At 40.9% G+C, this 144,179-nt stretch overlaps 1 protein-coding gene across 6 annotated transcripts; it reads right to left on the minus strand.

Annotated features, from left to right (window-relative positions):
• Positions 1–17,801: 17,801 nt before the first annotated feature.
• On the minus strand, positions 17,802–109,854 carry DOK5 (docking protein 5). Of its 6 annotated transcripts, none has more exons than XM_073309327.2 (8): positions 109,467–109,853; positions 62,703–62,810; positions 42,429–42,543; positions 42,210–42,329; positions 39,565–39,754; positions 38,126–38,261; positions 26,220–26,340; positions 17,843–21,449 (listed from the first exon to the last, which is right to left on the minus strand). In XM_073309327.2, exons 1-8 carry the CDS (start codon positions 109,530–109,532, stop codon positions 21,385–21,387), a joined length of 921 nt encoding a protein of 306 aa, XP_073165428.1. In that variant the 5' UTR covers positions 109,533–109,853; the 3' UTR covers positions 17,843–21,384. The 6 variants fall into 6 exon arrangements, 3 of the variants coding, with proteins under 3 accessions (XP_073165430.1, XP_073165428.1, XP_073165429.1); XR_012154670.2 differs by lacking the exon at positions 17,843–21,449 and adding an exon at positions 27,503–27,635 and having other exon boundaries at positions 26,256–26,340; positions 109,467–109,854; XR_012154669.2 differs by lacking the exons at positions 17,843–21,449; positions 26,220–26,340 and adding exons at positions 27,701–31,080; positions 32,215–32,557 and having other exon boundaries at positions 32,667–38,261; positions 109,467–109,854.
• Between the last annotated feature and the right edge of the window lie 34,325 nt (positions 109,855–144,179).

The following is a 144,179-nucleotide window of genomic DNA, read 5'->3' on the forward strand; positions in this document are numbered from 1 at the left end:
GTGGTCCTGCTTGGAGTTCCAGGTGCTCAGCACCTGTCAGGATTATGCCCCTGTTACATAACAGGAGGGGGGGAATAAACATGGGGAAATAGTTTTACATTGTGTAATGACACATCCACTCCCAGTCTTTATTCAAGCCTAAGTATAAATTTATTAGTCTCTAAGGTGCCACAAGTACTCCTTTTCTTTTTGCGGATACAGACTAACACGGCTGCTACTCTGAAACCTGTATCCAGTTTGCAAATTAATTCCAATTCAGCAGTCTCTAGTTGGAGTCTGTTTTTGAAGGTTTTTTTGTGGAAGAATTGCCACTTTTAGGTCTGTAATCTAGTGACCAAAGAGATTGAAGTGTTCAACTGGTTTTTGAATGTTGTAATTCTTGACGTCTGATTTGTGTCCATTTATTCTTTTATGTAGAGACTGTCCAGTTTGCCCAATGTACATGGCAGAGGGGCATTGCTGGCACATGATGGCATATATCACATTGGTGGATGTGCAGGTGAACGAGCCTCCGATAGTGTGGGTGATGTGATTAGGTCCTATGATGGTGTCCCCTGAATAGATACATGGACACAGTTGGCAACAGAGTTTGCTGCAAGGATAGGTTCCTGGGTTAGTGTTTTTGTTGGGTGGTGTGTGGTTGCTGCTGAGTATTTGCTTCAGGGTGGGAGGCTGTCTGTAAGCAAGGACTGGCCTGTCTCCCAAGATCTTTGAGAGTGATGGGTCGTCCTTCAGGATAGGTTGTAGATCCTTGATGATGCGTTGGAGAGGTTTTAGTTGGGGGCTGAAGGTGATGGCTAGTGGCATTCTGTTATTTTCTTTGTTGGGCCTGTCCTGTAGCAGGTAACTTCTGGGTACTCTTCTGGCTCTGTCAATCTGTTTCTTCACTTCAGCAGGTGGGTATTGTAATTGTAAGAACGCTTGATAGAGATCTTGTAGCTGTTTGTGTCTGTCTGATGGGTTGGAGCAAATGCGATTGTATCGTAGAGCTTGGCTGTAGACAATGGATGGTGATGTGTGGTCTGGATGAAAGCTGGAGGCATGTAGGTAAGCATAGCCATTAGTAGGTTTCCGGTATAGGGTGGTGTTTATGTGACCATCACTTATTAGCACCGTAGTATCCAGGAAGTGGATCTCTTGTGTGGACTAGTCCAGGCTGAGGTTGATGGTGGGATGGAAATTGTTGAAATCATGGTGGAATTCCTCAAGGGCTTCTTTTTCATGGGTCCAGGTGATGAAGATGTCATCAATGTAGCGCAAGTAGAGTAGGGGCATTAGGGGACGAGAGCTGAGGAAGCATTGTTCTAAGTCAGCCATAAAAATGTTGGCATACTGTGGTGCCATGTGGGTACCCATAGCAGTGCCGCTGATTTGAAGGTATACATTGTCCCCAAATGTGAAATAGTTATGGGTGAGGACAAAGTCACAAAGTTCAGCCTCCAGGTTTGCCATGACATTATCGGAGATACTGTTCCTGACAGCCTGTAGCCCATCTTTATGTGAAATGTTGGTGTAGAGGGCTTCTACATCCATAGTGGCTAGGATGGTGTTTTCATGAAGATCACTGATGGATTGTAGTTTCCTCAGGAAGTCAGTGGTGTCTCTAAGATAGCTGGGAGTGCTGGTAGCATAGGGCCTGAGGAGGGAGTCTACATAGCCAGACAATCCTGCTGTCAGGGTGCCAATGCCTGAGATGATGGGGCGCCCAGGATTTCCAGGTTTATGGATCTTGGGTAGCAGATAGATACCCCTGGTCAGGGTTGTAGGGGTGTGTCTATGCGGATTTGTTCTTGTGCTTTTTCAGGGAGTTTCTTGAGCAGATGGTGTAGTTTCTTTTGGTAACCCTCAGTGGGATCCAAGGGTAATGGCTTGTAGAAAGTGGTGTTGGAGAGCTGCCGAGCAGCCTCTTGTTCATATTCCGACCTATTCATGATGACAACAGCACCTCCTTTGTCAGCCTTTTTGATTATGGATGTCAGAGTTATTTCTGAGGCTGTGGATGGCATTGTGTTCTGCATGGCTGAGGTTGTGGGGCAAGTGATGCTGCTTTTCCACAATTTCAGCCCGTGCACGTTGGCGGAAGCACTCTATGTAGAAGGCCAGTCTATTGTTTCGACCTTCAGGAGGAGTCCACCCAGAATCCTTCTTTCTGTAGTCTTGGTAGGAAGGTCTCTGTGGGTTAGTATGTTGTTCAGAGGTGTGTTGGAAATAATCCTTGAGTCGGAGACATCGAAAATAGGCTTCTAGGTCACCACAGAACTGTAACATGTTCGTGGGGGTGGAGGGGCAGAAGGAGAGGCCCCGAGATAGGACAGATTGTTCTGCTGTGCTAAGAGTATAGCTGGATAGATTAACAATATTGCTGGGTGAGTTAAGGGAACCACTGTTGTGGCCCCTTGTGGCATGTAGTAGTTTAGATAGTTTAGTGTCCTTTTTCATTTATAGAGAAGCAAAGTGTGTGTTGTAAATGGCTTGTCTAGTTTTTATAAAGTCCAGCCACGAGGAAGTTTGTGTGGAAGGTTGTTTTTTTATGAGAGTATCCAGTTTTGAGAGTTCATTCTTAATCTCTCCCTGTTTGCTGTAGAGGATGTGGTAACACCCATTGTTTCATGTTCTCTGTGTATCTCAATCTCCCCACTGTATTTTCCACTGCATGCATCTGATGAAGTGAGCTGTAGCTCACGAAAGCTTATGCTCAAATAAATTTGTTAGTCTCTAAGGTGCCACAAGTACTCCTTTTCTTTTTGTGGATACAGACTAACACGGCTGCTACTCTGAAACCTTAAAAATCTAGTAAGATAATTAAACTCTAATTAAATGCTAGGTTCTCACTTCAAGCAATGGATTATGCAATTTAAGCAATTTTCCACAAGGATTTGACAGTCACATGTTGCAAAGGAAAAGCAACTTTGGATTGATTTTGTTTCACTCTGTAAACAAGTAAATTGAATAATCCATTGGAGAAACAGTTATAAATAACCGACCCCCAAATAAAACTAAATGAAATTTATTTTATATATTGCTGCTCTAGTTGAACCCCCCGCTTCAATCAATCCTTATCATCGAACTGCAAAAGGTTGGCAGAGATCTGCCACACCAGAACTTTATGCTCATAAATATTTGTTGCTTGGCTGTCTTATCTGGAGAAAAGAAAAATATGAAACTAGAGACATGGGCAAAAACAGCGAGGAGTCCTTGTGGCACCTCAGAGACTAACACATTTATTTAGGTATAAGCTTTCATGGGCTAGAACCCACTTCATGGTTTTTAGGGAAGAGGAGGACTTGCCACCGTTACAATTAAACATCTCACTCTTGCTGCAGATTTTTTGACATCCTTTAGACAGGTTGCCGAGAAGCGCCTTTGTATAGATTATAAGTGTGTCAGGGGGAAAAGGGTTAACACTATAAAAAAGGATTATTTTTTTTAAACGTGCAGTTAGCACACAGGAAAGGAATTGGCTTGACAGTCCTTCAGATTGAAATCCTTCTGAACATTCACTGCCTGGATAGTAGCAGCCACCTTGTCTGAACCATCAATGGGCACCATCCCTAGCCTGGAGGGACCACCTCTACAGTGAGAGCATAGTGCAGTATCCATGCTAATTCATTCATTGCCAACTAAGGAGCAATTTTGGTCATGGATTTATGTGATAACATTGAAAAATAGACTGAGACTCTTACTGAGACCGGTGCAGCCTTGCCTGGAAATAGTGTGCCTTATTGAATGGGGATGCTGGACTGGGATCCAAAGGATTCTGTCCTCATATCTGCCACTGGCCAGCTGTGTGGCCTTGCAGAAAGGTCACTCCACCTCCCTGTGCCTCAGTTTCCTTATCTGTAAGATGGGGATAGTGGTACTTCCCTCCTTTGTAAGAGGATTTGAGATCTATGGGTGAAAAATGCTGCATAAAAACTATGCATTATTAATATTATTACACCAATTTCATTTAGTCCACTGAACGTCAATCAGATGTTGACAGCTTTCAGTACACAGCCAGGTTCCAAGGAGTTTTAGACAGGGTGAGGGGTGGGCAGATGTACTCTTAGAGAACTTAAAGCCTGAAGAATGACAGGTTTCAGAGTAACAGCCGTGTTAGTCTGTATTCGCAAAAAGAACAGGAGTACTTGTGGCACCTTAGAGACTAACCAATTTATTTGAGCATAAGCTTTCGTGAGCTTTTCGTGTTGCATCCGGTGAAGTGAGCTGTAGCTCACGAAAGCTTATGCTCAAATAAATTGGTTAGGCTCTAAGGTGCCACAAGTACTCCTTTTCTTAAAGCCTGAAGTTATGGCAGATCACCTAATGATTGATTTTATAAACTTCTTAATCACTGTGGTATCTAGACGCTAGTACCACATTCAGGGTTGCATGTAGGGATTCAAGACACTACCAGTCCCATGACACAATTCATAGGGTAGATATTTTCCCCAGTCTTTATGGCAAAATATCACATCCTTCCATGGCTAAGGTAGAGTCTCTTGTGTTGACTGCTGCTCTGCACCCTAAAAGTCTGTATTTCAGTGGTGAAATGATCTCTGTCATTATGATGGTCCTGACTCTTCATTCTGCTGGATCTATACCTGGCATAGGAGCAGGGCAGGGATATCAGAGACAGTGTTGCAGAGCCCATATTTGAGACCACCCCCTCCGAGCTACTTTAATTTGCCCTTGGCTACCTGTGGTCTCAAGGTATTCCACCAGCAGAATATAACTAGAGCACAGCAATGCTTTGGCCACTTCCATTTTGCTGGTAGCTGCAAGATAGGGTGGTGTTGAGCCATCATGCCAGCTACATTAGGGTTATTCTTTAGAGGCCAGATTCATCACCTTTAAGGACCCTTTTTTACCTCTGGAGGGTCACAGTAAGTCTATTAACATAACAGAAAATCTGTCCAATATTTGCTAACACTAGGAAATACTTTGGGATAAAGGTTACTGTATGCATGCAGGGTTTTACGGTTATCAGTGGAAGTTCTGTATCTGGAACAAAAACATGATTTGGCCTCTTATTTAAAGTGCATGAGGTGTACTTGGCTCTCATTCTGTGCCAGGGAATCCAAGGAAAAGGGACCATGGACACTTTTTTGACATACCCTAGCAAAGTTCTCTCACTGCGGCACATTGCTGCAAGGTGGGATGCTACTGTATGAAGAAGAGAGCCATAAATCTACTCGCAGTACCCTTGGCATCAAGACACTAGAAAATAACATTATTAATACTAAATGTAGATGGCATTTTATCGAACTAAATTATAACTAAAAATAGAGCTCATGCATCATTAATGCCATAAGGCTTTCATAGGAGTCATTACATGTTTATGGAAAAATGAGGTGTTTATGCAGATATTAACTCAAGTTTTATAGATAATATATTTTACAGAGGACACGTCTTCATCACAAAGGGTTTTGTAAATCATTGTGGTTTGCATAAGTTTTATCTCGCTATGTAAAATGAAGAACTCTTTGTTCAGTGAAAGATAAATTTTCTTAACAAGTGAATTTCTTAGTATAACAACTCATTGACCTCCTCTACAATGCTCAAATAAATTTGTTAGTCTCTAAGGTGGCACAAGTACCCCTATTCTTTTTGCGGATACAGACTAATACGGCTGCTACTCTGAAATCTACAATGCCTGTTATCCAAGGATCAAAACCCTTTTTGGCACTATTAAAGCCTATAACTTCCCCACTCCTGATTAATATAAAGGACACAGATGATGCATCCAGCCCTGGGTGGAGTATGGAAGCCTTTTAACAGATCACAGCACAACACAAAAGTTTAGGATAGGAAGGGAAGAAAAGCATATGCAGTAGAAATTTGAAGGGAAAGTCAGGTAATTAGTTAAGTTAAATGTGGCCAGAATGCAACTCCACTCTTACAGAAAGTACCATGGGATCTATAATGAGCACAAGTAATTAGTGTCTGTTTTACATCTAATCTGAAAGGCAGCATGTCCAATAGCACAGCCTTCTTTAGAGATGTAGGTGGCCCTCATTACTATGGTATCTATGCACCTCACAGTTATCAACGGGTCTTTATGTTCACAACACCTATGCGAGGTAGGGAAGTGCTAACTCCTTCTAAAAGAGGAGGAAACAAGTTTAAGTGATTTACCCAAGATTATACAGGAAGTCTGTGGCTGAGCTGAGAATTTAACCCAGGTTATCCACTGGACTGTCCTTACTCTAACACCCTGCTGGCGCATTGCTTCAGAGTTTGAAGGAGAAAGGAAACCTACTGAATACCACTCCCATTTACTTCAGCACCTTCCTGGGAGGTCTCCAATCCAAGGGCAGTCATCCGGCTGACCTTGTTTAGCAGCAATGTTCAACCTGTGGGCTTCAAGCTCTAGGGACACGATGAATCTCTTCCCATTCCATGATTTCAATGTTCAGTGGAAATGGATCGGCTCAATTCCTGCTGTGAAGTGCTGCAGAACCCACTGCTTCCTTTGAAGTGCTGTGGATGCAGGGGAGCATCAAAAGAGACCATTTCCAAGTAGCTGACTGGGGTGGTATTTGTCACAGGCTTGGTCTCCCACAGCATCCTCTGGGGGTGCGACAGGGCCCCTGTACACACCCATCTTCCAGTCCTCAGTGTCCAGGTAGTCAGCAGCACAGAGCCAGGTGTGGGAGACTCAGCTGAATCCCCACCGGAGTCCACCCTTGCAGAGTTACCAAACGTCCCCCACCCCCCAAAAAAAGGGGGGGTGAGGGGAGAAAACAAAATCTGAAGCAAGCCCACAGCAGGCAAGCCATGATCCAATTCTACACCCACGGGTACGTCACTCAGAAGAGTTCCAAAGCAATCATTCAGAATCCAGGTCACCTGCCACTCAAGGAGTTCAGACAGGCAGCAGTTTCACTAGCAATCCTTGCTCTCTGCCACACTTTCCTCTGGGAGTAGAGGACTGAAAGTCTGTTCCCTCCCAGGCCTGCTGCTAACTGAGTTGGGCTTCCCCTCTTTTAAGCCTTTCTTCCAGGCCTGGAATGCCTTGCAGGTACAACAGGGCAAGCCCATAACAGTTCCTTAACCATCACCTGGCAGGTGCAGGGTTTGTACACTCCACCACAAGGGATCACAATGATTGAGAGCCCTTAATATCCAGAATGTCTTAGTATCTAAGTAGTCTGCAGCATGTCTTGTCAATAGTGCTGCAGTACATGTGGGACAGAGGAGATATGTGGGACCTGCCACAGGGCTTGATCTTGCAGCTCTGAAGTCAGTGGGAGCAATGACATTGGTGTCAGTAGACACGTAATCAAGCCTTGAATACTTGCATTGCAACTAAGAAATTTTTCTACATGACTGCAAGAGGCACAAATTTGAATCTCCATCTCTATCTCTTATCTCAGCGTCAGAGGAAAGAAATGCCCTCCAAGACAGCAAGTTCTGTTTCAGTGGAGCTGGGAAAGATTGCAGCAGTGAGTTAATAAATTCTCTTTTGCCAGCTAGAGCATTATCTGCGGTTGAGAAGGAAGTCTGGACTGTTTGTGGAGGAAAATAAGGATGGTGATAGGGATCAGGAATGGTTTAATTGGGGAGGGGAGAAGAAATACCTCCTTCAAGCGAGCCCCGGAACCTCATGCTGTGTTACGATAGCCACCTGGAAGAACTATGCTGTAGTTGTGTACAGTTAGACAGTCCTCCAGCTAGATGGGAAGGAGCTGACAAGCAGACAGACAGAGCCAATGCTCATTTACATGCTTTGCTTTTCATAAATGTTGCAAGCAGCAGGAGAAATGTGTATAATTTAGGCTCTTCCCCAATTACACCAACCCTCCCTTTTTCATGTTGTGAATCACCCCACAGTGACAAAGAGAGAGATGCCAAGATGCTTGCTGCTATTTCACAGGCAGAACAATCCCCCATTGTGTGTGATTCAAGAAGAGTCAGCAGCACACCTTTGTTTAAATCCTACTCCATCCTGATCACCATCTGTGTAAGTGGTGGACGTACAGCACACCGGAAATAATTTTGAATCCATTGTTTTCATTTCTGCAAAGGGGAATTGTAAGTCTCCAATCCATTTCCGCTTTTATTGTGTTTCTCTAAAAGGTTTCACTGCAGAGATGTCTTTTAGAATAAACCAAATGTTTCACTTTGTTGCTATTGCTATGCAAGCAACACGAAGGATAAAGCGTAGAAGCCTGATATGGCAGAAATGGTGGAAGGTGTTGTAAGATAGATAAAGAAGAAAAAGCACAGGATAGTTTTACTTTATTAGCTATAAACCCCAGTTTAGCCAGAGAGCAAAGAATAGGGCAGATACTGTTAAAGTAAATCAAGTTGTTCGCTTTTTCTATCACAAGGAAACAGTGACACTTAGTGGTGAAGGAGAGGTTTCAGAGTAACAGCCGTGTTAGTCTGTATTCGCAAAAAGAAAAGGAGGACTTGTGGCACCTTAGAGACTAACCAATTTATTAGAGCATAAGCTTTCGTGAGCTACAGCTCACTTCCTCAGACGCATATCGTGGAAACTGCAGCAGGCTTTATATATACACAGAGAATATGAAACAATACCTATTCCCACCCCACTGTCCTGCTGGTAATAGCTTATCTAAAGTGATTTCCAGCACAAATCCAGGTTTTCTCACCCTCCACCCCCCCACACAAATTCACTCTCCTGCTGGTGATAGCCCATCCAAAGTGACAACTCTTTACACAATGTGCATGACAATCAAGCTGGGCTATTTCCTGCATAAATCCAGGTTCTCACATCCCCCCCACCCCCATACACACACAAACTCACTCTCCTGCTGGTAATAGCTCATCCAGACTGACCACACTTCAAGTTAAAATCCAAGTTAAACCAAAACATGTGGGGGGGGGGTAGGAAAAAACAAGAGGAAACAGGCTACCTTGCATAATGACTTAGCCACTCCAAGTCTCTATTTAAGCCTAAATTAATAGTATCCAATTTGCAAATGAATTCCAATTCAGCAGTTTCTCGCTGGAGTCTGGATTTGAAGTTTTTTTGTTTTAAGATAGTGACCTTCATGTCTGTGATCGCGTGACCAGAGAGATTGAAGTGTTCTCCAACTGGTTTATTAATGTTATAATTCTTGACATCTGATTTGTGTCCATTTATTCTTTTACGTAGAGACTGTCCAGTTTGACCAATGTACATGGCAGAGGGGCATTGCTGGCACATGATGGCATATATCACATTGGTGGATGTGCAGGTGAACGAGCCTCTGATAGTGTGGCTGATGTTATTAGGCCCTGTGATGGTGTCCCCTGAATAGATATGTGGGCACAGTTGGCAACGGGCTTTGTTGCAAGGATAAGTTCCTGGGTTAGTGGTTCTGTTGTGTGGTATGTGGTTGTTGGTGAGTATTTGCTTCAGGTTGCGGGGCTGTCTGTAGGCAAGGACTGGCCTGTCTCCCAAGATTTGTGAGAGTGTTGGGTCATCCTTTAGGATAGGTTGTAGATCCTTAATAATGCGTTGGAGGGGTTTTAGTTGGGGGCTGAAGGTGACGGCTAGTGGCGTTCTGTTATTTTCTTTGTTAGGCCTGTCCTGTAGTAGGTAACTTCTGGGAACTCTTCTGGCTCTATCAATCTGTTTCTTTACTTCTGCAGGTGGGTATTGTAGTTGTAAGAAAGCTTGACAGAGATCTTGTAGGTGTTTGTCTCTGTCTGAGGGGTTGGAGCAAATGCGGTTGTATCGCAGAGCTTGGCTGTAGACGATGGATCGTGTGGTGTGGTCAGGGTGAAAGCTGGAGGCATGCAGGTAGGAATAGCGGTCAGTAGGTTTCCGGTATAGGGTGGTGTTTATGTGACCATTGTTTATTAGCACTGTAGTGTCCAGGAAGTGGATCTCTTGTGTGGACTGGACCAGGCTGAGGTTGGTGGTGGGATGGAAATTGTTGAAATCATGGTGGAATTCCTCAAGGGCTTCTTTTCCATGGGTCCAGATGATGAAGATGTCATCAATATAGCGCAAGTAGAGTAGGGGCTTTAGGGGACGGGAGCTGAGGAAGCGTTGTTCTAAATCAGCCATAAAAATGTTGGCATACTGTGGGGCCATGTGGGTACCCATAGCAGTGCCGCTGCTATATCCCAGAATATCCCAGGTCGGGGTTCCAGGGGTGTGTCTGTGCGGATTTGATCTTGTGCTTTTTCAGGAAGTTTCTTGAGCAAATGCTGTAGTTGCTTTTGGTAACTCTCAGTGGGATCAGAGGGTAATGGCTTGTAGAAACTCGTGTTGGAGAGCTGCCGAGCAGCCTCTTGTTCATATTCCGACCTATTCATGATGACAACAGCACCTCCTTTGTCAGCCTCTTTGATTATGATGTCAGAGTTGTTTCTGAGGCTGTGGATGGCATTGCGTTCCGCATGGCTGAGGTTATGGGGCAAGTGATGCTGCTTTTCCACAATTTCAGCCCGTGCACGTCGGCGGAAGCACTCTATGTAGAAGTCCAGTCTGCTGTTTCGACCTTCAGGAGGAGTTCACCTAGAATCCCTCTTTCTGTAGTGTTGGTAGGGAGACCTCTGTGGATTAGTATGCTGTTCAGAGGTATTTTGGAAATATTCCTTGAGTCGGAGACGTCGAAAATAGGCTTCTAGGTCACCACAGAACTGTATCATGTTCGTGGGGGTGGAGGGGCAGAAGGAGAGGCCCCGAGATAGAACAGCTGCTTCTGCTGGGCTGAGAGTATAGTTGGATAGGTTAACAATATTGCTAGGTGGGTTGAGGGAACCATTGCTGTGGCCCCTTGTAGCATGTAGTAGTTTAGAAAGTTTAGTGTCCTTTTTCTTTTGTAGAGAAGCAAAGTGTGCGTTGTAAATGGCTTGTCTAGTTTTAGTAAAATCCAGCCACGAGGAAGTTTGTGTGGAAGGTTGGGTTTTTATGAGAGTATCCATTTTTGAGAGCTCATTCTTAATCTTTCCCTGTTTGCTGTAGAGGATGTTGATCAGGTGATTCCGCAGTTTCTTTGAGAGCGTGTGGCACAAGCTGTCAGCATAGTCTGTGTGGTATGTAGATTGTAATGGATTTTTTACCTTCAGTCCTTTTGGTACGATGTCCATCTGTTTGCATTTGGAAAGGAAGATGATTGACACAAATCAACCCCACTCTTTAACAGGGAATTCTCTCAGTTTGATTTCTGGGAAGTGCAAACCAGTTGGGATAAAATAAGAATTGAGCCAACATTTCAGACGAAATGGGAACTGATTGGTTCACAGTTGTTTCTCCCTCAGTTGTCTTTCATCTGTGTACCTGCAGGCCCACTGATGACACAAGTCCTGGCTAATGACAGCCGTGGAAGAGAGACCATCTAGGAGGTTTCTAAAATAAAGCTTGTTGTCACATCCTTCTTCCAGTCTCATCAGACTCTGTTCCCATGCGAGTGCCACCCTTGGTTTTAGCACTGAAGAGGGTTAGATAGTTTGGATAACCATTTGAATGCTTCCCTGCAGTGAAACCTTTGAAGATCCACCCCAAAACCATCATGTGATAAAAGACCTGGCTGTACAATCCATTACACTCACTAGCCTGGTGCATTTACATGGACTTCAATGGGTTTACGTCAACCCAGTATCATCTGGTGTATAAGGGCTTGTCTACACTGTGCAGCTTTTAGTGACAGGGCTGTGTTGACACAGCATTGTTGCTAAAAGTCAGAGTGTATAAACACTTTTTTTCGGTAGTTTGTACCGAAGGGAGCAAGTCAGACTTGAGCTAATCTCACACATGTGTGATTTGGGGATGGTGTCGGTTTTGTTTGAAGCAGCCACATATTTCCTCTATTGCTATCACTACGATGATTTTCTTATCTATTGTACTCATATGCCCCCCGTTATCACAACATCTGAGCTCATCACAAACTTGAATGCATTCATCCTCATAACACCTGTGAAGAAGGGAAGTACTGTTTATCCTCACTTTAGAGATGGGGAATTTGGGGCCCAGAAAATAAATAGGTGACTTGACCAAGGTCACAGACAGTTTGTGGCAGAGCAAGGAATTACATCCAGGTCTCCTGACTTTCAGGCTAGTATCCTAACCATTAGACAATCCTTCCTCTCAAGATTTCATTGGGCAAATTGCACCAATGCACACTAGGGAAGTGTTGATGTGTGCCAGCAATGTCCACATGGGCAGTTAGTTTGTGACACACTGATGCACCCTTGAATTTACACCCCAGTTATGTCACTTTAGTCCACCATGCGGACAAACCCTAAGTACTTCAAAATATGGCCCAACGTTACCAAGAAACGCAATGAATTTTTCTTATCAAGTATACTTGCTGGCATTTGGAAATTAAATGGGGAAGTGTAACATAATCAATATAACCTAGGTTAGAACTCTAATTAGAGCCATTTGTTTGGAAGCTGTTTTTCTTTAACTATTATGTGTTTGGTGGTAATGATACAATATTCTGTAAAAACAAGAAAATGTTTCATTAATATTCATGGCAACGGAAGATCACTCTGTACTTGTGAAAGTTAATGAATACACAGAAATATCATATAGTCACCTGTGATCTCAGTGCATAATAATGCTACTGCTTCGGGCACTCTTCAGCATAGCAACAGGGCTCAGACACACCTATTTTAGCATTCAGATTATTTGTGTGGTTATTTAGTTCATGGTAACAAGACTGGAAGTTGCAAACTTGAAGAGCTGCTGATTTTCTTAAAATCAACTAAAGCTGTTCACACCCCCTACACAAAAACAAACACACAAAACAAAACCCCACCACCAAAATATTAACGCAATAGGCCAATGGTGAAAAAATATGGAGGTTTAGTTTTGATTAACATTGTAATTATCGGGGGGTTTTCTGTGTGTGTTTTTGTTTTAAATTCTCTAAATACATAGCTTCCAAGGACATGTACAACCAAATTTTTGAAGGTAGGTACAATTAGGGCTCGTCAAAATAGTCTGAGTTTTGAATTTGACTTCTGTTTAACTGAAAACAATTGCTTACAATTTTCAACAAGGATGTTTGTGTTTTGCAACCAGCGCTGGAGACAATGCACAAATGCCTACCCATCCGCTATTATCTCTGCACACACGTCCTATTGGCCAATTCTGCTGTACGTACAATTTGTTGATTTGCACAGCCATATATTACACTGGACATAAATGCGGGTTATCATAGTTGCACCTTGGTGGCTTGATTTAAAAATGTGTGTGTGTCTGTGTCTGTGTGTACACGTGTGTGTTATCCTGCCTCTCATTTGCCTGCACGAAGAATGTGGTATGTATGCACGTGATTGAGAATGATGGATATTTACGTATGTATCTAAAAATTATTAGTATGCTCACAAATTAGATACATTATTCAGGATGCAATATGTGTCTGCAGCACAACCACATACTTTCAAAATCAGGCCCATATTTCTAGTGAAAATATTTAAACTTCATTTTCCCCCTTTGAATGGGTTAAATATAATCTAAAACACAGAAATATGCTTGACTATGTAAAGAAACAGAGGACAATCAAAGCATCAGAAAGAATCCTGTGAAGGTCTCAAAATTACATCCTTGCTTCAGCACTGCTTCCATACCCTTTGTTGTCGGTACTAAGTACAGCCTCAGGGATGGAGCAATTGTCCCACTCTGAATTTACATCTATAAAGAAGAAAGTCTATTCCCAGAGTCAAAAGACGAACTTCTGACATTAAAAACCACTAAATGTCTACCTTTAGTTTCTGGAAAGGGCAATCCTAATGAGACAAGGACAGAACCACATTTCGCTCTGTCTTAATACCCTGTATTCTAAGGGACAATCAAATACAGCTGAAGAGTGGTAATTTGCTTTGTATTGGCTATACTAAATATGTTCAAGGAAAATCAAATTAAAATGGTCTGGGATGCCATGACTTTACTTCCAGGGATGCAGATAGTGATTTTTTCCCCTGATGTACTGGAGATCTAATTCAAGTGAAGTCTTAAAAAATTATTCCCCCCTCCCCCTCCCCGAGTACTGCCAAGGTCAGTGCCAGCTTGGGTTACCTGCTGTGTTGCTGCTGGTTAAGTAGTGTAGACCTGCCCATGAGCGAGAGAGACTTGCACAGTTCAGAATACTTTCTCGTTGTGATTTTGGACTGAAGTGTAATTCACTTGGCAAGTCACTTCCTTTTCATTTCCTCTCCTCTTCCAGCCCCAGATTTATACTTCCCTTTCCAAGTTTTGCCCCAGAAGACTATTCCTCAGTAATGAAAATATTCCATGCTGATAAATACATGCTGATCTCTTTCAGGGTGAGGGAGAGTGAAAGGACAGTCCACCACTGTTCTGTCAGATCTATGTGGAACTGCAGTTTGACAAATAGCATGTTACTTATGTCCAATGGTGAAGGTTACACAGAGCTCCAGGCTGCCCTTTGGAGGGCATGCATATTGGCTGTCCGCTACATGTACTCATGCTGAATATTTTGTTCTTAAGTGTTTATAGATGTGCTGAATTTCCATCGCCCCAACGTTTGGAGGGAAAGCAAGCTGGGAGAGGCAGAGTTCAAATGGGAGGATCTGGGTGGTAGAACTGCTGTAGTCTCTCTGCTCATATCTAGCCCACCCACTGTGCAGCAGGATTATACCTCTTGTTTGGGTGGATGACCGTTCTGTGTGGCAGGTGGAAGCAGAGAACGGGAGAGCCACAGGAGAAATAATGCTGCATGGATCCTACTATCCTTTTTCCCTGATCCCAAGGGGATCCATAAGGGCCAGGACCCAACTATTATGTTTCTAGCATTCTTCCCATTATACATCTGCTCAGTGCTCATTCCAGTGGATTAGCTATTCTATTTCTATACAACTGTTGTATCAGTTAGTAAATATTTTAAAGCCTGTCTGGATGAATCATACGCTATCAACCAAGGATTCATCACTGTTCTCAACATTACATGGAAAGAGACTTCTAGGCACTTTACAATAAGACAATTAGAATTCAGTTCAAAACACACACAAATTTTTCTCCCACCCCCCATAAAGCCCTGGGCAATTTGGGTGGGCATTCTCTCTCACTCAGCTTAACTCATGACCCCTCGAGCTGATTTGTCTGGTGATGATGCAAAAGATAAATAACCCACCAAATTCATCCTGATCTGTTATCATAGCTATACATTTAGCTAACTGTTTGTGACAGATTTTTGACATTAAATGTCATAAATGATATGGCTGAAGAGTACAAAGTATTTGAAGGGAACGTTACTTTTAGGTCATTTTTCCCACCCTGCAGACAGTTCCACTAACAGGGAAAAGAATCAGACCCCACTGATTTAAGGACCCTTCACTTAAAGAACAAGGTCACAGTATTTTCTGTCTTCTTTATAATTGGACTGTTCAACCATAGGTAAAGTCTTACCATATCAATCACTGCATGAATGAAGGCTGAATAAAAGCATTTACTGAACTGTCACATCTATGATAAAACAACATGTGCTGTCAGCTTTAAAGGGAATCCATTAATGGAACAAAACCTTAAAGATAAATACTAGTCATAGCATGCCCTTAAGATCACTTATTTATGGTCGCAGTCCATAAAAAATAAAATAGAATAATATCCTTGTTTACTGTAAATTGAGCTTATTTTAGTACTGAACAGTGTATCAAACAACAGGGGTGTATTGATTTCCCCCTTCACAAGTACATGCTGCCATTCTTCCCAACACTTTATGTCAAGCTGCTTTTCTGAAAGTCTCTATCACTCTCAGTTCTGCTAGTTTTACTTTCTAGGAGGTGGATACTAGCAATTTATATTTCTATAGTGCTTTGCATCCTGAACAATCCCAAATGTATCAAAACAATATACAAACAAGGGACCCAAGGCTGATTTTTTTGTTTGTTTTTACATGCACGTGTGGTCCTATTTGGAGTCAAGGGCAGACACCACAAAGAAATCAAGGCTTGACATGGTGTGGAGATTGAACTAGCTGCCCACCCTTATCACAGGGTTGAGGAACATTGCTAGGGAAAGTGTGGGGAAGCCTACACTGCATCTAACTGTGCTATGTTTGATTTAAGGATACAGAACATGAGTCTCCTGGGCTCTTAGTGTTTCCTTTCACCAGAATAAAATTTTACAGAAAAGCCTACAATGAACCCCCCTCTCCCACAACATCCTTGAATAGGTCCAAACCCTGGAAAAGACTAACTTGTATTTGAAAAGTTGTTCATTTGTCAGATATATGACTGAACCTCCAGGGGATTCAATGTGAAATCAATTATTAGAGCTGGTCAGGAATTTTTAAAATGAAACTTGTGTCAGAAAACGCGGATTTCTCAAAATTGAAACTTTTCAAAGCATTGTATCATTTCAGTGAGGAAGTTTTTCATGTCTAGGATGGAATCTTTGGTCAAAATGTACATATGCATGTCACCAATAACCCAGGGATGAGGGAGACTCAGGTTCAAGTCCTTATCCTCTGGATTATTGGCTAGTCTGGAGTGGGGATGTCTCCTTGGGGTTTTTCATGAAAAGCCTGAAAAGTCTCCATTTTGTCCTGATGTGGAACAAATTCTCAATTTATTTTTTGTGTGAAATGGAATTGTTTCACAAACAGCCCTATTAATGATTCATTTCAGCCCAAATCAGCTAAATGGTTACTTGCTTATGTACCTCAGAACAATGTTAAGAAGAGTGGAATTAATGTGTTCCCTTAACAGCCAACCTGTTTTATTTTTTCCTTCATATCAGCATTTTTACCTTCATTACTTCCATAGTAAATCTTCTTTTATGCCCCTGCATACCTTCATTTTGTTTATTGGCTTCCAGTTTAGAAGAAACATGACTTTGGCTTAAAAAAATCCCACCATAACATAAACAACACATTTTGTGCTTTTCTGTAGTTTGCTTAGCTTTGTGGGGGTGGGAGTGGGTAGAATTGTTCATTCTTCTGAGGCAACTCTCCAGAAAGTCAGTATTGGGTCTCTAATTCAGCAAAGTACTTAAACACATGATTTATTTCAGACATATGCTTAAAATCAATGAGATTACAGACTTGCTTAGAGTTAAGCATGTGTTTAAGTTTTTATGACTCCTGAGAAAAATATGTAAACATAAACATTAAATTCCCATAAGTGATTTAGAGGCCCAGTCATGAAGAGACACATTGAGAAACAAAATCAAGAGGATTATTTACATGAATGAACATTTGCAGAATTGTTTCCTATAATTACACAAGCCATTGACAAATTTTCCAGGAGTGGTTACCGAAAGGTAGACACCTAAATAAAGTATCTAATTTTAAGGACCAAAAATTGAAAATTTTGGCCTATGTTTTGTTTTTGATTGAAATAAAAAAAATTATACTAATGTCCATTCCTTTTTATACAATTTCCCTAACTTTTTACTGTTTTCCTTTTACAAGTGAATATTGTCAGCAATCCCATAAGCACTAAATCTGACCAGACTATTCTTGTTAGCTCCGCTACAGTAACATGTTTCCTGGAAATGGAAACAGAACACCATACTCACTGAAGTTGTAATGACCCTTGTGAGTTTGTACATGGTAGGGACACAAAGTGCATTTATCTCCCCATTGTGCCATAAGCATTGGACATAAGCTTCATTCACAATTGCAGACCTTGAACGTTCTTGAGTACAGGGAGCTCAACACACCAAATACAGATGTGGGTGGGTAGAATGGGGAGGGGAGGTAACAGGCTATCTCCTTTCAGCAAGCTACAGAGGGGAGTGTTTGCTGCATCTCCATAAACTTATAGCAACAGCATGCTCCCCTCATGCACAGTGAAGCTCTAGCCAGCTTCTTGCCAGCCTCAGGTATGCTGCCTCCAGAGTCCGAATGCAGTAGTGAACTTCTGCATCACCCCAAATGCAGGGCAGGGCCTAAAATGCACAACTGAGTCTAAAGCTAGACATTTGTCAAACAAGCTCATTGATAAAAGTCAGTGTATATCTTGCTCCCTATTGGTGAGTGAACATTACGCTCAACCCTTCCTTAATCCAAAACTATTTAATGTAGGGTTAAGGGGAATGTAATAGCATATACTTACTAGAGCATTCCCTTGCCTGGTGCTCTGCAGCAACCACTCAAACTCTGTGTCCATTGTGGTCTTCTGCTGCTCTGCCTAGCTCCAACATCCTCCAGGTGGCAATGACTTAACACTCTAGTAGGTCCTTTACAGTTGTATCCCTTCTGGGATTCCCGGTGTGGCAAACCAATAACTTCCAACAAATTAAAAAGGGTTCCAGACACAAGATCTTCCTCCCACCTGGGCTCTTAAGTCTCACTTTCCCAGAGCCCAAACTAAACACAAAGAAACATAACCACCACCCTTCCTGCTCTCAGTTCCCTGCAGATTCTTCACTCTTTCCCAGGATCCATAGAGATCTTCCTCACTATTTTTTACAAAGCACCATCTCCCAGGGCTTTCTCCATGGAGGCCCAGTTCTTCTCAGTCCACTGTCCCTCAGGGCTTCTTCCCTGGAGACCTTCCCCTTGTCTGTCTCTTTTCAGGCTGCATCCTTACATACATCCACCTGAGCCTGGGCCATTCCTAAGCCCTGCTTCACAAGCTTCTTTCTCTCCCGTTACCCTCTCCCTTCAGGGCTAGTCACATGAGAAACAAGCCTCTCCTTGCAGCAGCTTACCTTCTTCTCAATCAAGCTGCCCCTAAAAGACTGAGATCACCCAGCTCCTTCACACCTGCACTTAAACTAGAACCACACCATGTAACCCTCAGCACATCAGGATCAGCTGGGAGGGTGTGTGCTCACAGGCAATGCTGACCCTGACTCTCCTTAAAGGGCCAGCCTCTTGTGACAGGTAAAAGCGATGGCATCACAATCATATCGGACTCAGCACATAACTGACCAGGCTCCACATGAATCATTTGGCATCCTTTCTCATATAGTATTTCCAAAACCTGCTCACACAATGAATGCATAGATATGTCTAAGGACCTGATGTCTAAGGACCTGACCTACTCCAGTTTAAATTCAGAGTAACTCCCCCAAAGCTGGTGAAATTATTAAGTAAAAATTAATCAGGCCTTATTTATTAGCTCAACTCTGACTTCACTGAGCTTCCTTCTAATAATGTTCATAGGTCGAAATTATGAGGTCTTTGCTAATTTGCTCATTGTAGGCAGTCACCACAGCAAAATGGTATCTCCCATAAACACTCCAGCCATCTCTTTCACCCACTTCTTTCTTCTGTTTCCCATTGTATTTCTTATTGTCTTCAGCTCCAAAACTCTTCCATGTTTTCATAGCTTGTATGCTCTTGAAGGGAAGGACTGTGTCTTGTACAGCACGTACCATAATACAGACTTTAGGCTTTGTGACCTGTGGGCATTATGATATTCTAACATAATAAAATTGACACCCAAGAATAAAATTGTAGATAAATTGGGAGAAAATGGGTTAAATTCTGAATATTAAAATCTATGTTAGTATTCTAGTTTATTACAAAAGACCATGCTTCCTTTTAAGTACTGTAAAAGATCATCATTTTCCTGGAATAGACGTCTAAAAGTGTTTTGTGAAAAGGTTTTCATTTCACTTTACTCAAGACAGGGACACGGGTGATAAGGATTCTACAAATTCCACAGGCAGAAAGACAGATAATCAAAACCATTTATCAGACATTTGTAGTATGGGTAAAATGGGACTCAGATCTAAACCACCCTGCTTTGGGTTTTGCAGAACCTAAACATGACCAGCACATTTCTGCAAAACGCAAACCACCCCTTCTATCTTGCCCTGATGTTGAACACACACCCCCCCAAACCAGAGCCATTTACTTCAACATGTAAACTTTGTGGGAGTTGGTTGAATGGGACCAGGATCTGAACCCACCTTGGGTTTGAATTTGCAAAAACAGCACCGTCTCTAGCAGCAAAGGGAAAAAACTCTTTACGTAAGTAATAGGTTTCAGAGAGAGATTGATCTGGCTTCTGGCATTGTAAGCAGATTGATTGCTATTTCCCCTGCATGTCACTTTAGTTCTTCCAGTTTTAAAAAAAAAAAATCATACAATACTTGTTTGATTTAAAAAAAAATGGATTTTATAGATGCCACCATCTTACATTTCGCTGATACATCCCGGTAAAGCTAGTGTTCATTTCAAGGGAAATTTCATGTTCCTGTCAGTTTCCAGATGACTCAGGCATGTGTGGGTTTATTGATACTGAAGTGAGCATTGCCTGAAGATGCAGGAGTGGCTTCTAGAACCTATACATTTTAGAACCGACTGTGACTGGAGTTCAAGCTACACGTACCCGTCATTTGGAGGAAAATAAACCAGTTGTTCACCCTTGCTCTTTCTCATAGACTTATTAGCAAATTTTATTAACTACTGTTAACAGTCTGTATCACTATACATAGCTCCCTCATTTATGAAATATCAGAACAGTCAGAATTATCCACTGTGGGTCTCCAATTCCCAATTTAATGCCCATAAACTGGCTATCCAGTTAGTGCAATATAAAACACACAAAACACAACTGTTGGGTGAAAAATTCTGTCCAACTTAATTAACATTCTAATATTATATCTGTGAATGCAGCACTTAAAGGGATACTGTCAAGCACAGTAGCTAGGACACAAAATGTGACCTCTGCCACAAAATTATTTGGAGCTCATGGGATAAAGACTGTGGAAGTTACTATTCTGTTTCTCTAAATTCATCACAAATCCTAAAGAATGGCAATTCTTTGGGAGAGATCCAAAATAACGCAGTTTCCCTCTGCTTACTCATGAGTGGCTGTTGCTTGACATTATTCTCTGAGCTGACTGCACTGCTGATACTGGCATTCACACGGAAAAGCACAACATTGGGGGAAAAGGTTTTATTTTTAAACACCATAGACTTGGAAATAAACATGGAAAAATGAAAGAAACTTTGACAGTGTCCTTTTAAAAGTCTACCAGGACTCAAGGAGACTTAGGAAAAACAGATCCAATTGCTGCTTAAAACTGGCCATCATTTCTGAAAGTACTATGGTCACAGATTAGTCTTAACCAATAATGTTAGCAACTAAAGGGTAAGAGTTACAACAAACAGGAACCATGAGATTGCTGGCACAGCTGACATCAACAAACACGATGTGGAAACAGACTAAATGGTATCACAGTACCCCACATCATAAGACAAATTCATATATTTGTAACATATATCTATCATATAAAAACATTCAGTAACATTTAGGGGCTGATTTCTGTCCCCTCCAGGTGTAAAATATTAAATAAACATCGTGATAGTTGGTTTGGCATTTTTTCAAATATCTACGGTACACATTTCTTTCTTGCCAAGGTTAAAAAAAAAAATGTATTCAAGGACTTAATTCAATCCAAGCTGAATTTTTCAGTATTTCCACCTTTGTTTGCTTGCCGTCATCATTATTATCCACAGGGCCAGGCTGTCACAAGACAGAGAGAGTTTTCAAATCCTTTACAGTCTTTTATCAATGCTCTGATCTGTAAGTGGGGAAAGTGTCTGTTCGATGAAGCTTCAGGGGGCTTGAAACATCTTCACCAAATCAGATGTAAGAGAAAGAAGCATAGTTACTGTACACAGCACTTTATTCTAGAACTAGCTAAAGAATGAGACATGCATTAGACTCACTTTAGTCACTTAAGGGAAAGACTGTCACTGTGCAGTCTGCCGCACTGCCTTAGGAGCTGACCAAGAAGGGAATGTAGAGAGTCACATGTCCCTTCTGGGCTCCTTCCTTATTCCAGGGGGAAGCAATCTGATACTGGTCTGTATATACACAGGTAGAAGACTGCTTCTCCTGCCATGCTGATTCAGCTCTACTACCTGATTTGCTGCAGGAAGGAGTCAAGGCTCCACCCATTCCACCCTCCTGTGCAGAAGGGACAAGAGTGGTTCCATAGAGGCTGCTCTCCCTTCCTTGCTGTGACCCACAAAGGGTTTAGCCCATTCAGGACACACAGGGGCTCCTATATCACCTCACTCTCCTGTGAGAGTGTATAGGAGAAGCAGTCATTTTGCCCTAAATTAAATAAAAATGTAAACAGGGCCAAATTGAGCTGCATGTACTCATGCAGAGTGGTGCCTTACTTCAAAGGCCATCCCAGTATGATCCATGGGACCACTCCCTAGAGATGGTCAGGAAATGACAATTTCAACATTAGCAAATCAGTTTCCATTCTGAATCGGAACAGAAAGTCATAACAGCGAAACATTTCATAAACCAATAGCATACCCAAAGTTTTGAGTCAACGTTTCAAAACAAGATCAGGCCATTTTGTTTCAAAATGTCAATTCAAAATGAAAATGTTCATATATTTTGGAAAATTTAAAAAAAAATTGGAAATTGAATTTTTTTGCTTTCAAGAACTTTCCCTCAGAAAATGTAGTTTCATAGCAATTTTACAAATATCAACCTTCTCCACTTCTAACTTAGTAAAAATACTACTCGAAGTGTGTAAGGGTATTGCAATAGGGCCCATGCTTAGCATCAAGTTTATTTTATTCTGAGTGTTTCCTTTTCTCTTGGTAACTTGGTGCATTCTAAGATTTTGGTAAACTCAACTGATTACATACGTTAAAGGTACTGTGTGAAAAGCAGTTCTAAATGCTGAGTGACACAATAATCCTATTGGGTGTTTACCAATTGGAACACTATTCTATGTATGACTTATTTCTGGAAGTCCCAGGGCTTATCAGAGAATTTAGATCCATTAGCCAGTCTGAGCTGTGGATTTTTTCAAGGATCCTTCTATTTAGTTTATCTAATCTAAGCAATTTTTCAAGTATAAAAATAACAGTTTGTACCAATATTGTCTCCCTACTCATCTTACGTCGAAAACATTGGTGCTAAAGCCCCTTATTAAAGTAATAATTTATCATAAACCACAGTAAGAAAAAGCTGCTGATTGTGGGGCAATGTTGCAAATAAACGTTTTTCTTGTTGTGTCAAAGGCTCATCGGCAGGTCATCTTCATAAGCCCTAATTTATGGAGCAAATTCAAACTGGCATTTAAGCAAAGTATTGCTTTTACTCTTCATCCCTTTTTCAAAACATATGGTGCTTTTATATTGTGTCTGCGCCCCCTAGTGTTCAGATAGTCTTCAAAGACAGTAGGGAAAAATCTGCTTAGCTTTGTTTATGAGTTGGTGATAAATGAGGCAGGAGAATGAGAATGGTACACAGGCTATGGCTTGGCAGAACTGGATTTTTTTTTAATAAATTCAACAGATAATATTAATGTTATATTAAACCTTTTTTATTTTTATCAATTTAAATTTTCACACGTGCGGGAAGTCATAGGGGGTCAGACAATTATTTCATGACAGTAGATTTGGAGATTCAAAAAGTGAATGTTTTATAACTATTAAAACACAAATTGTCATCATCATAAGTCAAAATATACAAAATAAATATCCTTATATCAAACTCTAAAGTTCTGAAGCAGCATTTTTCTTACTTCTGTAAATTTCAGTCATCCTAGATGGAAAACTTTTTTGCCAGTTTGTGCGTGTACAAACTGTCTGTGAAACTGATGTTTTACAGATTCTTACCAATAACAATCTCTTCCTGTCAAGCCTATCTGTATCTCAGTGTTGCCACTCTTGTGATTTTTATCACAAGTCTTGCAATATATGGTAAACCCAGTTCCTGGAGTCATTTGAATGTGAGAATCTCAGCTTTCATTTTAAAAAAAAATTGTACACCTCATTATTGCAGAGAAAAAAAACTTGAAAACATGAACCCTAAAGGCTCAAAACTAGGTAGCAAATTAAAAGAACCCCACATTTTACACCCCCCCCCAAATCCCCATCATTTATGCCAGTTTCATGATTTTTTAGTTTTAACTTGACATTTGAACACTTGGGGTTGGCAAGTGATATCTGCACTTTGATATCAGAACTGCAGTGTGTGGCCTTACCAGCCCCTACACAGTTCTGCAAAACACACATTTACAACATTTTGTTTTGTTTTTCAGTCATTTAGCTCGAAGTCTGTCCACATGCTCCCTACTTCATGGGACTCAATTGTAGTCAGGCGCAGTAAGGCCTTGACTTCTCCAACTATTTCTCTTACTGGGACAAATTGTTGCCAACATCCCCATTGGTAAACTTTACAAGGTTGCCAGTAGCCTGCCCTTGTGCATCACCATGCATGGGCGCCTGACACAACTGCTGTCCCTGAGCTCTCTGAGTGGCATGAATGTTCCCTACTGGTGCTCTCTGCAGTGCAAGTCACCCCAAGATTAGCCTGTCTTTCAACACACCAAACAATTCATGCTGCAGCCTTCTCAGGGTTAGTGCAGCAGGTGTTTTCTTCCTGCAAGTCAGTGAGCTCAGGGAAACATTTTATCTCTGTGGTGCGTGTCAGTGGTGTCTCCTCTCGGGACAATACAACTCTACCCTACTAACGGTTGTGCCTGGATGATAGAGTCTAGGCCTCTCTCCATTGCCTCTCCAGTATTGACATCTAGCAAAGCTATTTCAATCCCTCTTCATTAACTAAAGGAAACAAAGGAATTGTCCAAGTTTTATTCCAAAGTGCTCTAGAGAGAAAATCAGGCCAGAGGGGTTGTGACAGTGTTTGGTTCCTGACATTCAATAATCTACGATTGCCTTGTTTCTGTTAAATATTCGGTTAATCCAGTCTGTTTTCAGAATTCCTCTGCTGATGACTCAGAACAGATCCCCAGTCCTCAGTTACTGAACATCATCAATACAGTACCAACCCCAAAACAGCCCATCAGCTTCATTCCAGCAGATTTAAAATAATAAACTTCACAATGTAAAAATGTAGATGGGGAAAAGTTTCAATTTTAAATTAAGACTATGTGCACAACTATAAGGTACTGATTTAGGGCCTGATCCTGAGAGGTGCTGAGCACCCACAATTCCGACTGGAGTCAATAGTAACAAACAAGACAGTCCAGACATGTGATGGAGCTTAACGGAGTTACATCATGGATGTATTTGAACCAAAGGATCTATAATATATTGGAGATGTTGCAGTAAAACCTCCTGGGATCAGCTCATAAATTGTAAGAGTGGGAATCTCAAAAATGCTCAGCATTGGTCTAACTCTGCTCCTACCGAGCTTGGGGGGAATTTTACCAGTAGAGTTAGGTCAACACTGATCATTTTTAAAGATCACATGCCGGACACTAAGGATCAGACCATGTTTTCCTCCATGTTTGTAGTGTCTACGGCACACTCACCACTCAACATTCCTACCTGATAAATTACAGCACTGACTTAGTTATCAAGATAAAGACTCTTACTAGCCACTAGATGTCCCCCAGTGATCATGATAGAGGCAATAATGGGCTGTATGGAACTGCTGAACTACTGACCCCATAGGAAAATCTAACTTTACTCAAAATTGCTCAGGCTCTTCTGAGAAATCTCACAGAATGGTCTGTGCTATCCCTTAGGCTGGCAACGGGAAGTAGATCTGAAATGTGATAGCCAGAGGAACTGCAGTTCCCCTGAGTATGAGGATGTAAGCAAGCAGTTATCCCACTGCTGAACTGGATGAATTGTTCACTGCCAGGCCACTCCACTGTGTGCTTTACTAAGCCGTACTTCCCTGTTTGTTGTTGGAGGGACTGGTGTGAGAGGGTTGGACAAGGAGAAGGGTCAGTGACGGTTAGTGGAGGGATAACACATTTGAATGGTGGATTAAAAAATCCCCCAGCAAATCATTTCAACTCATTCTGATCATTTCAAATCACTTGATCTTTCCAAACCATTTCATTATTAGAATAATTTGAATTTGCTGTACTCAATTGACTACTCCCATGAGTAAGGCGTGTTCCAGGACCGGACCATAAACATGTGCAAACTGCAATTTTTCAAAGGCTTATAACTTGCCCAAATTTGGGCAGATTTCCACAGGGACAGCAAATGATACAGCCCTGACACAAAAGCCACCTGCTGACAAATTCAAGTCACTGCTCCAAAGCATGGGCAGTGCTAGAGAAAGAAAAGGTTGCTAGAATTTTTTGACACAGGCAAAATAATGTATTTTGCGAAGCTTTGTTCTTGGAAATGGCTAAAGCATTTTGGCTGAAGTTTTCCAAAATAATTCAGCCTTCGACAGACACGTGACATAGTAAATTTCTGCCTGAGTGGTCAAAGTGTGGCAAATTATAAGCAACTAATTACAGGATCTTATAATAGGAAAGTGCTGGGCAACCATAAATAGATGGTGCTACCATCCCTGCCTATAACACAATTATTGTGTTCAAACCACTCTTTGGTCCTGTTTGTGGCAGTTCGATTCTCCCTGCACCATCTCTCCCTTACCTTGTAGGCCGTACAGCTGGCCCGTACTGTGTTGCCGTGTAATGTGCTGCCAGTAGGCACTCCGGGGCAAGGGCACTATGGTGTTGAGGGAGACGGCTCGCTCGCTCATTTTCATTTGAAGCTGTAAGAAAGGAAAGTGAGATCAGGAGGAGAGCACTACAGCGGTGTTTCTAACACCCACCAGAGCATGTTAATTGCTAAGGCAATAGTTGCACAGAAAAACCTGCTGGAGCGTTGGGTGAGAATGACAAACACTCAGGTCCGAGACACACAGGTTTATTAATTCAAATCTTTATCTGAACCAGACACATGCCTTAGATTACAATTAGTATTAAAAGCATGAAACAATAGAGATACTGAAAAAGACAATGGCTAGTTACCTTCTCCTAGGGAGCAGGCAGGTCATGATGGACTTCTCCTGTGTCTCCATAGGAGCCCCAACTACCCCTTACAATCTACCACCTTTTGTATACATCCAAATGACATATTTCATTAGTTCTCTTCCAATCACCACTAAGTAGTATGAATATTCTGTGTTTTATGCAACTCATACAAAACACACGTATAAACTTCAATTGGGATGACTTTTACTGTCCTGGCTATTTTTGTGTTATTTCTAAATTGTTTATTATCACTGATCGTACATTGATGGCACATGATTGACCAGGCTACTTCTATCTTTTACCTGATATCAGGGACTAATTTTTCTCCAATTAGCTTTTGGCAGCACATTTTGTGTATTCACTGTCCTCCAATTTAAGCACATCCTATGGTGAAAACATCACTGTTGTCCCGTACAGCCGCAGCTGTAAGCAAGTTTACTTAATAACAAGGTCACAAAAACAACACTCATATCAAAACTAGGTTGAAGCCAGCCAAATCAGTACAAATGTCATTTAGAAATGACCCGTATGTCAATTCCCAAGAGGAGCTTCTAATGGCATAATAGCTTTCTCCCTCCGCTCCCAGCTCTTGCCAAAAGTAGTGTAGTTTTATATTTTGCTCTGGTAGCAGTGACACAGGAAATTAGGGGCTAAATTCCACAAAGCAAGGCTGGGAGAGGGGTGTGCAAAGGCAGCTTGAAGCTCATGTTTGTGCTTCCCTGGTCCTGGTCCAGCACTAGTTCCCCTGAAGGCTGTTCTGAGCCCCAAACGGGTGAAACAGAAAATCAGTGAAATGTGAGGAATTTCTGGCCACTCCCCCTTTGCCAGCAGCAAAACCTCTTTGCCACCAGAGAATTCTACTACAGTGGGGGTCAGCTTGCCTGCGCCAAATGTACTCACAGTCTTTTTCAGCCAGGATGTGATAAGAAAAGGAAAGTCGTTCTTATATTTTGTGCATAGGTTTTTCTTTTCATTATTCTCTGTCTCCTCTCTCATCAGCAGGGCAGCAAACATCTTGCCATGACATGCTGCACTGAGGACGACACAGGAGTTCATTGGCTCATCCACACAATAGAATAAATTCATCCCTTGGGCACCTTCATTAAGTTAGACATCTGGGCTTGTCTACACCTATACCTCCCCAAGAGGCAGTAGCTATGTCAATGGGAGAAGCCCTCCCATCAACAGTGGTGTCTACCTCGGAAGTTTGGTCAGTATAACTGTGGATTTTCCACACTCCTGAACAACACAGTTATACCAACAGATGTTTGTAGTATAGGCCAGGGCTCAGTACACAAATGATCAGATTTCCACAGTGAGGAGGGGCACAGAAATACCTAGCTAGGGAGTTGGCATGAATTGGGCCCATTCAAACTTCACTGGCCTGAGGAGAAAGACTGACAAGATCATGATGATTAAATGCGGTACATTAACCGGAAGCTTTCTAAGCAGAACGACTGAGGAGGTGTTGGGGGGGTGGGAGGGCGTGGAATGGCCAATACAGTTTTGAGCACAGGCGGCTTTCAGGTGACCTAACAGAATTCACGAACAGGCAGAGGTCAGACAAAGACAAACTGTTCTCATTAGCGACAGAGTCAAGTCAGCACATCATCTAAAAGTTACAATGTGAAGAGTAAACTATGAATGCGAGCAGGGCTATGGCTACAGCATTTCATACAGTGAGTTAGAACATCTGGCATGGACTAAGCTGCCAGCTAAGGCCACTGAAGCAGTTTAAGACAAAGACAGACAGTCTTGTGAAAGAAGAACCCTGTGGCAATGCAGAGGCAGTGCTGGGATACAGCAGAAGGGACCATGCTAAATGTATCCTACCCAGGGGTACAGCTGTCTGAATCTTTCATATCCAACTCATCTTGCTTAGGGATTCATTAGGAACCTGGCCTTGGTTCACCAAGGTAAACCCAGGACACGTGTTGGGTGGATATAGCCTGAGTTACTGATGAACCCTTTCATCCCTAGCTAGGTGTAAATGGCAGGTTTGGGCTGCATTGTACCTAATTTGGGAGTTCACTCAAGCCTAAGACTCAAAATGAAATAAGGTTTGCCTAATAGCTTACAAAAAGACACTGCTGAATCTTGCACAGCTCTATTCAGATAGGCCTTTCCTGGCCACTTGCTCTGCATGGCTATTACCACCAATGAACGAATACCATTAATCTAATAGTTGAGGACTTTTAGGTTATGGTGGCATAGCTGCAAGATGGCATGGTTTATAGCTTACCACGCATTCATGTCAACAGACAAACATGTAGGACTTCAAACAAGAGTTGCGGTAGTATTACTGAGCCACAGCCTACAGCTTCTGAACCATTTGCTCCCCTGAAAACAGGGAAGCTAACAAATTACTGTAATTTCAAATCATATTAGTCAACCAAATAAAGCACTTTGAGACACAATACCTTTTTTAATGACATAGGCAGTTTCTAAAAGGAGACATATCAAATTAAAAATGCAATAATTTTTTGGCTCTCCTCGAATTTTGTGCACTGACCGATTGCACCTGCAAGTAGGAGGTATGCAGCCATTTTGCATATGCAAACAAACAATGAATGCACAAATCAGTGAGCCACCTTTTACCACCACTCCACAGGAAAAAAAAAACTGAGGCACAGACAGAGCAAGTGACGTGGCTCAGGTCAGAGAAGAAGCATGTGCAGAAAGGGAAGAAAAGCAGATCCTGTTCCTTATCCAGTAGATCATCTCTCCCACTCAGTCTGCTCCCAGCTTCAATCAAAACATTTAAAAATAATGCTATTTGTATGTGTCTCTATATTTTGTTGTGTATGAGACCAAAAGTGGAAATAGAGAGATACTGAGTAGTGGACCATTCTTGGGAGATTTTCAGCCCAGCCCAGCCCAGCCCAACCTGACACCTTGTTCTCATAATATTTCCAGCTTAATTTTCAGGCCAAGAAGTTTTGGATGTTCAGAGCACATTCTAAACTTTTAGATGCTTATATGAACCCCATTGAAACTTTCTCAGCTGTCCCAGCTGCTAATGTAAACAGGATCAAACCATTTCTGGTGTCTTTCAGTTAACAGGTGAACACCAATAATCAAAGCTTATTAACCTGTAAAACTCAAAAACATGAAATAAAACTTGTACAGAAAAAGGATAACCAAGAATACTAAATATCATCCTACCATTTGATAGTCAACAACACAACATAAAGATTCTCTCCCTTGTGCAGACCTAAACTCTGTCAAACCCTTTCATCGGCAAAAACCTTAGCATATAGACACACCTTACAGCTTCCTCTGAAGGTCAGGAGACCCTATGTATTTCAGATCAGGGTAGAAAGCTGTTCCCAGAGTTTAGGGACCTTCCAGGAGGATGTCCTACCTCCTGACCATTTTCTCAGCTTGAATGTCTCCTCTGATTGCAACTGTTTCAGTACAGTGTCAGGAAAGACGTGGAATCTCAAATGGAGAAGTCCCAATCCATTTAGGATTTAGGACTTCCTAAATGCATTCGAGCTAAAACTATCTCATGTAAAACCAAGTCTCAGGCCTCTTCCCTTACATGTAACACCCTCAGCTATATTCCATAATTTTTTTATTTTAAAGTAGAAATCATTGTCAATTACACTATGCTTCAAGATACAGAAATGCATGAGATCTGCGCGAAAGCTGGTAAAAATATTCTGAATTTTGACTTTTAATGCAATTTTTCATATTTTCCATTTTTAATAAATATGTTTTAATAAATATGTTTATTAAAAATGGAAAGCTACAGTCAGCTACATATTTATCCAACTTTAACTCTGTGGAACTGCCAAAGGTTCTGTCCAGAAAGTCAGATTAAGGGCTCTAAAACCCAAAGTTTAAAGAAAAAAAATTCTGGAGCATGTAAGCTCTATGGGGAAGGGACAATCTTTTTGTTCTGTGTTTATACAGAGCCTAGTACAATAGGGTAATGCTCTATGACTAGGGCTCCTAGGTGCTACAGTAATATAAATAATAATAGTTTAGTAAGCATGTGAGGTGCCAACATACATAATAGTCTAGGCCTGGATCATCCCCATTCTCTTAAAATCTCTGTTATATTGGGAGCAAAAAGCACAGTAATATATCTACGCTACATCGTGTTGTTGTGGAATATGTTCTGAAAGACATACTTCAAGCATGTTTCAACTTTTATTTTCCTTTAAAAAATCTGTATCTAGAAATGGAGGGAAAGAATCTTTACAAAATTAGTGTATTTTATAGCAAAAAGGGTCAAGCAAGCATACAGAAGAGGTAGAGATAAGGGCTGGCTGTCTTAGAGGAGAAGAAGTAAAGATTTGAAAGACAAAGTGGATGAGGTAATATTTTTTATTGAACCAACTTCTGTTGGTGAGAGAGACAAGCTTTCAAGTTTACACAGAGCTCTTCTTTAGGTCAGGGTTGAAGTTATTTAGTGAAACCCATTCGCCTACAACCTCCTGTCTGTCAGGTGTCGACATTGTGCTTGGGATCTGAAAGGAAAAGCAAACACAAGTCACCTAGTGATCTTTAAAGCACCCACATCTAAGTTACTAATACTGAATCACTCTAAACAACATACACATCCACTTACAGTCTCTTCAATAAAGAATCAGCAGAAACTTCAGTGTTAGCATACAGTTCAGCACCATAGAAACAAACTAAGATCTATTCCAGAAAATGTAAAACTAGAACACTGTGATTTTGACAGTTCCCCAACTGCACAAAATCTTCAGCAGTCTGAATTCCATTTAAGAGTGTCTTTAAGGTAGGCTGGGGGAGAAGGGAGTTTAAGTGAGAGTACAATGTCCCTGAAGTAAGTGGAGTTAATAATGGGGCATCTTTGGAGGATGGGAAATAGACTTGGGGGGAAGATGATTTGATGAGGACAGAGGCTTGAAGGAGAGCCTGCTGTGAGTTTTGACCCAAAAGGAGGAGAAATGGGTCTGGAGAGATAAGGAGAAGCAATTCTATGTCCTGAACACACAGACTGTGTCGACACAGCTCAGATTCCATGCAAACCCTGTCTAGACCATGACTGATTTGATTCCCATAATTAATTCACTGGTATCTCTGTAGCAACAGAAGGAGCCGGAATGACATGACAATTGGCCGTTTTTATTTCACATAATCATTCAGCTCTGAGAAGTGGGTTGAAAGCCGTAGGAAATGAAATGTTAATGTGCACATGAACAATGGTTACAAGTTGGCCAGGAGCAGAGAAGTGTGAATCTGTGTTGCATTAACTTGGTGAGTGAGTGATTTGGCAACTGAAAGACATCAACCCAAAACCTACCACCAGGTGGGGAGTGCTGCTTAGATGTTTCCACTCATGTCATTGGTTAAAGGCTATCAGGACCCTTCCAGTCACATCCCATTCAAAAAAGATACTGCGTTCTCCCTGATGAGACACCGTCTTTGCGGAGAATACACTGTAGGGCTTGTGATGGCTTGCTGGTGAACCCTGCACTAACACAAAAATACTGCATCCTCTTCCATCAAGACAAACATTTATGCTCAGCCCTACCTAGGTGCACTTTTTGTGGTGGCTTCTTCATTTTCCTTATACCTTAATTATGGTGAAATCTCCTCTTAAAGGCAATGAAAGGGACTGGAATTTTTCTTACCTTCGTAACAGATGACTGCATAATGCAGTGTGGAGGCACTCTCACAAAGGCTAACATTTTACTGGCTGTTTGGATGGATGACCATGATCATTAGCAGGGTTTTCGCTGTATACTGAGGTTCACTGGCAACCTGGATGGTGTAGTCTGTTGATAATGTTCTTCTGATGCACATACGTAACAGGAAAAGCAATTTAGAGGCACTCAGGGGTCAGTTTGGCATTGTACCATTTCACCATTAGAGGCGAGCCAAATGCTATTTTGTAAAACAATGCAGTATGATGGGACATTATTGAGTGGTGTTTCAGCCAACCATGGAATTCTGTGCCATATTAGTGACTCCATTCTGCATTCAGAGAGAAGCAAAAACACAGTGGTGAAAAGCAAGTTACTATTTTAGTTCATATTTCAATAAATTAATGAAACAGGCAAGATGTAATATATAGTGTATATACCTGGCTCTGCCTGAAATTTTTCTGGATGAATGTCTCCACATCTTAAATCCTTCTCCTGAACAAGGAGAGCATCTTTGAGTCCTTCTTCAATAGGAATGCACTAGTGTGACTGAGAACAGATTGTGGTCTAATACTTTTCCAATATTATCTGTCCATTGTGAATAAAACACATGATTTCAACTGGGGTTTGCAATGTGTTTTAAATGTTTTCTGTTAAATTGCTCTTACTATGGCCCCTTGTGTCATTCTAGTGCTGCAAAAGATGTGTAAAGCTGCCCCAGCTGTGCATTTGAGAATTCCCCTGGCATAGGGGTTGCATTAGAGGCTTATGTAGAGGACAGTTACCAGAATGGAACCTAGTCCTGGGGCTTGGTTTCCAAGCAGTCCAGCCGTTTGAGGGAGTCACCTTTGCACCTTCTCTTGGATCCTACATTAAGCATAGCTCTGCCAGGACTAAAAGTTTGGGGCAGAAATAGTTGATTTAAAAACAACAACAACAAAAAAACCACTCCTCACCACCACCATCCCACAAATCAGTATTTCCTGTGTTCTCTCTCTCTCTCAAAAAAACAAAACAAACAAAACAAACAACGACACACACACGGAGAGAGAAAAAACCACCTAGGTAATTTATGTAAAACATTTGTTAATAGTGTGTGATCTGTTCACTTAGTCTGACGAGTATACATTTCAGAGATTTATCAAACACTCTAATTATAAAGTAACTCAATCTTAGTCCTGGGATTATTATATTGAAATTAGGGCTGTCAATTAATCACAGTTAATACATGTGATTAATGCAAAAATATTAACTAGATAAAAAATAGTTGCGATTAATCACAGTTTTAATTGCACTGTTAAACAATAATAGAATACCAATTTAAATGTATTATACATATTTTGGATGCTTCCTATATTTTCAAATATACTGATTTCAATTACAACACCGAATAAAGTGTATAGTGCTCACTTGATATTTTTATTACAAATATTTGCACTGGAAAAAGATAAAAGAAATAGTATTTTTTAATCTCACACTTAATTGTGATTTTTTTAAATCATTTGTCAGCCCTAATTGAGATGGGCTTTTCTTTCCTGCCAGGTGAAGTAGGTTCATGTAGTCAATTCAAACTGTTTAAGTTTGCTTAGTTAAGGCAGTTACCAAATCCATTGCAAAAGATATGCAAATGCTGTAAAAGAGGAAACATTTTTATTTTAACATCTTCAGATAGACAGTGATATGTTAATGCTCTTTTTAATGGGTTTACTTATGTCATTCATTTTTTACCCTTCTGTCATCCTTTCTACTACAAGGTACTCCTCTTTTCTAGTCCCAGAGATAGAAAGTACCATTTCCAGCACTAATTTCCATTTCTAATGATCACAAGTACACATGGAAATCACCATAATTAGCAATTTGCCATCCAATAATCCAACTGGACTTGTATTATCATATGTATCAGATGTACTTTTGTCTGAAAATCCACCCCCCCCCCCAAGCATCTAGGCTGCTCTTTGAACTGGCCAATAAGATCATTCTAGGCAATATTGGATTTCGGTTGCCAGAACTAGGAAGATTCATTCTCATTAAGTCTTGATATTCCATCATGAGAAGTAATGAGGTTCTTTCTTCAACTACCTGGCCTGAGATCTGGCATAAATGGCAACAGTCAGGAACTATAATTCTGTTGGTCAATTATTATGACAGCTAGATAATCTTTCATGGGTTTTGAAAAATGTGTTTGTGCTCTAAATAAATATTACTTTTCCACTGAATGGCGGTACGAAATAGAAAGGAAGAAAGCATGAAAAGGGTGGGTATAAACCAGATATGCTGTGTGCTAGCAAATAGTCAGAGGGCCAACACTGTTTCTGCTCTTTCCAAAAAGGACACATCTTTTAATTCACTCTGCTGACAAGTAAATGCAACCATCTGGTATGTATGTGTCACAGGGCTGCTTTGCACCAACGGTGCAAAGAAGCCATAAAATTGGCATATCTTATGCCACTCCCATATGAGACTTGTCACGTGTCTGGACCAACGTCATGTGGTTACAGCATCTTATCTGAAATGATCCCTTGTCTGCTCTAATTGCAGTGAGGGCTAGCCTGATTCCTTGTCAGTCCCAGAACTAGGGAAGAATGTGGGTAACTTAATGTCACTTCTGCCAACCTTCCACCAGTCTTGTGCTAAGCACAACTCAGTCAGACTGGAGTACCTGAGCCAATGATTAGATATCGACCTTAGAGATGAGTAAATAGCGGACAAAATTTTCTGTGAATATTTGAGTTCTAAAATGAATTTTAATAATCTACATATTCTACCCTTCCAGGTACACTTTCTATAAATAAAAATGAGAATTTCATGATGTAGTTGAACATGTTTTGTGGTCTGTAAAAGAGGTAAAATTCATCAAATAGATTACCTATTATGAAGTATTCTCTCAAATCTAACAAGACAACCAAAAACCTTAATCTGGACACCCCTGAACTCTAGGATGAAGGCTGGAATCTGAACCTACATTCAGAGCCATATTTGAGAGCCATCTCTGTGATGGGCTACACCAAAAACCCAAGATCGGAATTTCCGGTTGGTCTCAAGTCTGTTTCCAGAGGTAGATGGGTTGATCTTTGTATACCACTACTAAATGATACGCCTTTAAATTGAAAAGAAGAGTATGTTGTTATCGTCAGGTTAGCATTCTACGATTGACAGTGTTATTTTTAGAGGTTACAGTTGGCCCTAGTTTTAGTAAAATGGAGTTTAGATCTGTTGCAGCTGCTCCCCGCTGAAATTTATGGCAACTGTAACTCTGTGAAGTGATTGACGTGACGATTTTACAGTGCAGTTTAGTATTTTAAGAATCAGTTGAAGTGATTCTTCAAATACCATATTGCACAATAAGACTGCCATTTACACTTCTGTAAAGTGAAGTGGTCTGAAAATGCTATTCACTTCACCAGGAAAAAGTTACCACAGACTTTAGACTGTCTTTGAAAATAGCTATGACTGAATAGACAACACATGTTACTCAGTCTCTTCCAACACTTGCGGACTGCAGCCAGTCCTTGCTTCCCATGCCAGGCTATTTGTAATCTGTTTTGTTGAGTGGTTTTGTTACATTAGTAAAATAACTGCTAATTCAGAATAAACAAAATAATTATCACCATTTTATTCCCCCTTTGATGAAACGCAGACATTGCTGCTTAAGACTTGAAAATAACACATTGTTTTAACCATCAGAAAGCCATCAACGCAGCTCTAAGATATATATCAGTAGAGGATACTGCACTGAAAGAAAGAACAGCATAAAACTTCATTTGCTACTGATTTTGCACCTCAGGTCAATGCTTTTCTGCCTGCACAAATGCAAAGTGTGCCCTTGAAAAGTACTACCCAAATATAACCTAATAAATTGAAGGCTGCATTGGAAATTGCTAAAATCCCAATGGCTGCACTTGGGGCAGAGTTTTTACAATTGCATTTAGGTTTGGTATGCTGTATTCTGTCGTCATGACAACACATGTGGATCTCCTATTGACATAATGACAGTGAATATATAAGGAGCCAGCTAATACCATATCAACAGAAGAATCTTGCCTTCAAGAATGACTTCTTGGTAAAAACCTCCCCATATTCCTAACCTACAAGGTGATCACAGATGCTGATTAAGAAAATGAATACAAGGCAAAAAGTCTAGGAAAGGTACTTAGGTAACAATATCTGTGAAGTGTCAATATTAGCTACAAATTAAAATACTGGTATTGACTGGAAACAAGTGAATGTTTTACCACTGGACCTTTTTAGGTGAAAAATATATATAGCAACAAATTTTGTTTTAAATAATAGCAGACTCAAGCTCCTCCAAAATGCCTTGCAAACTACAGCAATGAATTATTTATTAGCTTGGGTGCTTAATTGACGTTTAGCTCAATTATCCAATCTACAAAATTTGGCTTGACACCTTAAGAGAACAGTAAGATTCTTTTTCCTTTCACGGTTTCTTGTATTTCCTCATTCTAGTTTGGCTGGAATTACTGTGAGAACAGCCTCTCTAGCTTTGTTTTTGTGATTCTGATTCCAAATCCTGGCCCACATTCAGAAGAATAAAAAAACCTACAAAAGACTTAAAAAAAAAAAAGAGGAAAGGAAGAGGTGGAATATTAATTCAATATATTAATCTTCAAAACAAAAATAGCGATCTTCGGATGAAATTTCAGAGGACAGTTTCCATTTTGTCTCAACCAATTAAATCCAGCCTGACTCACACCACAACATATCACTTAGACCAAGCGCTTAGAAGAACTCTGAAAAGGATTAGACATTAATATGGACAACAACAACATCCATGTTTACATTAGGAAGGATAAGTATTGATAATCCCTTATGCTTTAGGGTATAAATCAATCACTATCTACCTGGAATAAGGAGGAAATTTCCCGTAAGGTCAGGTTATCCCACAGTTCTCCATTAAGGGAATTTTATATCTTCTGAAACATCTAGTACTGGTTCGAGTGCTAGTGTGGGATTCCAGATACTAGTGTTCAGTTTCCGGTTCTGCCACAGACTTCCTATATGATCTTGGGCAAGGTAATTAGTCTTTCTGGGCCTCAGTTCCCCAGCTGTAAAATGGAGATAAAAGATACTTCCCCCTCTCTCAGAGGTGTTGTGAGGATAAATACACTCAAGACTGTGAAGTGCTCAGATGCTACAATGACAGGAGCCATATAAGTACTTTAGACAGAACACTATATGAGATAGGACAATAGCCTAGCTATACCACTGGTCTGATCCAGTACGCCCGTTACTGGGTCCCTATATGCCTAATTTCTCTAGTTTTGTAAATGTTAAAAAACAGCTTTGAAGACATGATTAAAGCATTTTACAGCCCCAGGAAGCAGAGATCCTTTGAGACTCTAGACCAATATTTGTTTCTCCCTAACAAATCAAGCCGTTCAGTTTAAAACAACATATGACACTTTCTAAATTATTCTTAAAGTGTAGGCATCAATTAATAAATGGAAAACCATGAGTCAGCCACAATATTTTGGAATTAAATTGATGAGAAACACTTCCAAATAAACTACTCAAGTTGCTGATTAATAATGGGAAGCTAATGAGAATGGAAAACATGTGCCTACAGGACCGAGCCATCTTTCCCACAGCAATTTACACCCATTGATGGTTTTACAAATAAGGCAATCAAGGAATATAATGCAGAAACTTCTCTACTTTCAGTTGCTTAAAAAAAGCAATCATAATTATTTACTGCTTTAGTAACCCCAAGTGCTAAATGCAGTCAGAACTGAACACATTAACACCTTAACTAGAAGAGAAGAAAATAAACTATTTAATATCTGTACATCTTAAATTAAGAACATGCTCAAGAAGGTGGTCTATGGATTATGTTACTCATTAATGCTGAGTGTTGGATGACAAGCACAACTAACAACCATACCACTGAATTTTTCACACTCTGTAATAAGCGCTCATGTTGTTCGGCTATGGCCAAAGCAGCTGAGTGAACCTTCTGATAGATCGCCTCCCCATCTCTTGTCTGAAAGATGAATAGTCCTTCCCCAGTGTCACACATCCTGCCAAAGCGAGAACAGAAATGATCCAAATGTGAGGTTTTCATTTGTTCAGGGTGATTTGTAAAGTATATTTTTGGCAGTACTGCTGTAAAAAAAAAAAGTGGTATCGAAGCAAAAGGTAATAAAAACAAAAAATGATTGTTTGCAGTACAACACATGGATTTAGATACAACTTCATAAACATATATACAAACCATGAGAACAGGATATGATGATTACTCATCATTATCAACAACATACGGGCCAGATTCTCCAACTCATATTCATGGAGTAGTATTTACTTATGCACATAATTGCTTCTCAATGTAAACATTACAGAATCAAGTCCTTGGTGTATTTCACTCTCAAACTATGTATGCTTGAAAGGGTTTGATTCAGCTGTGAGACTCAGGCCCCTGTCTAGAATCTACAATCTAAATTAAATTATTGCGTATCTGTTTAGATTGATTAAAGATAATACTAGAGATAGGGAAGTGTCGCTTAGAGGAAGCCATGTGCCTGTTTCCAATCAGAAAAGTTACTAAGAAGATAAATGTTACCTCCACATGCACTGGTGGATGTGAACTTTATTTAATTGAGGAGACCAATACGTAAATTTGCTGAGAAAGTCAGTAATTAGGCTTATATTGATTTGCACCATTAGGAGAGCACAAAATTTCCTCGGGGACCTGTGCGAAGCCACCATGCCATTTCTCTTCAGATTTTTTCTCTTTCAGGTCTACAATGAAACATCCATCTTGGCATAAAACATAGGGTTCTAATAGGAACTAAAATAGCATTTTAACACTAATGCCAATGTTTTAAGGCAAAATTCCCCTCTTGCTTTTACATGACAGATCCTGACTCCACTATTTAGCTCTCCATAATTGCACAGAACTCCAGGAAAGTTTTGGGAGCAGAGTCTGCCTTCAACTTGAAACGTTTGTACATGTAGCTAGTAGATCCATTAGTCACTCCTAACTGAATCTTCATGTCATTATGGCTAAGGTAGGTGCTATTAGTGCCCAAGGGTCCAACTTTGTGTTGTACGAGTTACTGGCAGAGTATGAGATTTTCCCCCTTTTTCTTTTAAATCTGTACATCCAGTTCTCCGGGCTCATGTACAGTATTTATTAAAAATAACTACACAGTAAAAAGTAGAATCAGTGTGCAAAATGTGGAACACCCTCTGTAAGGTTCTGAACAATCTCCACGCTCATTCACTTCAGTGTGAGGTGGGGAAGCTCATTAGTACCACCTAGGATTAGCCCCCCCTATTGCTCCTATATGAAAATGGCTTATAGAACTATAGCAAAGCACTCACCTCCCTGCTTCAAATGTAAACCAGGTTGGGTCTCGTCCATACCGCCGGAGGGCACTTAATGGCCAAGAGATGAGTTTTACTCTGGGATTCTGGATATCCCAAAGACAGATATGCTCAAATGTTATCTGCAAGGTACATTCCCCATGCACCTCTAAATTCGGGGTTGGCATTAAATACACATTAAATCTCTCTGGAAGAAAAACAAATGGTTGGTCTAAAATCTTTAAGTTACATGTTGTAGACATTATATGATTTATGATTACAAAGTCTTATATCCACTTTTAGCAATTACTCCAAGAACAAAAACTCACTTCCCTCAATTGATTGCATTTGTTTCTAAAAATATACTGCATATAGAGTGAAGCCATTTAAGTACCATAAAAACAGTACATAGCACTGGCCTCTAAAAATCCATAAAATGTTATCTACATGATCACTTTTTAAAACAACTGAGATCTGACGCTCTTTGGGGCAAGGGTCTATTTTATTACACATCTGTAAAGGGCCTAATAGAGTCCTGGAATCCAAGGCCAGAAGGGATCATTGTGATTCTGTAGTCTGCTCTTCTGTATAACACAGTCCATAGAATTTCCCCAAAATAATTCCTAGAGCAGATCTTTTAGAAAAAAGTCCCACCTTGATTTAAAAATCACCAGTGATGGAGAATCCACCACGAAACTTGGTAAATTGTTCCAGTGGTTAATTTTCTCTCATCATTAAAAAAATTATGCTTTATTTCCAATCTGAATTTGTCTAGCTTCAGCTTCCAAACACCAAGGGAGAAAGTTCAAGCTCACCAAGGGAGAAAGTTCAAGATGTGGGGCCACAAGGATCAGAGACCATAGAGAAGCCACATAGTGGAATTTAATAGTGCTCTGCATGCTGCACAACTGAACTCTCCAGTGGCCTGCTCTGCAGGAGATTGGAAGGGAGGTGAGATCTGGTATGGCCTGGGAAGTGACTGGAACATTGCTAATGGATCCAGACCTACACAAATCCACTGACAACACATCGTATGGAAGGTTGCAGTAGGCTACAGTTGCTACCCATGGCCTCCAGGAAGAGCTGGGAAACTCTCCAGTGTCCTGGCCCCGGTTGAGATTGCACAGAAGATTCAGAATTCTCTACCCAAATAGGCTTTGATTCCCCAGACAAAGCCTATTTACTCAGACCTTACATTCAGGACATGTGTGTCATTGTGAAGAACTATAGCAATGAACTTCTCTTCTAATAATTATGGTTGTATATAAAAAGTGTCACAAGAATAGTTTAACTGCAGTGTAAGTCTGTGCATTTAATAAGTTTCTTGTCTGTGTTCATGACTGTTTAAGATTTTATATGAACTCAGTTTCGCAAAGAGGATTCCTCAGTCTACTTCTCACAGACTTGGAATTAGCTAAAGCCACTCACCCACTTGTCAAACTGGTTCCTTCTCATTCATCACCTTTTTTATTCGCTTGACTTAGTGCACATATTTTGGATTGAATGAGTAACAATCAGAATCGATAGAGGAAAGTGGCAAGTAAATCTGGAAATTAATATGTTCTTTAATTTCAAGATGGGATGGTATTTTAGAGGTTTAGAATCAGATTCTACACTCTGTTACATTAGTTCTGTGATGGTATAACTCTGTTTAAGTCAGTGGAATTGCACCAAGAGAATGGAATGAAACATAGATTCAGATTTTTAATTCTGAAATCTGGTTTTAAAAAAGCTTGCAGAAATGGTACTAAAGGAATTCCAGGTTTTCTTCGGGTGAGAAGACAACCTAAGCTTTCAAAATTAACTCTTTTAGGTTCAACGAATGGTTAAAAATTTAGCTGATGTTGCATTCTCAGTTATATTTTTAGTGCAAGTCCCTGGACTCAGTAAGAAACAGAAATGGGATGAGCGCTAATTATAAATTCTAATATGTTAACCATACATGGGCATCTGAGAATGTGTGTTTGGCCAGTATACAGACATGAGGGGAAATAAGCTAATAATTAGGGCTGCTTGAAAGGAGGAGAAATTCAAGCCTGTGCTTCTCAAAGAGGAGTGTATTTTCAAAGCGTTTAGGTATATGCATGTGGGCACACACAAGACATTCACAACAGTATTTTGCATGGAGTTAATAAAATTGTGTACACTAATTAAATCATGGAAAGCCCATGTGTGCATACAAGTAGCTGATTTCCGTATGCAAGTGAAGTAATGGAGCTCAGATTATATATGCAATTATTATTTATATGGCAATATTTATTCTTTTTATTTGTGCCTATGAGCCACAGTCATGGACTGGGACCTTATTTGGGTAGGTACCTTCCAAATGCAGAACCAAAAAGCATTCCATGCCTCAGAGAGATTACAATGCACCTAATTTGTCTGAAAAATCTCACTAGAACGTTTCTAAAATCCTAAATCAGAGTGTCAGATTAGCAGAACAGGTTAGTGCTGATAACAACCAAGAATAGTGGTTTTTTTGTTTTGTTCTGGGGTTTGTTTTTTTGTTTGTTTGTTTTTTGCACCAGGTTGTAAAAGCTTGAGTATATTTCTGGTTTCTATGTGCATGGCCCACACATTTCAGTAACTGAGCCATGCACTCAGGTAGGAATTGTATTCTAAAACTTTCTAAATGCTATAAAGTTCAATATTTCTATACATACCACTCTGCTCCCTTTCTACACCAGATGCCAACAAGTCAGGCTCTCCAAGGCTTATGTCATTAATTTGAGTTCCTAGGCATTCCATCTGCAGCACTTTGCACCACTCATCCGCCTCGAGTTCTGTATAAATGCCCAAAAATCTGTGTGTAGGTACAATATGTTTATAATTTCACAATTAACATTCCAGTATTTTCTCATATACTGTGCCAGTTTACCCACCTGATTCACAAGCAAAAGTTTTGGATGTGTCATCATTAAAATAAATGCCTACAGCATGTTTCTTCGTGCTTTTTGGCAGTCGTAATATATTCTTCACGTTATTGAGCTCTGTGACCTGAAAAAGAGCAATTTGGAGTTCTAATTAGGATCCTTGAATAATGAGTATTGAACGTAGGAGAGAAGAGAAAAACATTAAGCCAAGCTGGAAAAAAACCAAAAAGAATGAGCCCATGAGCACACACAAGGACAAGCCACCTTGACATGAATCAGGCTCAGAGATGAACCTGAAGATTCTAAATGATGTAGCCACATTGACACTTCCACACTGCCTCATATTCTGTCTGCATGTAAGCTCCGGTGAAACCCAATAAAAACCAGGATTTAAACCACAGGGATGGTGGAATCATCTCTTCAGCATTCACACCAGTGGGGAAACACCTATAAGAAGTACATGGGAAAGAGCAAACAGGTGCCCCAGAAGTAGCAACAGGACCAAGAGAAAAGGTTTCACTTGATCCATTCACTTAGAGGGTGAAACCGATTCTGTTACGACTTGCTCTATGGAAGAGTAAACACTAGGGTAGGTGAAATTTTCCATCTAAAACTATTTTTGATGGAAAATTAGTTTTTCAACAGAAGTGTCCACTTTCCTTGTAGGCCTGTAATAGCAGAGGGCTGGACACAATGACCACAAAGGTCCCTTCCAGTCCTATGTCTTACATTCTTTGAACATTTTCAATTTTTTGGTCACAAATACAAAAACCTGAAAACCAAACATTTAAGTCCTCCCCACCCCTCACAAATATGGTTTTCAGTATTTTTTAGCCAGAGATTTCCAGGCTTCGGAAAATCAAAACTTTTTCAGTTTTTGTCAACCAGTTTTCATTTTTTCAATGCAAAGTTGATTCCCTCCCACGTGGAAATCTTCCATTTTCTGTCCAGCTCTAGTAGATAGCTTCAGCAGACAACAGGTGATTTTTAACATTTCTACACAAAGATCCCTACTTTTCAGCCTAGACTAGGACTTTGCTCTAAGATTTTAACAAAAAAGAGCCTAAAATTTGGCTCAGTGGTTACTGTTGGTTGCTTTGCACTATTAACACTCAGGCAAGTGGCTAAATATGGAATCAGGAGACCAAATTTTAGACATCTGTTTTGGAAAGTCTTGGCCTTACACCTCAATATTTTCATTGCCAAAGTAGCCATCTGAACATGAACGTCAGCCACTCCCTCCACTGGTGCATTTTTTTTTTTTTTGATAATTTCATTGGAAAAAGGAAGGACATTGCTGCTAGACCTGTCCTCTCCAAAAACAGCTTGCACTATCATTGTCCAGGTTTTCCTAGTTCTCTGAATATTACTGAAAGGGTACTGTAACATTGAGCAACATTACATCCCAGTGGAAAATTTCACTTGCTTTTACCATTGTGGGTGGGTTCTCTACAGTACTGAAAACTAAAAGGCATTACAATCTATTTATAAAGAAGCGAGAGACAAATATCCTAATGAGCCTTAGGCTCCCACTGACCCTGTCTGACCCAGTTCCTCCTCAAAGCAGTTCTATTGCATGTTCCCTTCTGGCAAGCGAGAGAGAGAGAGAGAGAGAGAGATGGGGAGAGACAGAGAACAGCTCTAGAGGAGGAAAATCTTTTAAAGCTAACCTCTCCTGAAGAAGAATGGGGCAAAGGAGCAAAGTGATGGGTGCATTATGAGCAGCCTCCAAAATAAAAAAAAGCAATGCATTGGCTGCCACCTGTGTCTGGACTCACACTTCACTGAGAAAAGAAAAGGAGTACTTGTGGCACGTCTCTAAGGTGCCGCAAGTACTCCTTTTCTTTTTGCAAATACAGACTAACATGGCTGCTACTCTGAAACTTCATTGAGAAGCAGCAGAAAGTCAGGAGAGGGCCATTACACAAACACTAAGCCAGCTGCTAAGTCTCACCACCAGGTGGCCGAGTTTGGAACTCAAACTTTCTTGCCTATGGGTTTTAGAATCAATCTTAACATTGCTTTAAACAGGATAACATAATTGTGCTTAATTTGCATGATCTCTTCCCATTTTTACAGGGAAGACTATGGCAAGAGAGCCCATGATGGAAGAGCATTCCCGATGCTAACAAGACACTAACAAACATTGTGATAAAAATGAAAAATCTGTTAATATCTATCCCGATCTCACCTCATCACATTACAGGTGAACTGCAAATTGTCAACTGCCAAGTTCAACTTCTAATATTTCCTTCTCGCCCCCAAGGAAAGAATTTAATAGCATGAGAGAAACAGTAGACATTTCCTTTTTTAGGACCAATGTCTCCCTCTCTCACTCACAATGAATAGTACTTTACTCTCTCTGAGTAATTCCTCTGAAGAAAATGGAACTAATGTTGGAGTAAATTATTACTCATGTTGAATAGGGAATGGTAGAATCAGACCCGTAATAGTTTGCTACAGTATTACAGAGAATGCACTACTCTGCCATTTAGCACACAGTGTTAGATGGAACACAGGGAAGAGCCTGCTTCCTGAAGTCATTAAGCTTGCTTTAGTTCCCCCATTGTTCACAACCACAACATAGAAGGAGTGCAAGATTGGTGCGATTTTTCTGGCCACACAGAGATTGTATTATAGCTCCTTCCCTACCTGTGCGCTAAGATCTGTGTGAATAGCATTGCTCTACTTTGTAGAATTCCCTTCACAAACTCCAATTCCTGGGCACTTCCCTAAACTGATGTTAGTGGGTGTTTTTTGTCTGTAGAATTTGAATCCATGATCACAAAAAGGTGAAATAACCTAATTCACTAATATGGCGTCTCTGAAACAATTTAGCCTTCATCTTGTGGTTGGTAGAGGACCAGACCATGGAGAAAGACTGGTGCCAGAAGCTGGTATATGCATTCTTCCAATGATTTACATTAGACTTGACGCATCCAGAGCAAAGCTTTCCAAAATAAAGGCCAGATTCTGCTATCTGTACTCATGCTGAGCAGTACCTTACAAATCAATGGTATTACCTGCAGAATAATGTACTATTTAATGTGGATGAGGGTTTCATAATGGGACATATGATGATTCACAGTGGTTTCTCTAATGTATATTAACAATAATATCAATATAAGCACTGTGCCCTCATGCTTTAAGCAGTGGTGGGCAACCTGTGGACCATCAGGGTAATCCGCTGGCAGGCTACGAGACAGTGTTTTTGTTGACCGTCCGCAGGCACGGCCACCCACAGCTCCCAGTTGCCATGCTTCGCTGATCCCTGCCAATGGAAGCTGCAGGAAGCAGTGTGGGATGGCCGCCGCTTCCTGCAGCTCCCATTGAATGGGAATGGTAAACCATGGCCACTGGGAGCTGCGGGCGGCCGTGCCTGTGGATGGTCAGTGTAAACACAGTCTCACAACCCGCCAGCGGAATACCCTGATGGGCCATGTGCGGGCTGCAGGTTCCCACCACCACTTTAGAGAATAAGGAGCTCTCTGTTCCCATCTGTTGTTGAACAGGAGAAAGAATGGCCCCAGAGCTGCTTCATTTGCATAAGCTATTTACCTAGAACTCAGGAGGCATGTCCCAGGGGAAGGAGCTCTCTGTCCCCATCTATTGGTGAACAGGGAAAGTATGGTTGCAGAGAAAGCTTCATTTTCTTAATCTTTCTACCAGTAATTCCTCCAGTCACACTTTGGGAGCCACCAAATTGCCCACAAAAATTGAGTAGTGGAACTGAACTGACAAAGAAGAGAGGGGAACTCTATCTTGTGTCATGGAGTGCATCCAAAATGGCAAGGACTTTGCTCAAGGGACTTATATGCTAGTGGTTCCCTGCTCTTGAGGATCCTGTACCACTGAGAGAACTTTTTGCTGAAGCCACAAAATACAACACCAGAGCTACCATGGAAGAATCCAATGCCTGCAGATTGGATGCGCGATTTCAGCCTTCATCATCTTAAATGGGACTTAGCATATACTTACCATTAAAACATGTGCTTAAATGCTTTGGTAGATTGGGGTTCAAAAGTCTCTCTCCCATAGGCCTTCTGAAGGTAGCAAGAAACACTGTAGTCAGGTGACTAAGCTTTTAGAAGCTTCAAATGGAATTCTTTTTAATGTAAATATTGAAGCTCTTTGAGAGAACCGTGTATAAATTTAAACACGGGTTTTCGGTTGTTCAGCATATCATGACTATGGAGTTTGGGAGGAATATACAATTGAAGAAGGGGCGAAAAAGTACTGACATTATCAATTCATCTCAAAGGTCACGCAGTTATGAAGAACTAGTGTGGTAATCCAAAAGGCAGAACAACACATTTCAATAGTAATTTAGTACACTCCAATTCATGCTTGAAATGCCAAAGTTCATCCATTTGAACAGCAAAATTTATTTTCATTTGGTTCATTTTTCCTTTCACATTTGCTCTTTATGAGCGTACTGTGTCACAAAGCAAAGAAGACTATCTATACTATTCTCTCTCTCATCACAGTTGCCTTCAGAGTGCCCATACTGATTCAATTTGCTTTAACAGTTATCAAGAAACACTAATCCTAATGAACAAAATAAATTCTTCTTCACACCAACATTAGATCAGAGGAGAAAAATATATGGAATACATAATGGCCTGGTTAGTAGAAAGTTTATTTTGAAGGCTTTCAGATGTGCCTTCTGCTGGTCATGCATGGGGTAAATTTCACCCTTTAGGACAAATCTTGGAAATATTGATGTCAGTCTCATTTAAATCTATGGCAAAGTTCCTACTAAGATTTATCAGATATTATACTGAAGGAAAAACCCATAGTTATAACTGAAGTTAGATAGTAAACAAAAATGTAGAAAGATTAGCACCATAGATAAAATTAATCAAACAGCTACCAAACTTTAGAGCAAACTGCACTGGAAACTTAGTTCGGGGGGAGGCATTTCACACAGTGTGGTCTTTCTGAAATCCTTTACTTGTAGCTATGAACATTTTCTGATGATATTTGGTTTTGCAAATCTGAACAGGCTGTGGTAGAAACATTACCCTGTGTGCTGTGATAGATAGATGATCCACAATTTTGACCTTTGGTCCTGGTCCAAACATCTATGATAATGTGCACATCATTCCTTCTCTTCCCAGCTGGCTTCAACGCAAATTCTTTTTTGGTGCAAGGCTTCATAAACACAATAAGAGAAATAACTTGACAAAACCAACCACTATGGGTGTCATTTTGACCGTGAATTACATGAATGATTTGATGAGAAGTATTAAACCAGCAACATCCCTTCATAGATAAACTCTTCAATCCTCTACTTCCAGACTCTTCGGCCAGAAGACTTACTTTTTGTGTGCTTTGCTTTCATGGCTGCCATTTTATGTAGCCTGAGCTGTGCAGCAGAAGTCTGCTGTTTCCCTTTTATTCTTCACAGCTATATTTCTATTTCTGGAATTGTTACCCAACACGTAAGAGATGACGAAGAAGATAGACACATTCCAACATGGGAACATCCCCTCCTTTTAAGATCTAACTTTAGCCATTGGGTTATCCATGTTCTCTAGGCTCAAAGATGCACCTGTGTACCTGAGGGGAAAACGGTGTAAAGACTTCTTGATAACTGAGCTGCTGAATCCCTCAACAAGCCATTTCATCATCATCATCTCCAAGTGTCCAGGCAGTCTTCCTTCTACTGACACTTGTGTGGCAGATGGTGCAAATGGTCTGGCACATGTATGCTGAATCCATGTTGAAAAGTGACAGACTGATAATATCTTTAGTATTGTGATTTTTGGCAAGAACGGGTGATGAGCAAGTCTGAAAATGACCGGAAATATTTGTGATTGAACTTTTCCTGGCTTCTTTGAGGATGACTCGTGTCACCATCTTACCTGGTGTTGTTTATTATTATTACTACTACCACTTTTCTTTTCTGCATCTTACTAGCTCTCCGTGACTCAGACTCTTTCACAGCAAATGTATTTTCATATGCATGATTTGTGCTGTGCTAACATTAATTAGCTAATCCTCAGCAACTCTTTCAGATCATGATAATTACTGTACCAACTCCCATTTTTAGAAATAGGAAAACTGAGATACAAAGAAATTAAGGACAACATTTTCAAAAGTGGCCACTAATTCTGGATGTTTGCCATAGTTTCAGAGTAACTGCACCTGTGACCTCCCGCTGTGATCTGGTCAAAGAATGTCCTCTTAGATCTCTAACATTCAGTCTCACTGGACAGGGACCCATGTTCCACTCTCTCCTGACCAGGGCTTTAGGCTTGCAGCCTCCTGGTACTCCTGATCTCCCCAGCCAGATCTGATCAAAAGTCTAGGCCCCATGCTTTGCTGTCTTTCCAAGGGCTGTGACTGACATATTCCAGTGGTTACAGGTCATCACAGGTCCTAGCGAGCACTGCCTAGGACTGCTGTCAGTGGCATCTAAGCCTCTGTGTTCTGTAGAGTGGCCACCGATGCACTCCCAGAATACTGGACATTGCAGTACTTCCGGAGTGGTGTCACCCTGCACCATGCATGTGAGGTCATGCCAGAGTGGGCACAGCAGCACACTCTGTAAAATGGCCTCCTCCCCTATGATACCAGAAAAAACTATGTCCAGTGCCAGACAGGGACAAACCTTTCCAAAAACAGGACAGTCTGGCTTAAAACCAGACAAATGTCCTGCCTTGTGCTCTGGATCCCCTGGGGTTTGTCAGACTTCTAGAGCTGCAACACTGGTTCCTCCCTTTGCCTCTCTGGCATAGTTCCTGGGTACTGTCTCAGTCTGCTACCTGATCTGCCTCCTGCCCTAGCCCCAGGACCAGCACTGACCCCCCCCCCCCCCACAAGATACCCCAGCTAATTAAACACACCCCTTTCCTTTAACTCCATCCAAAAAGTGTAAAGGTCCTAGTTTACAGTTTAACTCTCTCAGGGCACAAAGTAGTTGTCGAGCAGTCAGCACACATACATACTTTTTGCACAATCCAAAACCTTTATGCTCTTTTATTTGTAATCATGTCAAGAACAGAGGAGCATGGATCATACAAAACAAACAAACATCTGAAACCGCAACGTCCCTCACTTTCTAGCTCACACTTCCCTTGTGAGCTCTTGGGAACCATCTGGGTCCAGGAAAGCAGACAGACAAGGCATTCCCTCCTCATACAGGCTATGGTATGCTAGCTGGTCTCTCTCACTCATGGAGCCCCTCACTCAGCTTCTGTGATCTTCTGCCCCATCCTACCTCTTCCTCTCTGGCCCCCGGTTCCTCTGTTTCTTTATTTAAGCCCCTCCTGGTCAGCTGGCCTGTTTTGTTCTACTGCTGGTAGGTTTTTACTGTCAAGTACCATTTTTAACCTTAAGTATTTCTGTTTGTGTCTGTCTGGTGTGTACATGCTACAGGACCTGTCAGCAACCATGAACCTACATACGGACAGGAATTTGTAATATAGCAGTTTTTCATCATATGACTCCACAAGTCTGGCAAGTCAAAGTCCTACCAACCCTTCAGCAGGGTTTGGATAAAAAGGTTGTGTCCATTTGTTCAATCAAAATGAAGCACCTCTGGCAGGTTAAACTCAGTCTTTTATACCAAAAAGCCTTTCTTTGTCTCCTTGGGCCTCCAGTACATAACTAAACCAATACATGAAAACAACCCCATGGGGTGGTACTTCTCTGGAGTGGCCTCCAGTCCAGAGACTGCAGTAATGACCCCTCTGGCTGAGCTGTAGTAGCCCTTGCTCGTGAAGTAAAATAAAATCTCTAGTGCACAATGATCCATGTAACATTCATAAAGTTAATATAATAGTCCCTGAAAAATACTACATTTGATTGTAAAATTTGTCATTGCTTCTGTTTGTAAATGCCTTGCTTACACACTGGGGGAAATCCATTGATTTTCTATTGCCATGGACTTCAATGGGGTCAGAATTTCACCCCTAGGGCTTAATTTTTGAAAAGTACTGTGGGTCTGCAGCTACTGAAGTTACAGGTATTTGGCTTTTTTTAAAATCAGGTCTATGGGTCTAAAATCTGGCATCTAAAAACCAAGGAACTCAAAATTAAGTCCCAATTTTCAAAAATACGTGCACTCCCAAATTGCACAGCATACTGTCCCTGCATATGCATAGGCTGTGGATTTGTGTGCATGTACTCACGGTACTTTATATTTTATTCCCGCACCAGGCTTTCTGAGGGAGGAGGGCAGAGTGCTTCTTCCCATCAAATGAAGCCCCCAAAGCCCATTCATGCATGTGAATAGTAGTACATGAACTCCACAAACTGTTTCAACTGCTTCAGAACGACTTCAAAATGTGCTTCCGGTGTTGACCCATATTCACCTCATATGGAAGTAACAAAGTGCCGGTATTCTAATGGAACATTAGGAGGAATACATTTGCAGCTGGAACACTACTCTGACCTCCACGTATGGGTGCAAAAAACTATATGTACTCTTACTTGCACCCGCTTTTGCGGTCACAAAAACACCTGCTAACAATCCTAGCACCTGTGGGCATAAACAGTTTTAAAATGTTTAGAGGGCCAAATATATCACACCTTTCTTAAAGGGGCAAATTATCAACCATTAGCCTCCACCTCGGCATGTGCAAAGCTGCATGCACACTAAGGTACAAGTGTGTTATGGTTTGACATCTGACAAAAATGATATTACATTTCATAAGGCTTCCATTTCTGGCTTGTAGAAGGATTATGGCTAAAACCACCTACTGAATTTTGAGACTGGACTTATTAGCTATATATCACAAACTCTATCACTCTCAGACCTAGTCCCTTGGCTCACATGTTTATTTGAGCTGTGCTTGAGATCCATAACCACTGGCTACCAGCTTTATGCTATTTGTCATTTCACAGTAAGGAATGGCACATATACGCCATATACAACAAAATACGCCTGATAAATCTTGATATATGACATTCCAATAAAGATGCCAAAAATGCCTTGCCAATTTTTTTAAAGTCTCAGACCAGACACTTTATTTATAATAAGTGATAGTATTCATTAAAATAAATGTTTAACAACCAGTGATTAGCAGAGTGGCCATACTTAAAATGTTTAATTTGCTACCAATATAATTTTGCATTAGTGAGCTTGGAAAACAATTACAAATTCCACAATTCAATTTTCCAAATGGATTATTTTGTAACTAGGCAGAAAGACTGCTTAAATTACTTCTGCTGTTTCAAGGGAAGATTAATACGACCAGATTAAAAGTCAGATCCCCTTGAGGAATCCGTATATTCCTGTCAGCATTATGCAATTAAGTTGGTATAGTATTGGAAAATTAAGACTGTTTCTGGTATGTTGCAAAGTCAAAAGACGTTTAGAGAAACAAGAATTTGACTTCCAACATTTCCCCCCGCTCTTTCTTTGCATATGATAACTTGTAGAAGATGAGGATTCATTTATGTTTACCAATGAAAACAAGACAGCTACCTAAAAGGCAATTTTCTGCACAGCTTTTGTAGTCTGTATCCTAATTATTTTTCCTCCCTTGTGGGACTGCATGAATTAAGTGGCCAATTCGCTTTGTGTATACACATTTGCAGCCCACTTCAAAAGCTTCAAATGACTTTGTTCTCATACAAGTCACCTATCTATTGCCTTGCCCTGAATAAATCACACCCACAGAGCCTTTTAACCTGTATATGTTGCAAAACTAATAGAAGATTCCAAAGTTAAACTGATATTATTTATAGGCCAATATTTTACAAAGTTACTTATTTCAAAAGGATTTGTTGTTCTTTTACCTTAATGAGACATTGTTTTTTATCTATTAAGTACAGGACTCTTCCATGGAACTTGGATTGGTAATGGAATTATTGAACCCACCCCTATGCGCTCAAAAAAACGGATAGCTAAAATCTGGCCCTAGGTAATTAGCAGAGAACTTGTATAGCATAACTTAACATCTACTGAAATTGTTATGCCCCGCCCATCACCATGGGATCGGAGCACCTATTTTATAGAGGATGCTAATGCAACACATACATGCGAACAAAGTCCACATATCATTAATCTTTAGAATTAAACCCAAAGACTAACCTGTTTTTCCTACCTTTAATGATTCTCTGCTGTAGGTATTTTAAGCCATGTGTAGGGCTGGCAAACTGTCAGGCCTGTCCTCAAAATTTGTGCACACAACTGAGTATCTTCAGAAGCTGACAAACACCCCTACTCTGCACATGAAAAACCAGCATTGGCTTAATTTACCATTCAAAAATGGGCATGCAAAACTGGAGGACAACAGATTGCTGGGCAAAGCATTTATGGAAGACCCTCCAATTTTTCATCAACTCTTGGGCCTAATTCTGTGCTGACCTAGACACTTTGCACCACCACTAAAATCCTGACTGGGATGATTTACACAGGGGACTTGTTTCAGAGTAACAGCCGTGTTAGTCTGTATTCGCAAAAAGAAAAGGAGTACTTGTGGCACCTTAGAGACTAACCAATTTATTTGAGCATGAGCTTTCGTGAGCTACAGCTCACTTCAGGAAGTGAGCTGTAGCTCACGAAAGCTCATGCTCAGATAAATTGGTTAGTCTCTAAGGTGCCACAAGTACTCCTTTTCTTTTTACAGGGGACTTGTGCATTGCAATGCTGATCATTGTAACGTCCAATTCTTGGGCTCCCTGCCGCCCCGTAGAATTCACAGCCCCAGTTTAGACACCAAGGCTCCCATAGCATTTTATAGGGAGAGTTCAGTGCCTAAGAAAGGGATTCTCAGAAGCCAGCAGGATGAGTAAGTAACTGCCAGGAGTGAAATGCCAAGGATGAGGGTGGATCTGGGGCCCAGATCCACAAAGGTACTGACGCATCTGTGGGCACATCTACACTGCAACTGGGAGCATGTTTCCGAGCTTGGATAGACAGACACACACCAGCTCTGTTCGAGCTCACATGCTAAAAATAGCTGCATAGCTGGGGATAGCACAGGCAGCAGCTCAGGTAGAAACCCACCCAGACCCCCTGGGTACATATTTGGGTGGACAGCCCAAGTCCTGCCTGTGTGCTATCCCTGTCTATGCTCCTATTTTTATTGCACTTAGAATCATAGAATCATAGAATCATAGAATATCAGGGTTGGAAGGGACCCCAGAAGGTCATCTAGTCCAACCCCCTGCTCAAAGCAGGACCAATTCCCAGTTAAATCATCCCAGCCAGGGCTTTGTCAAGCCTGACCTTAAAAACCTCTAAGGAAGGAGATTCTACCACCTCCCTAGATAACGCATTCCAGTGTTTCACCACCCTCTTAGTGAAAAAGTTTTTCCTAATATCCAATCTAAACCTCCCCCACTGCAACTTGAGACCATTACTCCTCGTTCTGTCATCTGCTACCATTGAGAACAGTCTAGAGCCATCCTCTTTGGAACCCCCTTTCAGGTAGTTGAAAGCAGCTATCAAATCCCCCCTCATTCTTCTCTTCTGCAGGCTAAACAATCCCAGCTCCCTCAGCCTCTCCTCATAACTCATGTGTTCCAGTCCCCTAATCATTTTTGTTGCCCTTCGCTGGACTCTCTCCAATTTATCCACATCCTTCTTGAAGTGTGGGGCCCAAAACTGGACACAGTACTCCAGATGAGGCCTCACCAATGTCGAATAGAGGGGAACGATCACGTCCCTCGATCTGCTCGCTATGCCCCTACTTATACATCCCAAAATGCCATTGGCCTTCTTGGCAACAAGGGCACACTGCTGACTCATATCCAGCTTCTCGTCCACTGTCACCCCTAGGTCCTTTTCTGCAGAACTGCTGCCTAGCCATTCTGTCCCTAGTCTGTAGCTGTGCATTGGGTTCTTCCGTCCTAAGTGCAGGACCCTGCACTTATCCTTATTGAACCTCATCAGATTCCTTTTGGCCCAATCTTCCAATTGGTCTAGGTCCTTCTGTATCCTATCCCTCCCCTCCAGCGTATCTACCACTCCTCCCAGTTTAGTATCATCCGCAAATTTGCTGAGAGTGCAATCCACACCATCTTCCAGATCATTTATGACTTACTCATTTATCACTTACTCGAGCAGAGCTAGTGAGTCTGTCTACTGGGGCTGAGAAGCAGGTTCCCAGCTACGGTGTAGACATGTCCTGATTGACAGGCCAGAAGGAGGTGCCTATCTCTGCTTGGGATTTTCATCCCTTCTCCAGGTCAGCCCTTTCTCATGAAAAACCACAGAGATGCCAGCCGACCCCAACAGTAAATAGTCCAGTGGACTGAGAACTCACCCAGGGTGTGGGAGACCCAGTTCAAATCCCTGCTGTGCCTGATTTACAGCATGGACTTTAATCCATGTCTCCCACCATCCTGGAGAGTTTCCCAACCACCCTGCTAGAGGCTGCTCTGGGGTGGGGTCTCTTACTCTTTTCTGTTGAAGCTTTTCCACTTTGTATAAGTAAATATTCATTAGGCCATGGGGGGGGGGGGGCTTTAGTCCCTATGCCAAATTAGACAGGGAGGATGGAATCTGAATCACCTAAACTAACCACTGGGCTCTTGGATATTCTACAGGACATGTGTGCGTACAGCAGTCCCCAAAATTCCTTATCTGCTCGTTCCCGTCTTTTGAGCAAGAGAGCGTGCTTTGAGAATGCCTACCAGATTGGGCACCACGGGTGAGACGGGCAGGGGAATGCCTAGCTTGAGAATCCCACCAAGCTTTGGGCAAGAGCTAGGACTCCAAGCAGCTCATTAGCCGCAGGGCGGCATCAGTGGAAATTTAAGCACCTATGGGGAGTAAGGCATCTACAAGATTAGGTGGCACCTGAGAAGTGGTTTCATGAATGTCAGTGGAGCCTAAATGTTGGACTTTGGCATCTAAAAAGGCAGCTAGGTGCCTAAATACCTTTGTGAATTGAGCCCCAAATCATTAGGCATAATGAGTAGGGCTACGTATGAAAACAATCAGCTATAACTGAATTTCCCTTTGTGTGTGTGTATTCAGTAAAAGACCTTTAACATTTCGGGGACTGGCTGGAGGAGGGGTCAGAGGTGGTGTTTAAAAAAAACAAACGTAAAGAGCCTTTTACAAGTAATTTGAATATGCTGTGAAGATTTTAGGGTTTTCAGGATTTGCCATAAGCCATAGCCTCGCACTACATGTTTTTCCTTGATCTTGGGGGAACATCAAATTTTAAAACATCTAGTTCCCATCCCCACCCCATTCATATTTTTCAGGATAGTCTTTAAATAAAATAAACATATGCATGTTTAAAGGCCTGATTCAGGTGTGCATAATCTCTCTGATTGCATATGTAAATGCTCCTAGTTATTTGGTTGTGCATTTGCACTGATTGGGGGAGTCAGTCTTGAAGCTGAAATTCATGCTGACTTCTGTACTGTCATTCTGAAATTAATCACAAGTTACGTCAATAAGTCATATACTCTCTATTTATTTGTATTTGACTTACCAGCATATTTTTCACATTTCGGAAGTGGCCTGATGCATACTTAAAATAAAGGTCCAAATCTGTGTTGCAACAGAAACACAGCACAGAAGATACAGGCCACAGAGAGTGGGAGGAAAGGTGGCTTTACACCACCAAGTTTGCAAGGCAGCCAAAACAGCATTCAGCATTACTAAGAGTATCTTCCAGGCTGCCTATGGACTGCACTGTATCTCAGTATCTCCACAGTGCCAGGCACTATGGCTAGGCTTCCTCCCACCCTCAACCCAATCCCTGCCTTGCATCTTATCCTGGGGCTTGTGGGGGTGAGACAATATAAGGGAGCTTATGTCATCCCCCTGCTGCTCCTATACCAGAGGATCTCACCCAACCCCTTTCAGTTCCTTTACAGCCCCATACACCACTGGAGTGGCATATAGGGGGCAGAGTTGATCCCAGAATTCCAATCTGGGCTAAGCCTGTGTGAACCATTCAGAAAAGAAAAGCAAACTCATCTGAGCTGACTGTTCCGATATGCAAAACAGAATACAGATATCATGGGTTCATGATCAGCAGTCTCAGATACCTCAATGTGATGACACCAATCTAGAGCCCAAAGACCAAAACCCTACGCGGTGACATAGCAAAGCAACCCACCAAGCAGAATTCAAAAGAGTTCTCAGGCCACAGAAATTCAGACTCTGACCCCAGATCCAGGACTACTGATAGTGCAATGCCGTGAAAGAGCCCTGTCCTATCGTAATAAATTAAAAGTAACACCTGCAGTTAAATCTATCATTTAAAAAAAAGAAGAAGAAGAAGAAGAAGAAGAAAAGATTTAACACTTCAGTGAAGAGACAGGTGCTACTGAAACACTGGCTGGTTTTTGCCATTCTCCCCCCCCTTTATAGTTTTTGTGATGGTGTAAAACTCTTCTTATAGAAAGATATATAAAGGCGAGTAGAGGCTCCTGCTGTTTCTAGATTTGATGCTGCCTTCATCAGCATTTGAGAGTCATTTTTCAGGGCCCAAGAGGGAAGATAATAACCACATTTCTTACACATTATTAATGCAAAAGTGGAGTTTCCTCCTACTGCATCATTTGTCGAGCTAGACCACATCCCCTTGGATTCATTAGCACAATCTCTCATTGCGGTGACACCAGGCATGGTAAAGGGTTGGGGCTGCTTTCTCATTTGTTGTAGCATTGCTGCCTTTGTCATAGCTATTTAAAAACAACCTTCTTTCCCACGGGTATTTAATGAGAATATTAGCAGAAAAGAACCCAAAGCTATTACCATACACTTAGACCCATTCTTGCTGACCGGCGTGACTATATATCAATAAAGGCAGAGTGCCACGATTCCATGTTGGTCTCATACATCAAAGAAACAGAGCATAAAGATGATGCCTTAGTACAATACATCACCAAAGCCACATTACTCTAATGATACACATAGTGAAAAACTGACCAGAGGGAATATTAGCTGAAGTCTCTGCCACGTAAAATTGGTTTTGAATTATTAGCCATGCTGTTCCTGGAACTAGCTCATGACTCTAATAAAGGACTAATGAGGATATGGCTATTTTTCCTCTTCACTTTATTAGATTTAGTTAATATTACTATTATTAATTGTTATTATTATTATTATTGCAGACACATTTAATTAGATTATAACCCAGACTGGAATTTCACACATCAAGAAAGTAGCTCTCAGGCCCTGACTCATCTAGACAGGCAATGCCACCATTCTTCTTGGTTACTATGATATCATAGCGAGTAACATCAGAAAGACTATATTCCGTTTCTGAGCAATCACCTTCACAATTTGCATTCACAATATGGATACATGCCCAGCACCTAAGTGAGTGGATGCAGGAAAAAAAAAGTTTTTCACTGACACAGGAGGGCGGGTGGGAGAGGGAGATTTGAGTGTAGCTGACAAGTTGGCCCACAAAGTCCTCTAAACTTTAGGTACTACTTTTTGTGGCTATGACAGCCTTTGTTTTAAAGCCATAGACTACAAGAGAGGCAGTTCTACAAAACTTTCAGAAATTTCCTATAAAATATACTCCCATGGTAGAAGTAGCAATTGAATGCATGTTACTCAGTACTCCTATCAATAATTTGAAAACCTCAGTAGAAAGAATTAAAGGTAGATCTCACAACCAGCCAGGACCAGATGACCATTCAAGCTACTCTGTGGATTAGACAATCTCTCTTGCTTGGATGGACACTAGCACAGAATTCAGCTCTGATGGACATTGAGTATGGTCACACCTGACTGAGGAGTTTCTTTGTATTGCAGAGTATCTGGATGAAATGAGGCAGAGCTGGTGGAAAATTTTCAGATTTCTGGTAAAAACAGTAAAAAAAAAATCAAAAAAGATTTTGTGCTACGTTTTTGGTATTTTGACCAGCTTAGAGAGTGGTTGACATTTTTTCAAAAATTCAAAATTTGGCCTAAAAATTTTCAATCACCTGTCAGATAAAGGTAAACATCCAGGGCCACCTGAACTAGTCTGTGCTTAACACTGAGCACATGGAACTTCATGCAAAGAGGCACACAGATTTGAGGACAAGGGATTTCCCAGGTCAAAGCAGATGGGTTGTCGAGAGTAAGGGGCAGAAAAAGGAGCTGGTGTTATTTTGGCTACAGGTTGGACATACTGGAGCTAGACCCTCAGCTGATGCAAGTCAGTGGCATAGCTCCACTAACGTCAATGGAGTTATTCCAATTTACACCAGCTGAGGAATCTGCAACTCCATCACTGACTTTACCATCTCTGTACAAGACAAATAGTAGAGCTGAGTGGGAAATGGTTTTCTCGTCCCATGAACATTTTTGAGATACCAAAAGAATTTCCCCATCATGAATTTGGTTGAAAACTTGAAAATTTTCACAAACGGGGGAAAAAAAATCTAACTGGGTCAATCAAAACATTTTCTTTTAGTAATTTGGAGAAGTTTCATTTGTATTAATTTATTAATTATAATTGTACTAGAGATAGCATCAATTTCAAAAGAAAAGTCATTTCAACCTGGAAAACTGGAAGTTTTTGTTTCAAAAATGTCAAAACAAAACATTGACAATTCTGATACTTTTTTCCTCCAATTTTGTTGTTGTTTTGTGCTGAAAAATTTGTCAGAACGGATGCTTTCCCACAAACAAGTATTTTTCTGCTAAAAGATTGGTCAGAAAATTCCCAGTCAGGCCTAGTAAACAGGTTTTGGGGACATTTTGTCAATTAATAAGTTATGCTACAGCTGAACACCACCCTATCTCCATTTCCAATTTCTCTCCCAATGAAAAATGTGGATACTGCTACACCACAGACTTTGTTACCACAGCAAAGGGGAAATACTACACAGGCAAATGATAGCTCATCCTGGTGCATAATTAAATTTAAACAATACGGTCTGATAAGCATTGCTTATTTTTCATTTTTGGGTGTGCATAGAAGAATGATAAACATGGAGAAGCAGTAAATTATAATGATGACACTGACTGTTTGGTGAGGGGCATGGAGAAAATACACTTCCAGATTCACTGTTAGAATACTGAACGAAATCATTAATTAAAATAACATTTACTCTAGACTACAAATGGTTTCTCATGAAAATGTACATACTGCAGCAGAAATATTCTGGATATAGATAATTATTATTGTGACTAATTTGCATTGCAGTAGTGCACTTAGGACCCCGCTGCAAATTAGAGTCCTGTCATACAAGGCACTGTACAAAAATGTATAGTTAGAGACAGACCCTGTGCCAGACAGTTTACATCTAAACCGTGGAGCAAACTGGCTTCTGGCGCACACACTTCTACTGGGCATGAGGACACCCACTCCCAGGCTTCTTGACCATCATGTTTACAATGTCGAGCTCCACTGGCCAGATGCATGGCTCACCTACAAATTCTTGTCCATAGTGGTCTCACATAGGGAATACTGGAGTTATGCTCCATTTTGTAAAGGAAATTGCAGGACACCTTGCATGGATTCTTTGTGGCTTCATTTCCCATGTTTTTAGACAGTTGAGTCTTACATATCTGGAACTTGGGTCAGCTCTGGTTAATAGGCACTGAAGTTTGAAACATTTTGGTTGGAATAACCTGGATTTCCCACAGCAGAATCTTATTGGGAAAGCATAGCTTGTGTACAGTAGGTTTGCTTAAATTCTCATGGATTGGCCAGTACCAGAAGTGGGACTATTAGCCTGTCACAGAATGAGCTGGCCCATTAAGAGGGTTGAGGTCTGAGCTTAACTTGTATCAAATTTGGTCTGATGGTGATCTCCCCAGGTAGAAGCAGTGAGTGAAGTCACCTGACAAAGCATCAGGTGACTAGGAATTGGGCCTTCTGGGGGAATAAGAGGACAGTCCTGGCCAACTGGCTGCTTGGCTGGTGGATGAGAGTCAACTGACTGGAATATACCATTTAGCTTGACACATTTGGGCTTGAGCTCAAAATGCAGCATGAGCAACCATACCAAAATGTTTGTGAATACCCAGAAAGAGAAAGTACAGTTTCCAAAAATCTTGACTGGGAAGTGCATGTATATAGGGGTTTGAAAAGATGGCGGCCGATCTAGGGATGCGAGTCAAACCCAAACCTAGACAGATTTCAAGTGTATTCAGCATCCGAGTCAAATCGTTCACACAGCTCCAAAAAATATCATTAAATGTAGTTCTAGATGGAACTAATGTAGCTTTCAGAAGTATGTGTTGCACACACATTTTTTAATTTTAAAATTACATGAAGAGGTTTTATTTCCTTAGAAACTTCATGTTTGGGTGGGGGGGAATGTTGGGTTTGGGGCTTGTTTTGGGGTGTTGTTGTTTTTTTTTTAAACCAAAACATTTCTAAACAACCCAAAATATTTTCCTGGAACATTTTTAGATGTTATTTTTACTCAAAAAACGTTTTTAAAAACAAAATCTTTCAACCAAGTCTAGTGTTTATTTTGTGCCTGCAACTATTTCTGGGTATAAGTTTAGCTGCTTAAGGGTGAGATTTTCATAAGTACTCAGAACCGGCTGAATTCTGCTCCTTTTGAAATCAGTGGGAGTTTTACCATTTATGTGACTGGGAGCAGAATTGGGCCTATACGGAGAGCTATTGTAAATGACACCCTAGCTGTCCGAGCTCCCGATTACATCCATAAATCAGTTACTTGACATTAGGCCATATCTTGCAACTTGATTTATGTGGTTGGAGCCCTACGCCTTCATGGAATCCCTCTGAAGTTAGTGGTAGCCATGTGGTATAGGGTCCACTTGTGCAGAACCAGTTGCAGGAATTGACCTCTGGATTGCATATGTAATAAACTTGCAAATGCAAAAATGGATATCCTCTTAAAGAAGAGAAGAAAATTTGGCCTTAAGTATTTCCGTTCCTCTTGGATCTCAAATCCAGTCTTAAATTCAAAATCTTCCAGGCAGTGGTGCATATATGGCTGATGTAAATTTAATCTCTTATAATACTAATGCAGAGCATCAGTAATTGTCAGAACTGCACCATCATAGATGTTACAAATTCCGTACAGAGCTGAAATGTATCTACTCTAAAAATACATACTGTGTAATCCCCGCACAGATCAAATGGAAAATATATTATTCACTTTTCATTGCTTTTGCAAACTGCTTAATATAAATTCGAATGAATTCCTTTTTCTGGGCATGATGTACTACAAATAGCCCTGGGGTTTTATGACCAATCCCTTATAAATTATGTAGAGCATAGATACAGATGGAGTCAAATAGGAAAGAATTCAGATCCAGTATTCCCTCAGGATTTCCTCCTATATGTCTCACAAACTGGATAAGAGAGGATCAGCCTCAGAAGCTCATCTGCAGTGTCAGGCACCTAGGAGGTTATGCACATAATTCCTAATTTTCAAACATATTAAGCTTTTGCCAACAAAGATTATAAATTAAAGCATATTATTTTCAACTCCACGCCCAGGAGAATTACTCATGTAAATTCTCAGATGAACTGAGATGAGCAGAGGACTCTAGAGAGAAGTGATTAGAAAAATTAAGGAAGTTCATTGGTCTGAAAGGCATCAACGAGGGCTTTCACATTAGCCAAATTCGCTAACTTCAGCAGAGTTAGACTAAGGATGAATATGTGGTCCTTTCTGTTTCCAAGAGTTTGCACAAATAATCTCTGCCAATATAGACCATTACAAGTTCAATTGAAACTTGTGTCTAAAAAACCTGGCAGTAGGGCCCTTAAAGTTTTGGGTTATGGCAATTATGATTTAGACTCCCCTTTCCAAGGCAAGCACTCTGGGCCTGATTCTTGATTACATTAAGGCCATCTTAGACTCTTTTAGCAGTGCAGATGGGTCTTAAAGTAGGTGTACAATATTAACTTACTCCCCTTACATCTTTGACAGTGTAAAGGGACCTTTAAGTTGCCTTAGTGTAAATGAGACTTAGATCCTATCTTTTTATATGTCTGAAGTGTATTTAGCTCACTATTCTTGCCATGTTAATAAACAACTCTGGTTTTGATTCATAAATTAATTAATCACATTAATCATTAATCACATGGTTTCAATGTTGAAAAAGAGGGGACACACGTTTTGTGAAAACTTTCATGAATTTTTTCCCAACTTTTCAACCAGCTTTAAGGCTCATCAGTGCAACAGAGTTAGGATAGACACAAAAATGAGCCCACAATTTTGAGTATCTTGATTATTTACAGTTATATTCATAGTAGATGAGTTGTCAAACTATACAGCTTATAAAATCTTTAAATTTCACTGGAGAGTTTGTCTTTGAAGTAGCAACAAAACTAAGTATTCTTGGCCTCTAAACATCTGTGGGAGCAGTGTAGAATTATGAACTCAATGGAAATTTGGATACGTTTACATATGTCCAAATCTTACCTTGTGGTAGCACCTAAAATAGGCAGCACGCTCATCTGAAAACTTCTCCAGTCGTTTTGGCCCTTTGCTTGAAGCTTTCTTGAATACTAACCAGCATCTCTGATAAATCTGGAAGCACAAAAGAGTAAGCTTGGCATCTCCAATGACTTGAATATCGCTGACATTTGCATAAAATGCTTTCTTTTTGATGCTTGTGCATGTGAACTTTTTACAAGTCACAAACTAATTGTTGCTTAGAGTAAAAACAAAACATTCTATCCACCATGGATCTTAGATAGATTTACTGAAATCAGAAGAAAGAAAATGAGGGTTTTGAAGACAGATCCAGGGGGAAAAAATCATCACTGGCCTGATTTCAGAATACAATGGCATGAAGAAAAAGCTTCGGAACAAAATACTTGTCTGATCATTTCCTTTAATGTTAGGCACTAGAGGGAAAAGGATGCAAATCATGGACTTGCTAATGCAAGATCGTTTCTGTTCCCAGGGGATCAATACTATAGCGTGAACAGTTGAATGATTTTTATTTAGACATATTGTATTATTGTAATGGGAGTAATTAAAATAGACATAGGATTCAGTCTTGCTACATGCAGTTCAGATAGCAACTTTGTAAAATCTTGGTCAGAGCAGACAGGCAGGTATGGAACTTTCCATAACAAAGACAGGAAACAACACTCTGTTTCTGAAGGGATTGGAAAAGTTACTGGGCAACACAAAGGCAAAATCATTCAATTATCCTGGAATCTAGAACTAAAGGTTGGTCCCAATGAAGTCAATGGGAATTTTACCAACATTTTGCCATTAATCATTCCCATATGTTCACTGTATTCACCTGATATTTATTTTTTGAGCTCTTCTTCTGCTTAACAGAACACCAGGGAAGTTGAAGGAGTATTTCATAAAGCCCCCATAAACCCAGCCTTTACCCACCTGTCTCTCCAATTACTGCTCTAGTCCCCTTAATCTGTTCACTTTAAATATAATTGTGCCACTTACTGATTATCATTAATTGTACTATGGTAGCATCTGGGAGCCAACCAAAATTGCCACACTTTCAGAAATGTGTGGCTAAGTTAGAAAGAGTTCACAGAAAAAAGTGATAAAAGGTTTAGAAAACTTGACCTTTGAGGAAAGGTTAAAAAACTGGGCATGCTTAGTCTAGTCTTGAGAAACAATGACTGAGCGGGGACCTGATGAAGAGTCTTCAGGTATGTTAAGCAACTAAATATCAAAGCCCTAAAATTGTGACACCCCTCAAAATGCATTCACAAGACCATTTCTAATTGTATGATTCACAAACAAAACTGGACTCACAAAAAACATGTTTAAAGAAAACAAGGAACGTTGACATTAAAGAATCATCATGTTTTCCATACCTCCCCCTCCCCTTTCTAGTAGATTAAATGTAGCACAGAATAACATATTTACTCATAACACTGAAATAGAAAATAAAGAATTATTAATGATAAGATTAAGAGCTTTGATAGCTGTATTTTTAATTATTTGTAATTATGTATAGATGAATTAAACACTTAGGTCAGGGTTTTGGTCAGCATATGCGTGGTTTTGGCAATTCTTTCACATAGGATTGCTAATCTGCTTGAAATGTTATTGCTGACAGAAAACAACATGTTGTGTTGGAAGACATAAGTAAAAACAGTCAGAAACATGAAATGAAGGAGTACTTGTGGCACCTTAGAGACTAACAAATTTAGTCTCTAAGGTGCCACAAGTACTCCTTTTCTTTTTGTGAATACAGACTAACACGGCTGCTACTCTGAAACCAAACATGAAATGATAAATAAATAAATTTAACAAAACAAAAAAACTTTTTTCTCGGGAAACCCAGGGCAGTGACACAAAAACAATCTGAGCCATAAACTGCAAACGCAGCAGGAAAAATACAGAAGATGGGTACCTGAAGCTTGCACATGTGTAATGTATGGGTTACCTAAAATCCAAAGGGTTGATGTGCTAAAAGCCAATGGGATAAAGATTAAATAATCTGTAACGCAGAAATGTATAAGAGACCTAAGTGAGCATGGTTCCAAACAGGAGAAACATCAGATCAGAAACTGAACAGGGAGGTTGTGGAGTCCCCATCATTGGTGGTTTTTAAAAATAGGTTGGACAAACCCATCTGGGATGGTCTAGGTTTACTTGGTCCTGCCTCAGTGCAGGGGGCCTGACCTGATGACCATCTGAGGTCCCTTCCAGCCCCGCATTTCTAGGAGTCTAAACTATTGTGGCCCCATCGTGCAAGGTACTTTAGAAACAGACTAATATGTAGTCCCTGGCCCAGAGAGTTTATAATCTAAATTTTAGAGACAAGATAGCAAATGGTAAGGAAGGGGGATATAACACAAGCAGAGTGAAAAAATGTGGTGGGCTGAGAGCATCATGTTAGTGCCATGGGTTTTCTACACTTCAGGGCAGTGTTCTGTTCGGATGGGGATTAGCTAAATGGAAAGACATGGGAAGGGTGGGACAGGAGGGAGAAAGAGCAAAGAAGACAGAATGAAGGAAGGAAGTGGGTATGAGAGGAAGAATTGTTCAGTGGTTAGGGCACTAATCTAGGATTTGGGAGAGTCAGATTCAACTCCCTGCTCTGCCACCGACAGTCTGTCATTGGGCAAGTCACTTAGGAAACTAAGGCACTGACAGTCTATCTGTAGAATGGAAACAACAGCACTTCCCTACCTCAGATGGATGTTATGAAGATAACTGTATTTAAGATTATTGTAAGGTGCTCAGATATGGGAGCCATGTACTTGCCTCAAACAGAAAGTGGAGTGAGGTGCTGGCTTTGGGGTAGGGAAAAGTAGTTCTGGTTCCTTACAACTGTTGCTTCCCATACAACTGCGTTCTAAACCCCCTTCAGTCTGAGGGCTGTTCTAAACTTAACACTTAAGTTGAGCTAGCTATAGTGCTCAGGAGTGTCTACACTACAGAGCTATAGAAACACCACTGCAGTGCAGTGTGCCGTTGTAGCGTCTGTAGTGTCGACAGCTTGATTCTCCCTTGTCCACTACCAAAATCCTCTCAGAGGTCTTTAGTTACTCCATTATAGCCAGACTCCAGGATCTCTATTCTTTCCTCCCACTCTTTGAACCCTCTGTTGCTTCCAAGAAGGTGAGCGACACATGTTTTGACTTCTTATCCTTCCTTGACCTCCATGACTGCATCCTCTTCTTGTTTTCCTCCAACCTCAGATTTCTCCCTCAGTATCTCTTTAGGTCAGTGTCTTCCTTCTCCTCAGCCACTGTGCTTGAGGGCTTACAGAGGCCCCACCTTCTCTTCTTTACATACAGTCTCTCTCATACAGTCACATAGCTTGAACTACCATTTTTATGCTGGTATTCTTTCATATCTATTTTTCCCATCCATCCTCAGTCTGTCTCTCTAACATCTTCCTCTGGGTGTCTGGTGCAGAGGCTCAACCTGAAATTGCCTAAGGCAGAAGCCATTGGCAAGACTGTAGCTGTCCAGGGCTTCTTGTACTCACCTTCACCAGAGAGACCAGTACTACCTGGACCTCTTCCCCACTCCTGCTCTTTCCTTCCGAGATCTCCCTATTCCCCACTCTGTCACTATTAACATCCTTCCTGTCTTTCAGACGTGGTATCGTCTGGGATGCCATCTTCAAGCCTTGTTCCCTCCCCTTCTCCTCCCCCCCCCCCCCACATATATTCAGGTTGTATCTAAATATTCCTCCACACCATTTGTAATATCCATCCTACTTTCTCTCTAGACAGCTCAAAACTCCTGTCCACACCAATAACATTTCCTGTCTTGATTACCGTAACCCCCTCCTCTCTAGCCTCCTACCACCTACCTTACCCCTGCATACCTGGCACAAATGACGTGGCAGTTTTGGGTACACAGCCAATGCATAATCAGCATTTTAGAGGAAGAAAGGCTGAGTTAAATTGTAATGAATTTAACAGTGTCCATCACTTAAAAATGCAGAGGAATGCCAGCAACTGCCGCATTCTTGAGGTGAAATTGTTTTCAGCAGCTAGGCAAATACAAGCAGAGTTACAGACTTAGAGGATCCAGAAGCTAGATGAACAATTTCTGCCTTAATAAAATAGCCACTAGATAAACTATAAAGGTTAAGTGTGATTATTGGAATCTGGAAAGTTAACAGACAGAAGGGAAATGTATTTATTTGTTGAGTGTAACAGCTGGGAAGGCATTCATTTTTAAGTCAGTAATATTAATTTTTTATACATTTATAAATCTTGCTTTGAGTCTGATGCTCTGTTGACATCATGTATGTATATTTGTATACAGAATACCATTGGTGTGCATGGCACTTTACAGAAAACAGCCTTTTACTATTTATAAATAAAATCACTGGGTTTATCTACCTCCAGCATGGACAATAACTAGTGCTTCAAAAGGTATAGAGCAGGACACTGTTCCTGCTCCTTTGTCTGGTTCTACCTGGGGGAGGATAACCCTGGTGCAGACACTGCAAAAGACAGCTATAAGACTGCCTTCTAAGGGTGCTCCTGCACGCCCCAGCATAAGGGGAGTGGGACCAGGAGCACGAAGGTGTGCTGGGGGCTGGACTGTAGCAAAGCCCAGAGATTCTGGGCAGCTCTGCAGCCTGCTTTATCTGAGAGGCCCTCAGGGCTACCTACCAGGGAACACAGCAACTTCGGGCCAGGAGGGTGTGAAAGAGGCTTAATCACTCTCCATCTATGCGGCAAGTCCTGCACTTCACCTCTTAAAAGTGCAGCACAATTTCACTCCAGGTGTCCTTGTGTGGTCCGCTTCATGGCACTGTCTGTGTGCCCCCTGAGGTGCATTATCGGATAAGGCGGGGAGGAGTGCCTTTCTCAAATAGTCTCACTAGTGGAGACAGGATGCCACACTACATGGATCACTGATCTGCTGTGTGTCAGAGGAGATTTTCCTGTCTTTGTGACAGGTTTCAGAGTAGCAGCCTTGTTAGTCTCTATTCACAAAAAGAAAAGGAGTACTTGTTGCACCTTAGAGACTAACCAATTTATTTGAGCATAAGCTTTCGTGGGCTACAGCCCACTTCATCGGATGTGACACTCACTAGGTGCCACTAGTACTCCTTTTCTTTTTCCTGTCTTTGTGTGATCCAATACAATGGGCACATAGCTCTTGATTTTGTGTCTCTCTCATTCTACCACTGGGAGTTACGGACACATATTTAGAGAGTAGCGTATCTGATTATGGAAACTCCCCAACTATTCTAGAGCGTGTGGATTCAGATTCAGATTCAAGCAGTAAAAATACTGCATTGTGAAAATGAGTGCGTTTCAGAAACCTTTTGGATCCACTTATTCTTACTCAGTGCTCAACATCCACTATATAAATTACAGCTATTACGCATTGCTACTGACAGATATGAAATGGATCGTTGGGAAAATGAAAATATTTGAAGACACGAATCACTTTCTCATGATGCTTCCAAGCACACAGCCTCAGAGAAGGATGGTCTTGTGCTTAAGGTGCCAGTATAAGAACTGAGAGAGCCAGGGTTTCTTGCCAGCTCAGCCACAAGTCTCCCATGTTATCGGGGAAAGTCATCTGTGTACCTTAGTCTCTTCATCTGTAAAAAACTGAATGATAAAATATTCCTCTCTCACAGAAGTGTTTTGAGGATAAATTTGTTCATGAGGTGATCAGGCAGTAAGATGATGAGCACCACTACATTTTTAAAATGAAATGTTTGTGTGCATTAGATATACACTTGCAGCAAAATGATCCATTTACTGTGCAATTACACAGACTCCAAAACTATAGCAAAGTACTTCTAAGTAATCTTCAGAGCCAGTCAGGTTTCACCCTAAGTCTAACTAAGGAAACAAATTTCACAAAGGATACAGCTCAAACGCAGTAACAATTAATGGGCCAAATTCACCACTGTTATTTGCATTCCAGACTTGTCTAACACTGAAAGTAGAAAATATACCAGCAGAAAAATCTGACCTACTATCTTCTTGGGTCAGATCTTGCTTTTGACTTTTATGCTTTTGATACAGCAGGATGTTGATTGCAAAGAACAATGGAAGGAAAAAGCCTAGAGTTATTTATTATCTTCGTGCTCTTGCCTGAGTACCATAGGCTTTACTAGTTAAAACATAAGAATAGTTACTTACAGCCTAGGTCTGGTGTCACATTGCAATGAGAACACTTACTTTGTGCTGCTTTCTACTTGAAAGAGTCTCAGATGTTGATTATACTTTACATCTGGGAATGTTTGAGGTGGTTTCTGGATGAGAGCAGGAGGTTAGTAAGTAATTTTCTACAATACTTAATTTGAAATACTATCTTGAGAGTTTATGGGACACATGCTAACCAAGTCATTAAGCTGTCAATTTACTTAGGATAACCTTCCTAATATCAAACATTAAGCAGACATCTTTATGATACTTTAAAAAGGTTAGGAAGAAATATAAAAGTGCTACCGAAGATAATGTCTTCTAGTTTCCTTTGATCTAAGTTTGAATTAAAGACTAGTGATTGACTATACACACTAATACAATGTAAAGCCTGAATTCATGGAAGTAAAATGTAGGATGTAGGACAGCTTAGTGTAGAAAAATTCATAATTGGATCCATATGTATTTTATGACCAACAAATGTCTACCCGGATTAAACCTAACAAAATACAACAGCAGGTAATGAAGACAAGAACTAGAGGCCATGTTATGAAACAAGAATATACAGAAAACTCAGGCAGAACTATTTCATGAGGTGGATTAGGATTTTAGATTGTAATCTCTTTGGAGCAGGACTGTCTTTTTTACTCTTTGTACAGTGTCTAGCACAACAGGATCCTGGTCCATACACTATGGTAATACAAATAATAAAGAAAACACTGATGGAGAAGATCACTAAACCAAATAATGTTAATCACATTTAAGAAACAAGGGGCATTCAATTTATGCACTCTGCCTAAGTGAATTATTGGACATCTCTGATGGAAACACTAACTTGGGGCTTGATCCAGAGCCAATTGAAGACAATGGGAACCTTTCCATAGTTTCAATGGACTTTGGATCAGGCCTTTGGAAAACAATCCATGGTGCTCATTCTGGCTAATTCCCAGGGAAATCAATGAGAAGTTGGCTGGAGTAAAGACTTCAGGCTAGATCTTTGGATTGAGACAAACTGGGGTGGGTTGGGGGGGAAGAAATTATCACGCAATCTGGATTCAGAGTAACAGCCGTGTTAGTCTGTATTCGCAAAAAGAAAAGGAGTACTTGTGGCACCTTAGAGACTAACCAATTTATTTGAGCATGAGCTTTCGTGAGCTACAGCTCAGATGAAGTGAGCTGTAGCTCACGAAAGCTCATGCTCAAATAAATTGGTTAGTCTCTAAGGTGCCACAAGTACTCCTTTTCTTTTTACACAATCTGGAATTACATGAAGAAAATATGGTACACTCTTTGGGCCTGTTATTTTGAAAGTTCTGTGCATATATTCATCAGTTTCACATGCATTTCCCACTGAGTATTTACACACACACACACCCCTCATTTGTCATATCCATGTGAAAAACACCTGCAAAGCATCTGCCTCTTGTAGAGAAAACTCAGTCTACCTTGTGTGCCTGCTCTAAGGCTAACAGACATAATCATGCAGTTCTATTGCAATAGGGCCCTTGTGCAGACTAGAGGCTGCACTGAAAATAGCATTACCAGCTTCCCGTACCAGCTCAGATAACAGTATGTCACAGGGTCACAGTATGTCACAGTATGTCACTAGCTATCCCCAGCCTTCAATTTGGATGTAACCAGAAATTTCTGTTAAATAATTATTTACACCTCTGCATTGTTGATATAAACCAAATCATGACAGAGATGGAAAGCAGGAAACCCGTGTTGTATAATTACTTAGAAAAGAGTACGGCTGAGCTTTTAAAGGTGAGTTAGGCATCCAACTCCCATTGAAATTATTGGTCACCGGGTGCCTAACTCCCTTTGGCTCTTATGAAGATCTCAGCCGATAACTCCATTCAGCAAGCATGTGCCCAACTTCAAGCAGAGGATTAACCCCATTGACTTCACTGAAATTACTCATATGCTTAAGTACTTTGCTCAGGACCTGTGATCCACACCAGATACAAATGTTATAGCTTATGAGAAGTAGCCTCAGATTCTCAGTTCTACCCCGGACAGTGACTCTTTTGTTGACTAATCTTGTTTCTATCCCCTGTTTTTCAATCTTTCCCTACTTTCCATTTTATCCTTTTTCCCTCTGAGTATTGTTCTGTTCTGCTAATAACTTTTACTGTCTCCCTTCCCCCAATGAAGAACAGTCTGGGACATTTACAGCCTATTGAGAATTCTCTCCGATTTTCCAGTTTATTGGTAATTCAAGAACATGTTCTGTTGAACCCTAGAGTTACTAGCGTTTGTGAATTGCATTGTTCAAGGATTTTTAAAGAGTGACCAAGATGAAAACCCTCTGTTTAATCTAGCAAAAATAGATCTTACTTCAAGACTTAAAAAAAACAAAATAAAAAAACAATAAAACCTCTTATGCATTTACCTGGGCTTTGCAATTAGGACATGTGTTGCAATTGTTTTTTTTTCTGAGCATCTTTATTATTTGTTATGGGGAAAATTTTCATAGGCACAATGAGGAGTAGGGTATCTTTGTGCCTCTGAAAAATCATCCCGTTTGTATGATCATGGCACGTAGAAGCTCCAGCCAAAAACAGGGCCCCATTGTGCCATGCTATACAAACCTGTCATGAAAAGCTTAGTCTATTTTAACCATATAAACCCTACAATTTGAGACAATATTCTCCTCAAACCCTTCTCCCAATGAGAGAAGAGGTTGGAGAACCAGACTGGCTTCCAAGTAGGGGAAAAAAATAGTTAGAGATTTTTATTATATCTCTTGAGTATTGATCCCGGTTTGTTACTTCACTTACAAATGAAACAACCATTTCAGTTCAGAAACTTTACAGCTCAATACACTGGAAAATAAAAGTCCCATAGTACCTCTTTTTTAAAGTATTATGGTCTTGATGAGAACCATTATACTGGGCTAGTGGTGTTATCTTTATATAAAAAAATTGGATTAGAGGTCTGGTCTTAGCCAGTTACAATAAAAGAGAGAGACAAGGCAGTCAGTCAAATTTCATTGCCTTTCTTACTAAAAATTGTCTTTTTTTTTATTTAAGAACAATGTATAACAAAGAGAGATATACAATACCCAGTCCTTATGGAACCAAAGCTTGCAGCTGATGGCAGCCTGATCCCAGTCCTGTCCGGTTCAGTCAATAACTCAAACTTACATTCTTTTATAGATAGACAGTTGACAATCAATAACTTCACTTTTTACATTAAGGACCATTGTGCATATCCACTTTTTTCTGGTACACATTGCAAATTTCCAAGTAAATATTGCAATACACAAATTTTCCATACTAATGCAGCCAGTGCCTCTTGAAGTTAGAACATTTATTCTGATAAATAGGATATTATACTAAACATTAAGCAGTTAAACTGTCTATTCTTAAAAAAGATGACAATTTTATTATACACATTATTCTTAATGCTTGCTAGGGGTTTGATTCACTTGACAATAGGCCTTTACATAGCAACAGGTCCTTTGACTGAACGGTCAACAGTGGTTAGAGCAGAACACTAAGATTTTGGACTATGAATCTGTTTCAGATTCCAACCCTGGTCTTGCATACTGGTTTTAAGATTTTACTATAATTAGTGTCAAGTTTGATTTCATCCTAAAGTTTATGTTTCATATGCTGGCCAGAATGATTACAGCTGCACATTTTAGATTGTTTGATACGTACCTATGGGTCTTCCCTATTCTAGATGCACTTGCCTTCTCAGCCCTACTTCTATCAAACAATTCTATGACCTCATACTTAGTAGTTGTTTTTTCAGAGGAGGTTAAACAGCCTGCTACTTCAACAGGAGAGGGTCTTTATTAGTTATCTTTCCAGCCAAGAAAACACGTAATTCTACCTAAATATTACAGATGAAGAAAGTAAACGAATTAAAAACATCCAGGTTTCAGAGTAACAGCCGTGTTAGTCTGTATTCGCAAAAAGAAAAGGAGTGCTTGTGGCACCTTAGAGACTAACCAATTTATTTGAGCATGAGCTTTCGTGAGCTACAGCTCACTTCATCGGATGCATACCGAAGAGTTCCCAGAGGTTACCTACTACAGGACAGGCCTAACAAAGAAAATAACAGAACGCCACTAGCCGTCACCTTCAGCCCCCAACTAAAACCCCTCCAACGCATTATTAAGGATCTACAACCTATCCTAAAGGATGACCCAACACTCTCACAAATCTTGGGAGACAGGCCAGTCCTTGCCTACAGACAGCCCCGCAACCTGAAGCAAATACTCACCAACAACCACATACCACACAACAGAACCACTAACCCAGGAACTTATCCTTGCAACAAAGCCCGTTGCCAATTGTGCCCACATATCTATTCAGGGGACACCATCACAGGGCCTAATAACATCAGACACACTATCAGAGGCTCGTTCACCCGCACATCCACCAATGTGATATATGCCATCATGTGCCAGCAATGCCCCTCTGCCATGTACATTGGTCAAACTGGACAGTCTCTACGTAAAAGAATAAATGGACACAAATCAGATGTCAAGAATTATAACATTCATAAACCAGTCGGAGAACACTTCAATCTCTCTGGTCACGCAATCAGAGACATGAAGGTCGCTATCTTAAAACAAAAAAACTTCAAATCCAGACTCCAGCGAGAAACTGCTGAATTAGAATTCATTTGCAAATTGGATACTATTAATTTAGGCTTAAATAGAGACTGGGAGTGGCTAAGTCATTATGCAAGGTAGCCTATTTCCCCTTGTTTTTTCTACCCCCCCCCCCCCCAGATGTTCTGGTTTAACTTGGATTTAAACTTGGAGAGTGGTCAGTTTGGATGAGCTATTACCAGCAGGAGAGTGAGTTTGTGTGTGTGGTTTTTGGGAGGGGGGTGAGGGGGTGAGAGAACCTGGATTTGTGCAGGAAATGGCCCAACTTGATTATCTTGCACATTGTGAAGAGAGTTGTCACTTTGGATGGGCTATTACCAGCAGGAGAGTGAATTTGTGTGGGGGGGGGCGGAGGGTGAGAAAACCTGGATTTGTGCTGGAAATGGCCCAACCTGATGCTCACTTTAGATAAGCTATTACCAGCAGGACAGTGGGGTGGGAGGAGGTATTGTTTCATATTCTCTGTGTGTATATAAAGTCTGCTGCAGTTTCCACGGCATGCATCCGATGACGTGAGCTGTAGCTCACGAAAGCTCATGCTCAAATAAATGGGTGAGTCTCTAAGGTGCCACAAGTCCGCCTTTTCTTTTTTTAAAAACATCCAGTTATAGTAACAATAAAACATACTAAAGAAAGAACACAGATCGAACGTTGTCAATGGAGATTGTTACACCACTTGTAGTTGTTCTACCAAATAGGATGGACTTCCCTATAAGACTTTATCTTCCTCATTGTTCCAGCCTTTTGACTCCGATACTCAGCAATTTACAAATACATTCGGGGGTTACACAAGGTGGAGAAAATATATTGTTCCTACAAGAATGTGCGTACCTAAAATCCATCCTGTCTAAGCCCAGAGGAACAAAATAAAATAGTTATGGATCCTCCTCTGCGACGTGAGGAGCGTTCAAGTCCACATGGCATTCTAATGTCCCATCCAAAGCAGTAGGTAGTTTCATATTTTGCAATGATATTTGCAGACTTCATATTTGCCACTACAGCATCAAATATAGGTTCTATACTCATGGGAATGAAGTAGTGTAGCCCACACACTTCCTAGGTGTGGTGTTCTGTCCCATCTAGTGGCACAGAGACCACTTAGAGAGAGAGAGAGATAAAATGAGTCTGCTCTACAGCCTTAGCTAACAGCCAGCTGGCTTTTAGCTCATGCAGTAGAGGCTCCAGAGGTCCCCGGTTCGATCCCGCCCGCCAATGACCGGGGTCTGTCGGCGTTACAGTAGTACAGGGGTTCTCAAACTTAATTGCGCCGTGACCCCCTTCTGACAACAAAAATTACTACACGACCTCAGGAGGGGGGACCAAAGTCTGAGCTCGCCTCAGCCCTGCTGCTCTGGAGGTGGGGGCCAAAGCGTAAGGGCTTCAGCCCCAGGCAGGGGCCTGTAACGTGAGTCCTGGCACCCAGGGCTGAAGCCCTTGGGCTTTAGCTTCAGCTGGGGGCAGTAGAGATTGGGCTTTGGCCCCAGACCCCAGCAAGTCTAAGCAAGTCCTGGCAACCCCATTAAAATGGGGTTGCGACCCATTTTGGGGTCCCGACCCATAGTTTGAGAACCTCAGAAGTAGTAGATTGTAGCAATTCTGGCAGGTGGTGCCAATATTTGATCATTGAAGGGTGTGATAGAGAAAAAAGTATAATGTAAGTAATATTTACTTCGCACAAGACATGTTTGCTCTCTGAAAATCCTCAATATGCCAAGTGACCAAAGTTATGAGAAATGTGGCTAGATCAAAAGATTTGGAAGAAAAATAATTTAGAAAGGAGATGTTTTGGGAATTCAGGTACCACAGCAATGAGCAAGCTATAAATACCTTGACAGACAGATCAATAAATCCATGTTCACCACTTCACTTTCTTTGCATCCAAACAAACAGGAAGCAGGAAAAGAAATGAGGACACAGGGAGCCATCAGTGCACTGTTAGTTTTCCAAGTGCAGATTCAGAGAAATAATTTATCTAATGCTTAAATTAAAATGGAACAACAATAGCCTCACACTTTTATATTGATTCAGACACATGGCAGCTACTACAGCAAAAGCTTTACACAGCTAAGAAGAAATCTTGAAGTCAAATGGCAGGAATTAGTTATGGGTGAAGAAATTCAAACAATGCCTGAATAGATACCATTGGGACAGAAGACTTCTGAGGCACCTGGAATTCCTCCCAGCTCAATGTTTGACTAGACCACTAAGAACCAGAGGGAGAAAAAAAAGATGACATTCAAGCAGTCAGTCAAAAAGGAATTTGATGAGATAGTAGCAAAACCAGAGATTTCATGGATAGAGCTGTGAAAATCCGTACAAGGGAAGGAGAAAAGAATCAAATTTCCTGGGTATGTTGAATGAGAGTTTCAATCCTGCTTTGGTATTTTTTGTTATTTTCATGAAGGATAGGAGCCAAACAAACGCAAAGGTAGAATATAGCATTAGAACAGTCAGCATCAGTTCATCCAGATTAAAACTTATTTTTTTTAAAATCATCGTATGATTCTTAACGTCAGCAAGTAAATGCTACATATTGTCAGGTTTACGGGTCTGATCCAGTAAGGTGCTGAGCCCTCTGCCCCCAATCTAGCAAAGCACTAAGCAAATTGCAATTATAAACAGAGATCAGACTTCAACCACACTTATAAAACACTACCATGTACTACACACACTGCAGTTCACACCTTCATGGTCATACATGGCAAGCAAGATAAGCCTGCAGTCAGTAACAAGCAGAGCTGGGTGGGGAAACTGGATTCCCATCCTGCAAAAATCTTTGCTAATTGAATTTTTTTCTCATTCTGAGTTGGCATGAACCAGAGACCTCTGTAATTTTTCAAGGTCCCTGTGATCCACTCATGCCAGAATAGCCAATAGTCCAGTGGTTACCCCACTAAAGTGGGATGTTGGAAACCCAAGTTCAAGTACTTATTCTACCTAACTCAGAGCAAGGACTTGAACCTGGATTTCCCAGGTGAGTACCCTAAGCACCTGGCTATTTGTGGGGGAAAGGAAGTCAGTCAGTCTGTCTGACTCTCTCCCTTCCCTCCTCCCCAAACCCCACAAACAAACTCAAGCTTGGACCAGAAAAATCCTTCCCAATGAAAGCTCACGGAAATGTATCAGTTCTAACTCAGCACTTTCTAATGAAACCTTTTTTCTTTTCTTTTTTTTCAGAAAAAATTTCCAGCTAGTTTGTGTGACCAGACTTCATCAAATGAGCAGACTTGGTCAAAGTAAGAAGAAGGTGCTATGCAAATTTTAAAACAGACAATTTAAATTGTTCACTTTGGGACATCACTGCCACAGGCTAAGAACTAACAAAAACAGCTGCTGAAAGGCAATTAGTTATGTACATTAATGGATTAACAAATTAATCTGCAGCTAGCAAGGTTCTATCACTTCACTAACCAAATGGTAATATTGTTAAACAGTACTTTGTTGGAATTTACACTTCATAAACTAGGAATGGTGGATAACATGGTCACATGGAGTGATAGTGAGCAAGCAACTGGCTGTGTCCCTTAATTATTTATGTATAGGCTAACACTTTAATGTTTTGTTGCATAACGTAGTCTGCAGCAAACTCTGTGATTGGTTAATCCAGGCCAGGATTCAAACAGACCCTGTTCCTCAGTCTGAGCTGAGAGTCAATTTTCTAGATTCCCTGTGTCCCTAGCAGCCTTGGTATAAAAGTTTGTTACACCAGGGTCTGCCACAAGAGAAACTGCATAAAATGGCATTCTTAACACTCCTACATTGGTATGTATTAATATGAATCTAAATAGCCAAAGTATGTTGATTCCCACGAGCACTAATTCATTAATATAGAGAGCCACCAAACAAAATGGGACTGACATGTTGTGAGGCTAAGGCCATCCTAATGCCAGGGAGCAGAGGCTAATATCAGGAAGTGAGTTTCAGTTGGCCTGACCAGCTCAGTGTACCTCAATTCATTAATGTCATAATCTAACAGATGTCACGTAAGGTATCCTTGGAAAATCAACACGCTGATCATTACCGTACACATACCCCACAAGAATATTAAACACCCAAAGGGCTGTACAAATGCAAAGGAAATATGGAACTAAAATGTGTTTGAACCAGATAAGTCTGGGGATTGGATAAACAAGTTTTTTTTTCTCCAGACACAGCCAAGGCCGATGCCTCCATTCAGGTGTAATCACAGACATCTGGCAATCAGTCAAGTGGCCATCCATTGGCATACTGGAGACTGCAGGGACAAATCAATTTGCATTGTAAAAAGCATGAGTAGGGAAGAAACGGAGGTGAAAGTAAGCCGGTATGGCAAGAGCCGGTGCACCATACTGGGGTGGATCAGCTTCCCCAGCTGCAATTTAAAGGGCCTGCGGCTCTCAGCAGCGGCTGGAGCCCCCAGCCCTTTAAATTGCTGCCAGCGCCCCGCTGCCGGAGCCCTGGGGTAGCGGTGGCAGGGTTGGGGTGGAAATTTAAAGGGCCCAGGGCGGTAGAGGCGGTAGAACCCACTGCTCTGGGTTGCACCCCAAAAAACCAACATGTGTGTATGTAAGAATCACCAGTTATCTGCCAATAACAATGCCAGGACAGCCGAGTTCCTCTTCTCAAAGATAGGAAAAGAGGGGACATACATGTTCTCCAAGCACAGTCCCACAGCCTATGTCAGAGAGGGTGGAGTAGACAATGTATGTGTCTCCGTATTCAGCTTGTGTTAGTGCTCAAATACAATGACAATCAATATATCATAAATAGGATACCTAGTCTGTCTTGTTAGGAGATAGATATATTGTTTTTACCCCCCTCACACTGTTGTCACGTTGGACTTTGGGACCAAACGAGTAAAACAGTGTAAACTTACTACAGAATTGAATAATGTGTGCAGAAGGGCGATTTCTCCCCCTGAGTATCACTACACCCGAATGTAACCTCATTTACCTTGTAGACCCTAAAATAAGATGCTAATTAGAACATTAAATAGCTATTAGCCTTTACATGTGTCAAGGATCCTTCCCCACTCTGAACTCTAGGGTACAGATGTGGGGACCTGCATGAAAACCTCCTAAACTTACTTTTACCAGCTTAGGTTAAAACTTCCCCAAGGTACAAACTATTTTACCCTTTGCCCTTGGACTTCCACTGCCATCACCAAACGTTTATTTATTAGGAAAGTGTTGTTTGGAAACGTCTTTCCCCCCAAAATCCTCCCAACCCTTGCTCCCCACTTCCTGGGGAAGGTTTGGTAAAAATCCTCACCAATTTGCATAGGTGACCCCAGACCCAAACCCTTGAATCTTAAGAACAATGAAAAAGCATTCAGTTTCTGAAAAGAAGGATTTTAATAGAAGTAAAAAGTAAAAAAGAATCACCTCTGTAAAATCAGGATGGTAAATACCTTACAGGGTAATTAGATTCAAAACATAGAGAATCCCTCTAGGCAAAACCTTAAGTTACAAAAAGACACACAGACAGGAATATTCATTCTATTCAGCACAGCTTAATTTCTCAGCCATTTAAAGAAATCATAATCTAACGCATATCTAGCTAGATTACTTACTAAGTTCTAAGACTCCATTCCTGTTCTGTCCCCGGCAAAAGCATCACACAGACAGACACAGACCCTTTGTTTTTCTCCCTCCTCCCAGCTTTTGTATCTTGTCTCCTCTTTGGTCATTTTGGTCAGGTGCCAGGGAGGTTATCCTAGCTTCTTAACCCTTTACAGGTGAAAAGATTTTTCCCTCTGGCCAGGAGTGATTTTAAAGGTGTTTACCCTTCCCTTTATATTTATGACAACATGCATTTACAGCATGTTAGTGCTGAAAGGCAAAATAGTTGCCTTTTGTATGTAGATTGGACAACCTAGCCTGCTTCTTAAAACAGATGATCAAAGTTCTCTGTTGTCTATTTCCATTTTATCAAAGGTAAGAATTCATCAGTTCAGTGAGGCCAAACATACAAACAAGTGGACACCTAATTAATGCCTCTCTTACACTACTTATATTATTGATGATGTCTACCCTACCAGTTCCTCTCAAATCACGTTGTATACAGAGAATTAATACCAAGGAATAGGGTCTAACTGGCAGATGTTAAGCAAAACTCAAAATATTGATTTAAAAAAAAAATCAGTAAGCACCAGTTTTAACTCTGGAGAAGATTACTGGCATAAAGGGGTAAATCCTGCCTCCTACCATCCTTTGTGGCTATGCTGTGCAACTGGAGATTCTCACAGAGCAAATTAATCCGAATTAACTAAAGGCATGACTTTAATGTGGTTTAGTTAAACCACATTAGACCTCTTTCTGGATGCTTTCATTCAGGATTACAGTGGTCTTAATTCAGTTTACCTACTTCCAGTGTGAAGTAGCACCATTTTAATTCTGAATAAAGGCGTCCACACAGGGATTCAATGCAGTTTAACTGATTCACTTTAAATATTAATCCAGATTAATTTTTGTGAGGGTCCCTGTGTATACAAGCCCTAAGAAATGTGCCCCACACCATGCATAAATACCACAAATGTTACTGAGTCTAATGGGGTGCAGTCACAGTTGGGAGCAATTCCATTGCTGCTTCATAACTACAGTATAGGAATGAGACTATATTATCTGTTCCCCAATCTCTGATATATCCCTGCACTCAGGCTGTGTGCATTGAACATGATCTGATCCTATGAACACCAACATACTCAGCTCAAATGAAAACTCCTTGCATCCAAAACCATTTGCAGAGCCATCCGTGTAACTCACATAGAATACAAAGGAAAATGGAAAATGCTAATTTTACTGGGTTCCGAGGTAGTTTGCTTGAACATATTCCATCCAACAGTATAGCTGAGGAACTTGTTTTTGGATTCAGATTCAGATAGGGATAACACACGAACAGATGGCTACAAAGAACCTACTGTGGAATTGCTTCTTGGAGACATTAAATGAGTCAGCACTTTCAGTCAACTATAGTAGCACTGCGAGTACGGAAGCCTCTTTATACAACCGCTACAGTTTAAACCTGCACACAATTCCTGGCTCCACCACAGGCATACTAGATGATCTTGGGGAAGTCACTTCCTTCTCTGTACCTCAGTTTCCCCATATGTAAAATGAGGATAATTATACTTACCTCCTTTGGAAAGTGCTTTGAGAGCTACTGATGAAAAGCATTGTAAATATATTATTAGAAGTGCAGAACCTAAATGTTTTGTAACTGCTTAAAAAATTACACACACACACACCCCGGAAGATCCAGCTGCCAACTACAGAGTCAATCAAAACATGGATAGAGAGACATGGTAGGTTGGAAAATACATTGGCCAATCTAATTTGTGAACTGGAATCCAATAAAGTGACCCAGATTGAGATTAGTTCTTTCATAAACAGCATATTTAAAGCCATTTCCAAAATGGCATCAGTATGACTTCTAACATGGCAATGCTAGTGTATTGGGACTTCTGCCATTGAATTCAGTTGGCGAAACATTAAGTGCTAAACTTTCAAAACCAAACATCTATTTGCTTTGCATGTGTGCAACCTCCTGGAATTTAAAATTAAGTTTAAATATGCAGCCTCTGACTTCTGTTTGTCCACCTGGGGTTGTACACAGACAAAATTTGGTTTTTGATGGACCAAGATAACTGTCTGCCTGCTTTGTGAGTGCAGTAACATTTTGGATACAGTTATCTAGGGATAAATCATTAACAGTGCACAATTATGTATACTTGACTTATGAATACTGGGCATCTGTTAAAGCACATTTTTGAGAATTCAGCCCAAGACACTATGATCTGCACCTGCAAATAACTGCAGCATATATCACACCCAGCATTACAATAATATCAGTACTGAACACTGAATATAAACGTGTCTGTTTCGAAGACAAAACTGAATCTGATCGGTTTAAACAAAGATGCAAATAGTTAGCATTTTTGGCATCAGTTAGAAGGACTCTTCCTATGATCAACAGGAATTACCAACGACATACTTAACTGATTTGAGGCCTGATCTACCTATGATGAGGGCTGAGAAGCTTTGGCTTCTCATTAATACACTGCACCTTAATTTGAACACAAAGCACTGGATACTCAGTTGGTGCAAATGAATCTAGTTCCATTGGCTCTGATTTACACCAGCTGAAAACCTGGCCCAAATCTCTCAAGAAATAGATTGAGCCAATACATCCTCAGTTCTCCCTACACATGTTCTATAAAACTGCTATGACTTAAACGTACTGCAACTCTTTGGGTCTTCTTTGCTTAGACCATAAGCAATTGGAGGCGTGGGCCATCTTTTGGTCTTGTGTTTGTACAGCACCTAGTACAATGGGGTCCTGGTCCATGACTAGGATTCCTAGGCAGTATGCAATACAAATTAAATGTTTTATCTTCAAAAAGGACCTGACTGCATTATGTTTTCAGTTCCTGAACAAGACAGTCAATATGGAAATGGAAAATTCCTTTGTGCTATTTGCAAAATATGATAGGCAATATCCTCAGCTGGTGTAAATCTGTGTAACTCCATGGGCTAGATCCCCAACTACACTGATTTACATTATCTGACAGTCTCCATGTGTTTTTCCCCTCATTAATATTTTTCACAAGAAAATCCCAAACACAAAAGCATTACAACACATCTAGTGAGACAGGTTGCTCAAATTATTTACGGCAGGGGCTAAATTGCCTTTAAAAAAAAAAAAAAAAAAAAACCTAGCAGGACTTGCAATTTTATTCTGATCAAAAGCAATGAATTTTTCCTTTGCCTATATAGTGGACAGAATCCCAATTAATGCTGGTGCTTTGACTTCTATTTTTGTCTTTTAGTGCTCATTCACATAGCAGTGCAGTAAGAGATACTTCTTCCCTGAAAGCATTCTGAGCATCTTCTAATGGGTTACAAATTGTGATCAGAAACCTGGTGGAGCTATCACCATGGAATGCTGATAATGTCAGATATGAAGATTGGGACACTGGTCATATAGGATTCAGCTCTTTTAGAGGAAATGTCCCCTAGACTGAGAATGCAGGATGGTCTCCTTTTAACTGAACACAGTCACTCTCTTTTTTACATTACAAACTGATATGAATGCTTATTGTTTATCACTGCACTTCTATAAGAAGAGATAATTACAGGCAGGCAGATATTGGAGAAATTTATCCTTTCACTGTTGGGCACAGCAGCCATAAGATTTGCTATTTAAAAAGATATGTCTACAGTGCTGTGTGAAGTACTACGTGGCCCTTTCGGATGAAACACACTATACAAATGTAAAATACAATTATTACTAAATAGAAAAGTACCAGGTATTACACAGCTGCAAACAAATTTCAGCTGAAATTTGGGTTGTTTAGCGTAACACTATTATTACCCTTCCATTGAAGGGGAAAAAAAGATATTGTTATTGTATAATCAGAAATAGACTGCTACAGACCTAACAAACAACACATGCAAATGCAGATTGGTTCACTGGTCTGGCAAACAGAGTGTTGACGCTGTACTTTATTTATAAAATATAACCTCACTTGGCAGCACAGAGGACTTTATTTGCCTGTAATACCTATTTAATGTTACTGTGTTATGAGCATAAATGATATATTACATTATTCATAGTGATCAGGTTGTAATGACCATATAAATCAACATCATTTTACAGAAGACTATGTACATTTCTTCTCCTTCCCTGGGTAAACAAACAAATGTATACAAATCGAAATAAATCTCATGAGAAGCTCACTTCCTATGTGTCTTCAGACCAAAATGGTTAGGATAAATTAGTCTAATCTGCGGTTTGCTAATAAAGAAAGAATGAACAAATCTCACATAACATATCTGTAGATCTTGGCTGGCATAAATGAAAATTGCTCTGTACTGCACAGTTTCCAGAGGGAATCTAAAGCCTCTGTCTTTCAACAGACATGTCAGTAGGAATTCAGATCAATAAAACAGAGGTGTGTGGCTCCAACGGACAATAAATAGAAGTGTTTAGCATTGTATCACTAGATAGGTCTGTAATGTCTTTTTTGATCACATTATAACACATAACATACATGGGGAAAGCCTTCTAACCCAAGATCTCAAAGTGAAACATTGTATCAGGTGTAGAACAGGAGAAACTATTATCTAGTAGTTAAAAATAGCTTAACTTATAGCATTTGATATTGGAATACAGCTAGGCCATGATAATTTTTTGTGCACGTTTAGTACCAGAGCTAGAGAAACTTTTTTCAAATAAGAAATAGGGTGTTGAATATTTTTCCTGAAAAAAATACTGTCATACGTGTTTTTTTCAAAGAAATTTCAAAACATTTTTTTAAATTTCAAGTTTTGTGGGGAAATTTTCAGCATTTTTGTATTGAAGTATGGATAATTTTCACTTTTGTTTAAAAATTTTTTTTCTTCCTTCCCTAGCCTACCCCCACGAAAGAAGGTGGAAAAATTAAAAATGAAATTTCCCCCCGCTCCTTTACTTTCTCTCACACACATTTTTTCCCCAGTGGAAAGTAGGGGGAAGCACTACGAATAAGACTGTGGGATTTGTCTCACCAAGATGAAATAAAATTTTTAAGTGACTTGATTTAAAGAGAAAAATCATATCAAAATGGCTTCATTTTTGATAAGGGGAGGATTCCCATTTTTAAATTTTTCCACTAACACCAAAAATGAGGATTTTTTAAATGGGGAGGGAACATTTTTGATCAATTCTATTTGGCATCCTTCATCAAAGGAATCCAAAAGGATCTGATCAAAACTCCACATTTCCATTCTCAGGAAACTTACATTCCAATTTGAAACAAACAAAAACAATTTTCTGAACTTCTATTGAAATGAAAATTCTGAAATTTCAGTTTCAGAAAAATTGTTTCAGAATTTCAAAATTTTGTTTTGAATTTTATTTGCTGTTTATATATTTATTATTTTATATTACTTCATGACATGTCAGTAATAGTGCCTGTTATGACATGTAAATTCCATATGGTTCAAATACTTAATTTTCATATATATTTTTTTTAAAAAATCAATAATAGAACCTGCTTCTTCAGATGTTGCAATTTGTACTAACTAGCAGCTGCCATTACTGATTTTAAAAACAGAACATTTTAGCTATTCTGTCGGAATGACATGCCAGTAGCAGAAGAGCATATTATAGAATCATAGAAATGTAGGGCTAGAAGGGATCTTGAGAGGTCATTAAATCCAGCCCCCTTCAAAGAGCCAGGGCCAAGCAAACCTGGTCCATCCCTGACAGGTGTTTGTCCAACCTGTTCTTAAAATCTCTCCAATGATGAGGGTGCCATAACCTCTCTTGGAAGTCTATTCCAGTGCTTAACTATCTTAACATTAGAAAGATTTTCCTAATATCTAACCTAAATCTCCCTTGCTACAAATTAAGCCCATTACATCTTGTCCTACCACCAGTGGACACAACAAGCAATTGACCCATGTCTTCTCCATATATGTTAAAGGCTGTTATAAAGACTTATTAGGTCTCCCTTCAGTCTCAGAAACATGCCCAGTTTTTGAAACCTTTCCTCATAGGTCAGGTTCTCTAAGCTTTTAATCATGTTTATTGCTCTTCTCTGAACACTCTCCAATTTGTCCACAACTTTTCTAATGTGTACTCCCAAAAGTGGACACAGGTCTCCAGCTGAGGCCTCACTAGTGCCTATAAGAGCAGGACAGTAACCTCCCATGCCTTACATACAACTCTTCTAAATACACCCCAGAATTATATTAACCTTTTTTGCAACTGCATCATACTGTTGACTCATTCAATTTGTGATCCATTATAACTCCCAGATCCTTTTCAGATTTTTCCTTCCTAAGTGTAGTATTTCACACTTATCTTCATTGAATTTCATCTTGTTGATCTCAGATCAATTCTCTGATTTCTCAACATTGTTTTGAATTCCAATCTTGTCCTCAGAAGTGCTTACAACCCCTTCTAGCTTGATACTATCCTCAAATTTTATAAACATATGCTTCACTCCATTATCCAAGTCTTTAATGAAAAAAGGACCGACTCCTGCAGGACCCCACTAGATACACCCTCCCAGTTTGACAGCAAACCACTGAAAACTACTTTGAGTATTTTCTTTCAACCAATTGTGCACATACTCTATAATTTTTTTTCCTCGACCAGATTTCCCCACATTATGAACATATCGTGAAACCATGTAAAAATAAACATAAAAATGAGAACCTACCAAATTTGGAAATAAAATTCCTTTCTTAAATCAATTTTCTTCCTTTTGAAATTTCAGCAAGATCTACACTGCCAAAATTGAAACATTTCCCCTCCCCCCCCCAAAAAAAAAGTTGTTTTGGAGTAAATATATTTTGATAAAAGTTTCCAATTAACTCTACATCCCAATTTACTTGTCCGTCATCAGCTAAGCTTGAAATCTAAGGAGTGAGTTTCTTTGGTCAAGTGTTAACCCACAGAAAGTAGACATGTCACCAGAAATTCTGGCAGTGAAGTGTGACTTGTTTCTTGACTCTGTCCCAATATCAAACCAATAAGTTCTATTCATTGTTCTGCTGTTCACTCACTGTGTTGCCCTGGACTGTCTGGGGTTCACTTTATGCATATGTAAGAAAAGGTTAACCTACCTCATAGGACTTTTGCTGATTTTTTTTTTTAAATATCTAGATCTTACGCTGTGGATCTCAAAGCTCTCACAAAGGAGGCAAGCATCATTATTCCCATTTTACAGAGGGGAAAACTAAGACACAGAAAGGTAAAGTGACTTGCCCCAGGTTACTCGGCAACCCCATAGCAGAGCTGGGGATAGAACCCAAAGCTTCGGAGACCTTGTCCAGTGCTCTTATTAAGATTTGCCAGATTCATTGAAATGCTTGCTTTGTGTGGAGGAAAGGGAAGCATGAGTAAAATTTTGTGGGAAGATGAAGGTGTATATGACATTTGGTGTAGTCTCATGCATTCCAAAAGGATTAAAAAAGTTGCTCGTCAGAAACACTTTTTAAGACCCAAGAATAAATCATAGCTGGCAGGATTGGCATGGCAGGATCCAAAATGTAGTGAATTCATTCAAAGGCAGGAAAACGATTCCAACCTTCCCTTCAGTTTGGAGACAAATTTTAAAAGGGCACCTGGGAGCTTCCAAGAGCCTCTTGCAGCACATCACTTCAAACGTTAAGAAGATAATTTAAAAGCAAAATATCTCCTTGGAATTGTTGTTGATGCACAAAACAGTTGGAAGATATATTTAATTGTAAAGACACCTCAAATGAATGCTTCCAAACAGTCACTGGAGGGCACCTTCATTTCTTTATAACCAGCTTAATCTCTTATTATCCAGGCTGACGGGCATATAGGGCTGACAAAAGGAAGGAAAGTCTTAAGGGTTATGGTAATGAAATGCAGGACATCTGGTTTCTTTCTCTGATACAGCGTCCTTGTGAGGCCCTGGGTAAGACACTAAGCCATGATCTTGCAGTGAGCTCCGTTACAGGACTGAGGCCATAATCTCTTTGCACTTTAGCTTCCCGATCTGTAAAACAAAGATAATACCTACTTCCTTACTTCACATGGGTATTGAATTCAGTAGGGCCAGTGAGATGTTCAGACTCTACAATGAATGTCATAGGAGATCCTTTAATTAAATAAATAAATCTAGTGTCCAGGATGCAGACTGAAGAGAGGAGCAATGATTTGGACTGGCATGGCGGGGAGCAGTCATTATCCAAGAACACAAGCCAGATATGTTGTTTTATTGAATCAAGCCATTAATATAGGCTGTTTACTGGCAAGGTACAAAAAAAAAAAAAAAAAATCAAGGACCAACTCACAAGTAGATTGGCATGCAATTTGTGTTTAAATGGACTAGTTAATTGTGAATAAAGCTGTGACCATCTATGACTGCAAATATCTGACAGCTTGTTTGATTAGAAGGAAGCCGGGGGGGGGGGGGGGGGGTTGGGGGGGAGAGGGGGGAAGAAGAGCTGTGTCCATGCCACTGTTAATAATTCATGGAGCGCAATAATTAACACATGGGATGCAGGCCACAAATCTATTGGCACCTAATAATTATGAGTGATCAACAAGATGTATGATAATCATAGGGTGTGCAAAAAGCTTTTCTCTTTAAAGCAATGGGAAAACAACTTTATTTCAATTTCCCAAATCTAGCTGCTTATGAATTCAGGCCACAACATTTGGCTCTCAAGTTCAACACCCTAAAGTTCGTGTGTGTGGATCAGAGGTTTTGTTTTAGCCAACATGGCCCAGAGCCATTTGCAAAATTCACTCAGACCTGGATTTGGACTGCTATCTTGACTAAAAGTAGGGTGACCGCTTTTGAAAAAGGCAAAAGCGGGACATATGCAGGGGCCTGTGACAGTCTCCCCCCTCACCCCAAGGCCCTGCCCCCTGGCCAGCCAGGAAGCCTGGGCCACTGCAGAAAGCCTGAATCCTCTACCTGCCCTGGGCTGGGTGCCTGAGAGCAGTCCCTGCCCCCCACCAGGGGCTCAGAGCCCACCTTAGCCCCCAGCCTCCCCACCAGGAAGAGCCTGGAGCTGCCCCCGAAGCCTTGGGCAAGCACAGAATGGGACAGTCATTCACTGCACAGTCATTCAGCTCGGGACCAGGACTTGAACTCTGCATTTCCGGACTGTACCACCCAATTCGGGACAGGTGGTCACCCTAAGTCACCCTAACTAAAAAAAGGTACAACCAAATAATTGACTATACTTGCAGTTCAATATTAAGAATGTTCAAGAGATCAAGTAACCAAGCTCAGCCAAAGCAATACATACAGGAAAGAAAGAGCTGATACATCACCAATCCTTCCCAGGAAGTGAACTCTCGCAGTGTGTTCAGTTCACCTCGCACAGAAGATGTGCTTCCCAAATGACCCCTTAAACTAGGGATCTTTTACAATACACACAGCACTGTTCACATCACTACGATTATCCAGCTAGCTAGATTGTGCCAGCTTTGACTTTGAGGCCTACTGGAACTTTCCTCTGCTCTCATTTTGAATGTTAAATTCTAAACATTAAGGGGCATGAAGATAATCTCTAATACAAAGCATTCATACATCTTACTTTATTTCCACACTGTACCTTGTCCATCTAGCTTTTGACAGTTTCTGTATTTTCCTAGGCCAAGTGCTGAGCGATACGTGCCCCGGGGGCATCATGCCTCAGCAAAAGTGATCAAGAATAAGCATAGTACAATTTAGCCTGGTGACCCATCACATACATATTTTATTAATACCATGTGCATAGTACCTATTCATGTGGTCTGTGTATATAAACCTATAGGCATTGACTAACACGATCAGCATTCAAGGATGTTGATTTCATGGGAAAAGGGATCTAGGTTGATTTCAGACCTTTAATTAAAGTTACTACCATTATTTTCCTTATTGCAGTGTATTTCCTTAGACAGTGAGGTGCCATGGACAGGACATTGGACTGAAAGTCAATACACTAATGCTCTTTTCTCATCCCTGCCAATCACCTAGTACATGACCTTGGACAAGTCACTTTACTTGTCTCCACCTTCCAGTCTGATAAATTCTAACAATATTTATGCTCACTGAAAGTTACTTCAAGATCCATAGATGACAATACTTAGCTCTCCTATAGCATTTAACACATGATGAGTATAATGGTCCACTTTTAAAGTCCAATCCTGTTTCTACCGAAATCACTGGATGGTTTGCCATTAATTTCAATGGGGGCAGGAGCAGACCTCCCAAATCAAACACCCTGCCAACTACTTCCTTTCACTTTTCTATTCTTTTCCAATTCAGACTTATCACAGCTGTGCAGTGAGTCATGGCTCACACACACACTTGTATTTATGACTGATTGAAATCAAGGGAAGATATTTATTTTCATGAAATAGCAAATAACGCCATCAAGTGCGTCACAGCAAGCTGACCCCAAACAACAACATTTTGCTTTTTTAAAAGTGACAGAATTATAGTCCATTAAATCATAAGAACAAGCACTTCAGCTCTGCCTTACAGCAAATAAAATCAGAATGGTAATTGAGATCATTTGGCATGAAGTACTGGACATACTAATGGATTGTGGCACAGCTCTGTTGCCAAGCAGAGCCCACAACTATCAAAATGTATTTCCCTTTTCTAGCACTTTGATGTAATGACACAAGAGTTATAGCCCCCTCTGGGCTCTAAATTACCAAAGTAATCAAAGAGTTGTTCAAGTGGAACCAAGACACACAGTAGAGACCATGTGTGATTAAAGTGAGCTTGATCCTGCATCCCATGCATATATAAAAACTCCTGTGGAAATCAATGAGCCAGTGGGTCCATAAGGAATACAGGATAACATACTTATTAGCTCGTAATCCTAGCATAAGGCCACGTGTACAATAGAAACTTTGCTTGACGCAAGTTACATTGTCATGAAGCTGCCAGAGTTACTATATTGCTTGTGTGCGTACATACTTGAGCTTCTTGCATCAGTGCTGTCCGTTGTCGATGCACAGGGGAATGGACCATGGATAGGTATCCCCAGTGTGCAACCTGTCACCATCCAGCACAGTATCTTTTGGGAAGTTTTAGCAAGGCATGGTGAGATAGAAACAAATCTAACTGGGAACAAGAGGTCAACTTCCCAGCATGCAACTGTCTCTGTCACATGATGTCATCTATATCCCATAATTTTGTACTTAAAAAAAAAATCCCACAAACCCGCACAGCCCTCCTCACTGTCTGCCATCTCTGACAGAAGCATGGAGCCTGCAGCGCTCCGCACAATTGTCATGAGCATTGCAAGCACAGGACTTGTGATTCTCTGGTATTTGCAGAGCCATAAGAAGAACTGGATCAGTGGGAGTTGTTATGATTTCTTGGAGGACAGACTGCTGTGGGACACAGTAAGAACCTATTCAAGGTTTATGTTGGTGTTCGTAGATGAGCTGCAGATGGCGGAGCAGTGGTTCCCAAACTAGGGGCGCAGTTTGTTCAGGGAAAGCCCCTGGCGGACCAGGCTGATTTGTTTACCTGCCGCGTCCACAGGTTTGGCCGATCGTGGCTCCCACTGGCCATAGTTCACTGCTCCAGGCCAATGGGGCTGTGGGAAGGATGCCCAGCACATCCCTCGGGCCACAACGGTTCCCACAGCCCATATTGGCCTAGAGCAGTGAACCATGGCCAGTGGGAGCCACGATCAGCCAAACCTGTGGACGCGGCGGGTAAACAAATCAGCCCGGTCCACCAGCGGCTTTCCCTGAACAAGTGGCGCCCCTAGTTTGGGAGCCACTGTGGTGGAGTGTCACTTTGGGCCTGACAAAAAAGAGCACAGGCTGTGGGATCACATTGTAATGCAGATTTGAGATGATAAACAGTGGCTGCAGAACTTTGGATGCACAAGGCCACATTCCTGGATCTGAGCTCAACCCAATCGTCCAGTACAGGGACACCAAAATGAGAGCTGCTCTGACAGTGGAGAAGTGGTGATTGCACTGTGGAAATGTGCAATGTTGGATTGCTATCGGTCAGTGGGAAACCATTTCGGAGTTGGAAAAATCCACTGCAGGAGCTGTCATCATGCAACGGTGCAGGGCCATGAATAGTTTCCTGCTATGTACAACTGTGACTCTCGGCAATTTAGAGGACATAGTGTTTGGATTTGCAGCAATGGGGTTCCTGAACTGCGGTGGTGCAATAGATTGCACACATATCCCTATTTTGGGACCAGACCACCTTGCCACAATAGGAAGGGCTACTTTTCTACAGCCAAACAAGCATTGCTGGATCAGAGGAGACACTTCACCAACACCAATGTTGGCTGGTCAGAGAAGGGGCATGACGCTCACATCTTTAAGAACAGAAAGCTATAAGCGGGGACTTTCCTTTCCCAACTGGCAGATTACCAGTATTGATGCAATTAGTGATCCTGGGGGACCGAGCCTACCCATTGGTCCCCCTGCTCTTGAAGCCTTACACCAGCCACCTTGACAGCACCAAGGAAAGATTCAACTGCTGGCTCAGCAGGTGTAGAACAACAGATACTTCCATATTTGGGCTTTTCATTCAGTAACAGAGAGATCTAGTAATACATGTCCATTTCTACCATTGGCATCACAATTATAAGGAGATAATTCAGTGCTGCCATAGTTTCCATTCCATCCTGAGCTGTGATACCACCCTTGAGAGCTGGGGACACTCTAGTTAGAAGTCACACACCCTGGTGCATATTCTGTCCAAACGGATGCTCTGCTTCAATACATACAAGCAATGATGGTATACTGTATTTATATAGCACCTGTGATGGGTTCCCCCTGGGGTGCCACCTGAAACTGGGGTACCACTGAGCCCCACCAGCCTGGGCTCCCTTTACATTGTACTGCTGTGACCAGCCTGCCAAGCCCTCTCCCAGGCTCCAGCCTGCACTCTACCAGCACACATACAGGTAGGGACACATCTAGCTGTAGGACATACAGATGCTGTGATCAGCTCTGCATGGGAAGGCACAGCTAGGGCACCTCCCAGTTCCTAAGGCATGCACCGCCCTCTGGAGTGTAAATCCAAAATTATGCTACACAGGGATCTGTACAGCATAAGTTCATGAAATTCAGTCCCTCCCTCAATATGGAGAAGGATATGCAACAGCTTTCTGCCCTGAGTTATGACTCCCACACACTGGTTTTAGACAAAGCAAAAATAAGTTTAATAACTATAAAAGATAGATTTTAAAGTGATTATAAGGGATAGTAAACAGAGCAAAGCAGATTACCTAGCAAACAAACAACACACACAAACTAAGCTTAATATACTAAAGAGATTGGATATGAGTAGCAAATTGAGATGATTCAGGCAGGCTGCAGAGATTCTTAAGGGGCCAGCTGCACTTGTTTACAGCTTAGAAACTCAGGTGTTCCTTTCACAGGCTAAAAATCCCTTTAGCCTGGGTCCAGCACTCTCTCCCCCCATTCAGTTCTTGTTTCTCAGATGTTTCCAAGAGTTTCTTTGGGGTGGGGAGTCAGTGAAGAACCACAATGATGTCATTCCCATGCCTTAAATAGGTTTTGCATATGGCAGGAACCCTTTGTTTCAAAGCTTGGTTCCCACACCCATCAGTAGAAAAACACTGGTATTCCAAGATGAAGTCCAGCACCAGGTGACCAGGTCACATGACACTGTTGTGTCATAGCAGTCATGAGTCAAACCCTCTGTACGGTATCCTCAGGAAGGCTTCCTGGTGGGAGATTAATTTCTTCCAAGACCTATTGTTTTCTCCTAAAATGCTCATCAACCTGAATGGGCCCTTCCCAGCCATCCATCCAGACTGAGCATCTTTTGCCTAGTCAGCATTCCCCAGGTGTAAACACATTTGTAATACAGATATATAGTCAATATTCCTAGCTTCTGATACACAAATGATACATATATAGAGATAGGATAATCATATTCAGTAAACCATACCCTTTCCTATGACACCTCACATGACCTATCTTGAATTATGCCATAGTCATATCATCATAACATCACGGTGAAGAATATGGGATGCAGTGTCACTGCACCTTCCATCCTAAATATCCCCAGTGCGTTTGGGCTGGCACTTTCAAAGATGTCTAACTTCCTTAGGCTCCAAAATCATACTGAAATGGGAGTTAGGTGCCTACCTCCTTTTCTCAGCATTGAACTCCAGTCACTTCTGGAACAAGAGGGGCAGCAGCAAGCCAGACCTCAAGGAGAAAAAATTTTGGCCAAAAAGGCAGAGACCAATTTACAAACAATACTTTGGAGGCTTCAGTGTCCAGGCAGGTTACAGAGTGTGACAGATGCAATGCTATGAAAACAGCACTCTCTTTATAAATGATACATGTCTGAATGGTCTCCCTCTCTATGTGCTGGCTAGTGATTGTATTCCTGGTTAAATCCGTCAGAAAAAGGATGCTTCCTGCAGGAACAAACTCCTTCTGTAATGCTTTTGTTTTGGAGAACTGCACTTTGCTTTATGAAAGCTTCCTGGTCACTGGTAACCTAACATTGCACCCAACGTGCTAAACTGAACTTTGACCTGCTGAAGTTATGTCAGTGAATTGCAGGAGTCTACTGCCTAGGACCCTAGTAGGGAGGGAGAAGAACGTGAGATTCCACCATGAAAAAGGTGATTGCTTGAGACTTAAATGGGGTGCCCTCATAGAGACCATGAGGGTGTCTGAGGTGCAGCTAATTTGGGAACTATTACACAAAGGTTCAGTTTTTAGGTCTCATCTGAAATATCCAGATAATGTAAACTGCATGCATCTCAATTTAGGAGAATAAATTGGTCCTACTAGGACATAAATGGGGTAATTCAGATATTTCAGAACTAGATGCTTAGAGCCTGACTCCAATTTCATTTAGATGGAATTATACCAGTGTAAAAGCAGTTAACTTCCATGGAGTTACTCCTGATTTACAGGGGTATGAGATTAGAATCAGGCCCACAGACTATGACACATACACACAACACTTACTTCATTGTCTTCACATCACACAGCAAATTGCATTATTTGGCTGAACAGAGAGGAAAAAAATAACAGGTACTTTGCCATGTGAACACAGTGTGGCAAGAAGTGCCTTTGGTTGCTATTGTACTGTAAGTGCAGTTCAGCAGCACACAAAATACAGACATTAATTATTTCAGTATAATCAATTTGCAGCTTCTTTATCTTTTGCTTCTTGCAGATTCTTTACCTAAATAAGTGAGAGCACTAAAACTAATTTTTCCTTTGCTGACAATGGAGATTGTATTGTTCCCCAGATGAACATAACATGCTAGGTAAAGGGGCAATTTCATCTGCTGTAGTGAGAAAAATGCCACAGTCATTCTACCCATCAATATTTTTAATTAAAACAAATTATGTTACTTCAGTATAGGAAATAAAGTCAAATTCATTGATAGCCTGGGACTCCAGTGATATTTCTGACAGCACCTGATGAACTGAGGCAAAAAAATTACAAAATTAGTCCATTAACTCTCATAATGTATCTAAAACTATAGAAATAAAATCAACATGTCAGCCTTAGTTATCGCACACCCTCCATCTGTTATTTCCCCCAAGATGTTTCACTGGCACTAAAGACATATATAGCTGGCAGGTCTATATTATATAGAGAGATAGTTCCATTGACTTCAGTGGAGCTATGCCAATTTACACCAGCTGAGGACCTGGCCTTAGACTATATAAAGGTTAGTTACACTGGCTGGTGGCTTTCCAGGATAGTGAAGGATCAACTTCGCTCACAACAGAGTGTGGTTTTCTTTGGCCATTTTCTACTGTTTACTCTCTCTTTTGTACAAAGAAAGATGAAGGATTTTCATCCATTCCATTATTCTCCATCAATACTGTCCTTATTAAACATCATGCACAATCACTGATTATATATTCACTGCTGTACAGGGCACCGTGAGTTACTTTGAATCCCTGAGATTAAAAAGCACCTTAAATCAGGTGTTCTTGTTTTGGGATTTTTAAAATCAGAAAGCCTCTCCCCCAAACACTGCTAACACACACATACACTTTCTCTCTCTCCCCCTCCGTTCATTTGGGAGTCTTTTTAGTTTATGCGGGGGGGGGAAGAGCCAACATTTGGAATTACTGCCAATTTTACAAAATATCAAAATAATGAAAACTCAGAGAAATATGGGGGACTCAACTCAGTCTGAAACACATGCTGAAAGATACCTAGAAAAATTAGTAATTCCTATTCTAAAATATATATTTTATGGTGCATATAAAAAGCCAACAATGAAGCAGGCATTTGTGTGTGTCTGTGTGTGTGTCACACACACACACACACACACACACAGAGAGACAAATGCCTGCTTCATTGTTGGCTTTTTACATGCACCATAGCGTAAAAGTCTTCTACACAATCCTCCATCTTTAGACAATCATAAAGAAGGTATATCTAGAAATTCTTCATTTCAGATCTACATGTTAGCTGGCAAACAGAGAGCTTTTTTCAGAATCCTTTGCTTATGAGGTTATTACCAACATCTTTTACCTTTCTTTACCATCAGCCTTTCAGATGCTACTAATGGTAACCGTGACCGTATAAACTAACAGCACAACCATGTGTGACATTAGGAGGCTCAGAACTAGTGACCTCGAGGAGCTATGAAATTTTAAACAGAACTGGGAACTAGGTGCAACTCACCTGATTAAGGTTTCATTACACTCCAGAAACTCCTGCACTATGCAAACCTCCAATGTACCCAGGTCAGATTTTGAGTGACCACAGTCACATCCATCTAGACTCTTAGTGATTTCAAGAGGAAGCTGTGTGACACTTAGATTATTTTAGTTTGGGGTAATAATTTAAAATCACAAATTGAAAAATCATGTCGTGAGAACCATGTGAAGAGAAACAGGTTCCCCTGAACTCCTGCAAACAATAACCCTGGACAATTCACAGGGCCAGTGCTTGAGGTTGAAAACAAAATACCATCCTATTAATTTATGTCATAAAATGTAATGTAATCATCAGTTTGCAACTGTAACCCAATGGTCAGGATGTTATATGTCCTACTCCGTCTCCAGTCCACAGATGATAGGAGACTGTTACAGCTCTCACATAGCAGGCTACCTTCATCTCAATCTGTGGCAATGCATGGTTTTAGTTCTGAAGGCGCCCTGTTCAATTCTCATGTTGGCCAAAATGGTGGCAGTCACATAATTACTGTCCTCTTAATCTCCAAATAAGTCACCCTAACAATGTCCTACAGCAATATTGGAATGAACTGGCTAGTGTGCGTGCCTACCCACCGCCCTTTACCAAATGGAATCAACCCTGCTCAGCTGTGCCATAGGATTTATACCACTATCCACAAAAGGAGATTTCTTCAGTTTAATCTTCATTCATTGTCAAGAAAAAATTTACATTAACTGTGTCATGAGGGAAGTTTGTACCCCAAATGCATTCAGAAACTTAAAATATTTTTAAAAGCCACTATTCTAAGCAAAAAAAAATAATAATAATTTAACTAGCAAATTGAAAGAACTAGCAGGACTCTCATTCCAGGTGTGCCTAGATGCAATTTTCATATCTCCTTGGAGTATTTTCTACCTTAAGTATCAGAGGAGTAGCCGTGTTTGCCACTTTTACAGATCCAGACTAAGAGTCCTGTGGCACCTTATAGACTAACAGACGTATGGGAGCATAAGCTTTTGTGCATCCGACGAAGTGGGTATTCACCCACGAAAGCTTATGCTCCAATACGCCTGTTAGTCTATAAGGTGTCACAGGACTCTTTGCCGCTTCTACCTTAAGGCAACTGTATGAAGCCACCACTTGTACTGCAATGCACCATCATCAATAAGCATATGCAATGTCCTAAAGCGGCATAGTTGGATGGCCACTAGTTCATGAGTTATCACAACATGTATGTTTGTGGGGTACAACATTACCCCACAAATACATTATCTATTAGCATGTGCAAACTACATTTATGTCAAATAAACAGCTTGCTTAGTAGGGGATACGTAGTTACCACTATTGCAACACAAGATACTCTGACTAGAAGCAAACGTACACAGAACTACTAAAAATACAATATAGTGTAACATATTTGGGGTACATTTGTACCACCACGTACTTTTTTGATAGCATGAAAAATATTTTTTCTGTATTTCTTTTTTGGCTGAATTGTGTATCTGTGCCTAGGTGACAATGTCCTAAAAAAACATAGTTGGACGGCCTCTAGTTCATGAGTTATCGCAACATATATACATTCACAGGGTACAACATTATCCCATGAATATGGAGGAGGGTTAAATGGTTGGAGGCCTGTGATTTTACGGCACAAAGTTCTGAGTTCTATCCCTGCTGTCACTGGGACATACTAAGTGGCATGAAATCCCTGATAGCTGTAGGTTTGTTCCAACATTTACATTTTATAATTTGCTAAAAATATGATCACTCAACAAGTTTAACATATTGCAGGTTGAGGTTCTTAACTTTTCCAGCACTCATCTCCTTTGACTCAGTCTTCACAGCTTAAAGTTTAAGTCATAACTATCTGGTATGATTGTGAGGGCATGAATTTTCTTACACTTTGACCCCAAACTTGCATTTTGTTCCCCATTACACAGGAGTCCACTCACATTGAACTTCCAGGATTAGGTCTATTTTTCATAAGATGCCAAGGACACAAAGTGCACCGCAGAGAACTGGTCAAAAAATTTCATTTGAAAAAAAAAAAATCCCCAAAAGAATAATGTTTCCCCCCACCCAATCAAAAAGGAACTCTCTATTTGAGAAATTTTAATGGTGTCAAAAACAGAAACCTGCAAATTTCAGTTTGATAACTGAAAAATTTCACCTTAAAAAAGTCTGTCTCCACCACCCCCACTTCACTTTTTTGGATTTTTCATGAAAACCCCAAGACTTTTAATATAAAATGTTGAGATCCATCAATTCTTTTTAATTGGAACAAAAATGTTTCCAGGCTAGCTCTAGTGCAATCTAAGAACTAAATAGCAACAACAGTGACAATTTATTTTCTAAGGGGCTCATAGCAAAATGAAATTGTTGTACAGCCCACATTTTTTAAATCTAGCATTTAGCCCGTGTGGCTGAGATTTGTTGGTAAATTCCAGGTTCAACACAGTCAATTAGCACATGCTAAAAATATGCATCTGTCAGTTTTTAGGCGACATTTTTGTGTTGGTTTTTAAGATGACATTAGCCTCACAGTACCATGCAAGTCTGATAAAAGAAGAATCTGTAATCCTGTGGGTAACACATCAGTCTAGTTAAACCGTCCAGAAGCCTGGGGAACTCCTCTTCCTTTTGAATCTTTAATCAAACCAGAAACATCTGGCATTCAGAGCATTTCATGTTACTCCACCTATTACACAAATGCTTCCTAGAAATTAGCTATCAGTAAGTGATAGACAGTTAAGAAAATCAGCTTTCCCTCCCCCCACCCTCATCTCACTCAAAAACCAAATTCCCAGAACAGCATTTGAGTGCAGAGCCACAATTCTTTAAACCTAGGCTGTAGTCACAACAATGAAAAGGGTGGCTGCAGGTCTCTGGGAGAGGAATATGGTCCACCTCTTTTGACAAAGGGAAAGCACAGCCATGCATGGATCCAATTTAGTCCTCAGTGATCTTGTCTGCACTAGAAGCAAAAAAAATTCCCATTGTTGCATCTCTACCCGTGACTGTAGTAGTGGGAGATGTTGTGTAGACAAACGCTATTGCAATCACCAGCATTTTTAACATTGGGACATCATTGGGAGCCAGGATTTCCCAGGACACTGGGAGCCAGGATTTCACCCAATGTTTGTTTAGACTAGCTCTGATCCAGATTAGGGGACATGATGATTAAGATAATTGCACCACAGGAGCCTTTTTTACTCTAGTGTTATCACTGATGGAGCTGGAATAGTGGGAAGTTTTTGCCCACCTCTCTCCCCTGGCAAAAAATAAAACAAGACGGTCTAGATTTTCTACAGAGCCAAGTACCCAACAGCTCTTACCTAGGCACCCAAGTGTTTACCATCTACAGTCCCCTTTGTTCTCAATGAGAGCACTGAGTCTTTTGAAGATTTAGCCTCTTCATTAATAAATCAAGCTTTTGAAAGTGTTGGGCACTCACCCTTGAGCCTGGATTTTTTGAAAGCTCAGCTTCCCCTTAGGCACCCAAATGAAGTGGCCAGATTTTCCAAGACCATTCAACACCCAGCAGCTCCTATGGACAAGAATGGGAGCTGCAGGGTGCTGACCTCCTTTGAAGGCCTAGCCACTTGTACATTTAGGTGCCTGAGGGCTGTGTTCAAAGTGTCTACACAAGGCCAACCTTGTAATTGGAACTGTATGTAATTCATTTTGAAATTTACCTAAACCTATTTGGGAAGTTAAATTTTGGATCTGAAGCACCGACTATACAACTGATATTTTAAAAGTGGACTAAACATTGGGGCTGTCCCTTCTGCAAGACCAGTTCTCAGAACTCATCTCTACGAACTAGTCTCTAGACATCACAGTTAGTGAGTCAGAGATAAAGCGAGCTGACTGCTCATAATGGTAGTTTGTAGGGCAATCCCACCTCTGAACTGGCTACCCCAATGCTCTAGTTTAGGAAAGCAGTGACATGGGAGGAGACCTATGGAGGTTAGGCGCTTAAATACTTCTGAGGATCTCAGTCAGACTCCCAAAGAAGGATCCACTTTCTAACAATATGGAAGGTGGATCTTTCTTCACACAGCAGAGGTGTCCCTTCAGCAGATGGGACTACAGCTGAGAGATGCAAACAGAATGTGGTGATTCTGGATTTAATCATTACAAACACTGACAGGTACATGGTAACTGTGAGAACAACTCAGTGAATGGCCTAGCAAGTGCAGAGGTGGTAGATTTCACAAGACTCTCAGAACAAACTTCCACTGAGCACTCAGGAAAAAGGTTTGGTCAAGGTAAATACTGGTGCGAAAACATAGCTACAAGAAGCAGATTGTGTTCCTATTGCTCGACAGACCCCGCATTAAGGGAATAAGCATCTGGTTTTCTTACATGCCGTGTCTTGGTATATCATAGGATGAAGTGCACCAGTCCACAGGTTTCTAGGTGCAGATCCTTGGCTGCTGTAAGGTATCATAGCTCTATTGGATTTCATGGAGTTATGACAGTTTATGGTACTTGATGATTTGCCCTCTAATCTCCATCTACCCTTTTGATACAATGCAAAAAATAATTTTATAAAACCAGATATTACATATATTATAGTAGCAGTTTTCTTTATAGTTATCCATTAAGGTTTTAAAAGTGCTACACAGTATTTTCAATTGCAGGATGTTCTTTGGCTTGAAACCATACCATGTAGCTGATTAGTGAACTGTATATATTTTCCAGCAAAAAATCTCTTCTCTTGTAGACATTAAAGAAACATTACAACGCAAATACATTAGGCTGAATGGCAAAGATGACCAAAGCATTTAGAATCACAAGTGATTCACACACACTTGTCTGTGTATATACTGCTCTAGAATTGAAATAATATACATTTGGCCTCAAGATATACGAGACAGTCAAAGCTGATTTTAATAACTAGCCTTTTCTCTGAATCAAATTTCATCACTAATACATCCTCATCTAACATATGGGCCTTCTTATCTTGCATACATACTGAAGTGCTCTACAGTATTTCCCATGGTATTTAAAGAAGATTAATAATTTTTAATTTTTCCTAAATCTCTAGTGACAACTAGTCTTTAAGCTGGGCAAGTTTTCCTTCATTATGATACTGTAAATCAAGCAAGTCTAGAGTTGTCACAGAATCTGGTCAGTTTACAAATCTCACAAAATTCAGGGAAGTACACAATCTGAATTTACAAATTATACATCCACCCACCAGCAGCCAACACAAGTAGTCTCTCAGGGTTATGAAGCAGCTGTTAAAAGTAGAATGAATATAGGGTATTTCCATTATTGGATATAGTCTTGTCCAGTGATTAAAGGCAAACGGAAACCAATGGCAACAGTCAAAGCAAACACTCAACCCAACAACCAAATGTATATAAACTCTGATATTTCATGATGCTAATGTGGATCTTGAACAAAGGAGTCTTTGGGCTAGTTTCTCAAGCAGCACAAAGTAGCTGAAGAGATGCCCTAACAAGGCAGATGGGAATTCCCTAGTACTGTGAAAATCCTGGAGGGACATAAAACTGACATAGCTAGCTCTACACCACCCACTCCCTGCCCCCCAGAAACATAAAGGTCATCCTGTGATCCAGCAATCCTTAGAGAAATGCTCCTGCCACCCTTCACATCAGGTGCTCTGGACCCCAGCCATCACCTGCGTTAGGGGAGCAGAAACATGGCTTACAGCTACTTCTCCCACCCCAGTCCCAGATGGACCATAGCTTGATATAAGGACTTGGCCTTTGCTGTATATATTACAGTCCTATTTTAGAGAATTATACTGCTGTCTATCACTGCTATACCTGAGCACCTTGCATGTTAAAAAAGTCAATGGCAATAAAGTCCCAACCATTATTAATATTTAAAAGATTACTTTTATTATTTCAAAAAAAGTTGAGCCATTGGTCAGCTCTACAGCCGTCAAAAAAACCTGAAAAGTTTTCATTAATTTTTTTCTGGTTTGGCTTATTCAGTGGCAAGACAGAAAACCTTTTTTTCAGAAGGATAAATGAGAGAGCAAGAACAGTTTCAGTGTAACCTGACTGGCACCTCCTGTATTCCTCATGTCACCCAAGTACAAGAGGAATCTTATTCCACAAAGATTTGCTGTTGTCATGATCAATTATTTATATTAAATGCCAGACTTGCTGGTCCAATCTGATATGGTAATTTGAATGCATGTCTCCAGGCAGTAGGGTGACCACCTACATTTCAAGGGAGTAAAGAACCACACACACAAATGTATGAAAAGTAAGGGGCAGGCCTTATTTAATGAGACAGCATCCCACTGTGATGCTGCACTCCATATTCTTCATAGTGATATTATTACAATATGATTATAGCATAATTATGATGTAGTTTATGCAAGATAAGTCATGTGAGGTGTCATTGGAAAAGTTATGGTTTGCTGAATATGATTATCCTGTATGTATGCATGTATCATTTTTGTATCTGAAGCTATGAATATTGACTATGTATCTGTACTTCAAATGTAGTTACACTTGGATAATGCCCACTAGACAAGATGCTTTCAATCTAGAAAGTGGGTGAGGAAGGGCCTATTCAGGGAAATGGGCCATTAGAAAGAACAATAGGCTCTAGGAGAAGCTTATCTCCCACCTGCTGAGCCTTCCTGAGAACACTACAGACAGTCTGAGTGATGGTTGCTATGACTCTACAAGGACATGTGACCAGGCCACATGACACTGGACTCCATTTTGGGATGTCAGTATTTTTCCACAGACTAGTCTGGGAACCAAGCTTTGGAACAAATTGTTCCCACCATATGCAAAAACTATATAAGGCAGGGAGTGACATCATCTGTGGTTCTTCACTCCCCACACACAAAGACTCCTGGAAACACCTGAGGAACAAAGACTGAACTGAAACCCAAATTGTAAAGCTAATGCAGCTTGTGCCTTAAGAATATGCAGCCTGCTTGTATCATTTCCCAGGGTGAGAATCTGCTAACTCATATCTAATCTATCTAGTATATTAAGCTTAGGTTGTGTTTTTGTTTATTTGCTAGGTGATCTGTTTGCTATCCCTTATACTCATGTAAGATCTAACTTATTTTATGAAATTTTAGAAATGTCAGCACTTAAGAGAATTTGTACAGTCAAAACTCTGCTCCCATTTTTCCTCAGGATGGAATTAGGCCAGATTTACAGTGGAGAAACTAGGCACAGAATCTGGCCTGAAGAGTCGATTCACTGATTAAACATGTGCCAAGTTTGTTGGAGAAAAACATTAGACCACTTCTCTATCTTCTATCTCACCACAGAGTGATGGAATCCTTGCCACTTTGGAACGAGTCCTCAGACAGCTGTTCACAAAACAAGGATGTTTTCCCCACTAAACTTTTCCACACTAAATCCTGAATTGAAAGTTTTATTTGTGGTTTTAAAATTATCTCCCCTCCCCACCACCGCACACTTACTATTCCCTCACCTTTTCCCAGTTAGAAAACGATCAGAAAGTGAGATTAACCCCACATTTTAAACAATGGTTTCCCCCCCTTGAAATTTTGTTTCAAAATAAAGTTAGAAAACAAAACAAAAAAATGAAAAATAGAAGTTTCTCCATGAAAAATACTGATGTTTTCAGCTAAACCCTATTTTGCCACACAAATATCATTTCAGAAAAATTTTCAGCTAGCTCTATTCCTGAGGAATTTTACCAGTATCTGCTCACCTCCCACTCCTCCCTGCCCTTCAACCTGCACATGGCTCAATACAACCAGCACCAACCTCTGCTAAGGAGAACTGGGTGAGAGTCTTACTTTAGCCAGCAAGACTCACCAAGATGGAACGCTGAAGTAACTTGCTCAAGGCCATAGACTGAGTGTCTCAGTCAGGATTAGAACACAGTAGAACCTGGTGACTCAACCCTGTATCCATAAAAATAGCACTCGTAACTTATTATTGTGAAGAGAAAAGCAAGAAGATGTGTCACTACACATCTACTGATGTATTTTACCTCTCCAACCTAACTCCAGAATACATCAGGAAAATACACCTGTAGTCCAGGGGTCGGCAACCTTTCAGAAGTGGTGGGCCGAGTCTTCATTTATTCACTCTAATTTAAGGTTTCGCGTGCCAGTAATACATTTTAACGTTTTTAGAAGGTCTCTTTCTATAAGTCTATAATATACAACTAAACTATTGTTCGTAAAGTAAATAAGGTTTTAAAAATCTTTAAGAAGCTTCATTTAAAATTAAATTAAAACGCAGAGCCCCCCAGACCAGTGGCCAGGACCCGGGCAGTGTGAGTGCCACTGAAAATCAGCTTGCGTGCTGCCTTTGGCATGCATGCCATAGGTTGCCTACCCCTGCTGTAGTCAAACACACCAAGCTAGAAATCATTAAAATAAAGCGGGATTGGATAATACTGGAGTGTAACCACCCACTTCCAAATTAACTTAGATCACTGCTAGTCAATAAGGCATGCTTGAGTGAACTACAAGACCTATATCATAACCATAAACATATGGAAAGAAGAGAAGAGGCCCTTTTTTTCATCTAGACTGTGTCTTTCTGTAAAATAAAACAAACTAAGGACGCAATCCTACTGATAGTTGAGCACATGAGTAGCCCCACTGAACTTAATGTGACTTTCCACAAAATGTGCCAAGTTACTCGTGGGCCAGATTTTCAAAGAGCTCATCTCCTGTGTAGGCACCTAAATGATATGGAAGTGGAAATCTGGGCCCAGTTGCAAGTGCTGAGCAGTTTGTATTTACTGGTTTCACTATGACAAGATTAGAGGGATTGCCTGCTGCATCCCACAATATATGGAAAGTGATAATTTGATGTACTATATCCTCATCTAGAGAAAGGATTGTCCAGTGGTCAGGACACTAGCCCAGATCTCTCAAGACCTGGATTCAAGTCCCTGCTTCCACCACAGACCTCCTGCCCCAGTTATATAGGTATCTAAGGATCCAGGATTATCTGTTCTTTTAGGCGCCTAAATCCACTATTTAGGTGCCGCTTATATTCTCAAAGCCACCACTCAGCTGTTGATTAACTTTGCGGGCAGCAAACTTTACACTGGTAGGCAGTTTTCTGAATGCCAAATTGCTGGTGTTTCCCCATAGCTAACAAGCTGCTCAGAGGCTCCAAAGCAAGATTCTCAAAGTATACAAGGGAATGCCTGTCTCACCAGCAGGCCCAGTCTGAATGCACCTAGGATCAAATACCTCTTGCAAAAGAGCCAGATGCAGGACACCAATAGGCAGAAGGGCAGCACAGCATAAAAACCAAGCAGGACAGGAATTTATTGACAGAACTCTGCTCATGTGAACGTCTGAAACTAAGACCTCTTCCCCTCTGGTTTAGAGAGACCATCATCCCTTGCAAGTAGCCAATCTAGACATTAGGGTATTCATCTGGGAAGGGGATACCCAGATTCAAATCCCTGATTAGGAGCAGGGACTCAAACAGAGGTTTCCCCCATCCCAGGTGAGTGCCCCAGCCATCAAGTTATTGATTAGTCCAGGGTGAATCTCTCTCAATCCCTCCTGTTAAAGCTGTTCCACTTCGCATAAATTGTCAGTAGGCCAGAGAGAGACTGACTGTGGTTAGAGTACTCACCCCAGATGGGGGAGCCCTTGGTTTAAATCCCTGCTCTGAATCAGTGTCCTACCCATCAGGGTATTGGCAGGGGGTGAAGTTCTCTCTCAAAGGTCTCTGTTTTGGCTGCTGAAGCATGAGTTATCTGACCTGACATAGGCACCTGACTCCAGGAGAGGATCCTGAGCAAAAAAAGGCCCCAGTCTCTGGCCCAGTCTGGTGCCTAAGCCTCTCTCTCTCTCTTCAGCATTTCCCTTCTAGCTACCTGCGGTGGCTCCCCACTCAGGTTGCTGCCTTCTGAAGATCCTTTCCTTAGGTGCCTAACTCTCCCCAAGCACTGTATGGGGAGCCTGGACACCTAACGTGGAGCTGTGCGTTTCACTAAACAGCAGGCTGTCTACGGATTAGGAGCTGCAATGCAGAACAGAGTACTGAAGTACCTTTGAGGATCTAGGCCTAAATTCCCCATCTGTAAGATGGTATCGTATTGGTATAAAATAGCACTTCCTTCCCCACATGGGTGTTGCGAGGATAAAAGCCATCCCAGATTGTGAGGTGCACAGATACTACATTAATGGGGGGTCATAGGTACTTAAAATAGACAGCTCCAGGAGTCAATACAACCCATTGAAAGCTCTGGCTGAAGCAGAATTATGCTGGTACGTTTGTGCTGGTTCAGAGCTACGAGTTGGTGTGGTACTGATCCTTAGTCTGCTGCAGCACTCTCTACACAAGCTGGTCTTATATTTAAGTACTTATGTTAATTATAATTACTGAAAGTATTACTGTAATGAAGTGGAATCTGAAATCTTGGCAATGTAGAGCGGAGACATTTACAGCAAATGCAAGTGGTGAAAAATCTGAAGCCAGGTTATTTCTAGCGTTAGCCGCCTGAACTAGTACTAGAGAGAATATTACACACTGCAATGTGTGTGGGGCATCAGTGGAGTTTGAAGGAGGGACCTCACTTCCTCAGCACAGACCTTGGCCACTTGAGCTACAGGAGTAACCCCCTCAGTTGGTAGCTGCAGCAAGCCTACTACCTATGCCCCATTGGGTTGGAAAGTCAGTGGCTTAGCAAAGGTATAATTTAGGTCCAAATGTGGGTACTTGACTTAGAGTCTAGGTCATCGTCCGAATTTTGGTCCTGTTCAGCTTTTGACTCTATGAAGGTGTCAAACTAGAAGAGCACTCTCCACACCACGTTTGTCCTGTCTTCCATCAACTGGTGATGGTAGACTGCAAAGTATTTTACCTTGGTTAATCATAATTAATACTTGGAATAAAAGGCAATCAGATTAGGTAAAGGAGAGAACCTTTTAAAAAGAGATTAATTCCAATTCTATGGATCTTAACTAAATAAACCAACGACAGAAAAATGTGAGTCTATATACTATAGGGACTGAATACTCTTCCATAACGAGTGAGCTGCAAGGTTTTACAGTGATAAGTGTATGCATCCGATGAAGTGAGCTGTAGCTCACTAAAGCTTATGCTCAAATAAACTGGTTAGTCTCCAAGGTGCCATAAGTACTTCTTTTCTTTTAGTGATAAGTGAAGTTCCACATTGTCTTACTACCACTGACTGGGCTTGCTTACATGCCCATCCACCTTCTCCGGCACATCTTCTATAGTTATCTGCTGTTTGGAAGTTTGGTCTGTTTATTTACCTGTTGTGAACTGCATGGTATACTCCTTGTTTGTTTCAATGGGAAATTATGTACACTGTGTTCATTTTCCTCTGCTTTACAAGTGTTTTCCCCCTCCCCAGTATTGATAAATACAATAAAAGTTACCCATAATAAGGGTCTGGATGCAAGGCTGTCATAGAGTTCCACCTGAGATGAATTGAGCCCAGTAAGTCTGTCAGAGAATGCTCAAAATGAAATTCCTCTATTCGAAGGGTCATGGCTACTGTATATATTATACATATACTTGGCAGAATTAGATTTTTAATCATTTCAATGGATAATACCTATATTTATTTTGAAAAAAATTTTTGTTATCAATTTAAATTTTCTGCAGTTGGGGGGGAAACTATGGGGATGAGAAGGTGTCAATTTTTTTATGACAGTAGATGTTGAGATTCAAAAAGTTATAGCTTTATCACTGTTAAAGCACAAGTTGATATCACATATTAAAATGTACAAAGTAAATATCCTTAAATCAAACGAATAAGCTCTTAAGCAGTACTTTTCTTACTTTGCTACCTGTAAATTTCAATTATTGAGAAATATTTTTTCATCGGTTTGTGTATGTACAATGAAATCAATGTTTACCAACATTTACCGATAAAAAGCTAATCCTTCCAAGACTAATTATACAGATTGCGCAGATTCCATCAACATGAGGCAATTACAAGCTGTATCATATTTTAGCTGTCAGAAGACTGCACTGTACAAACTCCATGCAACACTTATGGAAAGTTCTCCTTTTAGACTTCCTTGAGTGTCAGTGTTCTAGAACACTATTTATATACCAAGTAAATATAGATCAAAAAGATCATAACTGTAATAAGCCAGCAAAACCTTGATCCACAGAAGATCCACAGAATCTTTCAAATAAATTCCCATGTGATAAACCTCAGTGTAAAGCTTCAAACTATGAATGATTCAGAGTCACTGAGTTAATAATGCTGTTCATATTGGCATACAACAAAAACCAGAAGGCATTCTAAACTTCTCATAACAAAAGGGTAGGTACATCCAAAATCTAAGAACCCTCCCACTCCCCACCTTGAACTGCCTTCCCACTAGGTTGCATATTTTATACAATAAGAACTATGCTTTGCAGCCTGAAAGGCTGATTAACTGTAGCTTTTAGGTAGCTTGCCATGCTTTGATACCCAGAAGAGAGACAGCAGCAGTGTATTTTCAATAATGCTAATGGGAATTAATCACATGAGAGGAGAATGAAAGCCAAAAGATGTTCCATAAGGAATTGGCCTGCTTACATTATATGCATCACACCCACATTTAAATCCATAAACATTTCACAATAGTAACCAAATGCATATTTGCAAAAGAAAAGGAAGTGGCAGACAGAAGAAAAAAATATCAGAAATTATAAATCTATTGTGCACCCGCAAACTCAGTGCAGAGAGTTTTAGAGTGTTTTAAGACTAGTACAAATCTCCCTCCCCGCCCCACAACACACCAGAGCTTTTAAATCACAAATGCAAACTTTTACTGGGTAAATGGTCAGTTGGTAGGAATACCTAGTGCCCATGGCATCAGAGCAGATGCAATCGCAAACCCAGGTGAGATGAATGGTTTTGACAGCCACAAATTTTACTGAATTCAAAAGGCACAGGTTTGCATTGCAGGAAGCAAGATCTTGTCTACATAAGGACATTCAGGAAAATTAATCCTAATTAACCAAGGGGGTGAATTTAAAGTGGCTTAGTAAACTCTTGTGTGGATGGGTTTCTGTCTAAGAATTAAAGTGGCCTTAATGATTAAAAAACTGAATTAAGGCCACTTTTATTATGAGTAAGAGCATCCACACAAAGGTTTAATGGGAGTTAACTAATCCACTAAATTCACACCTTTAGTTAATTACGATTAATTTTCCTGAGTTTCTCCCTGTACATCAAAAATCAGTCACACAGGCCTTCCGCCATCATCCTAATGAAAATGTTAGTTAACACCCCTCCACATTTATTACTGCTTCCTGCCCCCAGTGATTCTCAACAACTGCCCAAAACACACATGTGGTTTAAAAGAAGTCAGGGAAAGCCAACCCCACCCCGTATTTCAGAAGCTATCTTCCCAGTTCAGATTCTTTTGTAGCTGCATGTTACGGTCAGACTCTGATCCACCGTCCCTGCTACCGAAAGGCTTGCAGCTCAAGTGCAAAGCTGAGTGAGCGAGAGCCCTTTGGCAACGGAGATCTTGCTCGTGTTCCTGAGCAGAACCGAATCCAAGTTCAGGTCTGCCCTTTCCAAAAAAACGAAGTGCATCTGTTCAGAGAGCAGCCTATTGCGCTGCACCTCGAGCTGTTTCTATATTTGTTGTGCGCAAAGGACACAGTAGCGATCTGAATTGGGGGACGCAGGGAACCGACGTTTCCCTAGCACCCAAGCTCACACTTTACAAAAAGAAAAGGCAACGTCGTCCCCCCCCGCGAGACAGCCACCGAGCAGCTTGCAAAAGAAATAACAATGGGAGCCCTCACGCATGCTGTCTGCAGCCCTGGCCCACAAGAATGCTAAGGCATGTCACACCGAACAACCAAAAGGAAAAAAAGAGCAAACAAACAGAAAGGGAAAGCACAAATACTTACACCTAAACGTCTGCTCCTAATCTTTACATACCCTTGCTTCACTATGTCATTAAAATTGGAAGCCATCCTTTTTGTGGGGAGGAGCTGCTCGCCCAAGTTGAAGCCAGTCTGTGGCTGAAATGATTCACCAAGCCCACATCACTTGGAATAATCCTCCTGACCCAGAAACTCAGCGGCAAGAGTTTTAATCCACTTGGGAGAGGGAGGAAGAGAGGCTAGAAGACCCTTCTGCACCAGCTGACAGCGCTGGCGGCTGCAGCTGCCTGGGAAGTGCAATGAGCTCAGCGCCTCTCCTCTGGCAGAACAGCGGGATCCGCCCTCTGCCTTACTCCCTAGCGGGGCAGAAAGCCCCCAGGCCAGCCCACCTAGCGGAGGCTGCACCTGGAGAAGCAACCGTCCTGGCTGTGCGCGGGGAGAAGCACCGGAAAGTTGGGGGGGATCCCAGGGAGAATTATGTTCGATGCCAGAGAGACAATGAGCGCGGGGGTGAGCGAGAGACTGGTGGAATAGGGCTGGCTGAAAGATGTTGCTGCTTTGTGAGTTTCTCCCGTTCCCTGTATGTTCTGTCCAGCCCCTTTAAATATATACACACGCTCTGGAGTGACTTAGCTTTCCTTCCAGTGCTTTTTACTCGTCCTTTTTATTTCCTCCACTCTTTTCTACCTGTCTTCTCCACCCTTATTTTTCTATGTTCTGTGGCAGCTGTCCCAGTTCCTTCTGTCTGTTCCCTTCTTTCACCAGCCTCTCAGTTGTGTTCACCCCTTCTCATTACCCATGTTTCAGTCTCTCTTTTCCCCTTTTATAGGGTTGGCCATAGGCTTGCCACCCATCCAGGTTTTACCTGGACAGTGTGGTTTTTGGCTGCTGTGTCCGGGTGCCCTCATTAGGGTTGCCCAGTTTTTGACTGGAAAGTTCAGTCAAAAAGGGAACCCAGGCAGTGTCTGGTGAGATATACTGACCGGCCACCAAAAGTCTGGTTACCTTGGGGGGAAGAGGTGGAGAGGGGGCAGGGTGGTGAGCTCAGGTGTACATCTATAGCACTCTGACCACATGGAACAAGATACTTTAGATAAAAGTTCTGGAGTATGCTTTGACATACTGCTGTTTGAAACAGGTCACAGTATGTCAAAGCACGCTGCAGAACTTTTCATGCCCAGTATCAGGGTCCACACATCAACATGGTGCACAGCAAGCTAGTGCACTGCACCATCATACCCTGACATGTCACACATTAAGCCACGGACAAGCCCACATCCACCCCCACACCCCCCCCAAGTCATTTATTGGGAGAAAAAAAATTGCACGTTGCCCTTAAAACCACTAAAAGTGATACTGTCCTACAATCTTTCAACATGTATGTATAATTCCCTGAGTATAAACTGACATGCTATTTTGGGGCCTGATTTAAACTCCACTGGAGAGAACAAAAAGACTCCAATGTGCATTGGATCAGGTTCTTAGCCTCCTTTGTGTGTGTGTGTGTGTGTGTGTGTTCTGTGCTAAGTTTAAGAGCCAAGTAAGAAAGGACCAGTGCTCAATAATGGGCTGTCCTGCAATTCTCGGGACAAGTGGTGTGGTTTTCTGCAGGAAGGTGAGTTTCCCAGAAAGTCTCTGGGCTGCCTCATGGGTCAACTGGCACCACTCCAGACTCTGACTGAAAGTAACCTGAGCCTTGGCCCTGGGGAAGTGGTAGAAATGTCACACTGACACAGACTTTTACTCTGGCAATGTGTGGCTGTCCCGATGAAAGAAACTTGGCTGGCGCTGGGCAGCATGCTGCATCCAGTGGATAGTCATTGTTTTCAGATGTTTTGCAAGCACTGCTGAGCATAATAATGAAACCAGGAAAGGGAGAACTCCAGGCACACCCCCCAACCCCACCCCAGCATGACCACTGTTGAAATAACTTATTCATACACCCCATTGCTGGGGAAGGAATTGCTCACTTTGTAAAACTGGAGATTATTTAAAAATGCATCCTTTACTACCTGTTAAGAATTCTAAACACAGGCACCCGTTGTCAGGTATTTCAGTATCCTCCTTCCCAACCTCTTTCAGACTGAGACTGCCAGATTATTGCAGTGACGTGCTTTTTACAGAGGAGCTGGGCAGATGGCTACAAGGCAGACCAGGAAATAGTCACTGAAACCCAGAGATCAATAGTAAATGTGGAATATACCTTCTAGGTATGTAACTACATTCTTCAGACAGGGATTGCTTTTTTTATGTCTATTGTACAGACCCAAGCATACTATTGGCACCAAACCAGCAACACGTTGGCCAGTCACATAAAGTTTTGTAACTTCACTGAGAGCCATGAAAGCAGAGATAGTGTAGGCCTGTGGTCTGCCATCTGAACCTGTAGCCCTGTAACTATGAGTTGCTTTTATGGGCATCTCCATTAAATGCAGCTGAAGGGACCAGGGACAAAACGCAGGTACAGTTTAGGGAGTCAACCCCTGCTTTACCTACTACCTCACATACAGTTTTGTATTGGGAAAGGCAGGTTCTAGGTCATGCTATTTTCTCCATGGTCATATTCCACTTCTCTGCTCCTTACCCTAAATGGACTAGTTCATGGACCCACCTTTTGGTAAGAGAACCAAAAAAAAAAGTGCCACCGTGACTTAACAACAAAGTAAAAGAAGCAGTGAGAGGCAAAAAGGCATCCTTTAAAAAGTTACATCCTAGTGAGGAAAACAGAAAGGAGCATAAACTCTGGCAAATTAAGTGTAAAAATATAATTAGGAAGGCCAAAAAAAGAATTTGAAGAACAGCTAGCCAAAGACTCAAAAAGTAATAGCAAAAAAAAATTTTTAAGTACATCAGAAGCAGGAAGCCTGCTAAACCAGTGGGGCCACTGGACGATCGAGATGCTAAAGGAACACTCAAGAACGATAAGGCCATTACAGAGAATTTAAATGAATTCTATGTATCAGTCTTCATGGCTGAGGATGTGAAGGAGGTTCCCAAACCTGAGCCATACTTTTTAGGTGACAAATCTAAGGAACCGTCCCAGATTGAGGTGTCATTAGAGGAGGTTTTGGAACAAATTGATAAACTAATCAGTAATAAGTCACCAGGACCAGATGGTATTCACCCAAGAGTTCTGAAGGAACTCAAATTTGAAATTGAAGCACTACTAACTGTAGCCTGTAACCTATCATTTAAATCAGCTTCTGTACCAAATGACTGGAGGATAGCTAATCTGACGCCAATTTTTTTTAAAGAGCTCCAGAGGTGACCCCAGCAATTACAGGCCAGTAAGCCTGACTTCAGTATCTGGCAAACTGGTTGAAACTATAGAACAAAATTGTCAGACACAATAGATATAGATGAACATAATTTGTTGGGGAATAGTGAACATGGTTTTTGTAAAGGGAAATCCTGCCTCACCAATCTACTAGAATTCTTTGGGGGGGTCAACAAGCATGTGGACAAGGGGGATCCAGTGGATATAGTGTATTTAGATTTTCAGAAAGCCTTCGACAAGATCCCTCACCAAAGGCTCTTAAGCAAAGTAAGCAGTCATGGGATAAGAGGGAATTGTCATGGATTGTAACGGATTAAAAGATAGGAAACAAAGGGCAGGAATAAATGGTCAGTTTTCAGAATAGAGAGAGGTAAATAGTGGTGGTGTCCCCCAGGGGTCTGTACTGGGACCAGTCCCATTCAACATATTCATAAATGATCTGGAAAAAGGGGTAAGCAATGAGGTGGCAAAATTTGCAGATGATTCAAAACTGCTCAATATACTTACGTCCAAAGCAGACTGTGAAGAGCTACAAAAGGATCTCACAAAACTGGGTGACTGGGCAACAAAATGGCAGATTAAATTCTATGTTGATAAATGCAAACTAAGGCACATTAGAAAACATCATTCCAACTATACATATAAAATGATGGGGTCTAAATTAGCTGTTACCACTCAAGAAAGAGATCTTTGAGTTCTCTGAAAACATCCACTCAATATTCAGAGGTAGTAAAAAAAGCAAATAGAATGTTGGGAATCATTGAGATAACAACACAGAAAATATCATATTGCCTCTATATAAATCCATGGTATGCCCACATCTTGAATACTGCGTGCAGATGTGATTGCCCCATCTCAGAATAGATACGTTGTAATTGGAAAAGGTTCAGAAAAGGACAACAAAAATGATTAGGGGTATGGAATGGCTGCTACATGAGGAGAGATTAATAAGACTGGGACTTTTCACCTTGGAAAAGAGACGACTAAGGGGGGATATAATAGAGATCTGTAAAATCATGACTGGTATGGAGAAAGTAAATAAGGAAGCGTTATTTACTCCTTCTCATAACACAAGAACTAGGGGTCACCAAATAAAATTAATAGGCAGCAGGTTAAAAAAACAAACAAAAGGAAGTATTTTTTTCACACAACGCACAGTCAACCTGTGGAAATCCTTGGCCTTCACAACATCCTCTGACAAGACTAACAGGGTTCAAAAAAGAACTAGATAAGTTCATGGAGGATAGGTCCATCAATGGCTATTAGCCAGTAGGGGCAAGGATGGTGTCCCTAGCCTCTGTTTGCCAGAAGCTGGGTGTGGGTGACCGGGGATGGATCACTTGATGATAATCTGTTCTGTTCATTTCCTTTGGGGCACCTGGCATTGGCCACTGTAAGAAGACCGGATTCTGGACTGGATGGACCTTTGGTCTGACCCAGTATGGCCATTCTTGTGCTCTTATGATGAGAAACAAGTTCTTCAGCTGAGAGAGCTCTCTACTTTTACCTTTGACATTTTGTATAATTGCTATGAAAGCAGATGACAGTAATGGTAATACCATGGTAATATTTTCTACATAAACCATGGATCTATCTTTGATGATCCAAGATCTTTTTTCCCCACTGAGATTCATAAGGCCAGAAGAAGCCATCATGATCATCTAGACTGGCCTCTTGCAGAACACAGGGCATAAATAAATTTTCACCCAGTAATTCCTGCAAACGTCCACAACTTTTGGTTGCACTAGAGCACATCATATAGAAAGACATCCTAACTTGATTTGAGAGGAATGTTAACTTGGTGTTAGAAGAGAAGATAAAACACTCTCTGAAAAGAATTTAACTTTGCAAGTGTTCATTTTTTCCTGACTGGTTGTCTCTTATATGATATATGGAACTAAGATCAGAGCAAAGCTAGTGTGTATAAACATTTAGTAACCCAAAGGTCTATTTAATTAAATTTTGTCAGTAATTTGACTGGTGAAAATCTGTCCCTAATAAGTACTCTTTTCAAAACAGAGGGTTGTGGCCTTTGAGAGACTGTAAAGTTATATCAGGTTTCTTTACTTGGCATGGAATTAACCAGGTTGCATAGCTTTATCCTCTCTATTTTGACATCCTTTTATATAAAGAGAAAACCAAGGGGGAGCCTTCTTCTACCTAATCACTCTGTCTGATTAAACAAGGCCAAAAAATGGCCCTATCTTGGCTATAGGAATGTTTTGGGAATTTCCCAAATTATGCAGCTATCCAGTTAATCCGATTTGAGCAACCAGATGGAGCAACATTAACATTAGACACAAAAGACTTAACTCCAGGAGGATTTCTTGGGAAAATGTCAGTGTTCACTCCAAGAACATTTATTGTCATTATCTTGACATTATCAGGGTGGACCATTTTCTGGAGAGGATAACTGTAGAACTTTGAAGGTCTAGGGAAGGCAGATGTCCTGGCTCAGCCCTGGAATTATGCCTCTATCAGGCCAGTGCAGTGGGGTTATTGTGGTGGTTGCTGTTGAAAAAGAATTAGGCATAGCAAGTTCGTGGATCTGATCACAGAGGAGTAGTCAAGGTTAAACATGGCCACAAGTGATCAAAGACTGTGAATCCCTAAGTCTACTTGGACATATTTCTGGCAGAGGAGTTGTATGTTAGGATCATAAAATTTGGGCAGCCCTAAAAATTGGGCTATTCTTTGGCGCCTCCGTCCTTTCCTTATATTTGTAAATATATAGAGTGTTTTTGCTAGAACCCACTCAACGTCCTAATTTATTGCCAGATTTTCAAGAATGTGAAGTCAGTAAAAAAAGGACCTAAGTTTGAATGAATTTACTATGATTGCCGCTGTAAATCAGGTGACAGGATATACAAATTCAGCTCACTGCCCACCTAACTTTAAAAACAAATAAATATGGTCATTAATGAATGCAAGTATTTACCCACTGCACAACTGGGAAAGAAATTCTTACTGAAAACACCTTGTAATGTTATGATTTATGAAAATAAATAATCTATTGACCAGGCTGATATGCCAGTTTATGGAGTAACATAGGTTGTGGAGTCCTAGGTTACTGTAATTATCTTGCCTCTGTCCCATTCAAATATTTTTATTTTATATAGGCCAAAGTGGGGCGAGACAGAATATATTAAAAATACCAGCAACAAATGGAATGTGTCCTTTTACTGGAAGCTGTGCTTCTGATTTTAATATTGTGTGCCTAACAAAATTACTGTCAAGATGGTGAATGTTAAGATAAAAATATATGCTGACTAAATCTGCAAGCAAAGTGAATGCATTTGAATCCTGGGTAACATTACCTACTGAGAAACAAAACATTTATTTTGTTTGCTTTGTGTTTCTGTGACAGGTTACAAGTATCCAAACAACTTTGTCATCCTCAATCTCCTGAGGACATATGCCAAGGGACCTTCCTCCAGCCACACAACAGTGACTCAGGCATTAAGTAGAACTGAATGTCAGATCACAAAGTTATCATCATCCATTCTTCTTTTTCCAGTATGTAATTCATCAGAATCTACACCATACCGGAGCGCAGCTCCAGGACTGACAGCTTCCTTTGAACTGGCTGCTAAGGGAGAGCTCTGACTGATATAGGCTAGCTTCTCCGGGTGGCAGGGATCATTGTCTATGTAATTCTCTCAGCCCGAGTCAGCACAAGGGTGTTATTCCCAGGATTAGTCCTAAATCTGTTGTTATAGCTATCAGTGAAAACAAACTACAAGCAGCAAAGAAGCAGTGCATCTTTTCTGGAGATACAGGCACCAGCAATAGCAAAATGCAAATTCTGATCTATGACATTCTCTCTTAAGAGATAGATATGTTAAATAGTGTGGATATTTAGCTGCATTACTTACATTAATGTTAGTGGAGCTTGCATAGCTAAATCCCTGTATACCATTTTGAAAGTGTATCCACAAAATAAGATATGACATACTAATATAAAATATAAAGAGGGTCATCCTATTGCTTCTTTAGAGCTTGATCCTGCAGGCATGCTGGTAAGAGTTGTGTGGGACCAGTGTTGAGCCACCACTAGAGCTCCTGAGTGGTGTGCTTTTTTACTCATGATCTACTGAGGAGAAGTTAGGTGAGCGGTGTGGGCTTTGAAGGCTGGTGGACTAGCATGACCACTGTGCCTGGCTTTCATCAGGAGGCACCAACAGCTGGCTGAAGGTTAGTGTTTGCTCAGAACTTTCAGGTACATTTCTGTATCAGCAGCCCTCATGGTTGACCCCATGGTCAATGGACCAAATCCCATCCTAAAAACACTCTAAATTATACTAGCAGGAATATTTCCTCTATGGACAAGTCAGGGGCTAGAATTCCTAGCAATTGGTAGCCAGAGGCTCTGTTCAACCCAAACATGCATCTTTTGTTAGGGGAGAGAGAAGAGTGGGCAGTATAAAGCTGGCTATGTCAGCTTTCAAATTCCACAGCTAACTTTAGGACAGCTCAATGGCTACTTTCTTGTGCTGCCACAAGAGGGGCCAAGCATCTGGCTCACTTCCTTCTAAGTACCGATCTTGCCAACACTTAAGTAGCCTCTGCTCCTGGCAGGCATTAGGAGTAATTAAAAATCCTTAAAATGACCACTATGCACTGCGTTGTACTCAAGGCTCATATGTTGTGGCAACTGGCCACTTCCACCCCTACTCACCTGTTCTCACCGCTCTGGTAAAGGTTTACTCAGGTTGTTGAGCACTTATGCAAGTCACTGTCTTAAAGCCTCTCTCCTCAGGTGTGGAGTAAACATGAAGTGCTGAACTTCACCCTTTTGGTCTCCATACTACTTTCTGGAAGTCTCAGCAGCCTGAAAAACCTGATCTGCAAAGTGAAATCCAGTACATAAAGTTCTACATAATTTTACTAATATGATCCCTGTGACCTGATGCTCTGGAGGGCATGAGCTCTCTCCCGCCCTCCCATTGGTGAACAGGTGGAAGTAGTTACAGAATGTGTGTTTCATTTGCATAAGCTTTCTACCCCAAATTCTTCTAGTGGCACTGTGGGATCCACCATGCTATACAGAAATTCAGAATTGGTTGTGTACCAGAATTGACCTGACGGAGGGGAAAATATAGGCATCTCCCTTGTGGGAAGAAATGTATCCCCAGTGGTATGGTTCCTCTCTGGGGATCTTGTGCTGTTGGGAAGACTGACAGGAAACAACAGAGAAGGTGCATCAGCCAGGTGCAACAGTCAGATAGCTCATTGCTGAAGCTGCAGAGGAAAGCAGCAGAGCTGAGTGAATTGTAGTGAGGCCCCTTCCTAGCCAGCTAATAAAGCTGAAATCGTAGCTGGTTTAGGTGTTGGAGCCTCAGAACAGGATCAGTCAGCATGTCAATGAACTTGAGACAGACCTGCCCAAGTGCACATGAGGACACTGGAACTACACTACCCACTTACACCAAACCACGACTGGGGTTTCATGGACAGGAAGGGGAAGTGATGTGGTGAAAGGATATTTGCCTATTGGACATTCAGTGGTGGGTGGGAGTCCAAGTTAATGGGCTACTGCCAGTGTTACTGTGAGGAAGTGTTTTCTTTAGATAGACAGGAAACAGCAACATTCACCCAATAAAGTTTACCTTGTTTAATTCCCACTCGCACACACAACGGATTGCAAACTGGGATGTATTGCCTATTATAAGGGCACCCAAGGAAGGTAGTTAGTGATCCAAGACATCCTGGGTGGGGGCTCAAGCGAGTGGTGTTTGTTAGTTTTAAGAGGGACCTCTAGCTAGCTGAGCCTGACAATTATGCATTTGATGTGGCAAAGAAACATTCATGTTTAATTTTAAATAAACCATAAATGTAATAAAATCATTAGGAAAACACCAGGTCTGATGAAAACTTATCATATTCTATCATATAATTTTGAATATATAGAAATAATTCATTTCTGAATTAAACTTCCACATTTATCTTTATAGTTCTCCTAATGTTGACTGATTCCAGTGAAGTTTGTTTTGCCCTAAATACTCATTACTGAATCAATGTCACGTTAATTTGATGTCTGTGTGAACAATGTCTCCAAGGCAAATTCTTATCTTGAATCAATGCATATTTAAGCATTTATTGCTGCATGTCTGTTGAAAAATTATGCCTGAAAGTATACAATTTTTTGTTGATGTTAAATGTCAGAAGGAAAATAAATTGTCTAATTATAATATTTGCATTTTGAAAAGATACTAATGGTCTCATTTTGCACCATCGACAGGTTTTATGAACTGCCTTTATAATCAATAAATGTTGGAATAGATTTTCAGGGTTTGAGTTTGCAACTGTAAGCTTATTTTCCATAACCAAATTCAATTGGTTTCACATTCAAGTGAGCAGAGCTGCCCATTTGCTCACTCAGGACCAGACCATGACTGGTCCAGTCTTTTGCTCAGGAGAGAAAGGGGGTTGGAGACAACCCCAACCCCTATATAGGGCCCTGGCAATGTGGCTGGGGTTGTAAGTGGGAAATGGAGGAGTTGTGCACCAGAACTGTTCCCACTTGAGCAGATGAATGTGGAAGGGGCAGAGTATGGCAGCCTTAGCTCCCATGCTGTTCTTCCAAAATGTCACATGTGGGGAAGAGTAACTTGCATCCAGTACAGGAATATGGTAAGTTATTATTTCATAGGAGCAAGGTGGGTTTCAGTGCAGGAATTAGGACTCAGAGTCACAGTGTCTTTGTAAGGCTCTCTGGGGCACTGCAGCTACTTTCCTCCCCTTAATATTGTCTGAACCTAAAGACTCAGTCTAGTTCTTAGTAACAATTGTTGTAAAGTGGCTAAACTGTGGCAATTTGATGGGGAAATGTACGTCCAATTTGTCTGAAAACCTGCCCCAGATTCATTAATATTCTTTGCTACTTTTCAAGGTGAAAGTTGATCTGAAAGCAAACGTTGTGGTCAATCATTAACTCAAAGACGAACTAAACAAAATCAAGGAAACACAATTACCTGAACAATATGATGACATTCCTCTTACTCAAAACAAAGGTACTTAGCTTATGATTTGGGACAGCAGGGCTAATGGGGGGCAGGAAGTGACTGTCCCCCTCAGCTGCCTTTTAGGTGTATGTATGGTACTTGTTCAAACCAATAGGTGTAATGGAAGGGCGAACTACCAATGACTCATCTCTCCCCCCACCTCCCGCCCTCCCCTCCTCCAGCACTGCTGAAAACCTAGCTCCATAAAGGTTTGAGAGCTTGTTAGATGGTATTATTTTTGTCATGCTGTCTGGAGTGGCTCATGACCATGAGTGTCAAACTCAAGGCAGACTGTCAAAAAACAGGGCATGAACACCAAACCGGTTGTGTGTTCCATACTTATATTTCACCAACCAAGTAACAAGTGTGAACACCTCAGGCACTATAATAGCCTTAATAGGGAGCCACAGACAGTCCCCTTGTGTTCTTCAGTCTATCTTGCCACCCAGTCAAGCCTGCTTTTGTGATAGATGGTCCCTTACACCAAAAATATCAATATTCGGTCCCAAAGGACCAGTCACTTACCCAAGGTCAGATCTCAAACCGAAGACAATGCTGTAGCCAATCCTATAACTAAAGGTATACTAACTAGGAAAAAAAGAAATGAGTTATTTACAAGGCTAAAGCAGTTAAACATATACACACAAATAAAGTACAATCTTAAGTTCAAAAATATAACAGAAGTTTCTATAATAAGCAAGTTTTATATCCTTTAGGGCTAACCCAAGCCAAGCAGCATTGGGATCAGTTGCCCATGTTTAGGAATCCTTGCCCTTCAGCGTCCAGACAACATAAAGGTAACATTTTCTCCTTATCAGGGATTTTTATTCCTTTCCCCCAGCATTCAAGCTGTGATGGGATGAGGGCTTGTGCATGTACCCTCTTTAGGAGTTTGGGGGAAGCAATCAACATAGTCTCTTGTGCACAATGGCTTGTCAGATGTCTATAGACCTTCTTCTGTTGGGAAGAATGCCTCTTGTGGTAAGCTAGCATTGTACAGCTGGTAATGCTGCTCCCCTGACTGTAGGAAGTTTACAGTCTTCATAAACATTTTTATAGTTAGAGCAAACATGTAAATGTTTGCTTTTTAACATGGTACACAGATATAAGTAGGATTAATATGTGCAGCATCCTACAAACATTCCAAAGTTTAAATACTAAACACATTATTATAACTCTAATTTCTATTTCCACAATACTAACTACAGAGATGAAGCAGACTGGTTTCCAGCCATGCGTTTGTCAGTGTTCAGTAAGGCCCACGGCCTTGGCATGAGCTTGTGTCACAGTGTTATTTAAAATGTGATGAATATTTTCAGGATAATAAAGATGGCTAAAGTACATTGCACTCAAAAAGAGTTCAGAAATATTTATGTACCTCAATAATGTAGTGGTAGCAAAAGGCTCATGTGTAGAATAAAGATTTTGGTAACAACTGTTAACTCTGTGACATTAAGTTATGAAAGACAATTTATTAATCATATGTGAACTGTGGATGAAATTCAAGCCTATTCTTACAACATAAATTGACCATAAGTGATGTTTAGGCCTTCTGCACAGGAAGGAATTTCACTCAGTGCTCACTAGACTCTAGGTCCTGTCCCAGCATGTAATGGACACAGTATAAACAAAGGCAAGGATTCTCTGAGGCTGTTCCAAAAGACAGCATTCTGGAGAAAATTTCCTTATAGCTACACCTCTTACATGTTGTTGACATTGCTCCTCCCCCACCCACATACCTGAGGAGTGGTATTTTAGGACCTGAATTCCACTAAGGAAATAGATTGCTTAGATCAACAGCTTTTGCCGTACCCACAGCTAATTGTAAAAATGTTGGGTCACTCAAAGCGTGTGTTTTGATTCTAGAATATCTTAATAAAAATATTTGCTTAATATCACAAAGTTATGTGGCCAGTTTGCCAGAATTTGAACATCTGGTTCTATTAGGTGAATGTAGGAACCTCTCTCATAAGGTGACCTGCCTAAGGGACTCCCAAGCATGACTGAGCTCCCATTTATGCTTAATTTCCATGGAAAATATTGTAAATTTCATCTCATGTAAAATATCCCAAATCAGTATTCATTAACATCGGTGACTTTGCTTGCTAAGGCTCAGCTGGCCTAGGGATTCATCAGTTGTGCTCTCAGCGGGTATGCACACTGATTACAGGGAGGAGACTGGGGCGGGGGGGGTAAAGAAAAAGTATACTGATACATGAACAGTCATGACACAGAAAAGTTAGATGCACAAAGTTAAGAAACAAATTATCAGCAAGGTCTATATTTCTCATCTGAAATTCGTTAGGTTACCTCTGTTGCCTGATGTATGGTTTATGTATTAATTGTAGTGATTACTTAATTCTGAGGTTTAATAGGTTCTTGTCCTAAGATCAGACACAGTATTAAAATTATGGTTCATTTGGGAACCCCAGTGTGCCTGGTTGCAACACTCACTCTTAGGAAAATCCTTCTGTACTTGTAATAGTTTATAAGTACAGTTAGCAAAGTCACTAACACTCAAACCAGCAAGACAGAGAGAGAGAATACAGAATGTACATTTGAACATACATTCTCACACTATCCCTTGCAGAACAACCTGAAATGTTAGCCATTATCTTCCCCATCACCATCACCTTCCTTATCACCATCACCAGTGGCCAACATCCTGGCACCTCCCAAAGGCTTTGTCTCTCCCTTCGCAAACACACAGACTAGGATACAACTTTTATGTGTTACACTGATGTCATTATGTCTAATGCATATTGAAGATGGGAGAAACCCCTATTACGTATTTGTATTTCCTCATCCTACTATTATTGGGGTGCTCTTATCCTATATGTTAGTATATTAATTATCTCACTGTATCATATGTCAATGTATTGCTCTGGCACTATGGTGGTCAGACATCTGTGGATGTTCCTATCTTAAAATAGGAGCCTAGTATCACTTCAATATTTTTACAGCAACTTGGCATAAGCTTCCCCCTTAAACACACCTTTCCCAGTTCCTCAAAACTCAGGATGACTATCAGGCCATCTATCCATGTCAAAGTTCACAGGTCTCAAAGACTTATGCTAACGGCTTAAGCCAATGTGTTACAGAATACAGGCCTGTAGGCTCATTGCTCTACTGCTTTAACTTCTGTCTAACTTATCAAATACCTATAGGCTACACATCAAGTATAACCTTAGCGTCATTGGGAAAATTCACCGGCCACGCTTAATATAAAGTTTCAATTTATTACAAAAATGTTAAAGGGTTAATAAGTTATCCAAGCACGTTAGAGACCTGAGAAGTATATGCTATCAGTTGTTATAACCCCAATGCTAAAATGTGTTTTAAAGGCCTATTATGCAACCTGTTGGATAACCTATAACAATTCATTAACCATTTATTAAATACAACAATCTATTAACACATTATGACATTGAAAAGGGGACCTATAATATAAAGTGTGATCAGTTCATGTCTCAAACTATGTGCTTTATCCAATGCACTGTGCGCCTTATAAATATGATTCAACTCCATACTGATTCATCTTCATTTACTATGCTAGACAAGGAGTGTTTATACCAGTACTGAAAGAAAATAAGACTGCAGGACTCCCAGTGTGGAGCTTCTGTTAACTAATCAATGTTATCTTTTGTCTTAACCTATTGCAACCGAAGTTATGCTCATTCAAAGAGCAGCCCTTATGAATATACCATCTAGCTCACAGATCTTCTTTAAAAACAAAACGCTAGTAAGGTTTTAGAATTAAGATAGATTATTTTTTTAAACCAGAAAGTACAGTCAGCTTGAATAGTACCTATTCTTGCTGAAGCAGCATTATCTGTCCTTTGGCACTGTCTGAAGGTTTGAAGCAGAGATGAAAAATTGTCCGGGTGCTCTCGTATTGACATTTAAGCACATCACAATAGCCTTCTATTTAAAGTCTCAACTCAAACTGTCTGAACTTTAGACATTCATATATTTGAAATAACTCACTTTGGTTGGGATTTGAAAGAGTCTAACAGTCTTAGAAGCCCAACCCATTGAACTTGCAATGGGATTTGGATGCTGAACTCCATTAAGTTCCTCTAAGTGCAATAAAAGGGTTTTCTAATTCCAGGAACTAGGATTCTAAATTGCTGAGCTCTGCCACTGATAGGCAGTGACCATGGGCAAGTTACTCAGGCCTATCATCTGGCTCTTAAGCCACAACTTGCATGCAGGTTTGCCAACTTTCTGATCACACAAAACTGAACACTCTATTTGAATCCACTGGGAGCAGGACTGAATTCCTAAAAGGGAGACGGTCTTGACTGAAAGAAAAAACTCTAGTTGCCAGTCATGGCTTAACTCATGGTTGCAAAAGCTCGTGTACATTATTAATTTCCACAGCAAAATAAGTGTTGCTATGGCATTTAGCAACACTTTACAATCTGAAAGTGCTGCCATTCCTTCTCAGCCTGTACAAGTCCTGACAGTCCATTTCCCTAACATTAAACTTTAATTTAAACATTACTTTTGTTTAAATTTCTCTATATTAAATCAATGATTCTAATGGGACTTGCTTGAGGTACAAACTTCTTTAAAAGTTCATTATATTTGTGCAATATTTAGTGCAGGCCCCAGAGGCATTCATTGTACTTTTCTTGGTTCATTTCAAATTACATTAGACATGATTAGTTATGTAAGATGTGCAATGGCATGCATTTATTAGAATTGCCCTTGCAAATATGCTAACTGCATGTGCAAATGAACCTAATTAACAATGTATGTACAATTACCTGTTTTCAAGATTCAGCTGAAAGCTTTACAAGCAAGATTTACAATTTTGAAAAAAATCAGGTTTTTTGTTTTATTGTACAGAATTCTTCAATTAACAACCTTGATCTACAAGATTTCTTTCCATATTAGGAACCCATCTGAATCTAGGATGCACTTTTCAATAGTAATTGATCTTTCCAGACAGCAGTGAATAATCTAATGAAATAAATCAAATGGAATTGATGTGTTTTAAATAGATTTTGGGGCATTAATTGCCGTGTTGCCAGCTCATGATTTTATTGTGAGCCTTGCAGTATTTGGTGTTTTTCTTAAAGCCCCAGCTCCTGGAGTCATGCAATTACTCAGCATTTCAGCTGTCATTTTGAAAAAAGAAAGTTTCTAGCCCTCATGATTGCAGAGAAAAGCTGAAAAGTGTCAACCTGAAAGAGACACAAACCCCAACGCAAATGAGACGACAAAATTTATTTTTTAAAATGTCATGATTTGACTGTATAAGGTTGACAATACTGTTAACATACTATTATATGTTGCACCATCTTTGTAATTTCTGAGTGGATCAGCTGATGTATGACTGAAGTTTTGATTTAGGCTTATCCATTAGAGGTAAGTGTATCTCAGTATTACCAACCTCAGTCTCTTCTGGACAAAATTGATTGTCTAATTTGTGGACACTGCTGATTTGCACTGGTTTTCTAGACCAAACAAAAAAAGTCATTGCTGTAAACACTCTATGCACTGTAAAGAAGTAGAAAGAGTTAATTTAGTTTACTTAATGTGCTGGAATTTCTAAGCAGTTCACATTAGCTTCACCAGTGATCAGATAGGGATATTGATCTAGCATAGGGACAAGAACTCTGGACTTTGCTGAACATGGGGCTTCTGCCAAAGTAAATCATTGCTATGCACAAAATTCTGTTGATTAGTTACTCCTGGGGGGAATTTTGCACCACTACACGTGAGCAGAATTCATGTCCCACACAGATTTCTTTGCTTCCCAGTAGAAAAATGACTCTCTGACAGGAAAGCAAAGGGAAGCTGCAAGAGCAAACATGCACCACTCCCTAGCAACACAGGTACATCATTTCAGGCACCCAGGAGAGAGGTAAATCACTGCAGGACTGGGGACACCCCAGCCAGTGTCTCCTACCCTAAACTGGAATCAGCTGCTAGTCCTGGCTGGGCTGGAGGCAGAAGAGGATGAGGCTTCCTCTTCCCCTACAAGGAGTTGCTGGGGCTGTGTCAGACCCACCCCCACAAACGTCCCCCAGCATCCCATCCCCAGAAACCTCCCCCAGCTCAGCATCCTCCCTGCTTCCTGCCCCCATTGCTCCTCAGCTCTGGGGGTGGGGTAACAGTACAGGGAGCTGCTCCCCCATCCACCCAACCCCCATGCTTCCAAACCTCCCATACCCAGACACCCTTGCCAAGCCTCATGCGGTACATCTAGAACTGCCCTAGCCCTCCGTACCTGAACCCCCCCCACTGAACCTCAACCCTTGCATCTGGAGCCCCCCTGCACCCAGACCCCCTGCCTCTACACCCCCACCCCCCTTTACCCAGACCATCCCCCACTGAGCTCCCTTCATGCAAACCCCCACTCTGATGAGCCCCACCCCCTGCACCACCCTGAGCCCCCACGTCCAGACCCCCATGCCACTGACCCCAACTCGCTGCACCCAGACCCCCACCCCAGCAAACCCCACTCCCACAGCACCCAGACCCCCCCACTGAGACTCCCACACCCAGACCCTCTGCTAAGCTCCAACCTCCAGGGGCTTCCAGGTGAAGGTGAGTCCCATCGCCCCTGGAACCCTCCCAACGAACCTCTGTGCATCCAGATCCCCCCACATCTAGACCCCGCACTGAGCTGCCTGCACCCAGATTGTCCCACACAGAATCCTCTCACCCCATACCTGGATCCCCCCACACTGAGCCCCTCCACACATGGATCTTTCCTGGGTAAGTCTGCCTGTCCCACGCCTGGTGCACCTGGCACATAGGGGCAGGGTCCCAGGGTGTTTCTGGGGCAGGCCCAGGCCTCGTGCTGTGTCAGGGTTGGGTGTAGCATCACCACTGAGTGCATGTCCCATGGTGCGGGGCGAGGGGGCTGCAGGGTGATCTCCCACCTTCATGCAGCCAGTGGCCTGTGCTCCCCACCACCATGCTGGAGCCTCTTCATTTATTTATTGACAAATAAAACCTGCAGAATTTTAAAATATTGTGCGCAGAATTTTTAATTTTTGGTGCAGAATGCCCTCAGGAGTAATTAGTTTCAGTCTAAAAACTCAAAATAAATCCAGAAGCTGTAGTATCTTCTCATTCAACAAGTTTCGGGGTGTGTGGTGGGGGTAGGAGGGGTGGGAAGGGGGAAATCAAACAAAAGACTCTGGAGGATTTTCAATCATCCTTTTAAAGCGAGCAATCAAGGCAGTGGTGTTTACTAAGTTGTCATAGCTAAAATTATTCTAATGTGTTCCACAATACACAGTTTTGTTTTTTTAAAAAATTGGCAATAAATCCTGTGCGCACTTTGCTGGTTTGTAATCATCTACTTGCATTCAGTCCAATCTTCAAAACAATAGGCACAAAAAACAGCTACCTGCAAAAATGGACACAACCTGGGAATTTGGGACCTAAATTTTTAAAAGTATCACCTAGTGGGATTTTCAAAAGTACCCGAAGTGCCTATCTGTATCTTTAGGCATCTAAATACCTTTAAAAATCTGGTCCTTTGTTCCTAAAACACAGCACACTTTAGCAACAGGATAATCTCAGTTCTCAGAAGAAGTAAGGATTTTAGTCTCTCTGCAGTCAGCCACAAGAGGCTAGCATACTGTTCTCAGACACAGACAGTCACCATTATATTACTGTTACGTTCATGGTATAGACAGAGAAAGCAGATACAAACAAATACTCTTGCTGGAAGATTGCAACATTACACAGCTTTATTTAATTTAGTGATATATACACAAGAACCCAGAGAGAGAGAAAACAGATTGCTCCCCAAGGCAGTGAGGCACTACTCACCCCAACTTTACTTAAGCTGTGTCTTTTCAGACTGACTCTGATCATATTCTTTGCCACAGAGCCCCCTATCCTGCAAGCAGGACCAGGAAACCCTCCCCCTTTTATCATGATAGTTTGCAGTTCCAACAGTCGTCCGTACACCACCACCACCACTTGGATCTACCCCACTTCAAAATGGGAGCTTGCAAAATGTTCTAATGAGCTGTCTGTGGACCCTGCTGAGGTGCCCGTGGACAATTAGGCAACAAGCCTCTGAGCCAGGGTCAAAAGACTCAGGATTGTGCTACCCTGCTAAAAATAGGTGTGTCGATGTGGCAGCTTGGGCTCTGAAGCCTAGGAAGAGGGGTGAGCTTCAGAGTCCAAACCACAGCTTAGTAGTGTGGGAGTGCAAGCCCCCTGAGCTTGAGTCTGTCGATGCAGGCTCAGAGGCTCACAGCCACAGGCCATGGAGGCATACCCTTAGGGCGCAGCGGGCTAGCGTGGGGTAGGGTCACACCACAAACTCAGTATTCATGTAGATAAACCTACCTTGGACACAGTGAGTGAAAAACTCTTTTCTGTTGGTGGGATTTAGGGAAGTGGAATGTAAGGGCACGTCTTCACTAGCAACGTTAAAAGTGCTGTAGTCGGGGCGCAATGTTGGGAAAGAGCTCTCCCAGAGCCCTAAAAAAACCACCTCCATGAAGGGCGTAGCTACCAGCCTCGGTGCACTGTCTACCCTGGCACCTTACAGTGCTAAAACGTGCAGTGCTTGGGGGTGTGTGTTTTTTCACACCCCTGAGCGAGAAAGTTGCAGTGTTGTAAAGTGACAGTGTAGACAAGCCCTTACATAGTAATTTGTCCAGGACACAAGAATTAATACCCTGTTCTTCAGAGTAGTGTCAAGAGATCATTAATGATGGAGTTAGGAAAAAACTTGGGTTGTACATATCACACGGAAGGTGGCACCTTGAACAGTAAAATCCTTCAGATGTCACTCTGAGGCATTTCTCCAAACACTGACCAGGATAGAAGAGTGCAGCTGAGTGAGTTAGTTCATATACAAAAACAAGCCAGAGCTGAGTTTTCTATGAACTCCAGGACTATTACAGCAAATGGAAAAACCTGGTTGATTGCGTTTACAGATGAAAGTGGCTTGTTGAAAATGACAATGTTGTTTACAACTAAACACAATTTTGAAGAAACTTTTTTTTTTAGGGTCAGCTGAAAATTTTGGTTTTCAGGTTTTGGGGGTTTTTTACAATGTCCAAAAATGTGGCTGAAAATTTCAAAAACTTTTATTGGAATTTTTCTGCAGAAAAAAAGATATTTCAACCAACTCTGAGCAGTTCATTTCTGCAGTGCATTTGATACACCAGTTTCATTTTAGCCAGAGCCTACATTTGATCTGAACATTCCTGCTCAGATGTATACAAGGAGCTCTTAGCATTTGAACAGAGGTTCATATTTTGTACAGACCAAAAGAGCCTCTCTGTTGAGCAACCCTCTCCATTGTTCATCATTAAAAAGAGGTTAGAAAAGCATTCTGTGTCAGATTCTGAACCACTTACGCCATCTGGGGGTCTCAGAACATTTGAGATTACCAAGGATCCTACATCTTTTCTGGAAGAGGGGAACGCAGCTTCAGATTCCTTGGGCCAGACAGACTTATGGGAGCAGTAAGCATTGCTGTTCGAAACCATTGCTACCTTAGACAAACACCTAACTCTCCATCTTTTAAAAAGAGTCTAGAGGAGGCCTGTGTTTGGATCTACTCTCCTTGAGTGAGGTCAGTCTATTTTCTATTATTTTAAAGGCAAAATTACCACCATCCTCTAATGAATAAAAAAAAAAAAAAATCAAGTAGGGCACATCTCCAGCTTCTTATAATTTTGAATGGAAAATATTTTCAGATGCTTGCTGAAGCTTAAACCAATGAAGCAATTAAGAGAAACTTAATGAACTGGTGTGCTAATGAGCATCTGTGGCAACAGAAAATCAAACAGCTATTGTGTAAAGACACATTGCATTACTGAGTCCTAATTGACACTTTGCTAGCAGAAAGTATAAATATGACCTCCACCTACTTCTGTGTTTTATTTCGTTTCTAGGATTATAACCCATTTAGGGGTATGTCTGCACTAGAAAGATCAATCTGTGGTAGAGCAATTGGTTATTCTAACCAATGGAGTGCATCCATTCTATCCTTGAATCAGTGTGGAGCTTGCTTCCTTACACTGTGCAGGTGGGGAGGCTGTCAGCAGCAGACGGTATCCTGTTGCTCAGGATGAGTGGAGCCATAACAGCACTCCCCACAACGGCTAAGTGCCCCCTGCTAAGTTTTGGAGGGACCAGGGAGGGTGGGAGAAGAGCTAGTAGACAAGGAAATGTCAGGAATGTAATTACCAGCTCCAGTCCTCCACTATAGCCAAGCAGGACTTGCAGGCAGTGAACCAATCAAGTTATTCCATTCTATTCTCTTGCTGGAAAATGTCCAACAGCTTTCTGTCAAGTGTACTCACCGTAACACATTTATTGTTATCTGTATTGCAGTAGCACCTAGGAGCTCCAGTTATTTACCAGGACCCCATCATGTTCAGCACTGTAAAAACAGAACAAAATGTGGTCCCTGCGCCAAAGAGCTTGTGCTCCTCTTTCGTTTTTGTTTTTGTTTGGGGTCATGTTGGAAAATCAGGGCTGCACCAAATGGAATTTGTAGCTATACAGCAACAATCTTGCAAAACAAGTCCATAGCGTGAAAAGCAGAGAAAAAAGGATGCACAGAGGGGCGGGGAAAGAGTGCACTGCAGCACACAATGGGACCCTAGCAGTAATTGTTCATGATCGAGACATGCACATTTCATGCCTCAGAGCATACTTGATTACAAGAAGCGGCTTGGAAGAATGATTTGATGTGAGAAGTGCATGATTTCAGACAAAAGAGCATAGGATAGTTTAACACTGGCTGTGTAAGGTATGTGGGCAGAAATATGGGGAAATAGATAAGGAAATTAAGGCAAAAAAGTTAAGTCACTTATCCAGTGTGACTGAATACAGATAATAGCACAGTTCTGGAAGGCAGTGTTGTTGAGTTATCGAGGGGAAGAACTGACTTCTATCCCCAGTTCTGCCACTGACTTGCTGGGTGACCTTCGGCAAATCAGCTAGGCAAACTGAGGCACAGAAATGTTATCTGTAAAATAAGAGTAATGCATACTTTACACTGGGGTAGTGCAGCTTATTTAATTAATATTTGATAGCGCACACTGGCTTGAGTTTTCACTTTTGTGCTCAAGATCTCAGCCAAGGACCAAGTGAGGTCATCCTATATACATCTATGAAATCACAGTTTATTATTTCATAACTGGTAGAAGAGTTTTGTAAAAAGGAAATATTAGGGCCTGATGCAAAGGACACTGGAAGTCAGTGGAAAGACTCCAGTGGGCATTGGATCCGCAAATTACTCTATAAAGGGAAAGAGCTACTTTTGTGTACTTGTAGGTTAGTCAAAACAAGGTTGAATCAGTTTTTTCCATGTGAGAATAAACAAAACCCCAATGATTTAAATTCAAAGTCTACAAGATTTTCCCTTGAATTATAGATGAAGGAGAGGTCTACTGTCAAGATCAAATAAGATAAGAGAATTTTAAATATGGGGAGAAATGTCAAGATGAGCACTTCAAAGATGGGCTTTCTCTGTTTGGATAAGCGAATATTTGCATTTTCCTTAACAGAAGATTAGAGCTCAACATTTTAACCCATGATTCTCTGGATTAAACAGAAGTTTACACACATATGCATCTGTCATAAAGATAAAGGGAAGGGTAAACCCCTTTGAAATCCTTCCTGGCCAGGGGAAAGCTCCTCTCACCTGTAAAGGGTTAAGAAGCTAAAGGTAACCTCGCTGGCACCTGACCAAAATGACCAATGAGGAGACAAGATACTTTCAAAAGCTGGGAGGAGGGAGAGAAACAAAGGGTCTGTGTGTCTGTCTATATGCTGGTCTTTACCGGGGATAGACCAGGAATGGAGTCTTAGAACTTTTAGTAAGTAATCTAGCTAGGTGTGTGTTAGATTATGATTTCTTTAAATGGCTGAGAAAAGAATTGTGCTGAATAGAATAACTATTTCTGTCTGTGTATCTTTTTTGTAACTTAAGGTTTTGCCTAGAGGGGTTCTCTATGTTTTTGAATCTAATTACCCTGTAAGATATCTACCATCCTGATTTTACAGGAGGGATTTCTTTATTTCTATTTACTTCTATTTTTATTAAAAGTCTTCCTGTAAGAAAACTGAATGCTTTTTCATTGTTCTCAGATCCAAGGGTTTGGGTCTGTGGTCACCTATGCAAATTGGTGAGGCTTTTTATCCAACATTTCCCAGGAAAGGGGGGGGGGTGCAAGTGTTGGGAGGATTGTTCATTGTTCTTAAGATCCAAGGGTCTGTAGTCACCTAGGCAAATTGGTAAGGCTTTTTACCAAACCTTTTCCAGGAAGTGGGGTGCAAGGTTTTGGGAAATATTTTGGGGGGAACGACGCATCCAAACAGCTCTTCCCCAGTAACCAGTATTAGTTTGGTGGTGGTAGCGGCCAGTCCAAGGACAACGGGTGTAATATTTTGTACCTTGGGGAAGTTTTGACCTAAGCTGGTAAAGATAAGCTTAGGAGGTTTTTCATGCAGGTCCCCACATCTGTACCCTAGAGTTCACAGTGGGGGAGGAACCTTGACAGCATCAGAACACAAACATGGCCCATCAGCCTTCATTCTTTTCAAGCACTGAAAAAATAGACATCAATGAACAAAACAAATCTCTTCATTTTGTGCTGGCTTTTCATCTATTGCGTCAAAGACAACATCTCTTTGACCATGTTGTGAATATCATTATGTTTGTGTCCATCTGAAAATCAAAAGATGATACCAAGCCCTCTGATTTATCAAAAACATTACAAGGTAAGCCACCTCTCCCATTCCATTTTTATTCAACATTTTGTATTAGAAACATAGGATACCACTGTGAGGATGGATGATATCCAACGGATGATTTAACTCTGAAAGCTAAATTTTCCTATCGAGGTATAAAAATGGTGCTATTAGGGTAGACTGTCACAAAATGATTAATACTACAAGGTGGCTATCATTTCTTTTAGTCTTCATAGCAGGATAGCCCATTAATCTGCAATCTGTACAGTCACAGCAAGTGTCATTTGTTTCTATGTTTATCCACAGGGACCAAGATGTCTTCTTCGTAGGGAAATTGATATTGAATATGCTTTGGGCTTAGTTTCTCACTAATCAAAAGAGTGGCTACCTAAAGGCAAGTTTCCATGTGTGGGTCAGGAGAAGGGAATAGGGTAGGGAGGAGGAGAAAGGGTCTGTTAATGTTATTGTCGGTGTGGTATGTGCTGTTTGACTAATGTCACAATGCCAAGGGTCCTGTGCTTAAAAATACTCATTAAATTTTCCCTGGGAGTTATGATTTATATGGTCCGGTCATTTATTTCTCTATTCTATCTCAGGGTTTTATATTGCCACCCATCTGAGCCTTTCCACATAAAATCAATAGCAGAGTCCCTGGAAAGCTGAAATTGGCACTTTTTGAAAATCAGTGCCTCAAATTGGCCAACTGAAATACTGAAGCACCCCAAAACAATGTCATTGGTCACTTGGAAGTTTAGGCCCATGTATTTAATATGGCTTCCTCCTGCATATGCCCAGGACATGTACACTCACATATATTGGAAGACTATTCCACATGCAGGCAAAGCTCATTTCCTGAGATTAATTTAAGATTACTTACATCCGCTTGCATTCTCTCTCTCAAGAGCCTCTAGCATATATTTTAATATGCATGTAGCAGTACTAATTGCTTAGTATCTCACTCCCCTCCTCCCAACCACACGTGCACTATTCAGATTCTTGGAGATTTTTGTAGTGATCTGACTTGTATTTTGAACCCATGATGCAGTGCTAACCTCTTAGCACTAGGCTGTGTGTGACTAGCCTTATGCAGAGACATGTAGATGGAAGTGTGAAGAGAGGACCAGAGCTATTTTTAATGCCCCTGTGTTGTGGCCAAGTATGATGTGGCCAACCAGTGAGTTGTCCGTGTGTAAAGACTAGAGGACTCTGGCCAAGAGTTTCACTAGAAACCCCAAGGAAGTAAGAAAGGCAAAGGTGGAGTCATGCCCAACTCCCCATTTTATGCTGGTCAGCAGGGTTGGGCTGGAGAGGAGATAGGAGTGCATGCTGCACCTTGTGAAAGAGCATCAGAAGCCGCCACTATGCATGCGCCACAGGTGAGCCCAGAACCTGTGCACCCTCCCTCTGGAGCATTCCTCTTGAGGGGTGATCAGCATGTAGCTCTGCTGCACCAAGACCCCAACCCAGGCAGCAGCTTCATGCCATAACACAGACCAACATGTAGGAGCTCCCAAGGAGAAGTAATAAATGACCACCAACCACCCCGCTGCTTGGAATGTCAGAGAATGGTAAGATGTTACAATTAACAGGTTCTTTTCAGCACCCTGTGCATACCTAAGCAGCTTGGGAGCCAGAGATGACTGGATAGACAGGAGAAGACTCATTCTGATCATTTAAAAAAAGTGAACTTGCTCTAAAGTGCCAGGTGGGACTATACTGTCTTAGTAACACAGTCAGGGCATTTTAAAGCATTTCTGTGAACTGTTATCCAGTAACTGCAGTTCTTGTGTAGTGCATCTGGCTGGGGAGTTGTGTAAGGAGCCAGGTTTTATGTCCTTATAAGCTAGGTTGTATTGGCAGAGTTGTTTTCGAATTTGGCTCAAGCCAATAAGGGCTAACAACTCAAGTTTGGTGAAATTTTCATTGACTTAGTTCTAGGGACAGCTGGAAAAGAAGAGACATGGCCACTCAATTCCATTTCAGCATTTGCCTTGTTCACACTTTCCTTTTAATAGCAACAACAGCTGTTTAGTCCACAGCCTGCTTCCTTTGCACAAAGCCCAAAAATCAGTTGGGCTGCCAGAGTTGCGATGGCCTTCAAGCTACGGATTAAGTGCATTCTAAGTCAGCAGTATTGGGAAAGGTGAACCACATGCATGGGCATTGAGTTGTCTAGTCAAAATCCATGCTGGCAAGGGAGTGAAGCAGGTGCCAATATGTAGCACTGACAAAATTACCGTTGTGGTTCTCTATTTATAGTATTTATTTTACCCCCATCATTTAAGTATATGTGCACTCAGGCCTTTGATATATTTATCCTCACAGCACAAATGTGAAGCAGGGAAGTTCAAATATCCTCATTTTACAGATGGGGAACTGAGGCACAGCGCGATTAGATGACTTACCCAAGGTCACATAGTAAGTATGTGGCAGAGTAGGGAACTAAGCCCTACTCTTCTATAGGTAGGGATGGTGACAACCACTGGATCATCCTTCCGCTCCTTAACACCACTGGCATATTGGTTCCTCCGCTAGATACCATGTATAACACCTAATTATTCCATCAATAGACAGGGGATCAAGTCTTTTTCGTTATAACTTTTTTTGCTATAAGGCGAGGATATTAAAAAAAAGAAAGAAGTTTAAAGACAAGGCAATGGAAAAAAAATCTTCCTTTTTAGAGATGTTAGATGAGGTAGGATCTGAGTTACTACAGATAATTCTTTCCTTGGTGTCTGGCTGGTGAGTCTTGCCCACATGCTCAGGGTTTAGCTGATCGCCATGTTTGGGGTCGGGAAGGAATTTTTCTTCAGGGCAGATTGGCAGAGGCCCTGGGGGGTTTTAGTCTTCCTCTGCAGCATGGGGCATGGGTCACTTGCTGGAGGATTCTCTGTACCTTGAAGTCTTTAAACCACAATTTGAGGACTTCAGTAGCTCAGACATAGGTTAGGGGTTTATTACAGGAGTGGGTGGGTGAGATTCCATGGCCTGCATTGTGCAGGAGGTCAGATTAGACTATCATAATGGTCCCTTCTGACCTCAAAGTCCATCTATGTATTTTGCGCAATTAGAATTTGTTGAAAAATATATGCTCCGCATCAAGCTAAAACATCTGCAGTCATTTGAATTCCTTGGTGCATATTTATATCACAAAATAAACAGAGGTCTCCAATGACTTTCCAGTAATAAAATTAGTTTTAAAAAGCTCACTGCTATTGGAGGAGAGCAATTAACACACCAAGCACAGCGATAATCTAACTGGTGTGTTTAGAATAATCTCTGATGAGCAATCTTTCATAGACAGGCCAATATTTTATTAGGCTGCTTTGCAAATACTAGAAAGCTTTGAAAGTAATAGTACAACCAATAATCTTTGCCATGTCATTTTGTTTTTACAGTAGTCTGAAGCATTGTTTTACTAGCCAGCTAATGAATTTTAGATCGATTGTGGGCATACCTTGCTGCAATTTGAAGTGTATTCTCAAATGGAGAGAATGTTGCTCATGAGTCTTACGTTTAGTGGCTAAATACATGAAAGAGTAATTAGTCATTACAATGGTACACGAGCCTGGTTCCCCAATTTTATTCAAAAATGACTTTTCTCTTATAAAATAGAAGGCAAAGCAGTTAGCTAGCAAAAGAGTTAACTGCTGGGGTTATTTAACATATGATGAGCAAATGGATCCACCCACCACTTTAAGAGTAAATGAAAAAGGGCATTACAAAGTAATGTATTCAGAATATTAGGCTTTGTTTACCATTATGGTAATTAACAATGGAGAGATTCTGGATCAAACTCTGCTTTGAGTTGCACCAGTGTAATGCTGGTGTAACTCCAGCTAGGCCAGAAGTCATTCTGGTATAGCTGAGAGCAGAATTTGGCCCATTGAATATTCTGAATTCATAACCCAGGCATTTTAGCAAAGATGGTTGTAAAATAATTTATGTTCTGCATCAAATGACTACAGAGGAGGTTGATGTTGGGTTAGCGCCATCTCATTTGTAATAAATTGGCTCTGGTACAAAAATATAGTACAAGGCAAAGTTCTGACCACAAGACCCCGAGGACCAAATCCTATAATCCTTACTCAAAGAAAGCTCGACTAAAAGTCAATGGGCTCAACCCTGTGGCACCTAGAACTCAGTGGTAACTGTGTGTGCTCAGCAGTGCCCTTTCTAGTAGGTGTTCACTTCTGGTGAGATTGGAACACTGAATTTCTACTGAAACCAACTGGTTGCTGAGAACTCAACAACTCTCAAAATGGGCTCTGAAATTTGCAGGACAAGCAGTGTTTGGAGTTTTCCCTGAGAAAGGACTGCAGGATTTACCCATGAGGAACACACTAGGAAATAGGAATAGTTTTTCTCCTAAAGAGTGAAAATAACCCATAAGAACATAACAGCCATACTAGATCAGATCAATGGTCCATCTACCACAGTATCCTGTCTGACAGTGGCCAGTGACAGATGCTTCAAAGGCAATTAAGGGATCCACCCCTGTTGTTCAGTCCCAGCTTCATGTCAGAAGTTTAGGGACACTTAGAACATGGAGGTGCATACCTGACAATCTTTGTTAGTTGGCATAAAAGTCCCTATCCTCCATAAACTTATCTAATTTTTTTGAACTCAGCTATACTTTTGGCCCTCACAAAACAAATCCCCTGGCAACATCCCTCCACAGGTTGACTGTGTCATGTGAAGTGCTTTCTTATGTTTGTTTTCAACCTGCTGCTATTAATTTCACCAAGTGACCCCCTCCTTGTGTGTTATGTGAAGGCGTAGATAACACTTCCCTGATCACTTTCTCCACAGCAGTCATGATTTTATAGACCTCTATCATATCTCCCTTAGTTGTCTCTTTTCTAAGCTGACCAGTCCCAGTCTTTTAAAATCTCTTTTCATACAGGAGCTGTTCCATAGTCCTCAGTAATTTGCTGCCCTTCTCTGTACCTTTTCAGTTCTAATACATCTGTTTTGAGATGGGATTACTAAAACTGCATGGAGTATTCAAGGTGAGGGCATCACAGATTTATGTAGTGGCACAATGTAGTTTTCTGTTTTATCATTTTCCCCTTTTCTAATGGTTCCTAACATTATCTTTTCTGACTGTGGTGCACACTGAGTGGATGTTTTAAGAGCACTATCCACAATGGCACCAAGATCCTTCTTGTGTAGTAACAGTTAATTTAGAACCCATCATTTTGTATATATAGCTGGGATTCTCTCTTCCAGTGTTCATTACTTTGCACTTCATATTGAATTTCATCTGCCATTTTATCACCCACTTTAGTGAGATCCCAACCTTATAGCTGTAGCTGAAGTGACAGTGCTGAGTTTACTTTCTATTTTCAGCATAGCCTGTAGATAGCTCTTCATCTCCCTCCAAAGGGGCTACCTCCTAGGGATTTCCCCTCCTCCAAGTTTAGAGATTTACTTAATATTGCAAGGAAAGAAAGCCACTTTTTTTCAAATGAGATAAAATGAGCCATTTTGACTAAAGCTGCGTGAAATTCACATTCATGAACCCAGTGACCTGAATCATGTGATTTGGGCTTCAGAATTTGGTCCTCCATTTGCTGGAATGGCTTTAGAAAAATGATTGCTGTTTCCTGTTGTGAGATTTCTGGTTCCTTCCCATAATGTCTCATTTAGAAGAAACGGCTCTTATTTTCCTTTCAGAAGTATGCAAAGAAACCACACTTTACATGTATTGGATGTTACAGCCATCTTTGCTCCAAAGCTTGGTTTTAGCAGAAAACCTTGATTTGTATGTGGCTATGCCTAGGAATCGCAGTCATGGACTAGAGCCCCAGTGGGCTATGGGCTGTACAAACAATTCCTGCCTCAGAGAGCTTACCATTAGTATAATTCATCATTGGCATAATTTTTGCCAAAGTGGGCCCATTTTCTAATGTGTGATGGAGTGTTAAGTGATAAATTTTGAGTAGTTTATCACTAGCAGAGTGAAGGCCCACCTCTTTCCAGCTTCAAACATCTATGGATTATAAATGTCATACGTTAACACCTTTGCCTCTTATCTAGAGCCACTTCCTCTTTTAAGAAAAATCCCTGCATTCCCCTCCCCAATAAATTTGCATACAAATTAGAGTTTTTAGTGGTGCATGATTTTATTTAGTTTATCTTCTGATAAATGCACTTTTTTGGATGAAATTCACCATTGTGCAGAATACTACCACAAGACCTGTGCAGTCCCCATTTAACCCCTATTTTGAGGATTTAAATGCTATATAGGCAGTCCAGGGGTGAATTCCACACTCCTGCACTGCATTCTTGAGCTCATAAAAGATCCCCTGAGACATTTTGTAAGAGTTTTAGTCCTGATCTTCTGGCCAAAATCTAATTCCAACAATTACTTTGCCTGCCTAAGCTCTCCTGCAGTGTCAACTGGATACAGTTTTCTTCTGCACTCCCTTTTCTAAGCCGTTCTGTAATCTTGTGCATTGTGAAGTGACTGTTGCACCCCACTCTAGAGCTGGCTGTACATAGTGATGGATGAAGTGATCTCTATGGATTTCTACTGAACAGGAGCATTGAACTTCTAAGAACTGATTACTTTATGTCCATAGAGCACGAGTGAAAAGCTCTATACTAGTGCATTATTTGAAACATGTCACTCAGGTGAAATATGAAGGTATCTTTAAAACCTGGAGAAAGTTTTTTATGCCTTGAAGTTTTCCTACAAGAAAAACAGTTCTCTGTTAGATCTATGAAAAGTTGTCACCCCAAGAGAGAATGTGTACCTTGCATATTTTAATTATCCTGGCTTCCTGTAAAAGCAATTTATGGAGCAGGCTTCCTACTTGAGTCTGCAAACCTACACTAATAAGCTAAAAGGTCCTGATGTAAAAGAATGCAAGATGTCTGAGAACTGCTGAGAACACTCAACCTCCACTGACGTGAATGGGCACTGAGGATGCTTCTCCTTGGACAGACTCAGCCCCAGAAACAGATAAATGCACATGCAAAATAAGCTGTTATTTACAGAGTTACCCATGCTGCCTCTGTAAATGGCCATCTGTGAAAGCAAGTTAGGAAAAATGGTGCAGCAAGCATTCCCACTGCACAGAAACAGAGTGACTAATTCATAAATAAAAGCACCTGGTTTTCCTGCCACAGCCCTGGGGAAAAAAACCCAGCAGAATGAAATATTTGTCAAATAGACGGGGAGAAGAGGAAACAATGGGGAAGGGTGGTTATAGTCACGATTCCATGGAAAAGTTACAAATAGCAGGGAGTTAAAATTTAAGTGAAAACTATAAACAAATGTATTTGGCAGTGTCCCTCTCAGTGTTTAAACTGTGAAACATATCAGAACTCCCTGTGCCAAATATACACAGACATTTTAATCATAGTTTTCATGTGCGTCATCTGCACAGCACTGCTATTCCCTGGAATTATACATGATTTAAGATCTCACACCGAGGGCAGGAACATGGACAATTTATAAGTCTTTCCACTGGCTAGTCTAATTGTATTCAGTGTGTTTTGTTAATGAATAATTTACATGCTAATATAAATTAGATGAATTAGTAATTTCACTTGTGTAAAGTCATTATTATTAAAATAGTTTGCAGAGTGAAGGCCCACCTCTTTCCAGCTTCAAACATCTATGGATTATAAGTGTCATACGTTAACACCTTTGCCTCTTATCTAGAGCCACTTCCTCTTTTAAGAAAAATCCCTGCATTCCCCTCCCCAATAAATTTGCATACAAATTAGAGTTTTTAGTGGTGCATGATTTTATTTAGTTTATCTTCTGGTTTACCTGTGTGTTAATGTGTGGCCACAATTGGTTTCCAAAGCTCAGCTCATAGGAAAACCTCTCTGAATGCCATGATTTTGTTGCAGATATTTTATGTAGAGACATAGTGCTTTTTGAAGATAAATTATTTTCACATATTGACACTTAAAAACCCATCCTGTACCGAAGCATTTTATTAGTGTCGTACATTGCACATTTGTTGGGGATCAAGTTAATAGTCAAAGAACCTGGCTAGAATTTCTGTCTTGCTGGCTAAGGAGCCCTCCTCCTCCGAGTACACTAAAAAGGTGAACAAATTTCTAAATACCTATCATTATCCATAATTAAGAATATGGAGAAAGTCAGCATGTACTTGTCAAAGTTTTACAGGGGAATCTTCTCACACACACTTCTTGGCCCTTTTTTTCCTCTTGGTTACTGAATGAAAGGTATGATGTTTCCGAGTTGGTTTTAAGATTTATTATATAAATGTGTACCATGTGTTTTCATCTCTCTATCTCTATACGCCTATTACTATGTGTATACTATCTCCAGAAAGTATCCCAAGATATTCTACAATCAGTACAGGATCAATACACCTGCCCTTTGCTCATAGCAATCATTGTAGAGAAAGCCTTGTGGTCCAGAATGTAATTCTTGAATTGGACATTTGCCAGGAATCTTGAACTATCACCGATATCACCTACTCTGGCACTCAGCTTTATATCTCATTTAACATCCCTTAAATAAAAGACTCTTGATTTGAATAATTGTTACTGTACACTTTCCTATTAAGATTTTGACATGCGATTTTTAGTAGATAACTTTAACTACATTCTCCTTCTGGCTGTTTCTCTACTATTTCAAGTTGATAGTCTTTTCTAGCTAGATACCCTTCAGCCCACAGTGGGTCATAAACTATGCCAAACTTTGAAAGGAAAGGTAAAGCACCAATGTGATGTACTGGGGATAACATGTATAGGACACAATTACAGAGGGAATTACAGCCAGACTGGATGGACATAATGCACCAAAATGGGAGCACAAGCAAAGGGAGGCAACCAACATGCACTTGTGCTCAGCAAAATTATGTTACAATATCCCTGCTCTCTCATGCTCTCCCCAAGGAGAAGGCCCATGGAGAGGGAACTGTGGAATGTAGAACCATTTGTAGAGCATAATTTTCTCTGGGCCAGATTAAGCATCATCTTGCCCACTGCCTTCGATGGGTAGGGTGAGAAAAATTCATCCCAACAAAGAAGTGACAGGAGATTGTCCATGAAGATAAAGAGATCTCCTTAGCTGTCTATGACCTCTTAGGAGTACATAGGGTCCTGAAGCCAGGACTAAAACAGACTCAGGGAGCTGCCACCAACCCTTCACACACACAGTATTTAACCCAGCCCATGCTCTATTCTATATGCCTATGTTCATATAGAGACGTGAATGACCATAGTCCATTAGGATGTAATGAGACATTCCCTGCCCAAGACAGGTCACAGCCTTGAGACTAAATTTTAATAGAATTTTATCAGGCCCTAAATGAGAGGATGCTTTTAGAGTATCTATCCCTTGTCCATTATAAGATCTTAGTAACAAGCATCACAGTAGCTTTATAATGTATGGGCATAATTACAGCAGGAGAATTTTAACTTAATCTCCCAGCCAAATGTCTCAAACAGGTAGAGGTCAGTAAAAGATTTTGCTTTTACTCCAATGACAGAGGACTTTAAATGATTTTGAGCAGTTGCCTTTTCCACAGGAGAACCAGCTTGAGAAAAAGGCATTTTTTGGAATTCATTTTCTATCTACCTTTTACTGGAAATTCATATCAAGTACGTATTATCTGTGTGGATGGCAGACATCCAGACTCAAGGAAATCCATATGTCAATGTTACATTTGCCATGCTGCTAATGCCCTTAAGCTAGGTAATATTTAAAACAAAGGCATTTCATGAGAACCTTTAGCATTTGAGTCTTTATTTTAATGTATATATGCTTGAAATCATGGAGAACTGAAGATTTAGCAGATAATTATCTAAACATACCATTTAGCACTAAGCAAAACCATGAGAATATCTTCAAAATACTGAAGATTCTAAGGATGAAAAAAATTCTGCAGCTTGTTTCTACTCCTAACAAATTCCAGCTACAGATTATGCTTTCAAATTTGTACTGTATAGTGCACTCAGAACTTATCAACAGTATCTACTGCACAGTGGGAGGAGGGGGGGAATGGTTTAAAGGGCCTGGGAGTTGTATACGGAGCCTCTCACCTGTCAGTCACCAAAGGTGTTTCCAATGGCCACATGCAGATGTGTATGTGAATTAAGGTATTTATATAGCCCATATTTTCAGTGCATGTATCAGTGCACGTGAAATATCTATGTGCAGTTAAGAAAGTGATATGCTCAGCTAGTGGCTTTGCAGCATGTAATTTTACACATGCAATTGTGCATGCAAGTAGTTGCAGATTAAGCAGATGCGTTCATATAGGCCCGCTGGAAATGTGGGCCTTATTAAAGTCTTCAAAATATATAGCTAGTACTCAAATGCTGAGAATTTAAGTTTGCTATCTTTTAGAATGAATTTTTTTTCCCCTGAGCAGCTAAAACTGAAGGAAAGTATGGAAGGAAAATATTAATTTTCCTCTGAGGGAAATGCACAAATAGCAGCTGATGACAGATACTGAAAAGCAAATAACTTCTCAGCCTAGGACATTCATGTCAGATGGCAAGACAGAGACCTTTCAATTAAAAAACAGCGCTTATCAGCTGGCCCATTTTTTCTATGGACGTGCACAAAAACATTACATGGCAATGTCTAAAGAGCCTACCTGTGACAGACATCATTTTTGATCCAGCTTGTAAATAAATGTGAAAAAATTACCTTTAAGCAAACACCCAATATATTCAAAGGGAAGATTTACAAATCCTAATTCAAACAACTTCACCTCATTTGGATTGTGTTACTTCCACCAACCCAACCTCTGAATATTAAATCAGACAGAAAGATAGGTCTCCCATCATTGGGATTAAAGATATTCCTGCTAGCTAATGCTTACATGTCAGTCTTGTCAGACTCTGAGATCAAATTAAGTAAAAACGACCATACTATCAATTGCAAACCAAACTTGGTATCATATCCAATATTCCACAATTATATACTGTTAGGAAAAACTCAGTTTAGAACTTTCCCTGTAGCTAGAATAAGAGCTCAAACCCTAGTGTAATTATAATTACACTGAGGAGGTTGCAGCTGGCATGGTATAGTCAAATGTTTCTAGTCCAGCAAGAGTTACTTTCTCTTATGGACCCAAATTTTTCTCTCCAGTTCTGCTGGGGTGGAGTGAAACTAATGTGGGGCCACTAAGTGGGGAGGAGTAGAGACGTAGAGCATTATGGCTAGGCAGATGCTTTATCACCCTCTGCAGGGGATTTAGTGTGACCACCCATTGAGGAGGGTGCAGGAGAGATTTTGCCCCTCTGGTCTTCTCTTTTTGAGATGGGGTCTGCAGTAGAGCCAGGGAACTGTGGTGGGGTTTCCCTTTTGGTAAGTAGTTCCAAACTTCTACTCTGATGTGTCCTTACAGAGGATGTGCTCTGTCCAGCTGCCCATAAGCAGAGCAAAGCTGGCAGCACAAAAAAGGGATGGGATTTCCTTCCAACCCCCTAGCCAATGAGGGCTCTGGAGGGAGACGGTTGGACATTTCACATTATGGAAATGTGGAGTGGAGATTACACACAGCCTACTCCAGATCTTAGGCTAGAGTTGTGACTGCAGACCCAGTCTGCTCCCACTCCTCAGCCCAAGTCAGGGAGGATACCTCCCCAAATGGCTTAGCAGGTTTCGCCAGGGCCCCTCTGGGGTACTCAAGCTGGCTACTGGAGGGATGATCTGAGATATCACTGGGAATTCAGTTTGCCTCAAGAACAAGAATTGATTCAGGAAAAATCAACATCAGACAACGCATGTGCCTCTAATGACTCATCGAA

The sequence above is a fragment of the Lepidochelys kempii genome, chromosome 13, assembly GCF_965140285.1.
Source record: "Lepidochelys kempii isolate rLepKem1 chromosome 13, rLepKem1.hap1, whole genome shotgun sequence".
In the NCBI taxonomy this organism is placed as follows: Eukaryota; Metazoa; Chordata; order Testudines; family Cheloniidae; genus Lepidochelys; species Lepidochelys kempii.

What these genes read in the sequence shown, in the direction of transcription:
- DOK5 (XM_073309327.2), bottom strand. Translation starts at nt 109,532, where the DNA reads ATGGCTTCCAATTTTAATGACATAGTGAAGCAAGGGTATGTAAAGATT. An exon ending in AACTTTTGCTTGTGAATCAG is followed by an intron (nt 42,330 to 42,428) that starts GTGGGTAAACTG and finishes GCATTTATACAG; the next exon opens with AACTCGAGGCGGATGAGTGG. An exon ending in CCAGCTGTACGGCCTACAAG is followed by an intron (nt 21,450 to 26,219) that starts GTAAGGGAGAGA and finishes GATTTGGTGAAG; the next exon opens with ATGTTTCAAGCCCCCTGAAG.